Here is a 144179-nt window from a genome sequence, read left to right on the forward strand (position 1 = left end):
AGAACTCAAGGAATGCTTATGTTTACCAATTTATTATAAACAATATTTAAAAGGATAGAAATAAACAACTAGATGAAGAGATACATAAGGTGAGGTCTGAAAGAGTCCTAAGCACAGGAACTTCTGTCTCTGTGGAATTGGGGCGCACCACCTTCCCAGCATGTAGATTTTTTAAGACAGGGTCTTGCTGTATTGCCCAGGCTGGAGTGCAGTGCACAATCATAGTTCATTGCAGCTTCAGATTCCTGGGCTCCAATGATCCTCCCACCTCTGCTTCCTGAGGTCACTGGGATTACAAGTGTGTGCTACTGCACCTAGCTTCCAGCACATGGATGAATTCTTATTCACCTTCCTTGTCACCCTCCATGTGTTCAGCTCCCTAGAAGACCCCAGTCCTGTCCTCTTGGGCTTTTTTGTGGAGACTTCATTCAATAAGCATGATATGAATAGAAGCATGGACAACCATGTCAAAATGTGATTGTACAAAACGGGTATGATCTAAACCCAGCACGGCCTGTCCAGATTCTTTTTGACCATTTTGTGTAGCATTCCTTCTTCCAGGATATAGGGCAGGTCCCCTTCTGGAATGAGGACCTTTTATGACCCACAATCAGATTATAGTCCTGCCTTGGGCAGAGGAAAGGAGGCTGGAGAAGGTAAGAAAGAGAGATTCTGTTTACTGTAACAAGGGTTTATGGGAGTTATGAGCCAGGAACCATGGACAAAACATACACACACACACACACACACACACACACACACACACACATCCCACAGATGCTAGGGGCTCTAATGGAAAGTAGACAGCATACAAGAACAGATGGGCAATGTAAGCGAAAGATTAACATTCTAAGAAAGAACCAAATAGAAATGCTAGGGATCAAAAACACTGCAACAGAAATGAAGAATGCCTTTGACGGGCCTATTGGTAGACTGGACATGCCTGAGGAAAAAGAATCTCTGAGCCTGAGGGTATCACATAAAAACTGCCAAAACTGAAAAGCAAGAAGAGAAAAGACGGAAAGGTGAAAAACAGAGAATAACCAAGAACTACAGAAAAACTACAAAAGGTATAACATGTGCAATGGGAATTCTAGGAGAAGAAAGAAAAAGGAGCAAATGAAATATTTGAAATAATAATGATTGAGGAGGGGGAGGAGCCAAGATGGCCGAATAGGAACAGCTCCGGTCTACAGCTCCCAGCGCGAGCGACGCAGAAGACGGGTGATTTCTGCATTTCCATCTGAGGTACCGTGTTCATCTCACTAGGGAGTGCCAGACAGTGGGCGCAGGTCAGTGGATGAGCGCACCGTGCGCCAGCCGAAGCAGGGGCGAGGCATTGCTTCACTCGGGAAGCGCAAGGGGTCAGGGAGTTCCCTTTCCAGGGGTGACAGACGGCACCTGGAAAATCGGGCCACTCCCACCCGAATACTGTGCTTTTCCGACGGGCTTAGGAAACGGTGCCCCAGGAGAGTATAGCCCGCACCTGGCTCAGAGGGTCCTACGCCCACGGAGTCTCGCTGATTGCTAGCACAGCAGTCTGAGATCAAACAGCAAGTCGGCAGCGAGGCTGGGGGAGGGGCGCCCGCCATTGCCCAGGCTCCCTTAGGTAAACAAAGCAGCCTGGAAGCTTGAACTGGGTGGAGCCCACCACAGCTCAAGGAGGCCTGCCTGCCTCTGTAGGCTCCACCTTTGGGGGCAGGACACAGACAAACAAAAAGACAGCAGTAACCTCTGCAGACTTAAATGTCCCTGTCTGACAGCTGTGAGGAGAGCAGTGGTTCTCCCAGCACGCAGCTGGAGATCTGAGAACGGGCAGACTGCCCCCTCAAGTGGGTCCCTGACCCCTGACCCCCGAGCAGCCTAACTGGGAGGCACCCCCCAGCAGGGGCAGACTGACACCTCACACGGCCGGCCAGGTACTCCAACAGACCTGTAGCTGAGGGTTCTGTCTGTTAGAAGGAAAACTAACAGAAAGGACATCCACACCAAAAACCCATCTGTACATCACCATCATCAAAGACCAAAAGTAGATAAAACCACAAAGATGGGGAAAAAACAGAGCAGAAAAACTGAAAACTCTAAACACCAGAGTACCTCTCCTCCTCCAAAGGAACGCAGTTCCTCACCAGCAACGGAACAAAGCTGGACGGAGAATGACTTTGACGAGCTGAGAGAAGAAGGCTTCAGACGATCAAATTACTCCGAGCTACGGGAGGATATTCAAACCAAAGGCAAAGAAGTTGAAAACTTTGAAAAAAATTTAGAAGAATGTATAACTAGAATAACCAATACAGAGAAGTGCTTAAAGGAGCTGATGGAGCTGAAAACCAAGGCTCGAGAACTACGTGAAGAATGCAGAAGCCTCAGGAGCCGATGCGATCAAATGGAAGAAAGGGTATCAGCCCTGGAAGATGACATGAATGAAATGAAGCGAGAAGGGAAGTTTAGAGAAAAAAGAATAAAAAGAAACGAGCAAAGCCTCCAAGAAATGTGGGACTATGTGAAAAGACCAAATCTACGTCTGATTGGTGTACCTGAAACTGACGGGGAGAATGGAAGCAAGTTGGAAAACACTCTGCAGGATATTATCCAGGAGAACTTCCCCAATCTAGCAAGGCAGGCCAACATTCAGATTCAGGAAATACAGAGAACGCCACAAAGATACTCCTCGAGAAGAGCAACTCCAAGACACATAATTGTCAGATTCACCAAAGTTGAAATGAAGGAAAAAATGTTAAGGGCAGCCAGAGAGAAAGGTCGGGTTACCATCAAAGGGAAGCCCATCAGACTAACAGCGGATCTCTCGGCAGAAACCCTACAAGCCAGAAGAGAGTGGGGGCCAATATTCAACATTCTTAAAGAAAAGAATTTTCAACCCAGAATTTCATATCCTGCCAAACTAAGCTTCATAAGTGAAGGAGAAATAAAATACTTTACAGACAAGCAAATGCTGAGAGATTTTGTCACCACCAGGCCTGCCCTAAAAGAGCTCCTGAAGGAAGCGCTAAACATGGAAAGGCACAACCGGTACCAGCCACTGCAAAATCATACCGAAATGTAAAGACCATCAAGACTAGGAAGAGACTGCATCAACTAACGAGCAAAATATCCAGCTAACATCATAATGACAGGATCAAATTCACACATAACAATATTAACTTTAAATGTAAATGGACTAAATGCTCCAATTAAAAGACACAGACTGGCAAATTGGATAAAGACTCAAGACCCATCAGTGTGCTGTATTCAGGAAACCCATCTCACGTGCAGAGACACACATAGGCTCAAAATAAAAGGATGGAGGAAGATCTACCAAGCAAATGGAAAACAAAAAAAGGCAGGGGTTGCAATCCTAGTCTCTGATAAAACAGACTTTAAACCAACAAAGATCAAAAGAGACAAAGAAGGCCATTACATAATGGTAAAGGGATTAATTCAACAAGAAGAGCTAACTATCCTAAATATATATGCACCCAATACAGGAGCACCCAGATTCATAAAGCAAGTCCTGAGTGACCTACAAAGAGACTTAGAGTCCCACACATTAATAATGGGAGACTTTAACACCCCACTGTCAACATTAGACAGATCAATGAGACAGAAAGTCAACAAGGATACCCAGGAATTGAACTCAGCTCTGCACCAAGCGGACCTAATAGACATCTACAGAACTCTCCACCCCAAATCAACAGAATATACATTTTTTTCAGCACCACACCACACCTATTCCAAAATTGACCATATACTTGGAAGTAAAGCTCTCCTCAATAAATGTAAAAGAACAGAAATTGTAACAAACTGTCTCTCAGATCACAGTGCAATCAAGCTAGAACTCAGGATTAAGAATCTCACTCAAAACCGCTCAACTACGTGGAAACTGAATAACCTGCTCCTGAATGACTACTGGGTACATAACGAAATGAAGGCAGAAATAAAGATGTTCTTTGAAACCAACGAGAACCAAGACACAACATACCAGAATCTCTGGGATGCATTCAAAGCAGTGTGTAGAGGGAAATTTATAGCACTAAATGCCCACAAGAGAAAGCAGGAAAGATCCAAAATTGACACCCTAACATCACAATTAAAAGAACTAGAAAAGCAAGAGCAAACACATTCAAAAGCTAGCAGAAGGCAAGAAATAACTAAAATCAGAGCAGAACTGAAGGAAATAGAGACACAAAAAACCCTTCAAAAAATAAATGAATCCAGGAGCTGGTTTTTTGAAAGGATCAACAAAATTAATAGACCGCTAGCAAGATTAATAAAGAAAAAAAGAGAGAAGAATCAAATAGATGCAATAAAAAATGATAAAGGGGATATCACCACCGATCCCACAGAAATACAAACTACCATCAGAGAATATTACAAACACCTCTATGCAAATAAACTAGAAAATCTAGAAGAAATGGATAAATTCCTCAACACATACACCCTCCCAAGACTAAACCAGGAAGAAGTTGAATCTCTGAATAGACCAATAACAGGAGCTGAAATTGTGGCAATAATCAATAGCTTACCAACCAAAAAAAGTCCAGGACCAGATGGGTTCACAGCCGAATTCTACCAGAGGTACAAGGATGAGCTGGTACCATTCCTTCTGAAACTATTCCAATCAATAGAAAAAGAAGGAATCCTCCCTAACTCATTTTATGAGGCCAGCATCATCCTGATACCAAAGCCTGGCAGAGACACAACAAAAAAAGAGAATTTTAGACCAATATCCTTGATGAACATTGATGCAAAAATCCTCAATAAAATACTGGCAAACAGAATCCAGCAGCACATCAAAAAGCTTATCCACCATGATCAAGTGGGCTTCATCCCTGGGATGCAAGGCTGGTTCAATATACGCAAATCAATAAATGTAATCCAGCATATAAACAGAACCAAAGACAAAAACCACATGATTATCTCAATAGATGCAGAAAAGGCCTTTGACAAAATTCAACAACCCTTCATGCTAAAAACTCTCAATAAATTAGGAATTGATGGGACGTATCTCAAAATAATAAGAGCTATTTATGACAAACCCACAGCCAATATCATACTGAATGGGCAAAAACTGGAAGCATTCCCTTTGAAAACTGGCACAAGACAGGGATGCCCTCTCTCACCACTTCTATTCAACATAGTGTTGGAAGTTCTGGCCAGGGCAATTAGGCAGGAGAAGGAAATCAAGGGTATTCAATTAGGAAAAGAGGAAGTCAAATTGTCCCTGTTTGCAGATGACATGATAGTATATCTAGAAAACCCCATTGTCTCAGCCCAAAATCTCCTTAAGCTGATAAGCAACTTCAGCAAAGTCTCAGGATACAAAATCAATGTGCAAAAATCACAAGCATTCTTATACATCAATAACAGACAGACAGAGAGCCAAATCATGAGTGAACTCCCATTCACAATTGCTTCAAAGAGAATAAAATACCTAGGAATCCAACTTACAAGGGATGTGAAAGACCTCTTCAAGGAGAACTACAAACCACTGCTCAAGGAAATAAAAGAGGATACAAACAAATGGAAGAACATTCCATGCTCATGGGTAGGAAGAATCAATATCATGAAAATGGCCATCCTTCCCAAGGTAATTTACAGATTCAATGCCATCCCCATCAAGCTACCAATGACTTTCTTCACAGAATTGGAAAAAACTACTTTAAAGTTCATATGGAACCAAAAAAGAGCCCGCATCACCAAGTCAATCCTAAGCCAAAAGAACAAAGCTGGAGGCATCACACTACCTGACTTCAAACTATACTACAAGGCTACAGTAACCAAAACAGCATGGTACTGGTCCCAAAACAGAGATATAGATCAATGGAACAGAACAGAGCCGTCAGAAATAATGCCACATATCTACAACTATCTGATCTTTGACAAACCTGAGAAAAACAAGAAATGGGGAAAGGATTCCCTATTTAATAAATGGTGCTGGGAAAACTGGCTAGCCATATGTAGAAAGCTGAAACTGGATCCCTTCCTTACACCTTATACAAAAATCAATTCAAGATGGATTAAAGACTTAAATGTTAGACCTGAAACCATAAAAACCCTAGAAGAAAACCTAGGCATTACCATTCAGGACATAGGCATGGGCAAGGACTTCATGTCTAAAACACCAAAAGCAATGGCAACAAAAGCCAAAATTGACAAATGGGATCTAATTAAACTCAAGAGCTTCTGCACAGCAAAAGAAACTACCATCAGAGTGAACAGGCAACCTACAAAATGGGAGAAAATTTTCGCAACCTACTCATCTGACAAAGGGCTAATATCCAGAATCTACAATGAACTCCAACAAATTTACAAGAAAAAAACAAACAACCCCATCAAAAAGTGGGCGAAGGACATGAACAGACACTTCTCAAAAGAAGACATTTATGCAGCCAAAAAACACATGAAAAAATGCTCACTATCATTGGCCATCAGAGAAATGCAAATCAAAACCACAATGAGATACCATCTCACACCAGTTAGAATGGCAATCATTAAAAAGTCAGGAAACAACAGGTGCTGGAGAGGATGTGGAGAAATAGGAACACTTTTACACTGTTGGTGGGAGTGTAAACTAGTTCAACCCTTGTGGAAGTCAGTGTGGCGATTCCTCAGGGATCTAGAACTAGAAATTCCATTCGACCCAGCCATCCCATTACTGGGTATATACCCAAAGGACTATAAATCATGCTGCTATAAAGACACATGCACACGTATGTTTATTGCCGCATTATTCACAATAGCAAAGACTTGGAACCAACCCAAATGTCCAACAATGATAGACTGGATTAAGAAAATGTGGCACATATACACCATGGAATACTATGCAGCCATAAAAAATGATGAGTTCATGTCCTTTGTAGGGACATGGATGAAATTGGAAATCATCATTCTCAGTAAACTATCGCAAGAACAAAAAACCAAACACCGCATATTCTCACTCATAGGTGGGAATTGAACAATGAGAACACATGGACACAGGAAGGGGAACATCACACTTCGGGGACTGTTGTGGGGTGGGGGGAGGGGGGAGGGATAGCATTGAGAGATATACCTAATGCTAGATGACGAGTTGGTGGGTGCAGCGCACTAGCATGGCACATGTATACATATGTAACTTACCTGCACATTGCGCACATGTACCATAAAACCTAAAGTATAATAATAATAATAATAATAATAATAATAAAAAGAAAAAAAAATAGGAAATCAAAAAAATAATAATAATAATGATTGAGGATTTCCCCAAATTAATGTTGGTCACTAAACCACAGACCCAGGAAGCTAAGAGAACACAAAGTAGAATAAATGCTAAAAAAACTACACCTAGGCATCTCATTTTCAAACTACAGAAAATAAAAGATAAAGAAAAATCCTGAAAAAGCCAGAAGGAAAAAACACATCTTACTATAGAGGAGTAAAGATAAGAATTACATCTTTGGGAGGCTGAGGCAGGCAGATCACGAGGTCAGGAGATCGAGACCGTTCTGACTAACATGGTGAAACCCTGTCTCTACTAAACATACAAAAAATTAGCTGGGCATGGTGGCACGTGCCTGTAGTCCCAGCTACTCGGGAGGCTGAGGCAGAATTGCTTGAACCTGGGAGGCAGAGGTTGCAGTGAGCCGAGATCGTGCCACTGCACTCCAGCCTGGCAACAGAGTGAGACTCCGCCTCAAAAAAAAAAAAAAGAATTACATCAGCTTCTCCTCAGAAACCACATAAGCAAGAAGAAAGTGGAGTGAAATATTTAAAGTGCTCAGAGAAAAAAGCCCCACCAACTTAGAACCCTGTATCCTGTGTAATTATCCCCCCAAAGCAGTAGAGAAATAGAGACTTTCTCAGGAAAACAAAAACTGGGGTAATTTGTTACAAGTAGACCTGCTTTGCAAGAAATGTTAAAAGAAGATCTTCAGAGAGTAGGAAAATTACGTAGGTCAGAAACTCAGAAGTATATAAAGAAATGAAGAGTATCAGAGAAGAAATAAGTGAAGGTAAAAAAAAATGTTTATTTTACTTAAACATAATTGACCTAAAAGATAACATTTTCTTCAAAATAACAGCAGCAAATTAGATTATCTTTGCTTGTATATATATATACATATATATATACACACACACATATATACATATATATACATATATATATATGTGCTTATGTGTAACTGAAATGAATGACAGCAATAACATAAAGGATGAGAGGGAGGAAACAGGATTATTTTGTATTGGTACTACCTGTGAAACAGTATAGTGTTATTTGAAAAGAGACTTAAATTAGTTAGAAATATATATTGCAAACTCTAGTCAACTACTAAACAAAGATAAAAAAGAAATATAATTGGTATGCTAAGAAAAGGGAGAAAATAAAATCATATAAAATTCTCAATTAAAACTACAAAAGGCAGAAAAAGAGTAGAAGACAAAAATAAGTTTGAGGAACAAGGCCAACAAATAGAAAACTATAACAAGTGTTAGTTCAACTGTATCAATAGTTGATCACTTTACACGCCATCGGTATTAAAAACATCAGCAAAAAGGCAGAGGTAGTCAGTGTGGATCAACAAACCCAAGACCCAAAACTACATGTTTTCAACAAGAAACAGACACATATAGATTAAAAGTAAAGAAATGGAGAAAAATATACCATGCAACACTAATCAAAAGATAGTAGGAGTAGCTCAGACCAAGTAAAGTTACCAGGGATAAAGAGGGACATTACTTAATGGAGTCAATTTTCCAAGAAGATGTAACAATCCTTAATGTGCACGTACCTAAAAACAGAGCATCAAAACATGTCAGGCAAAAACTGATAGAAGTGGAAGGAGAAACAGATGAGTCCACTATTACAGTGGACATTCACATGCAAAAAAACTGACTCTACAATCTTACACCCTTCACAAAAATTAACTCAAAATGAATCACAGACCCAAACAGAAAATGCAAAACTATAAAATCCTTAGAAGATAACAGGAGAAAACCTTGATGACCTCGGGCATAGTAATGACTTTTTAGTTACAACACCAAAGATGTGCTCCATGAAAGAAATAACTGGTAAGCTGGACTTTATTACAATTAAATGCATCTTCTCTGTGAAAGACACTGTTAAGAGAACAAGAAGATAAGCCACAGACTGGGAGAAAATATTTGCAAAAGGCATATCTGATAAAAGACTGTTAACAAAACTATACAAAGAAGTGTTAAAACTCAATAAGAAAAATAACCTGATTTTAAAATAAGCAAAAGTCTATTAACTATAAATGGCCCTTTAACCTTCCAACCTCACATATAATTAAAGAAACCAACACCAGGATATCATTTCTCCCCAACAGTTCATCAAAAATTAACAAGTATAATATATTCTGTTGGCAAGTCATGCTTACATAAGGAAATAATTGAACTCACACATAGTGAGGGAAAAGGGAAAGCTCCTCCTCACAGTAGAATTCCGATTAATAAATGTAGAAGAAATGATGGAAACAGAAAATCTTCATTTAGTCAGAATCTGGGACAGTTAATTTAAAACAAAAAAGAAAAAAATTATTTAGCAAATATCACAGTTATAATTATGTTAGGTAAGAATCATCAAACAATGCTAACATTTTTGAGCAAAGTATGATGAGTAACAAGATTTATATAATCTCAAACTACCTCCTCACAAAACATTAATTTTAAGAGGAAAAATGTAACTTTACAGTGGAGAAATCCAGCAGACACACCTTAACCAAGCGATCAGTTAACATAACCACTAATGAGATGTTTACATGGTGTGCTTCCTGATGATGAATTGCAAAGAGCCTGACATCAATTCAGTGGTTTCCTTTCTCTAAATGCATAGTCTGAATTTAATCATGAGACATCAGATAAATCCAAATTGAGTCATTCTGCAAAACAACTACCCGTCGTTTTTCAAAAGTGTGAAGGCCATGAGAACAAAGACACACAAGGAGCTATACCAGGTTGAAAAAGTCTAAGGAATTATAACAATTAAATACAATGTGAGATCCTGAATTGAATCGTGGGACCAGAAAAAGAGTAGTAGTGGAGCAATTGACAACTTTTGCGTAACGTCTGTAGACTATATTATGTTATGGACTATACAGACTATATGACGTCTGTAGACTATTATGACATCAATAATATATCAATGTTAATTTCCTGATTTTGATAATTGTAAGTAGTTATGTAAGATGTTAACATTTGGGGAAGTTGGGAGAGATGGGTATAGGGGAATTATTTGTATTGTTTTTGTAATTTTTTTTGTAAGTCTGAGATTATTTCAAAATAAAAAGTTAAAATTAGGGGGGAAGTGGGGAGGGCAAAGGACCTGAACACACACCTCACCAAAGAAGATATGCAGATAGCAAATAAGGCTATGAAAAGATGCAAATGTCATTAGGAAGTTGCAAATTAAAAAGAAGTATCACTACCATCTATTAGAATGGCCAAATCCAAAATACCAGTAACACCAAATGCTGTTAAAGATGTGGAGTAACAGGAACTCTCATCCACTGCTGGTGGGAATACAAAATGGTACAGCCACAAGTTTTGGCAGTTTCTTACAAAACATAGCCTTACCCATGATCCAGTAATCGTGCTCCTTGGAGTTTATCCAAATAAGCTGTTGCTGTTTTCAACTGTCTACACAAATATCTGCCCCCAGATGTTTACTGCAGCTTTATTCATAATTGCCAAAATCTGGAAACAATCAAGGTGTCCTTCAGTGGGTAAATGAATAAACTGAGGTACAGACAATGGAGTATTATTCTATGTTGAAAAGAAATGTGCTATCAAGCTATGAAAAATCATTGAGGAAACTGAAACGCATATTACTAAGTAAGAGGAAAATTTGAAAAGGCTACATACTGTTTGATTCTAACTATATGACACTTTGGAAAAGGCAAAAGACAGTAAAAAGATCAGTGGTTCTCACAGGCTAGTGGGGGAGGGAGGGATGAACAGGTAGCACAGAAGTTTAGAGCAGTGAAACTATTCTGTATGATACTGTAATGGTGGATATATGTCATTATATATTTGTCAAAACCCATAGAGCGTACACCACCAAGAGTGAACCCTAATGTAAACTATGGACTTTGGGTGATAATAGTGTGTCAATGTACATTCATCAATTGTATCAAATGTACCTCTCTAGTGGGGGATGTTGACAGTAGTGGAGGCTGTTTGTGGGTGGAGTCAGGAGGTGTGTGGGAACTCTTTGTAATTTCTACTCAATTTGATTGTGAAACTAAAACTGCTCTAAAAATTAAAGTCCATTAAAGAAAAAAAAAACCTTGGGGTAGATGACCTGACCCAAAGGAGGAATCCCTGAATGGATGCACTGAGTATTGCTGCCAAACAAATAAAGCTAAGGAACCAAGCCTAGTGATATAACCTGATCTTGTCAGAAAGAATGGGCAAGTGGAAGCTCAATTTGCCCTTGACCCCTTTCTCTTCCCTCCAGATATACCATGGTCACTTATGAGTAACCAGCAGCTCCTTCCTATCCCCACAATAGTTTGATTCCACTTTTTTAACTTGCTTATCTTGAAAGCAAACTCAACTAGCTGTAGGCCAAACAGTACTGTCAACTCCAACGCTCCATAGCCCTGAACTCTGAAATACCAGGACCCACAAGCAGTGTTATCATGGATCAAAAGCCACTGCTGTTGGGAAGGACAGATGATGAGGGAAGATTCCTCCTGCAGTGGGAGGATAACAGGAATACAAAGGAGCCTAGAATCTTACATGTAACTTCACCATTGCAATATCAAAGCCAAGAAGAGGTAAGTTCAGCCCTGTTCTGAACTTTCTAAAGAGACTCCCAAGGGCTTGAATCTGGCATCCTTCCTTGCCCAACAGCACAAGCAAAACCAAAGATTTAAAAAAGATCAAAAGATAATAAAAGGAGTTCCATATCCCATCCTATGCAATTCCTTGGGCTGACCTCATCCCTCCCTTTTAGGGTTACAGTTTCCCCAACTATATAATGGCTTTAATGGTTCTAGATAATTTGTAGATCAACAGACACACTTTACAGTTTATATGTACTTTGGCTTCTATTCGCATGAAAAATTAATGTTGGTAGTGATTCCCTGACCCACAACCCACAGCTCTCCGCCAACGGCCACTAAAATAAAGCATCCATACACCACTAAGGACAATTGACTCTTTATTGATTAAAAATGAAGAAAACATGCAGTAAAATACAAAGTCCAAAAAAAGGAGGAAAAAGTTGAATATTTTACATCTTCCATAACCTAGCATACATCATAAGGAGGAATCTCCACTTATTGGTACATCATTATTCGCTCCTCCAGATTATTAAATATTATCAGCTGGCTCTAGGATTTGGTTCAAAACTTAAGCAAAAACCCAAACAAATCCTTTAGTCATTTAGAAAGACCAAACATTTCACGAATAGCATTGGCACATATTACTTTGTGCTATAGTTAGTCCCTACTCCAGGGACAAGGGGATCCTGGGACCTAGTGAAAGAGGTGCACTCTGAATCAGCATTCCTAGAAAGGAGTACAGTCACTCACTAGGTTACGTGCTGTTCCACCTGGGCAGCTTCTGTTAATGTATTTTCTCAGTATCACTGCACAAGCCAGCAAAGGGAGTCTACCACACATCATGCAGAAGAAGAAGTAACACTGTCCTGGGACATGGTGTCTGTCTTCTAATTCCTAGCAGGGAAAACAATGAACTGAAAAGAAGGAGAAACCCCAGCCCAATTCTATTTGCCATGACTGCCCCACTGCAGTTCACAGGTAATGATGGGCTAGAGAAAGTGAACAGGGGATGGGCTGCTGCTCACTCCCAGATGGGCACCAGACCATCTCCACAAAGAATGCTAGAACAGAGTGATGCTACCACCCCTTGGATTCATAAATAAGTAGATTTTGATGGGTTTGAAAAAAAAAAAAAAAAGACTCTAAGGTAAGCCACTAGTCTTGTGCCAAAGAGGATGCTATCTCTTTTCTATACCTCATTCCCACCTCCCCGTCCTTGTTCCTCTCCATCCCCCCTCCACAAAAAAAGAAAAAGAAAAGCTAAGTATTTTTCTAGCAAGCTGGTCAATCTTCTTTTCTCCCTCCTGGCTCAGCAGGCTCCCTCCTTTTACCAAGACTGCTGGGACATTGAACTTCAGTGTCTGATCATCTCACCTACTCTCCTCCTAACTCCCATCTGAAATCCATCTCTTCTCTTCCTCCCCAACATCCATCTCTTTCCCAACATGCCTTTGCACCTAGAGCAGGTGAAGAAAGCCCATGACTAAAACTAAAGACTCAGAATGAAACAAAAGGTGTGACAAGTTATTTGTGGGGAAGGTTTTCAGATATGTTCCAAGAGAAAATAAGGTACAACAACCTTGTTCATCAGACCAACAATGCTGGAAAGGGCTCGAGTGATTCTGTAAAGGGCAACTCTCCACCTTTCCAGGGACCCACAGCCCATCTTTGTGTATCTTTTTAAGGCCAGATTGAGTATCCCACTCATATATAAAACTCGGTAGGGTTACTAGCAGTTAGACAAAGACTATGAAACGGTAGGAAAAAAAGAAAAATCAACCTCACTGATTATTCACATATTGCATTACGAGTGCTCTTTTTTAAACCTAAAGAATAATTTATATTATTTCTGTAGAAAATCAAATGAACACTGTCTACTCATAACACCTAAAGGTCACGGCACATGTGGTTTCACTTTCCATCTTGAATTAGCTTCAGCACAGAGACCCCCTCCAAAGGGTCAGTGCAGGAGAGCAGGCAGAAGGCAGGCCTCTCTGGCCCAGTGTGTGTCTCCTTTATTGCTGTAGAAATCTCAGCCTTGCATACCCATTTCCTCATGACTTGGAGGCCAGGCAAACTGATTTTCATGGGAGGATTGAGTTTTTCTTCAATTTAATATTTGAAAATAAATACTTCTCCAATGATATGAATTATGATTTTCCTGTTCAAAAACCACCTCTGGCAAAATTCACATTTACAAGCCATTACTCGATGTTGTCTGTAAAAACAATCCAAAGTTCCACTTTGAAGGATCCAATGGCTGAAGTTCGGCTACAGTCAGATGTTTTGCACCAGCTGAAGTTAAGGCTAGCAACCCTTTCTGGAGAGAGCAATGAAGAAGGGGGTGCCTGAGAGCAGCTTCAGCAAAACGCTTAGAAACACCATGAACAAAACAAGAACACAGTTTAGGCTGCCTCCATCTGAGGCTGTGCTTTTTCCTAACAAAGGTTGCTAGAATTCACATCAGGTACAAAGAAAAAACACTAAATTAAATTCTCTGGGCTCCAGCTGAACAATCAATTCTACTTCAGTGGTAAAGAGATATCCCAAGATGTCCATATCCTGGCAGGTGTGGGGGAACAGGCAGGATGAGGAAGCCTGATACAGCTGCTACTTTTCCACCTGGGCCATCATTGGAGTAAGGCAAGAATGAGCTGACAGATCTCCCTCCTGGGCCTTGAAGCACATGGGCCACTTCTCAGGTGGAGGAAGACAGGGGACATATGAAGTAAGTTTACTAACGGAACTCTGGGGATGCTGGCCACTAGTGATCCAACTTTTCTTTCCCTGTGGGAAAAGGAGGAATGATGGCAGGAAGAACATAAAGACTTCTAAAGCTCCTAGCCGGGAGGTTTGTTGCTGGGTTCTTTGGCAGTAGTGGGTTTAGGCCAATAGAAGCAACAGAGATACGCATGTGTGGAATCTCCTTAGGCCGCCTCTTCCAGGGTTGTGGTTTAGCTGATGCTGAGCTGGGCAAATCCTATCAGTTTACCATCATCAGGAATATCCGAGCCTTCGACACCAGATGCCTAAGAACCAAACAAAATGAGAAACTGTGATTATTTATAAACAAACTTGCAGGTAGCAAATAAAACAGACATGGGATAGTGGGAAGGTAGGCAGTGGGCAACAGGTCCCTAGGATACAAATAGGAGACTGACGAAGGTGTTTATTCCAGAAAAGAGGGGGGCTGGGTAAACAGCTAGAGTCAGACTGGCTAATAGTTTCTCTTATGAACAGCCAAGGGTCTCTGAGGTCAGAGGTTTCCTGGCATGGACAGAGGAAGAGAGGCCACTCAAAGGGAAACATCAGCCCAGGGCACTGGGGAGGCTAAATGAACACAATCCACCACATTTTAATATTCTCATCACTCAGGGGATATAGAAGCTGGTCTGGAGAAGCTGCCAGTGTATATAAAAGGCAAGATGTTTTCATAAGGAAGAAGGGATGAGTACCAGTTTGAAAGTGACAGATCGATTTGACTGAGGTTCTTCCACAATTTTCTGCAAATTAGCTGCCACTATAATCATACAAACAGAGAAGGTAATGAATGAGAAGTTACATAAATCCACTTTCAACCATATTTTAAAAGCTTAAATGGTAGTTAAGAATATGCTTTGTACAATCAAAATGGAAGCAGACAGATCAAATAATCACTCCCCTAATGAAAGTGTCTTTTAAACGCATTTCTAAGTAGTACACCTTGAACCACTGTCAAATTAACTTTCTTTAAAATGTTGTATTAACCTAGGAAAAACATGCAGGTAAAAGAGGTATGATTTCCTGATTTACGGATCAGAAAGCCCAAGGCCAGAAGTCAACAAACCAGCCTGTGGTCTGTTTTTGTTCTCCGGCAAGCTAAGAGAGGTTTAAAAGCGACAGACGCTGTACATGGCCTGCAAGGCCTAAACTATTTATTATCTGGTCTTTCACGGAAAACTGTGTTTAAGGACATGGTCTGTTCCTTCAGTAACATGGACCTGTGGCCTCATTGGGCCTTCTCTCTTCCTTCCTGCTTTTCTAGGACTAAATCTCTAATGACTTTTGCTCAACTTGGGCCACAAAAATTAGGTATCCAAAACAGATCAGATATGGCCAAGCTTACTTTAACTTGTGACTTTTGCCATAATTTCTATTAATCTAAAGACCTTGAGTGTGCTTTTACTTACCATCATTGGAGGTCACAAAGCAAACTCAGGTGAAATTTTGTGTGTGTGTAAGGAACTGTCCCATTACCTGTAATTTCAGCAAAGTCAAGAACCATTTCAAGAACCATCAGACCTACTCAGTGGAATAAAAAACCTGCTTTTCTATGTACTAAGTATACAGACAGAGACACAGGACCCCATGAGCAGAACGCAATGGAGTTACCTATTACTAAATCCCTTCCGTCGACCAGGCCAGCAGAAATGAGTTCCTGAGAGACACCCTCTGCTGTATCTGCAAGGACAAAGAAGACAGTGGTCTGTTTTTTGTGCATGCTTGCCACTGTTAACTCTCACAGCTCGTGTGGGTGTCAGTGTGCCATGCTAGGCCCAAGCTGGATGCTAAATCCATAGAACCAAGAAGGCAGGCAGGGTCTTCCTTCCATACAAAGACTTTTCCTACCACTGAGATTATCTCAAGTGGAATTCTCACAGATCTAGCTAGAGGGCAGAATCTGTATCAACCAGGTAGCAAATATCTGAGACATGATGTTGAATACTGAACATCTCTAGGGCTAAAAAACCAGAATGATTTATTCTCAAAAACTAAGGCAACAATTTTTGTCTCAAAAAGTTTTTGTCTCTTCTCTTTGGGAATCATACTCCAAGTCTTTTGCTAAAATCATTTACTTTTTTATGCTGGTGGGCTTTTCTTCTTATCTAGTTATTCCAGGTGGTACAATCTGAGCAATGGGTATAACCAGAAACTAAAAAGATGAGGACAGAATATCCCCAATTAACCTCATCTTCAACCGACTCAGTGGTATTGGTTGCCAAGGGCTTGAAAATGAGCCCCTCAGAGGGAAGAGGAGGACTGCTGCGGAGAGAGTGTCCACACATTCACACAGGCAACCAGCAATTTGAATTAATTCCTGAAAATGTGATGTTGCCTAGTGTTTAAAAAGTAAAACAGGTAACACCTCTGTACACCTGCATCTTTTCTCTTTAGTGGTTAGTTGCTCATGATAGTGAGACAGCAAGAAGAATAAGCATGATACACAGAAAAGATACTTGCTGGCTACTACCCAAATTAGAACCCTGAGTAATAAAGGCAAGAAACAAAACACACCTTGTTCAAGGTGAAGTTCAACAGCCAGAAACAGTACATGACAGACCTCAGCTTCTGTCTGAGGAGAGAGGAGACTGCAGACCTTGTTTCTTTACCATCATGGAGGACGACCATGTATAAAGAATGAACTTTGGATTCTGACAGATCTGGTTTGAATTCCAGCTATGCCTCTTTCCAGCTGTGTGACCTTGAACAAGTTACTTTGCCTCTAAGTCTTGATTTCATCATCGATAATATGGGGATAATAATTTTTCCTTAGTAGGCTGCTGTGAGAATTTAATAAGATAACGCTTAAGACAATGCCTGGCCTATAGTAAGCTGTAAAGAGCTATTATATATTTATTACTGTTTGTATTATTATACAAGGTTTTCTAAATGTGTTTAGTAGCCAATGAACTGCATTTTTATCTTACTCATATGCTCCCCAAAACCAGGAAAATTTTTATTATCCTTTAAAAGCAAAACCTCACAAAGGACAGAAACTTCATGACAAATTTCACTGAATCACAAATTAGAAGCTATTTTGTTTTCAATCCGTTTGATGCCTCACCTCTCCCAGGAGTAAATTCAAATCGAATATCATTTAGTTCTTTTTTGGAATTCCTAGGAAAGAAAGCAGAATGCATAAAATAAGAATTTCTAAATTTATGCAAAGAGATTCTGCCAACATATATTAAGAAAGCTGTGCCTCAAGAAAGACTGTTTTGTTCCCATATATCATATGATATATTCAGATATGTTCACACTGCAGAGCTCAGAGCAAAACCGATTCAGAATGACCATCTAATTGTCCTACAACCCTTTGAATCTATGTCCCTTACTGATCAATATAAAAATTTCATGCCTTTGAGTAGATTCTTATATGCCCACTCCCATCCTTATTCCCACCAAGAACATATAAAACTAAGAGGAAAATTGTATGAGCACAGGGAGGTGTGATTAAGATGATACAGGATGCCTTTTTCATCCTTATCCCCACTCCTACATGCCCACAATTCATTGCCTACCTCTGGTGATCAGTCTTGGCAGACTCATAAAATGAAATACATGATACTCCCTCAAATTCCATAGGAATTCAAAGAATATATGAGAGATGGGGATAATAAGGAAAAATTTTAGAGGTAGTTTTTATATAGGACTTAACAGATATGCAGGATTTGGGTAGGCAGAGAGGATAGGGAAAGAAATTGGGTCCATACTGGTAGCAGAGTTACTACATGACTCCAGAAATTCAAACATGACTGGTGAGGTACAGTTACAGTGATGATCACACCATGTACTGAGATTAAGCAGGATCCCTGGAGGTTTTGTTTAAAGACAGAGAAATGAGAACATTATATCTAAGGGCAGATATGCCTGCTCACTTAGGACTCAAATCTATTTTATATAAATAATGGAGAGGGTTTACTTCTATTTGATGAATAATATACTTGAGGATGTTACTGAAATTGTACTTAAAATAGAACTACCCATCTCAAATATAACATGCCCCAAATGATTTTCCCTTGCATTGCGTTCTTTCTACACAGGTACATACAAACTTATACTTCTGCATGTATATACTACCTGAAATTTGCTTTTAGCTGTGTAAGTACATAGTTCAAATCAACTTCCAACCTAGACTTGATTATTAAGGGAGCCATTTAATTTTCTCTTTTCTCAGTATCCACCTTTCCACAGTACCAAAGAGTGCTATACATAGTCTGTGCTTAATACATTTCACAATAATTTTCTTAAAGTGTTATTCTTTATGTAGAATTAAAACAGCATGAAGTTGTCAAGACATCCTAGTAACTCAGAATTTTTGAGATGAGACCAGGTATACTAAGTAGGCTTCTGTAAAGGAAAGGTAACCAAATATGCTTTTCACATTTATGGCATAAATGCATTGCTCCTAGTGGCAAGGAGCAATGAGATTCTCCTACCACATTCTCTTAAATAGCTCTTGCTGCCTCTATCTCCAATTAGGACCTTACAGAAAGATGACCAGGAATTTATATGTGCAAGGGGAATGAGTTAATGGTAATTCAGTGGAACTCTTTTTTAAAATGTTAGTAATAGTTTTAAAAGGCCTGAGTTGCCTCAAGTGATACTTTAATACTAATTTTTTTTCAAATGCATTTATGAGTAGAAAGAGACCTAACTAGAGCAATACAACAGCCACAGTGATTCTGACAAGAAAGCTCTGGAATTTGAATCCAGCTACTAGTGCTGGTGGTGGTGGGGGCGGGGGGGTGGGAGGGGCGCAGGGAGTTAAAATGAACAGACTGCTACCTATGGCACTTCCTGCTGAGCAATCTGTCAGGAACTCTCTATATGTTCCCACCAAGAACCACCAATTTAGGGTACTTGCTGCAAAACAGAAACAGACTGCAAAAACATTTAGAAGTTTCCTTTTAACCTTCTAAAAACAAGGCCTTTATTTACACAATCAAAAAGTGCTCCCCTCTTGGGTTAGTTGATCTCAGAGTTTACCTTGTCACAATTATAAGACTGATCTTCAGATAAGCCAGTTAGTGCTGCTCCCCTAAAAACTGTTCCTCAATTACAGGCTACACTTCCTAACCCAAACTAGCTACACTGCAAATACACAAATTCATCACCAATTAGCATAGAAACAACTGAGAGAACATGTGCACCAGTTAGTCACAACACCTGCTAACATGCAGGTCCTCACACTGTTGCTATTATTTCTGGGGAAAATAATACACCACCAAGCAAACAGAGCTTGATCCTGGAGGATATACAATCCTATCCAGTTACTCTCAGGCACAGACTATTACAGCACATGCAGAGTATTCAGAAAACAAAACAAAACAAAACAAAAAATGTCTACTTACCTTAATCTTAGTACTAGACTGATTGGGATCTTGGTTTCTTGTGAACCTGATCCTGAAGACAAAGCCTAAAAATCATTGAAAGGTATGCAGTCATTGCCTGAAACATTAAGTGGGAAGGTGACTAATGGTCACTGGCAGAGGAATCATCTACTTGGCAGCAATTTTCTTCATCTGCAGCTGAGGTCATACTAATCCCCAGGACATTCCCTGCTGGAGGAGGACATGCGCTCCAAGGCAGCAACAAAAGCCGAATGTCAACACAATGAGAAAGACAACTCTCAAGCCCAGATGAAATTTCACATATAGCCACATTTACATTTTATATTTCTGAGACCCCTGTTCCCCTCTACAAGACTGAAAAACACAAAGCTAGGTTTCTCATTTTTTAAAAATCTGCCAGTGCACCACATGGCAGTACAAAAGGTAGAGCCTGAACCAGCTGCCCTTCAGAAATCCATCCAACCCATACGCAGGTTCCAATCTTTTTATGGCTAAACTCATCCTCTCTGAAAATTGTACAGCTATCGCTTGCTTATGGGAGGACATGCATTTGATTTAAGTTGTTTATAAAATAAATCTAATTTTTCCATCAGTTTTCCTAAGACAACTGTATCTTTTCCCATATGCCGGGCAGAAATGGAAAGCTTGAGGGATGAAAAAGTTAGATGAAGTAAGTGCCATGACTAATTGGAAATGCTGAAAGCAGTGATCTCCAAAGGCAGAACACGAGATGATCTACTGGAGTGCAAAAGAGAAAAAAAAATCAGACCTTTAATTTATATTTCTTTTCATCTAAAATGTTAGACAAGAAAATGGAACTTCTAATATTTAATAAATGGATGCTGAAGTCTTACTTTAACCATGTACCATAGGGCCACATGTTGTATGCAGTGTCTGAGGTTTATTGAAGGCAGAGTAGGAGTTACACAGCATGTAGCAGCCCACTGTGGGGCCTTCATTCAGTTGGCTCCTCTCAAAGAAGTATGATTTAATAAAGTTTGTGTGCGCCTGGATAAATGAGTTTATAGATTATAATACCCAGACTTAATAAACCAACCCTCACAAAATTGACAAATAACTTAAAAAGAGTAATAGAGAAAAACCACAGAAAACAAAGAGTATTAATAAAAAGTATAAGCCTGAGTGAACAACAACAAAAATAGTACAGCCATCGATTCTCCTAGTCTCTGTTGAAGTTCATCAGCTGCATTCTGAAGTTAAATGTAATTATCTAACACAAAGCTGACAAGAAATTAGCCCAAAATTTTTGATGTTTGAAATATTTCCATCATTAACTTATTCTGTTGCTTAAAAACCTGCATGTGATCCTTGTAAAATTCTTACCTGTACATGCTTAAAAATGTGAAGACAGAATTTCTAACTTGTTTCAAAATCTACCAAGACATTAACCTGATTACATTAGGTTGTATTCCACGTTAATATCTGCTCTTTTCATCTATCCAAAGGAATGACCATGAAAGCATATCCCTGGCTTTACCTGAGCTGTTTTTGCTGGCTCTGCAGTGGGTGGGAGAGAGACTTGAGTTGGCTGTGTAGGCATCTGACCAGCTGGCTGAGGTAGATGAGCAGAGATCTGTTCTGGAACTTGGAGCAAAGTACCCACAGGATCAGTTGTTGGAAAGAGCTGTAACAAAAACACACATACAGTGTTGCTTAAGTTGTGTGGAAAGGGAGGCAGGTCTGCTGACAGCAAGTTCAGCCTTTCAGGGTGGTATTTTCAAAGTAGTTTTTGGGTAGTGTACAGGTTTTGTGTCTACTCCGAATATATCTATTCCAAATGGAAGTCAAATATTTCTAGGCTTTTAAACTTTTAACAACTCTGTGAGGTATAATTTATATTTCTCTACATTTACCCACTGTAACTGTACAATTTGGCGATTTTTGTACCATATACAGAATTGTGCAACCATCACCACGATCGTTTTAGAACACTTCCATCACCCCCAAAAAGTCTTCTTGTGCCTATAGTTAGTTCCTGCTTCCACACCCAGCCATAGGCAACAACTGATCTAATTTCTATAAATTTGCTTTTCTGGATATTTCATATAAATAGAATCATATAATATATAGTCTTTTGTGTCTGTCTTCTTTCACTTTGCATTATATTTATCTTTAACAAAATCTATTCCATTCCTTTGCCCAGCAAAACAGCACCTCCAAAATACAGATTTAAGTATGTAATACAAAATTATAGAAGCTATATTTTTCCATGCATGAGGACTTTGTATTTCTTACAATCAACCAATAATTCCTTAACGTATCTGAAATGCATTTTAAAAGTGAATGTGATACTTTAAAACTAAAAAAAGTTATTTTATATATGTTATTTTGTATGTCTGAAATAGTTCATAAATTTTAATTATGTAGTTTGGGGGAAATGACTGATACTGAGTATAAAAGCAAGTTAAACATAATCAAAATTATGCAGTTAGTGGGGGAGAAAAAACGATGCAATAGCCAAAATGTAAAGTTGAAAGAGAAAAAAATTCAAAGAGTAATAATAGAGGCTGAATAGGTGATATTATATAAGCAAAATCAAGGAGACAAGGAATAAAATTTTGTGTTCATTTAACTTCATATATAAGAAGTCATAAATTACTCATTGGTTCTAGATTTTTATAGAAAAGTAGGCCTTTAAGAGTACTTTTGAAAATGTTAATTATTAATACTATTTCAGAAGACTATTAGCTTCCAAATTGTATGTACTCACATTTATCTATAGTAAAGATGCAAAGGATATATTTTTAAAAGTAATGAGAGGATGCACAGAAACTGGAACCCTTGTTGATGAGCATGTAAAACGGTGCAGCCTCTATGGAAAACAGTATGATGGTCCCTCAAAAAATTACAAATAGAAGTACCATATATCCAGCAATTCCACTTCTAGGTAAACACCCCAAAGAATTGAAAGCAGAGTCTCAAAGAGATACTTGTACACCTATGTTGACAATGGCATAACTGACCACAGCTAAAAGGTAGAAGCAAACCAAGTGTCCACTGACAGATGAATAAAATGTGGTACGTGTACACACACACACACACACACACACACACACACAGAGGAATATTACTGACCCTTAAAAAGTAAGGACATTCTGACATATGCTACAACATTGATGAACCTGAGAACATTATGCTAAGTGAAATAGGCCGGTCACAAAATGACAAATACTGTATAATTCCGCTTATATGAGGTACCTAGAGTAGGCAAATTCATACACAGAAAATAGAATGGTGGTTGCCAGCGACTGGGGAGAATGCAGTTACTGTTTAATAGCCAGAGTTTTAGTTTGGGAAGATAAAATAGTTCTGAAGATGGATGGTGGTGATGGTTGTACTACAGTGTGAATACACTTAATACCACTGGACCATATACTTGAAAATGATTAGGATGGTAAATTTTACATTATGTGAATTTTATCGCAAATTTAAAAACAAAGTAATGAGCATGAGAATATGAGTATGCAAGAGTTCATGTGGAGATGATATTTAGGCAAAGGAACAAGGAGAAGACTAAAAACAAAAACTAATCTGTAAAATAGCCTCTCATTCAATTTCTGAGAAATCAAGTATTAGTCAACATAGGTTAAATTAGAAGTAACGAATAATCCTGAAGTGTCAGTGCATTACAACAACAGTTGTTTCTTGGACATACTTCAAGTCTATCTCTCGCCAGCGGGGGCTAACAAGCTCGGTATCATCCTCACTCAGGAATGCAGGTCATGGTAGCAGGAGTAAGGAGACAAGGGGAATCATGAGTGGTTCTCACTTCTGCTAACATGTCACTGGCCAGAGTAACTGACATGGCATATGTAATTTCAAGGGGCAGGAAAACGCAATTCCCTTACCAAGAAGAGGAGCCACACATATAAGTGAACAACAGTTCTAATACAAGCTGACAGATATCGGCCTGTTAGTATGTGAAGGAATAGTATTTGTTTTTACTCTTAATACAGTTCTATGTAAACAAATGTATATAATCACATACACAAATGTACTTTATATACAAAATAAATTAAAAAACAAAGGTTACCTTTTAGCAAAGAGGCAAGAATAGAATTGGTTTAAGAGCAAGAGATGTGTTAAAACCAAATACTGAGCTCAGAATGAAGATGCTGCCAGAAGTAAGACTGTATGACAGAATAGACCATAGAAATGATTGTTTTCCTCCAGTAATGAGAATAGGGAAAACCAGCCCAATAAGAATCTGTTTAACAAGATTTCCTATCATACTGACGCAGTAACCACAGAAAATAGAACTTATTTCACAAGAGAAGAGGCTGAGGCTGAAAGAAAAAATTCAAAAAGGACAGGTGGCATATGACAAATTCACAAACAAATTAATGCAAAAACACTACTTTTCAGCAGGGCACACTGGCACATGCCTGTAATTCCAGCACTTTGGGAGGCCAAGGCAGGGAGACTGCCTGAGCCCAGGAGCTTGAGACCAGCCAGGGCAACACGGTGAGACCCTATCTCTACAAAAAATACAAAAATTAGGCATGGTGGTGTGTGCCTGTGGTTCCACCTACCCAGGAGGCTGAGGCGAAAGGATCACTTGAGCCCCAGGAGGTCGGGGCTGCAGTGAGCCGTGATTGGACCTCTGCACTCCAGCATGGGTGACCAGAGTAAGACCCTGTCTCAAAAAAATAAATAAATAAATAACTTTTCACTTCCAGCAGCCCAAGCCAAAAATAAAAATAAAAAATTCACAAAATCAAAGAAGCAAGGAAGAACATTCTGAGCCCTTAGGCCAACTTTTAAAATTTGATTGGTATAAAGTTGCATTCCCATTTAAGCACACATATGCACAAAAAAAAGTGCTTAGAATTGAAACCAAAACAAAAGCACATATACTTTAACAAGGATTCAATAATCACAATTACTTACCTCAGAATTTGATATTGATTCTTTCACTCGGGGAGACTAAAAGAAATACAAAAAGGATGATTGTTAACTCACAACTCGGGTTACTTGTAGTCAGTCCCAAACTGCAAGTGATGTTAAATGCAAGTCAACTCCATTTAATTCTGATCCATATATTAACTCACCAGCAAGTCTACTGAAAGTTTTCTGGAAAAAATAACTGTCATGATAGTATTGTATTTTTTGTCCAGGTAGCCTGTAACAAATACATCAATGTACTTATCAATTTTAAAATTCTGTATTTTAAAATTGTGAGCTTTATAAGCATACATAATGGGACTGTCACATTCTCCAAAGTAAAATTCTTTCTACTAATCGTGAACATATTATGTATATAAGATCCCAGACCAAACCTAAACTTTTAAGCTAATTATCCAACACATTCTCAAAGCAGAGTAATTCTGTTTACAGGCTTTAATGGAGAAAACTCTCGAGCCAAAATTGATCTGAAAGCTGCATGTCAAGAGTCTACTACCCTTAGTCTTGGTGTTGGATATTTGGGAATCTGGTATGTAAAGAAACACGGGTGGTCCAAAAATAAAGCATGGACCACTAGCAAAAATAAAGGTAGTGGAAATAAACTGATACTTGAGGTGAGGTCTCAAATATCTGGTGTAAACCACATTTATTAAGAAATGACCAATTATAATCTGCCATACGAAAATTTAAGCTATTTGGTAAATAATAAAAGTTAGCAGTAATTCTGGATACAGGCACTGTACTTTACGAAAAAACTTACCTCTAAACAAATAACAATTTATGGTAAATTCTGACAACGATGGACTTAGTCAGAATATGTCAAAGATCAATTGATGGTTTTTTTTTTAACACTTTTATCACCATTTCATTAAGGAGTAATCAAAGTTCAGGTAATAGCTAATGTAGCATACCAAGTAAGTGGCCAACCCAAAACCTTTTAAAAAAAAAAAAAAAAAAAAAAACTTTGTAAATACTGAATTCATCCAGACTACAAGAAAAAACTTTTGTAAATAATTTCAAACTTACAGAAAAGGTGCTAGAATAACAATACAAGAACGTAAGTATACCCTTTACCCCAATTCATTTATTATTAACCTTTTTTCCCCTCATCTGCTTTATCATTTGGGTGCTCACTTTCTCTTTCTTTCTAAATATATTTTTCCTATACCACTTGAGAATAAGTTGCATATATCATGGCTGTTTACCACTTAATAATCAGAGTGTACATTTCCTAAGAATGAGATGTTTTCTTATATAACTTCACACTATAGTTCTCATTAAATTTAACATGATATAATACTTTTATCTAATTTATAGCATAAATGTCAACTGACACTAATGTCCTTTGTAGCTTTTTGTTTTTCCTCCAGTATCGAATGCAGTCTAGGATCATGTATTGCAGGTAGTTTTCACGTTTCTTAGATTTTTAAAATCCGCAACATCAACATTTTTGGAGAATACAGTCCCTCCACTCCCACCACATACTTTATTTTAATATATGTCCCTCACTTGGGGTTTATCTAATGTTTCCTTATTATTATATTTACATGAATTCCCACTTGGAATTCTACATACTGACGTGTCCTTCTTACTGTATTACATGTTCATCTGCCCCTCGTTGGTGATGTTAATTTTAATCACCTAGTCAAGGAATTTTCCTACTTCTCTGGTATAAAAAAACCTTGTTTTTTTTTCCCTTGTGGTGAATAGGTAATATGTGGGGACATACTTTAAGACCTTGAAAATACCCTGCTTATCAAAACTTTCCCCTATATTTAGCTTCATTGATGATTCCTGCCTAATCCTATCCTTACGACGATGATTGTAAAATGATGATTTTCCATCTCCAACACTTGTCCATATTTACTGGTCAGCACTTGGTAGCCTACTGTAATGAAGTACCATTCCTTTTCCCCCATTTGTTTATATATGTATTTGTTACTGGTATAGACTCATAGATAGCTATTTTCTAAATTGTTTATAATTAATTATTGCACTTTATTTTGGTGGTTAAATTGTCCCAGATTTTGCCAGTAGGAGTAACTTCGAGCTGGCGCTTGTGTCCTTATGAGTTGTTGTTTTTTTTTTTAAGTATCTTTTCCTTCTGGCAAAGGAAGATAATATTCAAGATTCCTCTTATATTTTCCCTGCCCAAGCCCTGGAATCAACCATTTCTCAAAGGAGCTCTGCTTCCCTTTAGTGGGGAATGGTATTAGAGACCATTATCTGGATACAGGGCATGTCATTATTGGGGTTTCTTTGCTTCCAGGCCATTCAGTGGACAAAGCTGAGAAATATATGCAAGTATAGACACATGTATATACATACACGCACACACACACACATTCACACACATACTTTACAAAGCTTGAATTCACACCAATGCCTCCAATTCAAACCCATTGCCACAGGATTCTTTCTCACCTTGCCCTGTTCCATACCTGCGTATATCTTCCTCTATAGTGCGAATCCTGGCTCCCAAGAACATTGAGACATTTACTCATTTCCTCAATACTACATCTACAAGAGTTTCTGAACTGCTTTGCATATACAACTATGAAAAATAATCCTAATAAAAGGAGCTCAAGGTTTGTCTTAAGTTTTCTCTTTCCCCCATCAACTCCACCTGAGAACACATAGTCAAATACTATATTCATAGGTTACTTGGATTCTTTCTTTTTATATTCCCCTTCAGTACAGTTACACATTCACTTAAAATATAATTGTAGACTTCCACTTCAGGCCATGATAAATAAACAGGGACCAGATTTATCTTTCTGCCTGAAACAACCCCACCTCTGCAAAAAAGACAAAATATATGAAGCAAAAATTTTCAAGACATTGGGCACTTGTCAAAGAAAAACAGTGATTCCTGGAAGACAGGGAAAAAAAAGTGGTGGGCCTTGTCCCTACTTACTGCCTTGAAAGCTTCCAAGCTATGGCACAGGGAGGTGGAACCTAGATGAAATCCAAGGAACTGCCTGAGTTGAGGAAACAGAGCTAAGAGACCGGGAGACCAAGGCAGATTAAGCTGATAAAACAGTACAAGGAAGGAGAAAGCTACAAAGAGAGTGAACCCTAGATAGCTGCAGACGGTCACTTTTGAATGTTTGACAGAATACTTATCAACGAATGCACGTAAAGAAATGCCGGAGAATACGGGGGGAAAACATCAAAAATGATGAGATGGAAGAGTGCATAGCACTCACACAGGGCCAGGAACAGTGCCTATTTCCACCAGCCCGACTGGAAAAACTAATAACTCACAGAGCATTGGGTAGTGTTCTCAAAAAGGTCTTGTCTCAGTAATGGGGAATAAATGGCTGTAGGCTGAACACTACTACAGACCCAACCAACAAATTATAAAAGCAAGATCTAAAAGCATTAAACTATTTCCAACTAACTTTAATGTATCCCAGAACAAAGCTCAAGAAGACTTACAGAAATACAAAATTGTCAGCAAGCAATAAGGTGAAAATTACAATGTTTGGCACCTAATCAGATTACTAGATATGCAGAGGCAGGAAAATACTCCTCAAGCCATAATGAAGAGAATAACTAACCAAACAAAACCAATTCAGAATTGACATGGATGTTAGAATTAGAAGAGAAGGATGTTAAAATAGTTATCATAGCTGTATTACATATCTCCAAAAAGTTAAGTAGAGACATAGAAGATGGGAAAAAAAATTAAACTTCTAGACTACTACAATGCCTGAGATGAACAGGAACTGGATGGGATTAGCAGAAGATTAGATATTGCAGAAGATAAATAAACTTGAAAGCTAGCATAAAAACTACACAAAATAGACAGAAAAAAAGAATTTTTAAAAAATTAAGAGAAACAGTAGGCTGTGAGACAACTTCGAGCTGCCTAATATATATGTTACTGGGGGACAGAAAAAATGTTTGAAAATATAATGGCTGAAAAATTTCCAAACTTGATAAAAACCTATAAACCACAGATCCAAGAAGCTCAATAAACCCCAAGCACAAGAAACATGAAGAAAAATATACCTAGGCATATCGCAATCAAATTTGCCAAAACCATTTGTAAAGAGGAAATCTTAAAAGCAGCCAGGGAAAAAAGACATGTTACTTATAAAGGAACAAGAATAAGAATGTCACAAAATTTCTAAGTGGAAAGATGCAAGCAAGAAGATGGTGAAGAAATATCTTTAAAATGCTGAAAGAAAAAAGCCTGTCAACCTGGAATTCTATACCCTACAAACACACATTCTCAAAACAAAGACATTTTCAGACATAAAATCATCACCAAAAGACTTATAACACAAAAAATATTAAGGAAAGTTTTTCAGGCATAAGGAAAATAATATAAAGATGGAAATCTGGATCTACATAACAGCATTATGAATATGGGCAGAATTTTGTCAAAGCCTTTTCAGAATCTACGAAAATAAAAATATGATTTTTCTCCTTAGATCTATCAATATTATGAGATTTCCTAATACTGAACCATCATTGCACCCTACCCCGTTTGGTCATGGTATATTATTTTCTTAACATAGTTCAATTTAGTTTTAAAAGAGTCATGTTCTTAAAAAGAATTCATGGTCTCAAAAATGCTATAAAGATAACATGAAAAATACTGGACAGGAAACTACTTATTCTGTGGCCAAAGTATGTAAGTTTCTGTGTTGTTTAGATACCAATGTATTAGGTTATAAGAAAGCTACTGTAACTATTTCAGAACTACCAAATTTATCTATAGATAGCTAGAGAGTAATAATTAGATACTGAAAAGCTATAATGTTATCTCTCGAAATATTTGTTAGTCAGAGGAAAAATAGCATCATCATCCCTTTCACAGGAAGCTAGAACTACCAAATTCATGCAGCTTTAGCTTCCTCTGGTAGCTTTAATATAACAATACATGAGAGTATCAATTCAGACAGGAATCACATGAAAAAGTAAGGAAGAAAGGATGCCATAGTCTCACATTTATAAAGAAACATTAAACTCACAATTATATGTAAACAAATATTTGCATTTATCTTCTAAACAGTGTTTCCAAGCTTAGAGCTTAATCGATTTTTGCCAACTTCCATTGGCAAGGCCTTTACAAACTTAGCTCTACAGAAGGACTAGACTCAAAGACCTCATTAGATAAACAAGGTCAACAAATATTCAGTGTTTATCAAGAGTCATAAGTGCTTTCACCAAAGCAGATCCTAAAAGCAAGAAGCAATATACCAGTATACTCACTATTCATCCCACAAAACCAGTCCTAAGCAGTCAAAGGTATAATACCCTCAAACATTTATATTTCCTTATAAGACTTCCAGTCTTAGGAAGGAATGAGTCCTGACAACTTGAGGAAGTGCTTTTAGGCAAGAGTGATGAAATGAATCAAAAGGAAGACTCTTGTCTTCACTGTTTTTAGGAAACACACACACGTGTGCATGACAGATATCTAGGATGTACCAACTGAATAAGAGATACACCATTCCTCCTTAGTAGAAGGATAACAGACTTCAGGGAAAAGGCTTCCATTGCTGGGCCTTCAAGTTCACTAACTTTTCTTCTGCGATGTCTAATTGGCCATTAATCCTATCCAGTGTATTTTGCATCTCAGACATTTGCAGCTTTCGTCTCTAGATTTGGTAGATTTGGGTCATTTTTATATACTCTAAATATTATATTCAAACAGATGTCTAAGTCCAACTTTCCATGCAGAATTAACTGGGCTCCTATTATTAATAAGCTGTTCAAGAAAATCCTGTTACAATTGTATTCTTTATAAGTTCTAGCTAAAGTACACAGTTCAATAAAATTTACCCTGAGTTGTGAAATTGCTGCCTTCCCTTCCTCGCTTTCTTCATCAAATTCATCATCACTCCACTCCCAGCCTCCATCCTCTGTCTTATGAAGACGGCCACTGGAACCTGGTACTCTCCGAACCTGCTCATTAGAAAGAGAAGTGGGTTATGGTGGTATTTCATGCTTACTAAGTAGAAAACTCCGTATTTCTCTCTTCTTCTATCACTTCAATTCATTAAGTAGATAATAATTTTCCCCATAAATGTTCCCATATAAATTCATATCCTCCAACCATCACCTGCTCTCTGTTGACAATCTCTACTACCTGTCTTTAGTAACAACCGCTGTACTTCTATACTCTGAGCCCAAACATCAAAATCCTTCTTATGTAAAATCACAGCTAAAAATCTGATTTTAAATGTCCTGAGACATTTAAGGAAAGAAAAAAAAAAAAAAGAGGTTTTGGGTGCTCAAAATGAATAAACCCAAGATTTAAAATCTGTTATTTTTTCTTTTTGTTAAGTCAAACTTATACTTGCATATGATTTCAAGAGTACTAGAGCTGTGCATGTTTTGTTAAGAAAAACAGCAACCTCCTAACTTTCAGCTTCATCTCCACTGGCAACCACTTTCAACTCATTTTCGCTTATCTTTTTGGACATTCATCTCTTGAATATGTGGTCCTATCATTATTCACTGATTTTTTGGTTTTAGGAGTTATCTGTAGGACTTCCCACAATAGAAGATGAAAATTTAACTCTGTTATGAACTCTCTATTCTTTTCTCAAGATATACTATAATTTTGGTTAGATCAATATTCAATGTTTACATAACATGATTATATATATCATATTCAGAGCTGAGCCTTATCATATATTACCACTTCTATTTCCCCTGTAGTTAGTATTTATTCTCTCTCAGCTGTTTATATCTCCTTTTACCACATTCAAATGGGTATTCTGTCAGTATCATCTTCTTGAAGAAGACTCTCACCGGAACCTCCTGATCTGTTCCATCCTAGACTGGTTTCACAGCATGTCTCCTATTTCAGATCAAATTCTACCATCAGCCAGAGGATTGTGCGTCCTGGATCACGTGACTTCTGTTTTTAGTTTAAGCACCATCTCCACTATTAGCATGTATTAAAGTCATGCATTTCTGAACTTATCTTGATTCCATCTTCACACTTCATTCATTGTTTGGTCAAAAAAGAAAAGGCTGCATCAGTAATTATTTTCTTTCACACCTTTGAAGAAAACTGCCTCATTGTTTGGCTTCCAGAAGTGCTACTGAGGTCATCATGACTCCTGATCCTGTCTGTGACATTTCCCCCCTCCCTGGAAGAATACAGATTCTTCTTTTTGCCTCCAGTATTCTGACTTATCATGGTAATGTATGTTAGCATTAGTCTATTTTTATTAATTGTGCTGAGTACTCAAGACTCTTTCAATCTGGAAATTCATGACCATCCAGTTTTGGACATTTTTCTTGAATTATTTTGTCAATGATTTACTTTCTTCTGTTTTTCTCAGTTCTCCTTTTCTGGAATTCTCTTTACTCAAATGCTGTACCTTCTCAAATGGTCCTCTAATCTCAGCTTTTTGTTATCTATATCTGGGCCTTTTGAACTCTTTTCTGGGAAATTTCCTCAACCTTTGCATTGAATTTTTCATTTCTTCTATGTTTTCAACTTCCAAAAGCTTTTTGTTGGTACTGGTCCTGGTTCTCTAAAAGCTCCCTTATAATTCATACGCCATACAACTGAACCACTCAAAGTATACAGTTCAATGATTTTTAGTATATTCAAAGTTGTGTAACCATCACTACCATCAAATTTAGAACATTTTTATCACTCCCTACAAGACATGCCATACTCTTTAGCAGTAACTGGCCACTTCTCTCCAAAACCCCCAGTCCTATGTTACCACTAATCTACTTTCTGTCTCTTTACATTTGCCTATTTTCAACATTTCACATAAATTGAATCATACAACATGTGGTCTTTTGTGATGGGCTTTTTTAACTAGCATAATGTTTGAAAGGGTCATCCATGCTATGGCATGTATCAGTACTTCATTCCTTTTTATTGTCAAATAGTATTCTACTGTATGAATATACCACATTTTATAAATCTAATCATCAGCTGATGAGCATGTGGGTTGTTTACACTTTTTGGTTATTATGAATAATGCTGCCATGAGCAGCGTACACATTTTTGTGTGGACTTACGTTTTCAATTCTCTGGCGTGTGCCTAGGAGTAGAATTGCTGGGTCACATGGTGACTTTGTTTAGGCTTCTGAGGAACTGCCAGACTGCTTTCCAAAGTGGCTGCACCATTTCACATTCCCATCACCAGTGCAGAAGTGTTCCAATCTCTCCACATCTTTACCAACAGTTGTTACTGTCTTTTTGATTATAGCCATCCTAGTGGGTGTGAAGTGGTATCTCTTTGTTATTTTGATTTGCATTTCTCTGATGGCTAATAATACTGAGTATCTTTTCATGTGTTTATTGGCCATTTATCTATCTTCAAGAGGTCTCTATTCAGATCCTTTGCCCATTTTTAAAAATGTGTTGTCTTTTTATTATTGAGTTGCAAAAGTTCTTTATATATTCTAGATACAAGTCCCTTATCATATATATGATTTGCAAATATTTATTCCCATTCTGTAGGTTGTCTTTTCACTTTCTTGCCAGCATCTATTGAAGCACAAAAGTCTTAACTTTTGATAAAATCAATTTACCTACTTTTTCCTTTAATTGCTTGTATTTTTGGTGTCATATCTAAGGAAGCTTTGCCTAGCTCAAATTCCCAAAGATTTACAGCTATATTTTCTTCCAACAGTATTATAACTTTAGCTCCTATATTTAGGTCAACAATCCATTTTGAGTTAATTTTTTGTAGGATGAGAGTAAAAGACCCAACTTCATTCTTCTGCATGTGACTATTCAGTTGTACCAAGGCCATTTGAAGATGATGATTCTTTAGTCTTCACTGAATTGTCATGGCACAAATGCTTCTTTAATAGTATCATGTTTACTTTTTGTGAATGTAAACTCTTTTTTCTTTTGAGACAGGGTCTTGCTCTGTCACCCAGGCTGAAGTGCAGTGGCGCAAACACAGCTCCCTGCAGCCTCTACCTCCTGGGCTCAAGCGATCCTCCTGCCTCAGCCTCCCGAGCAGCTGGAATCACAGGCACATGCCACCATGCCCAGCTAATTTTTTTTTTTGGTAGAGTCTGGGTCTTGCCTTGTTACCCAGGATGGTCTAGAACTCCTGGGCTCAAGCAATCCTCCTGACTTCTCCTCCTAATGTGTTGGGATTTACAGGCGTGGGCTACCACTCCTGGTAAATATAAACTCTTATCTCTAAAGACAGTCATGATTTTATTTAAATTATCTTCCTATATAGTCTGTTTCCTGTAAGTTTCTTTTTTTTTCTGTTTATTTTGACCTCTATTTTTCATATTAAGAGGTTTCCCTGAAGTATCCTGTGATCCTAGATCTATGCTCATATTTAAGTGCAAGGAACTAAAGCACTGATTGGAAACACTGAGCTTTTAAGTGGGTGGAGTTTGCTTCACTGCAGAGTGATGTGGGTGAGCATTTCCCACCTCCAATGTCAGTACTTCTGTTTTTCCTCTTAGGCTAGTCAGATTGATCAAATAAGGATTTTTCAACGTCTTGTCTAGGGGGTAATAAGCCTTAATATTTATGTTCCAGGAGTTGTATGAAGTGATATGAATAGATTCTTAACATTCAATGTGTAAACAATTACTTAAATGCCCTTTTCAGTAAGTTATTCCCATCTTTAACTGTGCCTGGTGTCCTTCAGTTCAGAGACCATTTCTTTTACCCTTCTGCAGAATAAACCACCAGACATCTCCTGGAGTGCAGCATGGAGTGGGGGAGGGACCACAGTCTAACTCTATCTTAACACTTTCAACCAACCTTCCTGTTTTTAGCCCTACTTTCACTCTCATTTCTGGAGGTACCTGGCACTATTAATTCCCTTACCTTTCAGGGTTCTGTTGTATATGGTAGCTTCCAAGCTTTTCTTAATACTGGCTTAGCAATTATAGTCTGCTGATTTGCCAAGTCCTTTACCACTAATTTATGGGCATAAAAGTTTTGAATATTTGGTTGCAGCTTTCACTTCTCTCATTTTTTGTCCACTAGAGGTTTATGCCTTTTCTTTTAATTTTTTCTTTTCTTTTTGAGACACAGTCTCGCTCTGTCACCCGGGCTGGAGTGCAGTGGCATGATCTTGGCTCACTACAACCTCTGCCCTGCAGGCTCAAACAATCCTCCCACCTCAGCCTCCTGAGTAGCTGGGACCACAGGCACACACCACCATGCCTGGCTAATTTTAATTTTTGTATTTTTAGTAGAGATAGGGTCTGCCATGTTGCCCAGGCTGGTCTTGAACTCCTGAGCTCAAGCAATCTATCTGCCTCAGCCTCCCAAAGTGCTGGGATTACAGGCGTGAGCCACCGTGCTTGATCTCTTTTTATTCTCTTAACAGTTCTTTTAGTAGATAATTTTTGGCAGGAGGGTGGAAATATATGCAGGTATTAACCCAGGCTGAAGTACAGTGGTATGATCACAGTTGACTGTGCCTTCAACCTCCCAGGCTCAAGCGATCCTCCCACCTCAACATCCTGAATAGCCGGGACCAGAGGTGTACGCCACCATAGCTTATTAATTTTTAAATTCTTTTTATAGATATGGGGTCTCACTATGTTGCTCAGGCTGGCCTTGAACTCCTGGGTTCAAGCTATCCTCCCACCTTAGCCTCCCAGAGGTGCTGGGATTACAAGCATGAGTCACCATATCCCCGGTCTGAGGCTCGTTCTTTTTTTTTTTTTTGAGACAGAGTCTTGCTCTGTCGCCCAGGCTGGAGTACAGTGGCACAATCTCAGCTCACTGCAACCTCCCTCTTCTGCATTCAAATGATTCTCATGCCTCAGCCTTCCGAGTAGCTGGAATTATAGACATGTACTACCACGCCGGGCTAAGTTTTGTATTTTTAGTAGAGACGAGGTTCCACCATGTTGGCCAGGCTGGTCTTGAACTCCTGGCCTCAAGTGATCCACCTGCCTTGGCTTCCCAAAGTGCTGGGATTACAGGCATGAGCCACTGAACCCAACTTACTCTTCTTAAATTAATCAGATTTCAGATATAAATCAACATGTATCTCAGATGGGATTTATTATAATAATAAGCACAGAAAATTTATACATATTATTAATAAGCATAGAAATATATACATATTATTTAAGAATATCCTGTGTGTCAGGAACTATTCTAGGCACACTGAAGATACAGCAATGAAAAAAAGTCCCTGTTCTCATTAAACTGTTATTCTAACGGTAAAGAATGACTATAAAACGTCAGATGGTGATAAGTAGGGTAAAGGGATAGAGAGTCATGGGAGGGTACTGTTTTAGTAATCAGAGAATATTATTCTGAGGAAAGGCCAATTGAGTAGACTTGACATAAAGTGAAGGAATGAGCCAAGTGAGTTTTTAACCTAGTAGCTATCCATGAGAATAATCTTCCAAGTCTCATCCACTAGAGACATGACTTTAATTGGTTTGGGATGACACTGTCCATGTTTCTTTTTTTTTTTTTTTTAAGTCCCCAGGTGATTCTGATATGGAACGATGGATTATAGCCACTGAAAAAGATACATCTCTAAAATAGAGACAAGTTAACTGTTTTACCAGTGCTTATTAAGAATATCATTTCCAAGTATTTAATATACATTTCTGGTTCTTCACTGTGTTAAATTCTTGGAACGTATCAAAATTCCCAAGCAGTGAGATCTATGGAAGAGAATAAGCCACTGCTAGACATAATGCTTCTAACTTCTTGGACAGGCTTACCACTATATTATATAACGTGTAAGACCTTTACCTTCTTCAAGTCTATCATCAGCAGAAGCCCAAACTGCCTCCTTTCCTTCACATTGGATAAGTCTGCTTCAGCAGAGAAGTAAGAGTGGGAAAAAGGGAGGATTTTCTTCTCCCTGCTCTCACAGAGGTTCATAAAAGTATAATGGACAGGAAGATTAATATATTCTGCCCAAACTGAGATATTAAAGCATTCTGTATGCTCACATCATGACCAAACTTCTTAGAAATTACATGTGCATAATAAAGTTCTTTCAGTCTTTCTGTAAAGGCAGTAGAAAATTTGGAGTTCCAAAGAGGGTACTGTGACTTATACCCAAAGCTATAAATGCTATGTAAAATCAGAACTCACTCTGGTAGCTGGAAACAGTTATCAAACAGAGTTTAGAATTAATTTACCAATTACTGTCTAGCATCCCTTTTCATCCTAAAAGATAGCAGAGTAATACCAAGGCATACAGTAGACCAAAGATATTTGCTGAATGAATGTATCAAAGAATGCTTTAGAAAGGATCGAAAGAAAACCAGTAATTCTCATATACTATTAACAATGTATTACTTAACATGTTTTCAAAATGCAAAAATAAAGTAAATTCTTCAGGAAAACTGAGTTAAATTCTGATTTACCTTTTTTGCTCTTTCAGAAATGGTTGGTGCTCTCTGCAATATTTTTTCTTGAAGAAATTCTTTATTCTGGAGAGGAAAAGTATTTTGTTTTTATAAGTTTTTAAGGTATCAAAAAAAAACCCCACAAAAATGTTCACCATAATCAAAATGTGATATAGTAACTGTTCTGTAATGAAGTGTGAGAAAAACTTTCATTCTTTCACTCTGAAGCTCCTTTAGTACGTTACTACCACAATTTCATAAATTGAGACAGAAAATTAAGAGTAGTACACTGTATGAACCATTGTCTATGAAGAGTTTGCTGTACTGTATGTTCTTTGAGATCATGGTCCTACATTTCCAACTACAGTAACATCCTACTATCTGATATATTTGGGAAATGAGATGTTTACAAATTCAGTAGTAAACCTTAAAACCAGAGTTTGGTATTTTTCACAAATTATATTTATAATGACAAAATTTAATAATCATTGTTCCTATGATCAGTTTAACCTAATATTTAAAAAGATTTACTAAATTCTGAAGCAATTATCTTAATTACAAAAACTGTATACATAGTGCTTTCTGCAATTATTTTATCTACCATCATTTTTCCAAACATAATCATCCAACTTCTAAGCAGTGAACATAATCTGAGTAATTGAGGAGCATCCTATGAATACACATAATCAAAAGCTGGAATTGCCTACCTTTGCTTTCTGGAAAAATTTGTGCCTTAATAGTTCTGCTGCTGTTGGTCTAAAACCAGGGAGGGAGGGAAGAAAAGTTTTTACAATTAATTCAAGTGTAATGTCAGATTCCATCATCAAAAATGAGAAAAAATTTTTTTCAACAGCAAAATAAAAACAGTATACTCTACTTTCCTTAAACTGCTAAAAAGCAAAAGTAAAACAAACTTGATACAGGACATTGAATAAAATAAAAAACTCAAAACAAATATTCTGATAACAATTATTGTATATTCTTTGAAAAAATCATTAGTGAAATGTTTTTTCTGGAAGCATGATTTCTTAATAGAGTCTAATATATTTGCTATTTAATAATATTAATTTAATATTTAATATTATTTCCCAATAAGTAAGCCAGAAAATATCTATCTAACATTTTTAGCAACGCATAAAAATATATTTAAACACACAGAGAGGAAACGGACCAAATCAAGACCTCCACTTCTTGCCACATGGTAGCCTGCCAGCCTTCAATTTAAGTAACCACAGATCCTTAAAAATAGATTTCACAATCTCCCTTTAAAAATGAAAATTCTAAAAGTAAAGTATATTCCCCAAATTTAACAAAACTCAGTGTTTAACTCATTTCTTCATGGTCTTATTTCCTTTTAAGTAAAGACATGACTGTCAATTTTATAAGCTTTTAAAAGAGTATCATTCAGAATAAAGAATTTAACATTTAAGAGACTGGACCTATTTTGCCACACACCTACCTGATCCTGAGCAAATCACAACCTCTCTAAGGTTCAGTATTACTTGGCCAAGCCCCTAAGAGCAGTAGTTCTTAAACACTGCTGTGCATTAAACTATCTGGGAAGAATGTAAAAATCCCAATGACCAGCGGGCACCATGGCTCACACCTGTAATCCCAGAACTTTGGGAGGCCAAGGTGGGTGGATCACGATATCAGGAGTTCAAGACCATCCTGGCCAATACGGTGACACCCCGTCTCTACTAAAAAAACACAAAAATTAGCAGGGCATGGTGGCGTGCGCCTGTAGTCCCAGCTACTCGGGAGGCTGAGGCAGGAGAATTGCTTGAACCCATGAAGCGGAGGTTGCAGTGAGCCAAGATTGTGCCACTGTACTCCAGCCTGGGCGACAGAGCAAGACTGTCTCAAAAACAAACAAACAAACAAAACCAATGACCAGGCTATACCTCATACCAATTAAAGCAGAAGCTTTAATTGGTCTTAGTAATTTTTAAAACTCCCCAGGTAATTCCAATATGCATTCCAGTTTAAGAACCAGCACCTCAGATGATTATTATAAAGATTAAAAAGCTGAATAAATGTGAAAGTGCTGTGCAAACTGAAATCCTACATTATCACTCTTATTTTTTCATTCACTCAAGATTTCAATATGCTCAACAATGTGATTGCTCAACATTGCTTCTTATTATTCATTCCTTTCTTCTGACTTCATTTCCTTCTTTCTAAAGTCTAACTTATGGGTTCTTTAAGTGACAGAATGTGACTGGAAAACTCAATTTCTGTGTGCAAAATAATTTCATGTTCATTCTTGAATGACAGTCTGACTAGCTGGAGAACTCTGGGTCAAAGTCACAGTCATGAGCCTCTTAATGCTTTGGCCAACAATATACTGTGTATTTGACAGTAGTCAGAGCAACAGGCTACACTAAATAGCCTAGGCATGCAGTAGGCTGTACCATCAAAGTTTGTGTAAGTACACTCCATGATGTTCACACAATGACAAAACTGCCTAATACACATATTACAGAATGAATCCTCATCATTTTAAGTGACACATGACTGCATTTTCTCTGAGCATTTCACTAAATGCTGGCCGTAACTGTTGTGTTATTGGGGAAGTAGCTGTCAAGTCTACCTGCTAATCCTCAGTAGGTAATCTGTTCCCCGAGGTTGCCTGTAGGAGTTTATCTTTGCTTCGTGTCCAGTAGTTTCACAACAACGTGTACAAGTGGAAGGGGGACACTGCTTGGAATTCTGGGGGGATGGCTCTTTACTCTGAGAATATAGGTCTTTCATCAACTCTGGAAAATTCTCAGCCATTATTTCTTTGAATATCACTTCTCCTACATTCTCTCTAGTCTTTCCTGGTAAGTTCATGTATATGTATATGTACATTTGTGCATGCGTGTGTGTGTGGATGTGCATACACACAAACATACTGAACCTTCTCAGTCCACCCTCCAAATGTTAATATTTCTTTCATATTCCCTCTTTGATCTTTCTGTGCTACATTCTGAGCAATTTCCTCAGTATAGTGTAGTCTGATTAAAACAGGCTAACTCTAGTCCAATTGCATGGGTCAGAATTCTGATTCCACCATTTATTAGCTGTGTGACTTTGGAGAAGGTTACTTAACCTCTCTGTGATTCAGTTTCTTCATTTGTAAAATAAAGAAAATAACAGTGCTATCCTCAAAGGATTACTGTGAAAACTAAACAATATATGTTAAGTGTTTACCACAGTGCCTGGTACTTGAGTAAATAATCTCTTTTTTGTTTTACTGGTTGTTCTGTTTAACCAGTCCATTGTGCGTGTTATTTTAACTTAGCAATGTTCTAAACAAAGTTTAATTTTGGTTTACAAACTGGAATAGATTTTCTATAGCTTCCAGTTTTCTTAAAGTTTTATAATAATTTTAGACTTAGAGAAGAGCTGCAAAACTAGTACAGAGTTCCTACATGCCATTCACCACCTTCTGCTATCATTAACCTTTTACATAACCACAGTATAATAATAAAGAAATCAACTAAAATATCAACACTGGTACAATACTATTAACTAAACTACAGACTTCATTCCATTTCTCCAGTTTTTCCACTAATGTCCTTTTTCTGTCCCAGGATCTAGTATAGGATACTCTGTTGCTTTCCGTCTTCACGTCTTCTTAATTTCCTCCAATCTGTGACAGTTTCTTAGTCTCTCTTCCTTGACAGTTTTGAAGATTGCTGGTCAGGTATTTTGCTGCATATTTCTCGATTTGGGTTTGTCTGATGTTTTCTCATTATAGACCGAAGTTACGGATTTGGAGGAAGAATACCTCACAGGTTATATGCCCTTCTCGTTGCACCATATCAAGAGGTACATCAGTCTTATCAATGTATTATTAATAGTGATGTTAACCTTGGTCATTGGGTAGAGGAGGTGCATTGTAAAGTTGCTATTTTTCCTTTTTCATACTCTACTCATCAGAAGTGAGTCAACAAGTCCAGCTCACACTCATGGAAAGTTTTAAACATTAATCACTGTGTTTTTCATTTCTGGCATTGCTATTTGGTTCTTCTGTCATAGTCACAGTCTTTTCTTGTGGGTCTGATTTCTTCTCTTATAATTTTAATTATTTTCAATATACTTAATTTTATATCTTTTCAGATTATCACTGCATTACCTAAATCTCTTGGAGCACTAATCCGTCTGCTTGTGTCTGCTAACTAGTTCATAATGCATTGTTTCACTGTGTGTTTCTTAATTTTGGATTGTGACCTTATTACAGTGGTGCATAATGTTCAGGAATCCAATGGGAGCTAGAGTTTGACAGTGTTCTTCCAGTGCAGCTCTGTGACTACTTCCGTCACAAATAAAAAGTGATTTGGTGAAGCTTTTTTAACGTTCTAATCCTGTGGGTTCCTGGATAACATAGGTAGTATAGACTCTAAACCTGTGGAATGTCCAGGTTGAAGGGCTTGATTATTCAGGAGAGGTTTTTGTTGTCTTTTGGTGATGACAATTTTTATTCTTGTCTATCCTTTTACTAAGGATACAGACATCTGAAGTTCTTAGCTTTAAGAAGAATCTCAGTTCAAACTCCCCACTGGGTGGACCCAAGATCTCAATTCCAGTCTTCACATGGGAGTTACAAATCCAAATCAGTAGGTTATCAGAATGAATAGTGACCCACTGAAAACAGCCACGGGATTAGTTCACAGTATTTCTTCTTTAACTTAGGGCTTCCTTATTATTTCTGGCATCTGAGAATCTTTAAGTTGGATAGATTTTATCTGGCATTTCTAGGTATTTGTAACAAGATAATTTTGTTCCTTTAACCAACTAATTTGGTAAAAGAAAAGTGTTTCCTGTCTTTTTTAACTGTTTACTCAGAAACAGAAAAAAAAATTATAAAAACACAGGTATAAATTTTGCTACCTGTTTTTCTTACCCTTTCCAATATTTCCAACAATAAATTCTGAAACCCTATTACATATACTAGAGATGTGATCAAGAACATCAAAGTCTTTCCCTTTTAATGATCTTTAGAGAAACAAAAATTAAAGAACTCAGTGCTAAGAAGCTGAGTGGAATATATATGTGAAACAGACAAATAAGACTCAGAGGGAACAGAGCCCTAAGTTAGGAATCAGGACTTTGAGATTCAAGTCCTACTCCTATGACTAAGTATCAAGTGACCTCAAAAATAAAAGGTTGTACTCAATGATCCCCAACATTCTACGATTCTGCTTAATTCAAGAAGTTACACGTATTGGATGTTCTTATTTATTTGCTCACTTGTCATTCAATCTGTCTAATATTGATAAGGAAGCTATTTGAATTTTTGGTCCACTTACTAAAGTATCTTTCTAACATGGAAATAAGTATGATTATTAGACACTAAATATAAATTTCCTATGTGTCTTTCCTTTCTTAATACTGTAAACGGCATTAAGACATTCATTTATAAATTTTAAATGCAAATTAAAAACAAACTTCTCCACTAACTTGGCATTTATTAATACAGAATTCACAATGTACAACTTTATAAGAAATTAACAAGGAAAAAGCTGAACTATTTAGGGTACACTGTATACTACAAAGAAGGCAGAAATCAATTCATTTCCAATCTAGTATAATGGTCTCTGTATACTTTTTTAAAGTTTATATTTAGTTCTTTTGAAAATAATTTCCTGTACATACGAGTATGTGATTCTTAGACTTCTCACAATGTTTTATTAGAGAGAAAAGTAGACTTTTTCTCATATTTTACCTTTTTTCTGGATCTTTTTGAAGGCACAATGAAATCATTTTTCTAAATGATTTTCCATATTTTTTCAGCATTTCTTTATCTTGAACACCAGTTTCCAAAGAAGGAGGATCGTTCTGCAGTGTCAGCATTAAAACCTGCAAGAATTTTCAATATACTATAAACCTGTGATGACTCAGTAAAGTTTAACTATTGTGGTCAAGATTTTTCAATATAGGCACCCCCCCACCAACATACAAACATTTTATTTTCTGTAAGTTCATATCTGAATCAGTTGTTTAAAACCCAGAGTTATTACGTGTATTTCACATAAATAATATGTTGTAGATGGTTAGCTTCTCAACACACACACACACACAATGGATATTATTCAGCCTTAAAAAGCAAGAAAATTCTGCAACATGCTACAACATTGACGAACCTTGGGGACATTACGCTAGCCACTCAAAGATAAACACTGTGTGATTCTACTTATATGAGGTATTGAGAGTAGTCAAAATCATAGAGACAAAAAGTGATTGCCAAGGGGCTAAGAATGGGAATCAAGAGTTACTATTTAATGGGTATAGAGTTCCAGTTTTAAAATGAAAAGAGTTTGGATGCAGATGGTGGTGACAACCGCACAACATGATGAATGCATTTAATACCATTGAACTATATACTCAAAATGGTTAAAGATGATGGTCAATTTTATGTTATGTGTATTTTACCACAATAAAAAAAATTAAAAGACTGGCAAATGGCTCTGAAAAGGAATTGGGACTTGAGCTGGGGTAGTATTTGGAATACAAGCCTCACCTTCATTGGTGGATATTTATGATAAGGAGCTGCCCCTGTGGCCAATTCAATTGCTGTAATTCCAAAACTCCAAATATCAGCTTTGAAATCATAACCACGGACCTGCAAAACAGATTTGCATGATTATTTTTACCTGCATAAAAGGACTTTTAAAAGTTAGCTTCTGGCCAGGCGTGGAGGCTCACACCTGTAATCCCAGCACTTTGGGAGGCTGAGGCAGGCGAATCACCTGAGGTTGGGAGTTCAAGACCAGCCTGACTAACATGGAGAAACTCCATCACTACTAAAAAAAAAAAAAATACAAAATTAGCCGGGCACGGTGGCGTGTGCCTGTAATCTCAGCTATTCGGAAGGCTGAGGCAGGAGAATCGCTTGAACCCAGGAGGTAGAGGTTGCGGTGAACCGAGATCATGCCATTGCATTCCAGCCTGGGTAACAAGAGTGAAACTCCGCCTCAAAAAAAAAAAAAAAGTTAGCTTCTGAGGTGGAGTGTGGTGGCTCTTGCCTGTAATCCCAGCACTTTGAGAGGCTGAGGTGGGAGGATGAGGTGGGCTTGAGGCCAGGAGTTCAAGACCAGCCTGGGCGACATGGTGAGACCCCATCTCCACAAAAAAAAATTGTTTTAATTAGCTAGGAGTGGTGACGTACGCCTGTAGTCCAGCTGCTCGGGAGGCTAGCTTGAGCCCAGGAGTTCAAGGTTGTAGTAAGCCATGATGGCACCACTGCACTCCAGACTGGGAGACAGAGCAAGACTCTGTCTCTAAAAATAAACAAACAAAAAAGCTACCTCTAATGTGTACCAAGAACAATGAAAGTGTTCATAAGCTTTAAACCAATAAAATAAAGTAGGCAAAATCTAAATATATTTGGTAATACAAAAAATAAAGACACAACCTGAATGTTCACCAATGGTGAAGAAATTGTTAAGTATGGTATATTTTAAAAATTACAGTCAATTAAAAGCAATATTTATTAATTCTATGTGAACATATAAAAAACACTTGTGATAAAACATGAAGAAAAAAACACAAAATTGCTCATACGTCCTGAAACTTTTACAAACAGTAAAATACTAGAAAGTATCAAAACAAAATGTTTTGTAGTGGGGTAGCTTTTTTGTTTTCCAAAGGATCTGTATTATGGTATTATCACCTTAATTTCTATAATGAAAAAGTTATGAAGGTTGTGAATACTTTTAAACTTTTTAGAGTGAATATGTGGCCAAATTTCTCTACTTATACACTGTCACCAGTACATTACATGGCTATACATTTTAATTTTCTATCCTAAGCAATATAGGAGAAATAGGATTGGGGAGTGTGTAGTGTGTAAGACCTAAAATTAAGGATCAATAGTATGTGCTGCCCTGCCATCTGGTAAAACTGAAGGGCCTCTAGAGACCTAAGCAGAAGTTCCCCTCCCCACTCTGCTCTTGCAGATAATGTCTCCTAGCCCAACAATCCTCCTTATCAAACGACCAGGTACAGTTCCTGCTTGCCCCTGAGAAGCAGATTTCGGCTCCCTGTCAGCCAATCTTATCTTCTCAAGGAAACCAAGGGGCATGGCAATCTGCTGGTACTACAAAGCCTGTCTCCAAAGCCCCTTCTTGTTCATTCTGTTACTCAGTGCAACTCTGCTGGTCCTGCACGGCATGCAGTTATCCTCCTTCCCTAGGCTGTGAGTATATATGACTAATAGACAGCTGTCAATCTCATTTATCCCGTGTCAGGTGTTGTATGTTCAGCCATTCCCATAACTTTACAGTGGGAATCCTTCCCTCACCAACAGGGTGAATACAGGTGATTAAAACAGAGTAAAAATGAATTCGGTTCGCAGCATACTGAGTTTGATATATCTATAAGGCATTTATGTGAAGCATCTATTAAGAACTAGAAATAACTATATGGAGGCTTAGGAAACAAAACTGGACATAATTTAGAAATCATTAAACCAATAAATCTATATGTAAAATTTGGTATAATTTGTACTAATAAAATTATTAAAACAAGCCTCAATTATATTATTCCTGAATTTCATATATCCTTTGCAAAGTTCCAAAGAATTTCTGTTGTTTTGTTTTCAAGGGTGGACTAAAATCCTAACCAAGGAACAGGGACATGTTTCCCAAAGCTAACCTGCTATGCCAAACAAAAGCAAACACTATTAAGTTTTTTGAGTTTCAAAACAAAGCCCTAATCCATTTAAAACAGAAAAAAGACACGGTACCTGTTCCATAACTTCAGGTGCCATCCAACAAGGGGTGCCAACAAAGGTCTTTCTCACTTTATTTCGGGTAATATCACCACCAGTTGCTAAAAAAGCACTAACCCCAAAGTCTGAAATAGAATACAACAGCAAGGTATTTAAAGTGCATCAACTATCATAAATGAATAGGAAAACAATATAATGTAGTGACCATCCTATATATAAATAAAAACCATGATAGTTTCTTATCTTTTTGCTGAACTTCTTAACTAAATTAAGACATAGCTTAAACTAGGAACAGTGGCTCACACCTATAATCCCAACACTCTGGGAGGCCAAGGCAGGAGGCTCACTTGAGCTCAGGAGTTCAAGAACAGCCTAAGCAACATAGGGAGACCTCATCTTTACAAAACAAAAAAACAAAAAAGACATAGCTTAGCAGGTGCCTCACTCCATTCCTCTCCACCCCCACATATCACCATCTTCTCAGATTTTCCCCCGTGCTCTAATCCACTCTACATACCACTATCAGATTCATTCATCCATTCATTTTTAAATTATCACTTTGACATGGCCCTTTCAGTTCAGAAACTCCTACAGAATGAAATCCAACCTTTTTAGCTTAGTATTCAAAGAGCTCTCAAGAACTCAGCCCCAAATAAATCAGAGTTCATAATTCTAAATACATATCCTAACTTCACCTCTTAGTAAATGCATGACATTGGTAAACTTAGTTCACCTCTCTAAGCCTCAGGATTTTCTCTACAAAGATTTTATCCCACAATACTGAAGCCAAAGTACCAGTCACTGATGAGGAGGACTGCCTGCCTCACCATGATCCCCCCTTTTCTGTAAATAGCCCTGGTTGTGTATCTGTACTCCCTCACCTTGACCCCTGGGCATACCTGATTTGAGCCAGGGTTAGACACCTTAATCCAAGGTAGGCCTATATTAGTCTCCTAGAAATGTGAAGCTTGAATGGAAAGACAAAGAAATTAAGGGTCACTGGAGCTGAGCCATGCTAACAGCATCCTGAAGGTCACCAGCACAACTGGGTTTCCTGCCCATTCTGAGGCTAGATTTTTTTATTCTGTGTATTTCCTAGTGTATTTCAAAAATTTCTGCTTTGTTAAGTCAGCCAGTGATAATTTCCAATACAACCAAAAGAACTTTAACTAATATAGTGAGGCTCTTACACACCTTATCCAACTTTTATACACCTTTTCTGACTCCCCTTTTGTTTTGTGTCCATTCCAGAATACTCTGCATTATGTAAAATGAGTCTGTATTTGTCCATAATTTATTCTATTTTCAAATTGAAAATAGAATTATAAAATAGAAATTGTGAAAATAGAAATAAATTTGAAAATACAATAAATTACGGAAAACCCAATTGTGAGAAGGATAATTTTAGCATGGCAAACTTTAAAATTCCAGATTCAGAAGTCTATGAATTCTACCATTTTCAAACAATTATTTGAAATAATTGCTTGTCTATACAGTACAGTTTAAAAATAGCAAGTCTATATAGTACAGTTTTAAAAACAATAATCTTGTCTGAATGCACTTAGAATTATTAAAAAAAAAAAACAACACAATAATCTTGGCCAGGCACAGTGGCTCATTCCTGTAATCCCAACACTTTGGGAAGCTGAGGCAGAAGGATCACTTGAGGCCAAGAGATCAAGACCAGCCTGGGCAACACAGTGAGACCCCCATCTCTACAAAAAATAGAAAATTAGCTGGGCAAGGTGGCAAGCACCTGTAGTCCTAGCTACTTCGGAGGCTGAGGTAGGAGGACTGCTTGAGCCTACGAGTTTGAGGCTGCAGTGAGCTACATTTGCACCACTGCACTCTGGCCTGGGTGACAGAGCAAGACGTTTTATCTAAAATAATCATCATCATCATCATCATCATCATCATCTTAACAGTTTTCAATACTCCTAAACCGGCAAATATCTAAAAACTTTAAAATGTTCCATTTGTAACCACAATAACAAAGTAAACAATTTGAAGCGCATATGAAGGGGAAAAAAAGTACATTTAGTGCATTCAGCTCTGCCACTAGTCAGCTGAACTTGGGCAGGTATTTTCAATCTTTGTGCTACAATTTCTTCATCTGTAAAAAGGAGGCAATAACAGTACTTACTTAACAAGGTTGTTGTTAAGGATTAAATGACTTAATAATATACTTAGAACAGTCCCTGTAATATATTTTAATACTAAACACTCAATAAGTACTAGGTATTCTTATCACTAACCAGAGAGACAAAGCTGTGCCTTAAAATACTTAAACATGATAAAGACTCAAACAACTTATGTATATACAACATATTTTTTAGGTTCAATTATGAAGAGTTTTTTAACCTACTAAAAACCTTCAAGTAGCTTTAAAATATTCAGAATTTTAAACCCATAACTTAATAACGATCCAGAATTTTTGTTTCTTCAGCTGGTATACCTCTGCTTGTTTCCAAGTGAACCCTGAAGACTAGTTTAAATATTTAGCTAAGGAATGTAAGTGAGAATATCCCCTTTACCAAAATATTCTTGTTAAACAACCTGCACAGCTACAATGCTAAGGAAACATAATCAATCCAACCATAAAGTTAAAAACAGAAACCAAAGAGCAAAAATACCATTTGCCTTTCGTTTTAAATTGCCAACTAAAGAGAAAGAGTAACTTAGATGTGAAAAAAATAATTTAGTTCCCTCGTTAACAAAATTTCAATTAAAGTTCAAGATGGACTTTGGTGCCTACTATGTAACAGGATCAAAAGTAATCATCAAGGAAGACAAGGTCCCCCCCTTTGTGCAACTTCTAATATAGAAGGTAGAATCAGGCAATTATAATACATTATAATAAATGTTATCTATAATAAGGTATGAAAAAATTAGAAGCCCCTAAACTATAAAAACTCTTAAAACATAGGAGAAAAGCTTCATGACACTGGAGTTAGCAATGATTTCTGAGATATAATACCAAATTTCAGGCAACAAAAGAAAAAGTAGATAATCAAAATTTTAAAACTTTTGTACATCAAAGGTCACTATCAACAGAGTGAAAGGCAACCCACAGACTGGGGGAAAATATTTTGCAAATCATACATCTGATAAGGGATTGGCATCCAAAATATGTAAAGAACTCCTACAATTCAACAACAACAACAAAAATAAACACTCCAATTTAAAAATGGGCAAAGGAATTAAGGAGTCATTTCTCCAAAGAAGATATACAAATGGCCAATAAGCACATGAAAAGATGTTCAACATCACTAATCAATAGGGAAATACAAATCAAAACCACAATGAGATAGATAACACCTTATCCCTTAGAATGGCTACCACCTGAAAATACAAAAAACCCAGAAACTAACAAGCGTTGGTGAGGATGTGGAGAAATTGGATTCTTGTGCACTCTTGGTGGGAATGTGGAGAAACTGGATTCTTGTGCACTCTTGGTGGGAATGTAAAATGGTACAGCTGCTATGAAAAATAATACAGCAATTCCTCAAAAACTTAAACACAGAATAACTATACGATAAAGCAATTCTACTTATGAGGATATACCCAAAAGAAATGAAAGCAAGAAACTCAGACAGATATTTGGACGCTCATGTTCACAGCAGCATTATTCATAATGACCAAAAGGTGGAAGCAATTCAAATGCCCACTGATGAATGAATGGATAAACAAAATGCAGCAGATAAATACAATGGAATTATTATTCAGCTTTAAAAAGTAATGAAATTCTGACACTACAACATGAACCTGAAAGACATTATACAAAATGAAATAAAGTCAATCACAAAAGGACAAATATTGTATGACTTCACTGAGGTACTTAAAGTAGTTAAATTCATGGAGACAGAAAGGAGAATGGTGGTCACCCATGGCTGGGGTGAGAGGTGGAATGAGGAATTATTTTTTAGTGGGTACAGTTCAGGACTAGCCTGGCCAACATGGAGAAACACTGTCTCTACTACAAATACAAAAATTAGTCGGGTGGAGTGGTACATGCCTGTAATCCCAACTACTTGGGAGGCTGAGGCACGAGAATCTTTTGAACCTGGAAGGCAGAGGTTGCAGTGAGCCAAGAGTGCACCACTGCACTCCAGCCTGGGCAACAGAGCGAGACTGTCTCAAAAAAAAACAAACAAACAAAAACCCGGTACTCCAGTATATAATTAACCACAATTTATTTATCCATTCTACTAATAAAGGGCATTGGGATTATTTCAAACTTGTCATGATTATGAACACCGTGGCACAGATACGGACGAGTTTCTCTGGGCTATACCCCTAGGAGCAAAAGTCTTACAGTATGCATATCTTCAACTGTAATGAAATGGTTGTACCAATTTATATTCCCATCATCAGAAATGAGATTTTTTTCCTTGCTTTACACCCACACCAACAATCAGTACTGTCAAGATGTTTTTTCCAGGCCAATCAATTTAACGTGTTATCACAATGTGATTTTTACTTTGCATTTAACAAATTACTAGTGTAAGCTTGAACATCTTTTACTACATTTATATTTGGATGTCTTCATTTGGGAAGTGCCTATGCCAGTTTTCTGCCCACTTTTTTAGAGTTGTTTTTTTTCTTTCAGTGAGTTCTTTATATGCTCTACACTTGAGCCCTTTAACAATTATTCATGCTGCAAATATCTTCTCTACTCTGTGTTTTACCTTTTTACTCTGTTAATAGTAATAAACCATTTGTTCCTCTTTTGATGAGTAGAAGTTGCTAATTTTAAAGGAGTCAAATTTATCAATCTTTCCCTTTATATTAGAGCTTTATGTGACTTGGTTAAAATATTTCCTTACCTCACGGACATGAAGATGTTCGCCTAAATTATCTTCTTAAAGATGAAGAAATAATTTAAGATTTGGGTGATTATCTTCCTCCTGCCAAACACCTGACTGTTCTAGCAGTCTGGGACCAAGCTGAGGTTTTCTCAGATGATCTGCTTGCTAGACAATCCCTGGGTACAGTCGTTCTGGAGTCTCAGCCTGGAGGAGGGGGTGTTTCATCAGGATAGCCACTTTTGGTAGGCCCTGGACTGCAACTCTTATCCCTTCAGCTCTGAAACTGCCAAAAGTGCACTTCTACTTCTTGGGCACTTTTTCCTAATTGACAAATACTCCATTTCCCCCAGGACAGAAGAAGCTCTGTATAGCCTCTATATAACGTATTTATTCTTAAACACAATGAAGACCCTCAACTACTTTTCCTTTAAAGGAAAGTACAGAATGCTATGAGAACCCATAGCAGAAGACCCTAATGGAAGTAAGGAGTGGAGAGCTGGAAGGAAACAAGTAATGGTCAGAAAAAAAATGTCTAAGAGCAGAAATGAAGGATGAGTATGAGAAGATATCTTGAGAGTCGGTGGCATCCTATGATGTGTCAACAGAGGATGCTTGAATAGAGATGGTCCAGGGAACAGGAAAGAATGCTGATTAAGGAAACATAAAAGATAAGTAATGTGGTTCCACTGACCATTAAATCAAATAAAAAGAAATACTAATCATTACCTGCAATCTGTACTGAGCCATCTTCTCCAAGAAGAATGTTTCCAGCTTTCACATCTCTTTAAAAAAAGAAAAAAGTTATGTATCAAAAAACACCTATTCTTTGGAGTAACATAATTTAAGCAATGGTTTACTATATTCATGTAATACTAGCAATATTTAAATGTTCTATTTTATATTAAAGGATATTAAGACTAATAGTAAAATTGTAGTCACTGGTACTAGAAACCCAAACATTAAAAAGAAAGCTAGAAAAGTTCTTACTATAATATCTAGAAAACACAAGTGATCAAATATTCTTGATCGGGATAAAAGTGGCCAAAGAATGTGACCCTCACCTAATTCTACATTTTGAAATATATTTTTTTCTATACCCCAATGAATTATCAAATTTTTAAAATCATCAGTATGCAACTGAAAACAGGGAACATTCTTTGCCTGTAACAAAAAGACGGAAATTACTCAGGCATCTCTATAGTTTTAACTATTTATAACAAGTAATATAGAAAAACATTCTTGTTTTAAAAACCTAAACACAACTAAAAAAGCCAAAATCCCTTTGACCATCATTCTCAAGTCTAAGTACTCTCTCCAAAGTTTTCAACTATTATCAGTCTGTTTAATAGAATATATACCGATGACATACCCAGGCTTTTCTCCCAATGTAAACAATATTATACTATCCATTCAAATCTACAACTTAGTTTTTTTGTTTTTTTTTTAGCAAAAACAAGTTTTTGACAAAATTTAAAATCCCTAAATCCTAAGAGTAGCAAAACCATTTCTTGATAACCTAGAGGAACTCTCACAATTTACAGGGAAAGTACAAGGGGGTTCTACTGCAGCATTGTTTGTAATAAAAAACAAAAACTAGTAACAGCCAGCAACAGTAGAAAGGTTAAATTACTTCAATTACATCCATGAAATAATGTCAATCAACATGTTGTGACATGAAATGCTAACATACATTATTAAATGAACAAATCAAATAAGAGACCAGTACATTTCATATGACACCATTAATGTTGCACAAACACACCCCTTTCCCTTGCCAAATGCGATTTTTGTGGAGATTAATGGAATTGAAGTCTAGGGAACAGTGTTTGAATAACTTGTGGGAATACAGTCATTTTGTAATTAAAAGTAAATATAATCAAATAAGCAAAAGAAAGGCAGCCCTTGAAGCTACACAAGAAAGAAAAGCAAGGCCTGCTCATGGAAGAACGTCTTATTTGTCATGAAAAGGAGCCAGTGAAAAGCGCAGCACTTCATCCTATCCCTGTCCCCTTTTTCCTCCATGTTTAGATATAACCATTCCTTGGCAAACAATGAACAAGAGTTTCACAACCGTGTGCAGAAGCAGCATCACACTACAGTATATAATGCCTTTCCTGAGTATACACTGAAGCATAAGGAAATCATGTTACTGAGTATTTTGTACTGCTTATAATCCCAAGCAATTTATAGGTAGTTCTCCCAGAGGCTGACTTAGTAGAGTGCAGGCCAGCCTGCTTTACTCCATGAATCTAGTCTCAGATTCTAGTCACTACAAACAGGAGAGAATAGAGGACATTCTCTTTCCTTTGTGACAAAGATCATCCAACTGAGTCAACCACTAACTTCCAACTCCCTTTTCTGAGCTCACCTAAAACCCAATGAGGGAAGAAAAGTATAGTTTAGTCACTCCCTTCTCTGTGTTTTTGCAGAAGGCTGTACTATAATGTTAGCAAGGAGTATTATATGATCATATTTCTAGGTCTGTCTCCCTTCCTTATTTCACCATGAGCTAGATCTGGGCCTGTATCTTAATATACTACTATAGTCACCTGTACTTACTTAGCATTATTATTAGTACATAGGAAGCATTCTGCAAATAGAAGGAGATATTCTTCACATAGATTTAAATAACTATTTAAATTTTTTACTATTACATAACCATTAAGGAGATGACCTGCCTCAAATCCTCTTCCTGGGAAAAAAAAAAAAAGTAGTGTATACAATAAGAAAGAAAAAATGCCAACCAAACACTAAAAAATACTAGACTGTTCCCTCCCTGCTTCCCCAATCCCTACTCCCCACCTCCTAACTCTGTTCCAGACGTCGGGGTTATAAACTAATATGTTACAGTCAAAAATGGGAACAATCTAATTATCCATCAAAAGGAGACCAGTTAAGCTGTGGTTATCTAAACCATAAAATACTATGAATACTAATAAACATACATGTTGACATGGAACTATCTCCAAATACATTATTAAGTGAAAAATGAATGCTAAATATAGTATGTGGCCATTTGTATTTTCTTTAAAAGAAAAACATGACACACATTATGCTTATATTGAGACATACATTATGCTTATATTGAGACATACATTATGCTTATATTGACATAAAATATCTCTTAAAGGAGTCACAAGAAAATGGCAACAAGTGATTCCCCTTGGACCACGGTATTGTGGATTCATAAAAAGGAGAAGACTTAATAGTTTATGTTTTAGGACAGTTTCAGATTTACATATAAGTTAAGAAGTTAGTGCATAGGAGTTCCTACACACCTCACACTTAGTTTCCCCTATTATTAACATCGTATATTAGTTCAGTACTTTTGCTACAATAAATGAACCAGTATTCACATATCATGATTAGATAAAGTCCACAGTTTATTCAGATTTCTTTACTTTTTACCTAATGTCCTTTTTCAGTCCCAGGATCCTGCCCAGGATACCATATTATATTATACTCAGCTGCCATGTCTCCTTAGGCTCCTTTTGGTTGTGACAGTTTTTCACATTTTCTTTGTTTTTGAGAATCTTGACAGTTTTCAGAAGTAATGGTCAAGCATTTGGTAGAATGCCCCTCTACTGGAATGTATACAATGTTTTTTTCATGGTTAGATTGGTGTCAGGGGATTTTGTAAGGAAAACCATAAAAGTAAGGTGCCATTTTCATCACATCATAGGAAAGACACATAGTATCAATATAATTTAACATCAGTGATGCTGAGAAGACTTATTTTGTACCATACACCATTTTGTGCTGTTTGAATTTTTAAAGCCATATATACATATTACTCACTCAAATCATGTTTTATAAGTTTTAGTCTTTCATAAGTGAAGAGACAATAATCCATTTTCAGCAGAGCCTGCACTTTGAGTGACTACTTTTCCTGATCAATGCCCCAGATAATCAATCCATGTTTCCCTTTTGAAACCAAAAGTACAATCTGTAGAATAGCTTCCAGGAGTAAAAGTAGAATAGCACAATTCACTGGACAATAAAAAAACACCACAGTCTGCCCTCAAACAGGACAACTAACCTTTCAAGGAAAAGATTTGTAACTAAATATCTGGAAATCAATATAGTCCCCAGTTAAAGAACTTTTTTACTCTGCCACAAAGAATATCAAGCAAATCAGCAGTTCCAAAAGCTAAATCCTCTACCCACTCTTAAGTAGCAAGAAGAGTTTTGTTTTTTACTGCTTAATGTCATTTCTCACATGTCACTGTTGCCCCAAAGTTACACATTCCTTCTAAAATTAAAAGGAATATTATAGACATGCTTGACTTTTCATTAATACAGAACACAAGTTTCTGCCCATAGCATTTTTATTACTCATCAATAGGCACTGTTTATAGAAAACTTGAAAAAGGTCAAGAAAAGCAATGAATCAAAACCAAAGCTGTAAATACACTACATTTAAGCATCTTAAACTGACAAAATATCCAACATTTCTGTTACAGCCAGCCTCTCTAATGGGAAAAATATTTGGGTAGATACAGAGAGAAAAGTCTGATTTAGAGACCCATTCATCCTACTCAAAACCTCTAAAGCCTAGAAGTCAAAAAGAAAACACAGTAGAGACAGAGGAAAATTACTTTACCTAATCCACTAGGCTGACATACAAATCCACCTGAAATCACAAATGGACTTTGAAGACATGAGAAGTAGCAAGACATCCTAAAAATATCTGCCTCTGCTTCCCAATAAAACAACTTTCTCCTAAGCCTAGGTCTCAGTGTATTACAGATCTGGTTACTGCTAAAGTCTAAGTAATAGTCTCAGCCTTGGCTGCACATTAGAATTACCTAGGGAACCTTTAAAAGTCCCAATGCCAAGGCCTCATTCCAAACCAATTAAATAAATTTCTGGCAGTGGACCCAGGTATCAATACTTCTTAAAGCTTTCCATATTCCAATATGCAGCCCAGGGTGAAAGTCTATGATTTAAAGTGTCAGAGAATTCCCATTCCAGCTAAATGGCGAATGCTGCATTGGAAAACAAACTTTCATCACTACTATACAGGCCCTTGACCCAAAACACACCCTTCCCTTGCTACAAACACAGAGAGATGCTGGATAAATTAGGGGCAAAATATCACACAGCTAGATGCAAAGTAAGGAAAAAATTCTCAAGGTTCAGAAATGAAAGAGACACTTAAGAGGCAGAGCAGTAGGTAAGACCTGGGAGACAGAAGAGGGAAACTGGCCAATGGCTAGGGGGCTCAGGTTTTCAAATCCACAGGTAATAGAAAACATGGCACTGGGCCGATATAAGGTTAGGAGCTAAAACTGAAACTCCCTAAATAAAACCAAGACCCTTGAAAGACTAGGCAACAATGAAAGATATGCTTACCAAAGGTTAGACAGGACAGCTACATTAAAATAAGATCTTAATTATCTTTATAAAACATTTAAGACCCAATTGTCTTTACAACAAATGAGATCTAACTATCTTTAAAACAAAAACATTTCTAGGAGTAAAAAGGTCATTTTATAGGAGTAAAAAGGTCACTTTATAGGAGTAAAAAAGTCATTTTATAGGAACAAAAGGAATAATTCACCAGGAAAATAACAATCCTGAACCTGTATGTACCTATAACATCTATCACAGTGTTCAAAGGAGTCCTTAGGGTTATAGGGGTTCCTGGGACCGTGCCACAGATAGCTGGATAGGTTCCAATGCAACCTGATACTTAGATCCCCGCTCAAAGGATGCTGATTTGCAGGTTAGCTGATATGAAGGACCAGACAGAATGCCCAAGTGAGGTACATACTGTCTAATGCCCAACGAGTCCAAATAGTGTTAGGCCTCCTTTTTGGTGGTGTGGTGAGGGTAGCAGAGGGTCAAAGAGACAGCAGTTTTTCCTCAACTGTCAAAGGGACTAAACATTGTGAATCTGCCCAAATAGTCCCATGAAAGTTTATTTGGCAAGCAGGCCTTTGAATTTTGTTGCATCTATCAACTACCCCTGCTGGCAGAGATGTAATAATAGTGCAAATCAGGGCCACTATCTTAATAAACAGGACATCAAGAGATCATCTATACAGGAAAAGCTTTGGACATCAGAAGGTAAAAGAATTTTAGGATGTAATCTTATCCAGTTCAATATGTAATGAGCTTGTCACTTCTGTCTTCACAACAGGAAAAAAGTCTGAAAATCAACAACTCTTCTTAAATCCATCAGAGGCTGAGGTCACAGGGCAAACTCCTGCCTCCAAAAATGTAGACGGGAAGATAGAATTACAGTTTAACGGAGCAGATGCCCAGCAGCAGAAGACTATTGCTGGAGTCAGTACTGGGGTATAAAAACTTAAATTGTAGTTGACACGTCTGGAGGCTCAGTGTGGAACAGCTTGAGAGTTAAAAACCCCAAGGGGACCCGGTCTAAGGGAGACTCATACACTTGGATGAGTTGGATGAGCTTTACCTCCTACAGCCCCACGAGATTCTCGGGGTATAGACAGGAGAAAATTCCCCTAATTTCCCACAGGAGGAAGAAAAAAGTAACCAATTTGAAATATGCCCTAAGCATTCTATTCTCCTTAACAAAAACCTACCCTCAAGGGAAACTATTTTATCAGAGCTTAACCACCTTGGTTTTACCAGAACCTAACCCATCTACAGGACAGGAAATACCCAGTCTCAGTCCCATCAAGCCTTGCTGTCTCACCTTGTGGGGGGAACTGAGAAGCACTTGTGCAGTTGACAGCCCAGGAGCACAGGCTCACTAAAAAGACTGAGCTGGGTAGGGGAGACAAAAATATTGATAGAAGTCAGAGGAAAAAGAACACCATACCTGAACAAAAGTATGAATTAACATCCCACATCTCAGAAACCATGCAATCAAGCAGAGTGGAGTGAATTGTTTAAAGTGTCAAGAGGAAAAAAAAAAAAAAGCCAACCTAGAATTCTGTATCCAGCAAAATTATCCTTCAAAAGTAAAGAAGTACTTCTCTCAGACAAATAAAAACTGAGGGACTTTGCAGTGAACAGACCTGCCTTCCAAGAAATGTTAAAAGAACTTCTTGGCCAGGGCGCGGTGGCTCACGCCTGTAATCCCAGCACTTTGGGAGGCCGAGGCGGGTGGATCACGAGGTCAGGAGATTGAGACCATCCTGGCTAACGGGTGAAACCCCGTCTCTACCAAAAATACAAAAACTTAGCCGGGCGTAGTGGCAGGCGCCTGTAGTCCCAGCTACTCGGGAGGCTGACACATGAACCCGGAAGGCAGAGCCGAGATTGCGCCATTGCACTCCAGCCTGGGCAACAGAGCGAGACTCCGTCTCAAAAAAAAAAAAAAGTCTAATCGATATCCTAAGAGAGGAAAGGAAATGGAATCATATGAAATGCTCAATTGAAACCAAAGAAGGGCCAGACGTGGCAGCTCATGCCTGTAATCCCAGCACTCTGGAAGGCCGAGGCAGAAGGATTGCTTGAACCCAGGAGTTCGAGACCAGCCTAGGCAACATTAGAATTACCTGGGGGAATTTTTAAAAAGGTCCCAATGCCAAAGCGTAGGACCCTGTCTCTATACAGATAAAAAAAAAAAAAATAGCCAGGCATAGTAGTGAGCACCTGTGGGGCAGCTATTTGGGAGTCTGAGGCAGGAGAATTACTTGAGCCCAAGAGGTCAAGGCTGCAGTGAGCCCTGTTCATGCTGCTGCACTCCAGCCTGAGTGACAGAGTGAGCCCGTCAATCAATCAAACAATAACCAAATAAGGCAGAAAAAGAAAGACACAAAAAGATGTAATCTTAAAAATTAACTATTTAACCCTAATCCTTGAGCAAATAGGAAAGCAAAGACCCAGAAAAGTAACTAATAAAAGAAAAAAAAATCAGACTACTACAAATTGTAAAGCTAAGGTTTCAATGAGTAATCACAACATGGAGAAAAAAGCAAGGTACCATACCCCACCAAACATGCACATGCACATACACACACACACACACACACACACACACACACACACACTCCTTAACTGGGTTACTCTTAGAATAACAGCATTTTTTAATTTTTATTTTTATTTTTTTGAGATGGAGTCTTGCTCTGTCGCCCAGGCTGGAGTGCAGTGATGCAATCTCAGCTCACTGCAACCTCCACCTCCCACGTTCAGGCGATTCTCCTGCCTTAGCCTCCCGAGTAGCTGGGACTACAGGTGCGTGCCACCACACCCGGCTGACTTTTTGTATTTTTAGTAGAGACAGGGTTTCACCGTGTTAGCCAGGATGGTCTCAATCTCCTGACCTCATGATCCACCCACCTCAACCTCCCAAAGTGCTGGGATTACAGGTGTGAGCCACTGCACCCGGCCTAGAATATCAGCATTTTTAAAAACTCCATATATGATAGGTAAAAATCAGTCATCTACAGAACCATTCCACTCTGGGAAAAAATGAGTAATTATTTCTAGTTGCCTAAATTTTCTAACCTGCTTCAGTCTTACAAAGAAAAAGAAACTTCTTTTTATGAGGATGAATGAGAACAACTCACTCTAAGGAATAATGTATAAACTCTAAGGAATCTTGGAAACACCGAGGGTCCCCAATTTATGATGGTTCAGTTTTGACTTAATGATATTTTCTACTTGCAATGGAGTTGTGTCCCAATAAACCCATCCTAAGTTGAGAAGCATCTGTACTCTTAAAACAATAAGAATTTCCATCTAAAACTGTACCTAATCAATTTTTCCTGTACCTGGTTAACATGTTAACAAATCGCTAAAAATGTGGTACGGCCAAAGAGGAAGCATTTGTGAATATTTTTCCGGCACTGTTAAGTAGAAAAAATGTTCTGAAAAACAGAAAATTCTAGTCCTCTGGATTATGATAATTGTATGTATGCATATCTTGATATTAGCAATTAACATAATTCAATTAATTACCTCAGTTCTGATTCCATGTTCATCAAATAATCTTGTGGGAAAAAAGTGCCACAGACTAATTGGCCTTCAATGTCTGGATGGATGGAAGGAGGGAAGGAAGGAAGGAAGGGAGGGAGGGAGGGAGGGGAGGGGAGGGGAGGGGAGGGGAAGGGAAGGGAGGGGAGAGGGGGGAGGGAGGAAGGATGGGGGAGGTGGGGAGGGAAGGAGAAGAAAGCAAACAAAGCAAGCTAGAAATTTTTACTGGGGACATGACCATCCCGAAGAAAGGCAACATTTCACAGCCTTCCATGCAGGCTAGATATAACCATGTGACTAAAGTTCTAGCCACTGTGATGCGAAAAAAAGTGGTTTCTACAACTTCCTAGTTGTTCCCTTAACATAGGTGTTCTTGATCCCAGCACTACTGATATTTGGGCTGGGTAATTCTGTTGTAAGGGGCTTCCTGGACATGATAGGATAAATTTAGCAGCATCCCTGGCCTCCACCCATTACATGTCAGTAGTACATTCCACTACCCAACTCCAGCCCCTGTTGTGACAACCAAAAATGGCTCCAGGTATTGCTAAATGTCCTGAGAACCACTGCTAATAGGAAATGGCATAACCTCTATTTCCCCTTTCCTTCCTTCATTCCTTCCACTGAAATGTGGATGTGGTGGAAATCAACTTGGGCCATGAAGCAAGAACTTAGAGCTGGTACAGCAATAAAATCAGAGCCTGAGTCCCTGACTCCATGGAGTCATCATACTGGACTGATGTCATTTATGCCCAGACTATCATGTGAAAGAAAAACAAAATTATCTTCTATAGCCCTGTAAATCACAGGTTGGCAAACTACAGCCCACAAACTGAATCCAGTCCATTGCCTGTTTCTGTAAAAGATGCAACCATGCCTACTCAGCTACAGATTGTCTATAGCTGCTTTCATACCAGAAAAACAATGTAGTGGTGACAGAGAACATCTCACCCACAAAGTCTAAAATATTTGCTATCTGGCCCTTTACAGAAAAGGTTTGCCAGCCTCTGGTGTACAAAATAATGACAATGACCGTTCACTGATTCTTGTGTGCTAAATACTATTCTAAGTGCATTGCAAACATTACCTCATTTAATCTTCACAACTACTTTATGAGATAGATACTATCTCATCCCTATGTTATACATGAGAAAATAAGGCAAAAGAGAGATTAAATAACTTGCCAGAGGTCACCCAATTAGTGACAGAGCTGGGATCTGAATCTAGGCAGTCTGCTTCTAAAGCCTGCTAAGAAAGACCGTGCTAATCAATGAAGCTGAGTATCCATCGACTTAATATCAGTTACATTTTTTTGGTCGCTAACTCAATAGAATTTTAGTCTGCCACTGAGATTAATTTTAAATATATTGTGTTGTCCTCTTTTACTTAGCATATCAATATACCTATTTTTTCAAGTCAAAGTTTTTACTTCAGAACACTGATGAAAGTATCTTCTTTTTCCTAAACCTTTACATATCTAGAGTTTCTATAGCGAATAGCAAAATTAACCCAAAACATACACTGAAGTATACATTTAGGGTCACTGTCTCTTTTTTTTTTTTTTTTACAGAATGCAATGAGTGGATTCATATCCATTTCAGGCACAAAGAAATTCAGTTTCTGCTTTATTTTGTATGACTATAACATCTACTTTGCATAATGTATCAACTCTCATTTAACTAAGTGAGTAACATCCTTTTTAAAAGTGGCCTAAAATGCTGCCATTTCAAAAGCATTACCTTGACATAATGTCATTGTTAAAAATGTCCTGGGAATTCCCATTCAGAATTGCCCTCAAAGTTAGCTTATAAGCCACTGAAAAACTCTAGACCCATTGTATAAGCTTGAGCAAATCCCCTAATAAAGCCTCTTTTTTTCACCAGCAAAGTAAGATTAATAACAGCAATGTATTACCCATACATGTGACAATATATAAAGTTTCTTGTTTCAAAATTAATTTTAAGAATACAAAATATAATAACTTTTTTTCTTTACAGATTTTCTTTAGGAATTTCTTTAGATAGAACAAAAATGTATTTATTTCTTAACGATAATCTCCAGGCAACCAAATGCACATGAAGAGTGGGGTCTTCCAGCTACAGCTGAGCTCTTCCCCCTTAAAAAGCAATCTTAAAGCTGGACAAATATGACAAAACAACCATTTCAGTGCTCTGGAAATCAACCTGAGAAACATTTTATGCTTGAAAAACAGCTGCACTTCAGATAAGAACATTGAGACTCTATGGTGTTCTGCTCTGGGACTAGCCCCATCACTTCCTGGCCCCAGCTCAGTCAGCATGGAGGTTCTAAGGCAGACAGACCACAATGACTGGCATCTTCTCTGCCACAGTTAAAAGAGGCTCCTTTGAATGGACATGGTAGGCAACACCTACACCCAGTGACACTGTCAACTAAAGTGACATTCTGAAGGCGGACCAGCAGGAGAAGGTCATCAGTGGCTCTACTAGCCTGTTGTATCAGTCTAGATAGAGACTAACATATTCTTGGCCAAAGGTACACAGTGGAGACAAAGATGCCCCTGCTATTCACACACTCCTGGCCAACCCTGAGGATGTGCACATGAGCATAGGGCCTATCCGAAAATGAAACCCAGGCAAACTGGAAAACAGAAACTGAACTTAGAAAATGTTCATTTCTAAACCCACAGAAAGATCCAATGGAAGACAGCCAATCCGAACCCTCCACTGATCATCTTCCCCACAGAAACACCAAATTGAACAACTAACTACATGAAAAAGCACCTTCATAAGAACCAAAACTCAGGTGAGTGATCACAGTACCTGATTTCAACTTCACATCACTGTTAGAGACACTAATGGTGATAGGAAAGACAGTCTTGAATTGTCAATGCCACCCCTTCCCCATCCCCCGGCAGTAGCTGCAGGGCACAGAGAGAGAATCTGTGCTTGCATTGGAACTCAGTGCTGCTCTGCCACAGCAGAATGCAACACCAGGCAGAACGTAGCCAGCACCCATGGAGGAAGCACTTAGACCAGCTCTAGCCAGGGGAAATTGCCCACCTCAGCAGTCAGAACCTGAGTTCTGTCAAGCCGTGCCTCTGCAAGCTAAAGTTCTCTAGGGTCCTAAATAAATTTGCAAGGCAGTCAAGGCTACAAAGAATGCAATTCCTGGGCAAGTTCTGGCGCTGTACTGGACTTGGAGCCAGTGGACTTGCAGAGCACACAACCCAGTGAGACACCAATGGGGCAGCCAAGGGACTGCTTGTGCCACCCCTTCCCCCTACCCCAGGCAGCACAGCTTGCAGCTCTGGGAGAGATTCCTTCTTCTGCTTGAAGAGAGGAGAGGGAAGAGTAGAGGACTTTGTTTTGCAACTTGAATATCAGCTCAGCCACAGTGGGACAGGGTACCAGGCGGAGTCTAGCTCCTAGATGCATTTCTAGACACCCTGGGCCAGAAGGGAACTCATTGCCTTAAAGAAAAGGACCTAGTTCTGGTAGGATTCATTATCTGCTAACTAAGGAGCCTTTGGTCCCTGTATAATTGGCAGTGGCAGCCAAGCTGTACTTGCTGTGGACCTTAGGTGAGACTCAGAGATGTGCTGGCTTCAGGTGTGACCCAGCACATTCCAAGCTATGGTGGCTACAGGGAGGGACTCCTTCTGTTTGATAAGAGGGAAAAGTAAAGGGGACTTTGTCTTGCAGCTTAGTTACCAGCTGGACCATGGCTAGGTAGAGCACCAAGCAGGCGCTTGGGGTCCCCAATTCCAGGCCTTGGCTCCTAGATGGCATTTCTGGACATGCCCTGGGCCAGAGGACAGCCAGCTGCCCTGAAGGGAGAGTCCTAGGACTGGCAGCATTCACCCCAAGCTGACTGAAGAGCCCTTGGGCCCCAACTGAACACTGGGGGTAGCCAGGCAGTACCTGCCATGAGCTTGGGGCAGTGGTGGCCATGGGGAGAGACTCCTCTACTTGTGGAAAGGGGAGGGAAGAGTGGGAAGGACTCTGTCTTGTGGTTTGGATGCCAGCTTAGCTGCAGCAGACTAGAGGACCAGGTAGCTTTCTAAGGTTTCCGACTCCAGGCCCTGGCTGATGGCATCTCTGCACCCACCCAGGGTGGGGTAAAATCACTGCCATGAAAGGAGGAACACAGGCCTGGCTGGCTTTGCCATCTGCTGATTGCAGAGCCCTAGGGCCTTGAACAACATAGACAATACCTGGGTAGTGGTTACCATGGGCCCTGGGGAAGACTCAGTGCTGTGATGTCTTCAAGTCTGATCCAGGACAGTCCCAGTGGTGGTAGCCACAGGGGTGCTTGTGTCACCCCACCCCCAGCTCCAGACAGCTCCGTCCAGAGACAGAGAGACTCCATCAGCTTGGGAGAAAGTAAGGAAAGAGAAAAAGTGTCTCTGCCTGGTAATCAGAGAATTCCCCAGGATCTTATCCAAGACCACCAAGGTGGTACCACTATGAGTCTATAAGAGTCCAAGACTAGTCTGGGCAACATAAGAAGACCCAATCTCTACAAAAAAATTTTTTAAAAATTAACCAGGTGTAGGGTCCAGCCCTACGGGGCTTAGCGGGTGTTCTCCCCATATGCGGAGAAGAGAGACTGTAATAAATACAGACACGAGACAAAGAGATAAAGAGAAAACAGCTGGGCCCGGGGGACCACTACCATCAAGAGGTGGAGACCGGTAGTGGCCCGGAATGGCTGGGCGCGCTGATATTTATTGCATACAAGACAAGGGGGGGCAGGGTAAGGAGGGTGAATCTTCTAAGTGACAAGGTGAAGCAAGTCACGTGATCATAGGACAGGGGGCCCTTCCCTTTTAGGTAGCCGAAGCAGAGAGAGAAGGTAGCATACGTCAGCGTTTTCTTCTAAGCACTTATAAGAAAGATCAAAGACTTCAAGACTTTCACTATTTCTTCTACCGCTATCTACTACAAACTTCAAAGAGGAACCAGGAGTACAGGAGGAACACGGAAGTGGACAAGGAGCATGACCACTGAAGCACAGCACCACAGGGAGGGGTTTAGGCCTCCGGATGACTGCGGGCAGGCCTGGATAATATCCAGCCTTCCACAAGAAGCTGGTGGAATAGAGTGTGCCCTGACTCCTCCAAGGAAAGGAGACTCCCTTTCGCGGTCTGCTAAGTAATGGGTGACTTCCCAGACACTGACATTACCGCTTACCAAGGAGCCCTCAAGTGGCCCTTATGCGGGCGTGACAGAGCGCTCACCTCTTGCCTTCTAGGTCACTTCTCACAATGTCCCTTCAGCACCTGACCCTATACCCGCTGGTTATTCCTAGGTTATATTGGTAATGCAACAAAGAGTAATATTAAAAGCTAATGATTAATAATGTTTATAGTAATGATTGATAATTGTCCATGATCATCTCTATATCTAATTTGTATTATGACTATTCTTATTCTATTTTCTTTATTATACTGAAACAGTTTGTGCCTTCAGCCTCTTGCCTCGGCACCTAAGTAATCTTTCGCCCACAACCAGGCATGGTGGCACATGCCTGTAGTCCCAGCTACTGGAGAGGCTGGGGCAGGAGGATTGCTTGAGCTCAGGAGTTTGAGCTGCAAGTGAGCTACAATCATGCCACTACACTCCAGTCTGGGTGACAGAGAATCTGTCTCTCAAAAGAAAAAAAAAGTCAGTTCCCTTCAAACTCATGCCATCCAGCTTTAATATTATACTTTTTCTCTCTCTTTGTTGTTCATTAAGTCTTGCTTTCCAAGTCATCTTGCCTTATCCTAAGAAACTTTAACAATCACAGAGACAATCCCTGCCTCTGAGTTCACTGATGCCATCTCTAAAGACCCCCTCCTCCACTCTACCTGGGTCATCTACTTCCTCAGTTTTTTATCTTATTATCACCAAAACTGACTCAATTATTAAATTACTAATTCAGACACCCCACTCTCCTATCTTTCGAGATAACGATTCAACTATTCTACTATGACTACTCTGACTTCAAAGATCACTAATCCACTGACCTGCTTGATTTTCCATCAGCCTCATCCAGTTTTCAAGATTTTAATCATGCTCTAATAACTTGACTCCCTCTTGTCCCTTTGTTCTACAAGTTGCCTGTTTGGAGCCCAAGTCCCAAACTGCACATCTTTAGCAAAACTAAAAGACAAAAATGGAGAAAGAGTAATTTTTTTTTCTTTTTGACACAGAGTCTTGCTCTGTTGCCCAGGCTGGAGTGTAATGGCATGATCACAGCTCACTGCAGCCTCAACCTCTGGGGCTCAATTGATCCTCCCACCTCAGCCTCCTGAGTAGCTGAGACCACAGGCATGCACCACCATATCTGGATTTTTTTTTTTGAGACAGTCTCGCTCTGTCGCCCAAGCTGGAGTGCAGTGGCGCGATCTCGGCTCACTACAAGCTCCGCCTCCCAGGTTCACACCATTCTCCTGCCTCAGCCTCCCGAGTAGCTAGGACTACAGGCACCCACCACCACACCCAGCTAATTTTTTGTATTTTTAGCAGAGGGGGGTTTCACCGTGTTAGCCAGGATGGTCTCAATCTCCTGACCTCATGATCCGCCCACCTCAGCCTCCCAAAGTGCTGGGATTACAGGCAAAAGCCACCATGCCCGGCCCATATCTGGATAATTTTAAAAAATTTTTTTGTAGAGACAAGGTCTCATTATGTTGCCCAGGCTGGTGGGCTCAAGCAATCCGCCCGCCTCGGCCTCTCAAAGTGCTGGGATTATAGGCGTGAGCCACCATGCCAAGCCAAAAGAGTAATTTTTAATATACAAAAAGCTCAGGATAAAAAAAAGGCAGGAAGATACCAGTAGAAAAATAGGCAAAAGTTGAGCTGGGCTCAGCAGCACATGCCTGTAATCCCTGCTACTTGTGAGACTGAGGTGGGAGGAATGCTTGAGTTCAGGAGCTCAAGACCAGCCTGGGCAACACAGCACGACCCCATTTCAAAATAAAAGAAAAATAGGCAAAAATCACAAGCAGATGCGTCACAACAGGAAATACCAATGGCTTCATATAAATCTGGGTCCAACCGCACTAATATTCTAAGATGTCAAAATTGATACTATTCTTCATGTATCGAAACATGTAAATTAAAAATTTTAATAGGCAAGGCTAGCAAGGGACCAATGAATCTACCATTCTTATGTACTGCTAATAGATGCGTAAATCACTACATTTCTGAAAAGCAATTTGGCAATATCTTTTAAGATTCTTCAAAATGTGTTTTATGGAAAGCTAGATTTTTAAAAATTATAAAAATCACAAGTGTTCATCACAATGTTACAAGCAATATAAACATAAAATATTTGGAGAATGGTTCCATGTATCATATAACAACATGTCACACTACACACTCAGAATCTGAACTCAGGAACAAAACAGATTTAAATAAAATTGTCTCCATTCCAAATCCAGGGACTAGTTTTGGTCCCAAACCAAATGGGTAGGTTTACGCTTCCCTGTTCCTCCCCTTTAAATATATCTAAAATTCCCAGAAATAATCCAACAGACAATCATAAAAGAACTCTGAAAGGAGAAAAGAGGAAAGCCGAGTGGCTAGGGGCCTCGGAACTTGAAGGACAACATGGCATTATGTTTCCTGAGTTTTTCAACATCATAGGAAAGGTTTTAAAAAAAAGTTTCCTGAGCTTTCCTTTAATCTGCTATAACTCAGACTGGGCATTACAGAGCCCTGAAACCCAGAACTACTGATAGATATAGATCAAAAGGAGCCCCAAGCCTGCTCTCTCTCTCTGCCTAAAGGAGCAGAAAAGGGGCAGCCCAGCAGAAATCTAATAGGTGGTCCCATCCCTGACTCCATACTTGGAGTTGCAGGAGAGCCCACCATGCCTAACAAGCAGTTCCAATAAAGGGCAGACAGGGGGACTTCATCCCCTCCTCCATATGCAGTACAGCCGGTAGGCCCACATCACCCACACCAGCAGTACCAGTTGGCACAGCTGGCATCTCTTAGCCCTCCACCTAGCAGCAAAGGACTATGCAGGTCCAGTGTTTCCCAACTCCCCACCCAGAAGCAAAGAGTGGCCCAAGGGAAGAGCCTTCCATCCCCACAGGCAATATCAACAGGGACTGAATGGAAACCCCACTGGCACCAGGTGGGAGTCCACATAATGGGACTAAGAGAGTGCTCACAGACCCACGAGTCCTGAGTCCAGCATCTACCATGTATTCTCCACTTGGCAGCAACCAGCCCAAGGAAATCCACTGCACTCCCATAGGTGGCATGATCAAGGATTGAATGGGAGTCCCCACAGTGCCAGGAGAAAAAAAATCAGACTAGAAAAGCACTGCAAGGGCTCTAAAAATCAAATTATCACTGGAACCATAGCTCACAATAGTACGCCAGGACCTATACACAAAACCTAAACAGGGCACTTAACTACTTAGATAGATTAGATAGGATCATGAAATATTAAAATGCTCTTATTTATTAAAAAAGAAAAAAAGGGCTGGGCACAGTGGCTTATGCCTGTAATCCCAGCACTTTAGAAGGCCATGGCAGGAAGATTGCTTTGAGGCCAGGAGTTCAAGAACAGCCTGGGCAACATAGCAAGACCCCATCTTTATGAAAATTAAAAATTAGCCTGAGAAGGCTGAGGTGGGAGGATCACTTGAGCCCAGGAGTTTGAGGTTGCAGTGAGTTATGATCATGCTACTCCAGCCTGGGTGACTAAGAGAGACCCTGTTTCAAAAAAAAAAAAAAAAAGAAAAAAAGGCTGTAATTTAAAAAATGTTATTTTACAAAAAGCTTTTAATAATTTAGGGAAATACTGAAAATATAATGTAAAATTTAAAAAGCAACAGACAAAATTACATATACAGTATTGTTTTAGATATTTTTTAACCATATAAAAGAAAATGGAAAGCAATATTCCAAAATGTTATCAAGTGATTGCCTCTTGGTAAGAAATTATGAATTTTTCCTGTTTTTATATTTTCTGGTTTTACTAAAGTACTTATTTAATGTTTACTAGGTGTATAATTAAGACTCTAATCATAGTGTACTAAAACTAGTGATACAAAGAGCTATGATAACACTCAGAGATCATGATTCTGTAAAAGAGTGGGAATGGCCTTAATGAGATGATGTAACACAAGAGTACTGTCTTTTACATACCTGTGGATCTGTCCATTTTTATGCAGATATTCTAGCCCTTCTAGTACTTCTCGGAGTATCGTAGCAATGGTAGATTCATCTAGGACTCCACTTTTGTGTTCTCCTTTTGCCACAATGTGCTTAATAATATCCAGAACAGAACCTGAAAACAGAAGACATAATTTTCTAAAAATCTCTAAATCATTCAATATAATTCAGATCCATTTTAGAATCAAAACACATGTGAACCTTCTCATAAACTTAACTGTGCAGAAATGAAAAAAACAGCAAATATGAGGAAATACAGAAGTTTAAAATTAATAACTTATTTTCAATTCCAATCTAAAACAAAGAGTAGCTTGCTGATATTCAAATAGTATGCTATGCCAGCATCTCCTTTGGACGTCTAGTGAGAATCTGAAGAGGTAGTAGAGGATATTTAACTGCCGCTAAATAATCCCTAGGTAAACCAGGCTCGTCAGTACTATTATAAGATACCACAAACCAATGTAGGCTTTTAACATCAGATTAGAATATGCACTGCTGTATGACTAAAGATATAAAAATACAACTGAAATGCCAATCAAATCAGGAGCGAAATACTTGGAGGGTAAGGATCACATACATACACAAACTAACTTAGGACTAAAATTATTTTTCAGGTTAATAAATTATAGAAATAAAAGAGCTAAGGCAAAGATAAATACAAAAAGAATAAAAATAACAGTTCTTTTTAAGTAACAGTCCAGATGTATTATCAATCCTAAACTTCCCAGGATAAGAAATAATGCTCCTACTAAAGGTTGAAGGCAGAGGAGGAAAAGACACCTATATAGTAATTAAAAGCACAGTGCTGACTACCAAAACTGAAGATTATAATCAGTAAAAAGTTTGGTGGAAATTTGTAAGATTTCTGGCCATATAATGGCCCACAACAATCACAGAACCAAAACAAAACAATATTAGCAACTGCGCCAAGAAGTCTAGAACATTACATAGACTGCAAATAAAAGATTGAATACCCATTTCTTTGTACAAGACCTCAATGATCAAGACTAAAATCAAAACAACTGCTTACATAGTTCTCCTAAAAACTTGCCCTACTGGGTACTTTTACTTCACACACTTTAACAAGAAAAAATATACTTCCAAATACATAGAAAGAAGATGGAATTCTCAAAAACATGAAGGACTGAACGCAAGTTTATTTTAGCTCCTACTTAAAATCCACTAACTTGGTAAACCTGATTAAAAAGGCATAAACCCATAATTTAAAAAGAGAACAGGAAAGATAACAGAAGAGAGATGGCAACAATATTCTGGAAGATAGCAGAAAAAGAAAAAGTAACTAAGCACAGTGGAGAAATCTGAACTTCAGTGCTTGCAGAGGAGCTATGCCATTTAGGACAAAGTGATCCCTACCCAGAGCTCCCGAAAGGCTCAGAACTACACACAGCAAGTACCATACTTCCCCACACCAAGTGAGGAAGAAGTGAAGGAAAGGGTTGAAAACAGAAAAACTGGTTGAAAGTTCAGATAAGACAGAGTAAGATTCTCAGATTCCTCTTCCTCCATGGAGGCTTGCCCACTAATACTCTCCACCTCCAATAGGAGATAGGCAGTTTATTCTCTGAAGAGTGAACCAAAGAGACTCACTCTCCAGACAGCTTCCAGACAGGTTTTCCTAACACATTATTACACTGGTTCTTTCCCCTCTCCGTTGCTGGAATTCATAAGCTTGTGATCCAGAAGGGGAGAGACCTAAGGAAGAAGTTTGTTCTGCTTAATCAACCACACATTAATCCCCAAAGCAAAGTGATTACACCAAAGGGCCACATGTTTCGCTGTTCAGGAAATCCAGGCCACATAAGTACTGCTTAGTAAGAAAACAATTATATTAACACTGATCATAAACACTGTTCACAATGTAATACCTAAAATTATCATAAACACTGTTTATAACATAATACCTAAAATAGGGAATGCAAAGGAAAACAAATTCCTACTGGAAATGAAAAATTAACACAACTTATTCACTTAACAATTAAGCCCTATTACATTACATGTGAGATCTAAGACTGGGTGCCACCAAATATGACAAGATATACGTGACATGATTGCTAACTTTAAGGGAACTTCTAGTCTGGTAGATGAAACAAATGCAGCATCAAATATCTTGGGGCACATAAAAAGTGATTAAGTCTGCAAAGAGATTGAAGCAGGAACTCCTTTTCAAACTTTTAGATTTGTATTGATTTCACATCATCCAATGATCAATGGGAAGATTAAAGCAATGCACATCTCTAGTCTATGTCCGGAACGGACATTTTGAACAAAGTTTATATAAGAAACCCTTCTTCTTTGGCATAACAATTTATCTTCAGTTTCAAACTCCTCCCAACAAGATAATTCTTATGGGTGGAGGAATCATCACTAAGACATTAATCGTCACTAAGACCTTCATCCTTAACTGAGAGATACTGGTCCTGTAAGCTCCCCCGCTTCTTACCCATTTGGTTTTCTAAGCCTCTTGTAGCCTCTAACTCGATGACGGTGTTTATAATCCTCCATCCTTAAATATCAAAATTATAAAGAATTCATGTCAGCTAAGAGAAAGGTGAAGAGAAAATATGCTAAGCAAAAGGAGGAAGTAGATTATCACTGAATAACTCAATTAATACCTAAAGTAGGAATAATAAGGGAAAGTTATAACCGCGTATGTAGTATTTTGTCCTCACGCACGATTTGTAAGAAATAGTATATAGGGATAATCTGTTCTCAAACTTTAATGTGTGAAGGAATTACTTGGCAAGCTAGTAAAAATGCATATTCCCAGGCCCTATAAGACAGTCATTCAAGAGAACTGAGGTAGGGCCCAAGAAGCTGGATTTTAAAAGGCATTTAACAACTTAGATAATTTTGATGAAAGCTGCCCATTAAAATCCAAACATTTTTCAGAATAAAAGTAAATAAATAATGGGAAACAGGGTATTTGGTACAAATTTTGTAACAAAGCAAAAAGTTTAAATGTAGATCATCTAGTCCCAAAAAATAATCCCCTGTCAGGCTTCATAGCCTGTGGCATGGAACATTTAAAAAGCAATGCAAAACTTTAATTGTACAATAAAATCATTACAGAATATCAAAATAATATTGACAAAGTAGTGAGGCAGCTGCTGGCTTCAGACACTTGTTAAGTCTGAAAATTATAACTCAATCAAATTAATGACCCCATCAACAAGTTAATTTCCTCACCTTACTAGTATGAAAAGATACTCTTTAAATATAAAATCAATTCATTCAACTTAGTTACTGGTATCTCTACTAGGAAGTTTTAATAAATCTTTAGCTACTACAGTTATTGCTTATGTCTTCCTAAGCCTCAGAAGGTTTCAAAGAGGCCAAAATTTGCTTGGTCTGAGTATTCCATTTTAGACCAAAAGATGTTACAGAAATTTTAAAACCCTGCATTGTTGCTTGAACATCCAAAGCTGGTCACTATTAGTATCAGACATTTTACCTGGATCCTCCTTTAGATCAAGAAAATCCCCATGCATTTCATCTCTTAGAAAAAGACAAAGTTGAGGGCATCCTTAAACAACCATCTAAGACAGTGAATTTACATTAGATTCTGCATTTCTACACTTACTCCCTTTAAGCACTACAGGTACCTTTTTTTTTTCCTCTCAGAAGTTTTCTTAATTACTTTGATCTCTAAAAAGCTTACATATGCAGTTTGGTGCTAATAAACTGGAAATAGCTATTTATACCAAAAGTGCTTCTAACTTCTAAAGCTTAACTTCCTGTAGTAATAAATTCCAACATTCAACATAAGAGTTTTAATTAGCAAAGATAGGAATATTACAGTTATAAGGAAGCATCATTAAATGATTATAATATTGACACAATTAAACTTATTTTAACCAGGATGTACACCTGGTTGGTGGGATAGGAGTGACACTCACTATTCATTTTATGATTTAATTAGCTTATTAAATTCTACATCAGTACAATGTTCCTAAATCAAAACTATGCTTTTGTTTTCAATATTCTGACTAAAAAGTTGATATGAAAGAAGGTACCCTATACATATTTCTGTTAACTCTGTTTACATTTTTTTAATTTTGGGAGTCTTTGCTTATCAGTAAACCTCTACCAATAGTCCTCTTCTCTCATTCTCTCTGCTCCAGCTGTGAATCTGTCAGTTCTCAAGACATACACGCTCCATCCTGTCTCCATTCCTGTTTCCACAGTATTCTCTCTAGCTGGATCACATCTCCCATCTTTCCCCAGTACTAACTCCAGCCTCCATTTCACCTGGCTAATTATTACTCTTTTTAATTTTTAATTTTTTTGTAGAGACAGAGTCTCACTCTGTTGCCCAGGCTAGACTGTAGTGGCAAGATCATGGCTTGCCGTAACCTCAAACTCCTGGCCTCAAACTATCCTCCAGCCTCCCAAGTAGCCAGGGCTACATGTCCAAGCTTAGCTAATTGTTTTATTTTTGGTAGAGACAGGGTGTTGCCATGTTGCCCAGGCTGGGCTGTTGAACTCCTGGCCTAAAGCAATCCTTCCGCCTCAGCCTCGCAAAGCACTGGGACAGCCGGCATGAGCCACCTCACCCAGCCAATTATTACTTATTCTTTAGATCTCAGTTGGACTTCACCTCCAGAGGCAAGTTTTAGTTAATCCCACTGCAACTGTTCTCCCTCAATAAGGTTAAGTTCTCCTGGAATTTGTTCCCATAGCCCACAAGAGCAAGGATCTGATAGCTTTATTCACCAGTGTACTGGAGATCAATAAGTATTTGATGAATGGCATTTTAATTAAGCTATAATTCTGACACATCTTCCTGTTTAAAAAAAAAAATTTAAGCTGTGCTTAGTTCTAACTTTTGTTTTCTAAATGTTGCCTAATGTATCATCTCAGTTTAAATGTTTATTCATTTTATAACAACAAAAGATTTCATTTTCCTAAAAAATGCAAAATTTTTAATATTTAAAAGGTTAGATGTAATGATCATGTTGACTCATAAAAATATAAGCACTTATAAAAAGAGTTATGACTAACTGGAACATATTTGAAAATTATCCTCCAGGAAATCTGCTGAGTGCTAGGCTAGAAAAATTGGGTAATATCCCAGAAAACTTAAGACCAAGAGGGACAAAGAGCTACATTTAAAAGACATCCCATCCATCTACATGTCCTGCCCCTTCTATGATCAAGACATATACTCACTGAGAGAGGAACAGGAATTCTTAAAAAAAAAAAAAAAAGTCGTTCTGCTTAGGAGTAGCAGAAAGCATAGGCTGGCATACAGGTATGGACGAGAGAATTAAGCAGACAATTTATTCCCATTCATCAAAGGACTTTTTTGCAAAACGTTAAAAATTTTGTATTACATATTCTTGTAAATTATAAATAAAGAAAATTATGCTATAGGTGATCAATAACGAAAGATACAGTATTACCTAATACTCCCATATCTCTCCATACTGAAAGAACCATGCTTGACCACCATCTTGAAAGGTGGTTGGTGTTAGCAAGGCTTCCAACCATCATATGAACAGGGCCTTTAACAAAGCAATCCAGTTTCTCCAGTGTGTCACTAATGGGATTGAAACAAAAAGGTGATTCTGGCTACACTGAAAAGCATCAAATAGCAAGGGCTTATTACTATTAATGACTAAAATTTCTTGTGCACCTATTAAATGTCAGCACAGTGGTGGACGATTTACATGTATCATCTCATTTACTCCTCATCAATACCCTGAAATGCAGAAAGGTATCCCCATTTAACAGACAAGTAAAAAGTTTCGAAGAGCTGAAAAGAGTTTTCCCAATGACATACAACTGCTAAGTAGAAAAACTGAAATTTAATTCTAAAGCCTTATGTTGTTTATAGTCTCTCTGGGGAAGTATGGTGTTCAGTGAGATACAGCAATAAAATTGCAAACTAAACAAATGTGGATTATCTTTTCTGTAACTCTACATTCTAAGATGGAAAATCATACTCCCCCACAAAATACACATGCAAGCAAAAACCAACCAGCATAGTGATAGGAAGGCCAATGTGGCTCCATCACTAACTGGTCCTACAGGTCTTGCCATGTGATTCAAATCCATGCCTTGGCAAAATGACTAATTTACCAAATGGCATGAGCTTTTGGGTAACCAAAACAAAATGTTCGATCTATACATGCCAAGGTTTCACAGTTTGCAATCAGCAATATTTATATTTTATTGTAAGAATAAAGTAGAAATGATTGTATATATACTGCAAGATAAAGCACTTAAGTAATTATGTTAATATTGGGTACCAAGATTTTCTGTGTAAAGGAAAAGAGATTCAAGCTTAAAAAGTCCATGATATTAAACTTGTATTGGAAACTTGTATTGATGTCAAATTATAATTTTATTTTTAATATACTATATTTCCAAGCTCTGGAAGCAATGAAGTAGTAATGAGCACTCCAGGCATCCAAGTTATGCTTTCTAAGTACCATTCCCGAGGAAAAAATACCAAAGCTCATTAGAGTATTGGCTGATTCAGGGTCTGGGAAGATGAATACAAATATAACCCTCGGGAATCTTGAATTAAAAAGTTAAGGATGTAATGAAAGACTGATGGGTTCACATCAAGAGGACATAAGAGTGACTTTAAAAGGGCTCCCCCTGACAAATTTTGGACAACCTGCATGTCAAAAAGAATAAAGTATAACTGATGGAAAGACACTGAATACATAAAAATCCTTGCGTCTATAATAATACTCAAAAAAGTTAAGGCCCTACCCAACTGGAAAAAGGAAAATTTTTAAACCCTCTCAGTTGCTACCACTGGAGATGATTACTAAACCAACATTTTACGCTAAAACTTGATCCTTAAAAAAGACTCAATTATTTATCTTGCCTTTTCAGTAGGAACTAGAGTACAGATTAATCAGTGTCCCAGTTGATAAGGAAAAGTTCTTCATAGAAGGATGTCAGTTTATAAATATAAAAGAAATGATGCTGTAAGAAAAATCACCGTTTTACAACCCCTGATGAAATAACTGACTCAAACAAGGATTCAAACAACGAATGTGAAAATCATTAAGATAAAAAACTTATGGAGAACTGGATACTCACAAAGTATCATCTCACAGATTACTTGCTAGCTACAAAGGGGGAAATGTTACCTTTTCCATGGAGAGGCCTGGCTGTCCTAATCTTAAGCAAACAAAACTAACATCACTATTAAAGATTCAACCAGATAGCAAATATTTCCTGATGCAATGCAATATGAAATACACAGCATCACCAAGAAGTATTCTCCTGCAAAATATTTAACCTGAATTTAATCAAGCCTTTAGATCTAATTTTCAATATACAAGAAATAGAGGACTACGGATCAAGTTAAATACCACCAAGAAAAAATACTTAGATAAATCGAGAATATGGCATATTTTACAAGATAACTGGACTAGACTCTTCAGTAAGTTTACATCATGGAAGGGAGGAAGCAAGAAGGAAGCATCCTAAATTAAGAGAGATTTAGACCAGGCACAATGGCTCACACCTGTAATCCCAGCACTTTGGGAGGCCAAGGTGGAAGGATCGCTTGAAGACAGGAGTTAAGAGATGAACCTGGGCAACATAGTGAGACCCCATCTCCAAAAAAAAAATTATATTAAATTAAATAATAAAAGTAGCTGAGCATGGTGCTACATGCCTGTAGTCTCAGCTACTTGGGAGGCTGAGATGGGAGGATCACTTGAACCCAGGAGTTTTGAGGCTGCAGTGAGCTATGATTGCACCACTGCACTCCACCCTGGGTGACAGAGCCAGACAGTCTCTTAAAAAAATTAAGAGAGATTTAAGCAGCATGACAATGAAATGAATCAAATGCAATGTGTGAAACCTGTCTTGGCTCATAGATTAGCATCTTCAGCAAATACTATATTTTCAGTATCTCCTCAAATGCAAATGTCCATGAAAACGAAATCAGGATAGAAAAGAAGGAAACTTTTATTAACTTTTCAAACCATGGTACTTATAGCATTTCCTTGTACTCTACTCACCTCCGCTTAGCAGCTTCATGACAAGCCACAGCTCATCTTTTACCACAAAAGATGTGTAGTAAGATACAATATTAGGATGATGGCATTGACTCATGGCTTGAATTTCTTTCTACAAAGAAGAGAAAACATAATAATTCATTATATGCAAGCCTAAAACAAATGTTGTGAGTTAGCAAATCCAGATTTTGAAATCTCAAGACTTTGTCACACCTTTCTGGGATCTCCATGGCTCTGATTTCTTCAAGAATGGCTAAACCAATAAAACCACTTTGTCTCCCTCAGTCCATTCTGACTCAACTTCCTCCACTCATTACACTAGTAATCTTTCAAACTAGAAGCACACTATTTAACACACCCTGGCACAACACTCCAGGAGGCCTCCTTTGGGACATATATTTTTGCTTCAAGGTGCCCTTGAAGAACCATCTTGGGAAATCTGGTTTTATAGCTATAAAGGATATTAACTAATAAACAGGGTTTTTTTTATAGTTTGTGTAGGGATTTTTTTTCTTTGCAAAATATTACTTCATTCCATTTTTGTGAAATAACAATTCTCACACTAAAGAGAAACAAACTGAAACAGGACAATGTCAAAAACTAAATCCAGAGTAGAAATCTGAGCCAAAAGTCTAAGCTTACTCTATCTCAGCTTATGATTTTAAATTAGATTTGGTATGACAAAATGCCTTATAAAGCCCTGTGTGATCAGGGCCCTGTTTACCCGCTTCTTTTAACTCTGGACATTTAACCCTATTGTGCCTCAGCCTCAAATACACTTCCCCTATCATCTCTGCCTAGCTAACTCCAATTCTTCCTTCTGATCTCAGTCTAGACAGAATTTCCTCCCAGCTTCCCAGGTTTAGTTAGATGCTCCTTCTCTTAGCTTCCAAGCACCCTGTATATCTCCTCTCATCATGGTACATAAAATACTGGATAGTACATTGTGTGCTTATCCGTCTGTCTCTCCCTTCTAGGCTGAGAGCTCCATGAAGGCAAGTACTCAAAAGTAGATTCTCAATCACTGTGGAACTTATCTGACTATACTATAATTGCCTTATTTCTTTTCACATCCCCCACAAAACTGTAAGCTCAGTGAGAACTAAAACTGTTCTTAGCACATATCATTGTGACTGGCACAGAGTACACCTTCAATAAATATTTGTTGAATGAATGAAATACTACAGCACTTTATATGGCTTTTCACCTATTAATGTACCTGCCCTATGCCCTTGGGATTTGTTCAATAAGATCAACTGTGTGAAAGTCGTCCATAATCCCTGATTGATAAGGAGTACTCAATAAATGCTAACTTTCAATTTCTCATCTTCTTTACTTGAATGCAACTTCCTTTATGGCAAGGATCTTGCCATACATATCTTGCAACCCCAAAGTCACCAGCACAGTCTTCTGTACTAAAAGCTAAGTAAATATGAAAGAAAAGGAAGAAAGAACTAAAGTAAGCACCTTGCTACTAACATAGTTATACAGAATTTCAAGGATAAGGTAAGTACATATAAGAGGAAACAGATAAGAGAGCATATAGGTACCAAATGAGTAGTAAAGATGTTAATGTTGCAAGATGATTCTGCTGAGAAAGGGCATAAAGGAAAAAAAGATAAATGTTACAAGAATCTACAGGAAAGAACAATTAAGGTAGGCAAGTGTGATCAAAAAAAGCCTTTACAGAAGAGGTGGAAACCAGGTTTAATTCTATAGGATGGGGAGAAATAACAGTACAAGGTGATAGGTACATATGATTTTCATAAATGATGACATACCTAAGACATCCAATGAGTAAATCTGTCTAGGATAAGGAGTTCATGTTTTCAACAGATATTTACAATACTAAGCCCCTACCATAATCCCTACTATGTGCCAGGTATAGTGCTAGGTACTCGATCACCATGGGGAGTCCTCATGAAACTTACAGTTTGGTAAAGAAGTTAGACAAATACTACTTTACAATACAGAATAATAAACAGCTTGACAGGGGAAGTACTAGACACTACATGATTTCATTGGAGAGGCACATTAAAAAATAGGAGTCATAACATGGAAGGCTTGGAAGTTTCCTGCATTAACACTGCAACAGGAAAGGTAAGTAGGTTTTTAAGATTGTTGATTGTTTAATTACCTGGGACTAGATCATAAAGGACTTTGAAAGTATATTTAAAAATGAGGCTTCATCCTAACAGCAATGGAAAGATATCAAAGGTTTAACTATATTATACATTTTCATAAATCACCCTTGGATACCACATAGAAAATCAATGAAGAAGACAAGACTAGAGACAAGGCTTCTGTTTAGGCTGTTGCCACCATGTGAGTGAGAGATGACGGAGAAATGATAAACAGCTAATTTATCAGTTCTGATTACTGTACTACAGTTATATTAATATTAGGGCAAGTTGGGTGGACAGCATAAGGAAACTCTGTACTACTTTTGCAATTCTTCTGTAAGTTTTAAGCTATTTCAAAATAAAAGGTTAAAAAAGTTAGTGGCAGTATGAATGAAAAGGGAAGAGTCAAGAGATGATAATAGAGAGGTACAAACAATAGGATTTGGTGACTAACTGATAGGGAAGGTGAAGGAGAGAAAAATCATATGAGAGAGTAACAATGCAAAGAGTTAGGGTCAAATTGTGGAAGGTCTTAAATATTAAGCTAAGGGTTTTGAGCTTTAATCTGAAAAGGGGAGTACTACAAAGGGTTTTCTAGCAAGAGAACTATCAGAAAAACACAAAATCCAAAGACGAAAAGGGGCTTAAATATTCTTTTTCTTGCCTTCTATTCCTTTAAAGGAGGAAGGGGGAATCTTCTTGTACCTTAACTACCAGTAGAGTTATCCTTTCCTCCTTTCAAAAAGAAAAATAAATATATAAATGATTCACAAGAGTGGTATATGAATACTGACTTAAATTACCCAGCAGCTTCCTCAACCACCTATAAAGTGAATTCCTCGGCCAGGTACAGTAGCTCACACCTGTAATCCCAGCATTTTGGGAGGCCGAGGTAGGAGGATCCCTTAAGCCCAGGAGTTTGAAACCAGCCTGGGCAACAGAGTGAGACTCCGCCTCTATTTAAAAAATAAATTAATAAAATAAATAAATAAAGTGAATTCCACCCCTTCTAATGAAACTGCTTTCTTGAAAATCTTTTATTGTCTGCTAGAGCCAGATTTTTTGTTTGAACTATTTAGTTCTCCACCTCAAGCTTTCTGAAGCCTTTTTTTTCTAATGGTAACTTTTTATTCCTTCGTGAAACTCACTCACCATCATTTCTACCATTACTTTCTGGTTTTCTAATTCCCTAAATGTAGTCAGTTTTCCTCCATTTCACACACCCAAATAATGTTAATTTATTCATTCATTCATATAGGATAAACAAAATAAAGTATCTGCCTTAACTGAGTGCTCATTCTACTACTAATGTATTTTCCATCCAGGAAATCTGTGTTTTCCTTTCCATTACCACCATCACTGCCTGAATTTAGAGTCTCGATATCTCTATAAAGCACAGTGTACCTCAAACTATGTGTTGTAATCTATGTGGGTCATGAAATAAATTTAGTGGATTGTATTTTAAAAAGATGAATAAATAGGATAGAAAATGAGAGTATATTCTATATAATATGAAAATGTTTCAGTTATAATATTTATGAATATATATCTTTAAATACCAGGTAATGATAGAATGTATCTCTCTTAGTGAGGGTCTTATTTTCAAAGTTTTATAAAGTTGTTGGTCTAGACTACAGCAAAGCCTACCAACTAGTCTCTCTGCCACTGATCTCTTACTCCTTTGCAATTCACTTTGACAAATATTACAGAATTAATCTACTAGGATGGCTATGACAAAAAAAGATGAACAATAACAAGTATTGGTGAGGATATAGAGAAATTGAAAAGCTCATATATTGCTGGTGGGAATGTAAAATGGTACAGCTACTTTGGAAAATAGCTTGGCAGTTTTTCAAAAAGTTAAACACAGAGTTACCATATTACCCAGCAATTCCACTCTTAGGTATATACTCAAGATAATAAAACACAAATGTACACATAAAGACTTGCACACAGATGTTCATCACAATATTACTGATAAAAGCCAAGAAGTAGAAACAGCCCAAATGCCCAACAACTGATGAAAGGACAAACAATATGTGGTATATCTATATAATGGACTGTTATTCACTAATAAAAAAGGAAAAAAGAACTGATACATGCTACAATATGGATGAACTTTGGAAACACGCTAAATGAAAGCCAGACACAAAAGGCCACATATTGTATGAACCTATTTATATGAAATGTCCAGAATAGGCAAATCTATGCAGACACACAGTAGATTAGTGATTGCCTAGGGCTGAGGGAAGGAAAGAATAAAGAATGAGTGGTCATGGGTATGGAGTTTCTTTTTGGGGTGATAGTGGTGATGGCTGCACAACTTTGCGAATATACTAAAAACCATAGCATTATATATTTTTAAAGGGTAAATTTATGATACATGAATTTTATATCAATAAAGCTGTTATGTTTTAAAAAGTATTATAAAACTAAACTTCCTAAAACTCAGTTCTAATGAAGTCATTTCCCTTTAAAAAAAAAAAAATCTTCAAAGACACTTGCCTCTATTTCTGTAGCTAATCAACATTTCCTATCAAATAAAATTCTATTTTTTTCACTTATTATTTCTTCTTTATGGTTTCTAGGCTGTCTACTATTCCTTCCTGATTTTAAACCCCTGCCAGGCAGACTTGCTATCTATGCCTGTTTAAAGTCTACACAGCCCTGGTGGCCCAGGCCACAAACATTTCCACAAAGTCCTCCATTTTCGCAATTAGAAGCTCTCTTCCTCCCCTTTCTTTCACATGACTTTTTTTTTTTTTTTTTTTTTGAGACAGGGCCTCACTCTGTGTCACCCAGGCTGGCGTGCAGTGGCATGAACGTGACTCACTGTAGCATCAACATCCTGGGCTCAATCAATCTTCCCACCTCAGCCTCCCAAGTAGCTGTGATAACAGGCGCATATCACCAGGCCAAGCTAATTTTCTATTCTTCATTTTAGAGACAGGGTCTCACCATGCTGCCCAGGCTAATCTCAAACTCCTAGCCTCAAGTGATCCTCCTGCCCCAGCCTCCCAAAGTGCTGGGATTACAGGCGTGAGCAACTGCCCCCAGCAGGAGGTTCTTAAATAATGGATTTTATTTTAAATTTTGCATTATATAAGTTTTGTGCCGTTTCTTGTTTGTTTTTTGAGACAGAGTCTTGCTCTGTCACCCAAGCCGGAGTGCAGTGGCATAATCTTGGCCCACTGCAACCTCTGCCTCCCAGGTTCAAGTGATTCTTGTGCCTCGGCCTCCTGAGTAACTGGACTTACAGGCGTGTACCACCACACTCAACTAATTTTTGATTGTTTTAATAGAGACAGGGTTTTGCCATGTTGGCCAAGCTGGTCTCAAACTCCTTGGCTCAAGTGATCCACCCGCCGTGGCCTCCCAAAGTGCTGGGATTACAGGCGTGAGCCACTGTGCCTGGCCTTGTGCAGAGTTTTTACTTAGTTTGTTATAACTGTGATTTGGATTTATCCATGTTGGTGTTGCCTATGGTTGTCTTTGTGTGGCTTTAGTGAGAGATTTCCAAATGGATTTAAGTGTAATGAAGACAAATTCTGTCAAATTATATAGTTATATGTGTAAGTCATATTCAATTATTTTTTCAGAGATGGAGTCTCACTCTGTTGCCCAGGCTGGAATGCAATGGTGCGATCTCAGCTCACTGCAACCTCTGCCTCCTGGGTTCAAGCAATTCTCCTGCCTCAGCCTCCCAAGTAGCCGGGATTACAGGCGCATGCCACCACGCCCAGCTAATTTTTGTATTTTTAGTAGAGATGGGATTTCACCAAGTTGTCCAGGCTGGTCTCAAACTCCAGAACTCCTGACTTCAAGTGATCTGCCCACCTCAGCCTCCCAAAGTCCTGGGATTACAGATGTAAGCCACCATGCCCGGACTTTTTTTTTTTTTTTTTTCCTTTTTTGAGACAGGATCTGGCTCTGTCACTCAGCCTGGAACGTAGTGGCATGACATCTCAACTTACTTCAATTTCTACCTCTCAGACTCAAGCCACCCTCCCATCTCAACTTCCCAAGCAGCTGGGACTACAGGTATGCACCACCATACCCAGCTCTGTGTGTGTGTGTGTGTGTGTGTGTTTGTGTATTTTTTGTGGAGATGAGGTTTTACCATGAGGCCCAGGCTGGTCTCAGACTCCTGGACTCAGGTGATCCGCCTGCCTTGACCTCCCAAAGTGCCAGGTCTATAGGCATGAGCCACCACACCCAGCCTCATGTTAAATTTTTAATGTTTGCAGCACATTAGTATTAGGAATATGCTGGCACACCTGAAAGGATTTTTAAATAACAGCTTTATTTTATTTTATTTTATTTTTGAGATGGGGTCTTTCTCTGTCACTCAGGCTGGAGTGCAGTGGTGTGATCATGGCCCACTGCAACCTTAACCTCCTGGGCTCAGGTGATCCTCCTACCTCAGCCTCCCGAGTAGCTGGGACTACACGTGTGCCATCACGCCTGGCTAAATTTTGTATTTTTGTAGAGATGGAGTCCCACTATGTTCCCCAGGCTAAACTCTTGGGCTCAAGCGATCCATCCACCTTGGCCTCCCAAAGTGCTGGGATTATAGACATGAGCTCCCACCCCTGGCCTGGCTAATTTTTTTATTTTTCATAGACAGGGTCTCGCTATGTTGCCCATGCGGGTCTCGAACTCCTGGACTCAAGCAGTCCTCCCGCCTTGGCCTCCCAAAGTGCTAGGACTACAGGCGTGAGCCGTTATTTCTGGCCTATAACAGCTTTATTGAGATATAATTCACACACCATAAAATTTATCCTTTTAAAGTGTATAATTCAGCATACTTACAGAGTTGTACAACCATCACCATTAATTCCAGAATGTTTTCATAACTCCAGAAGAAACAATGTACAGTTGTCCCTCAGTATATGTGGGGGACTGGTTCCAGGACTCCCAAGTATACCCTAATTCATGCATACTCAAATCCTGCAGTTAGTCCTGCAGAACCCTCATTGTGTGAAAAGTCAGCCCTCCATATATGTGAGTTTCTCATCCTGTGACTACTGTATTTTCCATCTGCATTTGATTGGCAATAATCTTTTTTTTTTTTTTTGAGATGGAGTTTTGCTTTTGTTGCCCAGGCTGGAGGGCAATGGTGCGTTCTCGGCTCAACGCAACCTCTGCCTCCCGGGTTCAAATGATTCTCCTGCCTCAGCCTCCCAAGTAGCTGGGATTACAGGCATGCACTACCACTTCCAGCTAATTTTGTATTTTTAGTAGAGACGGGGTTTATCTATGTTGGTCAGGCTGGTCTCAAATCCCGACCTCAGGTGATTTACCTGCCTCAGCCTCCCAAAGTGCTGGGATTACAGGCGTGAGCTACCATGCCTGGCCCTCTTTCAAATTACTTTATACCTCCCCTGAGACATTTGTCACACTCTGCCTTGTACAACAGGCAAGAACCTTAACTCTAACTAGATTGTGAAACACCTGATAGAAGGAACATTTTAAGCCTCTTGATGTCCCCCATAGATGTCCAATGACTTTAGTCCTAGCATCTGTCAGAGAAGAGAAATATTTCAAAATACTACAATGTGTCTTTCTTAAAGCCTAGGAGTAAAATCTCTGGAAAAAAAAATGCAGTAAGATTTGATAGCCAATTTTCCCATCACACTTAGCAAAGGTCATCAGATAGAAAATACATGACAAGAGAAAGGAGCAATACACTGCCCCCTCACTAGTAACTGTCACACATGATACACACCTGTTAGCCCAGTTTACATCAGCGCTCTTTGGAGAACCCAAAGAGTGTTGCATTACAATAAAGATAGCTTTGAAAATAAATTTTAATATCACAACATCAAAAGTTTAGTACACTGATCTCATAGATTTTTTTTTTAAGGTAAACTGAAGGATTTCACATTTCTCAGCAATAGAGCCCCTGGCACTCAGATCTCAGTATCCTGTAGAACAGGTCCTGGTATCACAAATAAATCAGGTATTCTCTACATTCCTGATGTTTCTTCAGTAGGTAGTGAGATCTTACCTGCTTGCTTCCCCCACCCCCAAAAACCCAAGTATCTTAAACTTGCTTTACTAAAATGTACTCTTCCCCCCTTCACTTATTTGCCAAGTATTAATATATGCAAACTATATTTGCAACATAAAGCTTATTGAAACATGAGCAAAATGTACACATATCTAACCAATTTTTTTCTTTTTAATAAAATATAGCGAATTTGCATTTCTCTAAAAGGCCCTATTGTAAGAACAAAAACATTGCTTTCAAGAATGTCAAATGATATTTAAAAGGAAATGTCCAGTCAGGCACGGTGGCTCACGCCTGTAATGCCAGCACTTTGGGAGGCCGAGGCAGGCGGATCACCTGAGGTCAGGAGTTCGAGACCAGCCTGGCCAACATGGTGAAACCCCATCTCTACTAAAAATAGAATAATTAGCTGCGTGTGGTGTCGTGCGCCTGTAATCCCAGCTACTCGAGAGGCTGAGGTAGGAGAATTGCTTGAACCTGGGAGGCGGAGGTCAGAGTGAGCCGAGATCGCGCCACGGCATTCCAGCCTGGGAGACAGAGCGACACTCCATCTCAAAGAAAACCAAAAAAAAAAAAAAACAAAAAAGAAATGTTCTTTCTACTTTTGAACTAAGATTATAATCATTTTGTTAGTACTGTACTAAGCAGACAATAATAGACTTAAGCCAGAAAGGCCTGATTTTTAATCCAGACTCTGTCACTTATTATATGATTTACTTCCTTCATCTAGAAAACAGAGCTACTACTTAGCTCATGGAGATGTGTGTGAGGTTAAAGTACACTGAAGTATCTAGCACTGAAAGATGTTTGCTATTATCATCAAGTGAACTTAAGTTAAACTTTTTGAGCCTCAGCTTAATCATGAAGCAGTAAATAATAAGACGTTCATTCATTTTACTCTATCCTTATGGATTAACTAACTGGCAAATTATAGGTCTTCATATTGGACTTCTCAAATTCTAGTCTTAACATGTAAGTTAAAATTTTTGTTTTTCTTTAACAGAATTAGTTTGCAGTTTATCGACTTCTTTTATCATCACTGCAGTTCAAGTGTCCAAATGGTGCTCTAAAGTATTATGGTATGTATCAATCCAAGATCTTAAAACAAGATTTCGATCAGCATGTCCTTCGAAGTATGCATTCTCTCACCAAAGATGGCTCAAGATCATTTCAGCAACCCACTCCTTCAGCTCCTGCTCATACATTACCAATTCCTAAAGAAATACATTTGTCTTGTCCATCTCATATATAATTATATATTATGTAATATATAATTCCATTACCTCTTTTTCTTTAATTTCAATTATTCCCTAATACTCAGTACAGACACCACCAGAAATAAAATACAACTTGGGACAGTGAAAAAAACTTCCGGATGGGCAGGTCATTCCAGTTCTATACCTGACCTTTCTAGCACTAGCTGTATATGCTCTTACAGAAATTACTTAATAAAGTAACAATATTAGTTCATATTTGCACAGCAGTTTAGAGTCTTCAAATACTGTATCATTTGAGCCTCAAGAAAAACCTCAAAAGGTATCCAAAGCAAGTATTATTATTTTCATTAAGCCAAAGAAACTGAAAATTTTGAAACAATAATAAGCAATTTTAAAAACTAATTTCCCTTGCTGAGCACTTACTGTATACTTAAAACTATTCTGGGTATCACAATGCATAAAAGAAATACAATACAATCCCTGTATGGTTACATTTTAATGTCACAGAACATTCTTACAGCTATTGCTTGGGACTTCCCTTTCTTCTTCCTTTCCCTAGCCTTTGAAGAAGCTAATGTTGCTTGGGGGTCGTTCTATCTCTTGTCTTACATCCAGCATTAGAATAAAAGTTTAAAAGGCCAGAGCCTTTCAAAGGATATTCCACTTGATCCAGGAATCACAATTCCATGGTATTATTTTGAGGGAATAGAGAAGCAAGCATTGTTTATAACAACAAAAAAGAGGAAACAAAGTAATTAGCAAATATCAGAGCATAGTTAATAAACTGTGGTCTATTCAACAGAATACTATAAACACATTGTAAATGATACTGATCCACATTTACAGACACAGAAAAAGTTCTATGATAAATTATTAAATGAAAAGAGCAAGTATCTGATTACATTATCATAAAAATACAAATATATTCAAATGTTCACTCTGAAAGGTTATATATTAAATGTTAGTCTCAGAGTAAGAATATTATAACTAATTTTTTTCTACTTATCCAGACTTTATAAATTTTACAATGAATATTATTTATTAATGAAGAAATCATAAACTTTTTAAAAAAAAGAAACAAATCAAAAACTTCAAGTTATTTCCCACTGTAAGTGAATACATGAGTATATCTCTCCATTTCAGAAGTATAAGATGTGCATACCAGGAGTTCATCCATGCTAGTTTGACATTTCTCAAGGTTTATCCGTTTGATTGCCACTTTCTCCTTTTTAGGGGCACAATAAGCTGCTTGGACTACAGCAGTTGCTCCACTCCCTAAAAACAAATACATAAAAGAGTAAGTAAGTAGATGGATATATAAAAACATGACATTTCTAATTCCCATACAATTTAAATAAGAGTAATCCTTATCTTGTTCCTACAGCACATAACAGATACAGAAAAACACTCTGAAGAGTGTCAGTTAAAACAAAAGCCTCAACCATTTCATATGTACTGCCAATAAATACCAGTGCAAAAAAAATGTCAAAACTGCTAGTATTCCAGTTCTAGGATACAATGGCATAGGCTCACATTTCCTCACTCCTCCCCTCCAAATACAACTAAATAGCCTAAAAATAATTCAACAAACAATCATAAGAGGGCTCTGAAAGGTAAAAAGAGAGAGGTAGACTAGTTAGGGATCTCAAGACTTCAAGAAAACACCACAGTAAGTTCACTGGGTTTCCCCTTTATCTCCCAAATATCCCAGACTGGACACCAGAGAGGCCTGTAAACTGGAACGAACACCACGAATGGATGGATAAGGCAGATAAAGACAAATAAATAAATGAGAAAACTCTGCTCTCTCTGGCCAACAGTCTGTGAAAGGGGCAGCTCAGCAGAGACCTAGCGGAGAGATACATTTTCCAGTCCCCATCCAGGACAGTGGTGAACCCAATCCACCCCAGCATCAGCAGGGTCTCCACACTATGCCTGAAACAGTAGCAGGCCAGATTCATCACAACGCCAGCCAGGTGTCTGCCCCACACATATGGCAATGTCAAGCCAAGCTGCCCTTAGCAGCAGCAAAGCCAGGGCCCCACATCCACAGGTCAGCCCAGGCAGCTGCAGAGACAGAACGGGAGTTCTAGAGGTGCCAGAAGAATAAAACAGAAAAAAATAGCATTCCAAGAGATCTGAAAACTGAATTACCATAGGATTACAGCTCACAAAAGTAGGACAAGAGCTATACACTAAACTTAAATAGAGTAGCTACCTATTAAAAGAGAAGAATTAAATAGGATCAAGAGTCTCCGCCAGGTGCAGTGGCATGCACCTGTAATCCCAGCTAATCAGGAGGCTGAGGCAAGAGGATCATCTAAGGCCAGGAGTTAGACACCAGCCTGGGAAACATAGCAAGACCCTGTCTCATTAAAGAAAAACAGAACAAAAAAAAGCCTCCTAACATAATAACCTAAATGTCCAAGGTACAATAAAAGAAAAATGACATGTCATACCAAGAACCAGGAAAAGCACACGTAAATGAGAAAAGAAAAAAGACGACCATACGATCATACTGATGCCAACACCAAGATAAATCAGATGTTGGAATTATCTGACAAGAATTTTAAAGCAGCCGTCATAAAAGTGCTTCTACAAATGACTACAAAATCTTTTGAAACAGGCTGGGCATGGTGGCTCACGCCTGTAATCCCAGCACTTTGGGAGGCAGGTGAATCACGAGGTCAGGAGATCGAGACCATCCCGGCCAACATGGTAAAACCCCGTCTCTACTAAAAATACAAAAATTAGCTGGGTGTGGTGGTGCGTGCCTGTAATCCCAGCACTTTGGGAGGCAGGTGAATCACGAGGTCAGGAGATCGAGACCATCCCGGCCAACATGGTAAAACCCCGTCTCTACTAAAAATACAAAAATTAGCTGGGTGTGGTGGTGCGTGCCTGTAATCCCAGCTACTCGGGAGGCTAAGGCACGAGAATGACTTGAATCTGGGAGGCAGAGGTTCCAGTAAGCTGAGATCACGCCATTGCACTCCAGCCTGGGCGACAGAGTGAGACTCTGTCTCAAAAAAAAAAAAAAAACTTTTGAAACAAATAAAAAACAGAAAATCTCAGCAAAGAAGTAGAACTTACTTTTTAAAGTACCACATGGAAATTATACAACTGAAACATACAATTATCAAAATAAAACATTTGCTGGACAGACTCAATAGCAGAGTGGAAATGACAGAAGATAAATTTGGTGAACTTGAAGACAAGATTAACAGTTTGCTCTATCTAAACAACAGAGAGAAAACAGACTAGGGGGAAAAAAAAGAACAAAGCCTTAGGGAATGGTGGGATAATGATAAAAGATCTAAAATCCATGTGTTAGGTAGAATAACGGGCCTCCCAAAAATGTACATCTTAATCCCCAAAGCCTGTGAATGTTACCATATGTGGCAAAAAAAATGACTTTGCAGATGTTAAGGATCTTGAGATGGAAAGATTATCCTAAATTGTCTGGGTGGGCCCAACGTAATCATAAGGGACCTCGTAAGTCAAAGAGGGAAGCAGGAGGGTCAGTCAGAGGAGATGAGACAATGGAAGTAGTCAGAGTTATAGCCAGGCACAGTGGCTCATGCCTATAATCCCAGCACTTTGGGAGGCCAAGGTGAGCAGATCGCTTGAGTCCAGAAGTTCAAGACCAGCCTGGGCGACATGGCAAAACCCTGTCTCTACAAAAAATACAAAAATTAGCTGGGCGTGGTGTTGCGCACTTATAGTCCTAGCTACTTGGGAGGCTGAGATGGGAGATCACTTGAGCCTGGGAGGCAGAGGTTGCAGTGAGCCAAGAACACACTACTGCACTCCAGCCTGGAGAGACAGTGATACTCTGTCTCAAAAAAAAAAAAAAAAAAAGTTGGAGCTACACAGACATGAGCCAGGGAGCAAATACTGACATATGCCTAAAAACACTGTTTGCATTATGAAAACATACTGAGTGATGCCAGGCACAAAAGTCTATATATAGTATTATTCCAATTATATGAAATACCAAGATCATAAAAATCCATTGAAGCAGAAAGTAGATTAGTGGTTATCAGGGTCTGGAGGGAGGGAGAAATGGGGAGTACATCTAATGAGTACAGTTGACCCATGAACAATGTGAACTTGAACTGCATGAGTCCACTTAGATAAAGATTTTTTCCAGCCAGGAACAGTGTTTCACGCCTGTAATCCCAGCACTTTAGGAGGCTGAGGCTGGCGGATCACTTGAAACCAGAGTTCGAGACCAGGCTGGCCAACATGGAGAAACCCTGCCTCTACTAAAAATACAAAAATCAGGCTGGGCACAGTGGCTCATGCCTGTAATCCCAACACTTTGGGAAGCCAAGGTGGGCAGATCACAGGGGGTCAGGAGATTAACACCATCTGGCCAACATAGTGAAACCCTATCTCTACTAAAAATACAAAAATTAGCCAGGCATGGTGGCATGCGCCTGTAGTCCCTGCTACTTGAGAGGGTGAAGCAGGAGAATCACTTGAACTTGGAAGGTGGAGGTTACAGTGAGCTGAGACTGTACCACTCTCCTCCAGCCTGGGCAACAGAGCAAGACTCTATTTTGAAAAAAAAAGATTATTTCCAATCAAATGCAGATGGAAAATACAGTATTCACAGGATGAGAAACTCACATATATGGAGGGCTGACTTTTCACACAATGAGGGTTCCATAGGACTAACTGCAGACTTGAGTATGCATGAATTTGGGTATACTTGGGAGTCCTGGAACCAGTCCCCCACAGATACTGAGGGACAACTGTACATTGTTTCTTCTGGAGTTATGAAAACATTCTGGAATTAATGGTGATGGTTGTACAACTCTGTAAGTATGCTGAATTGTACACTTTAAAAGGATAAATTTTATGGTGTGTGAATTATATCTCAATAAAGCTGTTATAGGCCAGAAATAATGACTCACGCCTGTAGTCCTAGCACTTTGTGAGGCCAAGGCGGGAGGACTGCTTGAGTCCAGGAGTTCGAGACCCGCATGGGCAACATAGCGAGACCCTGTCTATGAAAAATAAAAAAATTAGCCAGGCGAGGGGCGGGAGCTCATGTCTGTAATTCCAGCACTTTGGGAGGCCAAGGTGGATGGATCGCTTGAGCCCAAGAGTTCAAGATCAGCCTGGGCAACATAGTGGGACTCCGTCCCTACAAAAATACAAAATTTAGCCAGGCGTGGTGGTGCACAGGTGTAGTCCCAGCTACTCGGGAGGCTGAGGTAGGAGGATCGCTTGAGCCTGGCAGGTTGAGGCTGCAGTGAGCTGTGGTCATGTCATGGCACTCCAGCCTGGGTGACAAAGCAGGACCCTGTCTCAAAAAAAAAAAAAACAAAAAAAAAAACAGGTGTGGTGGCACACGTCTGTAGTCCCACCTAGTATGGAGCCTGAGGCGGGGAGGATCACTTGAGCCTGGGAGTTTGAGGCTGCAGTGGGCCATGATCACACCACTGCACTCCAGCCTGAATGACAGAGAGAGACCCCATCTCAAAAGTAAAAGAAAATAAAATAAAGCTGTTATTTAAAAATCCTTTCAAGTGTGCCAACACATTTCTAATACTAATGTGCTGCAAACATTAAAAATTTAACATGAGGCTGGGTATGGTGGCTCATGCCTATAGACCTAGCATTTTGGGAGGTCATGGCAGGCAGATCACTTGAGCTCAGGAGTTTGAGACCAGCCTGGGCCACATGGCAAAACTTCATCTCTACAAAAAATACAAGAAAAAAAAAAAAAAAGCTGGATATGGTGATGCAAGCCTATAGTCCCAGCTACTTGAGAGGCTGAGGCAGGATAATCGCTTGAACCCAGGAGGCAGAGGTTGTAGTGAGCCAAGACCGCCCCACCGCACTCTGCCTGGGTGACAGAGCAAGACTCTGTCTCCAAAATAAAAAATATATATATATGATTTACACATATAACTATATAATTCGACAGAATTTGTTTGTTACATTTAAATCCATTTGAAAATCTCTCAATAAACACAACCATAGGCAACACCAACAAGGATAAATACAACCATACATACAAAACCAACATGGATAAATCCAAATCACAGTTCTGAGAAACTAAGTAAAAACTCTGCACAGGGCTGGGCACAGTGGCTCAGAGCTGTAATCCCAGCACTTTGGGAGGCCGAGGCGGGCGGGTCACTTGAGCCAAGGAGTTCGAGACCAGCCTGGCCAACATGGCGAATCCCCGTCTCTATTAAAACAATACAAAAATTAGCTGGGTGTCGTCGCACACGTCTGTAATCCCCGTTACTCAGGAGGCCGAGACACAAGAATTGCTTGAAGCTGGGAGGCAGAGGTTGCAGTGAGCTGAGATTGCACCACTGCCCTCCAGCCTGGGCAACAGAACAAGGCTCTGTCTCAAAAACCAAACAAACAAGTAATGGCACAAAACTCACATAATGCAAAATTTAAAATAAAATCCAATATTTAAGAACATACTTCTGGGGGAGGTGGCTCACATGTGTAATCTCAGCACTTTGGGAAGCTGAGGCAGGAGGATCATTTGGGGCCAGGAGTTTGAGACCAGCCTGGGCAACATGGCAAGACCCCATCTCTAAAATGAAAAATAAAAAAATTAGCCAGGCATGGTGGTGCACACCTGCAGTCCCAGCTAACTGGAGAGGCTGAGGTGGGAAGATTGCTTGGGCCCAGGAGGTCAATGATGCAGAGCCATGTTCGCACCACTGCACTCCAGCCTGGGTGACAGAGTGAGACCTTGCCTAAAAAAAAAAAAAGAAAGAAAGAGAACCAAAGAAAGGAAATCAAAAAGAAAAGAACATATTTAGCATTCAATAACATCATCCCCTAGTGTACATAAACAATTTTGACAACAGTTTAGGAACATTAACTTATTACTTGATAAAAATCATCCAACAGGCTACTATTGAAATAGTTTGCAGTTGATATGCTTCTTGGCTGAGCTCCCTTTGTTATGTGTATAAGACAGAGAGGCAGAATGGTAGTGTTTGCCATTAAGTTCCCTCCCTCTCACATCCCATCCTCTCTTAATTATTTCTGCATAGAAGCCCTGAAGAAAGTTTAACTGCTTTCTCTTGCCTTCAGTGAGAGGCCACTGGCTGACTCTTGGAAACACCAGGGAATAGGAGAAGGAAGCTAATCATGCTGGTCACAAATCTACAAGAAAGGCATTTCTCAAGTCACAGGAGACATAACATGGCCTCTGCAAGGTACCTTTGGTCCCAGATAACAGACATCTTCTAATATGTAGATGTGTTCACTGATTCTTTACAATATTTTTACAAATGTACTATCCAGTGGTGTTCTTTTTAACCAGTATTAGTTCTCAAACCAGCTATTCTACTCCTGGATAATCTAACACTGATTGATTTATCTTATATACATAAAACCCAAAATACATTAATAGCATGTCCTAGGTAAACCAAAACCATGCTGGGGTTAAAAATGTAGATAAAGAAATGTTTGATTTTAACTTTAGTTATTATTTTCTAGTCATCAGTAAACACAGAATCAATTTCACTAATAACAAAATACCAAACGTATGTATTATCAATCATAATTGTTTAGATACTGAAGTATCTTTCTTCCACTCAAAGATTCATTCACTTAATGAACAAATCTTCTCATGAGCAAGATATTATGCTCTGGTGTGACTTAACAAATGGTCAAATGACAAGATGCTAATGTTTCCCACACCCATTGATAAAAAGGGACTTGCAGGCTCCAGTTCTTCTATGCTAACAGTCACTTTCATCCATCTTCATATTATCTTCCCAAAACAAATGTCAAAATAATCTTCAGCAATTGAAAAATATTTTAAGGTTCTAACATAAAAGATTATGGTAATGTAATAAAAACTCACTACTTTCAACAGTAATTCAGAATAATCAATGATGTTCTCTCATTAGAAAAAAATTTACTTCATAGAAAATAGCAATTAATAATGTAAATAAGATATGGAAGAAGATCTAAAAGTTTTATCATAATTATTTTAACTATTCACCAATATTTTGCAATAATATAATATAGAAGGATTAGAGATACAAATAAAAAATATTTCATCTCTTCTTCAAAGCAGGGTTTCTTAATACAGTTGTTTAACAATTTACTGGGTTTACCATCATTTTTCTTGATGTAAACAGGATCAAATAGAAAATATCAGTATACACTACACATAACGAAAACAAAAGTTATTTGTAAAACTGTTACTTCAGTAAAATATTCACACATACGGGTAACAGGTATCTGTTAGGAATGGTTTAGTCTGCTATGATAGGATGTTTTAGAAAAAAAAAATTTTTTTTAAGAACAAAAGGAATAGTTTAGTCAAAGTGTGATAGCTACTTCCCTAATGCCCTCGACTAAGCATTGGCCTAATCTGAATACCAACACCATGGAAAATTTAAAACAATTTGCAATAAAACATCCTAATTCAGCCTTTCACTACTTCACATTGGCATGCCTCCTCAATGCCCCATCCTACATCCTCACTTCTTCCACTCTTCTTCTGTCCTCTCCTAGTTAGTTCTTTAACTGAAACCAACGTTAACCTACGTCACACAGCAGAATAAATTAATGTGCAGAAAATATGGATGAACCTTCTCCTTAAATCTTTCAAACTGGGTAACTCTACTTCTTGAGACAGAGAAGGATCTGCCCAAGCATGAGAAGGACTAAGAAAAAGTTTCAGTTTCTCTCCACTTTACTAGACTTAGAAATTTAAGAGACAGAATGTAGGGCCGGGCATGGTGGCTCCTGCCTGTAGTCTCAGCGCTTTGGGAGGCCAAGGCAGGCAGATCACTTGAGCTGAGAAGTTTGAGACCAGCCTGGCCAACACCATAAAAGCCCATCTCTACAAAAAAATACAAAAATTAGCCGGGTGTGGTGGCACACGCCTGTAGTCCCAGCTACTTGGGAGGCTAAGGTGGGAGGATGGCTTGAACCTGGGAGGCAGAGGTTGCACTGAGCCATGATCATACTGCTGCACTCCAGCCTGGGCAACAGAGCGAGACCCCACCCCAAAAATAAATTTTTTAAAAAAAGAGAGAGATAATGTAAAAGTAGATATTCCTGTCAGGAAAAAATGAATTAAATGAATCAAATCAAATGAACACATTTTCTCCAAAATTGTGTCCAGCCATCACTATAATAGGCTTATAGTCTAAAGATTTTAAAGTATATTTTAGTAAGGTTTTGCATTCACTAAAGAAAAGCACTAGCCCAGGCTGTTTGTTTTGAAAGATGACTAAAGTATTGTCACCTGAACCACACAAAACATAAGAATTTACAATTTTGTTAACCCCTTTTCTAAATAAGGTCTCTCGTCAGAGTCATGTTGAAAATTAACTGGCAAAACATCTGTAAGAATAGTCCTCATCATAAAAATCACGCTATTTTCTCCATACAAAGATGAAAATAAAGACATACTGCCATATGCTTCAAGTAATTATTCAAGCAGCCTGATGGTTTTGCAATGAATCATCACTCACTCTCCTGTTCACTCTGGTGATCTCCCATCTGAGCGGATGGCAACTCCATTCTTCCAGATGCTCTAGCCAAAAATCTTGGAATCATCTTATCTTCCCTTTCTCTCACATCTAATCCAACAGCAAATCCTCCTAACTTCAAAAAATATGCTATATCCAGAATCTGACCACTTCTCACCATCTCCACTACTACTTCTCTCCCCTGGATAACCTCCTTCCACCCTTGTGCCCTTATAAAACTATTCTTCATATTGCAGCCTGAGGTGTTTGTTTGTTTGTTTTTGAGACAGTGTCTCATTCTGCCACCCAGGCTGGAGTGCAGTGGCGCAATCTCGGCTCACTGCAACCTCTGTCGCTCGGGTTCAAGCGATTCTCATGCCTCAACCTCCCGAGTAGCTGGGATTACAGCCATGCACGACCAAACCCAGCTAATTTTTGTATTTTTAGTAGAGATGGGGTTTCACCGTGTTGGCCAGACTGGTCTCAAATTCCTGGCCTCATGTGATCCACCCGCCTCCGCCTCCCAAAGTGCTGGGATTACAGGTGAGGCACCTCGCCCAACCTGCAGCCTGAGTTTTAAAACGTAAGTCAGGTCATGTTAAATCTCTGTTCAAAACCCTGCAATGATTTTCAGTCTTACTCAAAGCAAAAGCCAAGTTCCTACAATGACTTACAACCTGACAATCAGGACCAAGCATCCATACCACCTTACCTTTCTAACCTCTTCACCTATCTGTCTCTTCACCTTCTGATTTACTCTGCTCTAGCTGCCCTCACACCTCCTTAGCATTCCTTAATCACATTAGCATGCTTCTGCTTCAGAACCTTTGTTCTTGTTGTCCTCTGCTTGGAACAAACTTCCTGCAGATAACCACATCATTCACTTCTTCACCTTCTTCGGGTCTTTCCTCAACCGTCACCTTCTCAGTGAGGTTTTCCCTGACCTAAAACTGAAACTCCACCTCCACCCCTAGCAGTCCCTAACCCCTTTCCCTGCTTTTTCTTCTTTAGAGTTTCTAGATTATAAACTCTGTGAAAGCAGACATTTTTTGTGTTTGCTTCACTGTTTTATCTCCAGCATCCAGAACAGTGCCTGGCACATAACAGGAGTTCAATAAATATTTTCTGAATGAATTAATCACATAGTGGGGTATATTTTCAAGCAAAAAAAATCTTGTTTGGGGCAGAACACACACAGAAATAGCCCAGTCTTCATGGGTGTTATTTCACTGTTACCATCATGTACATTAACATTCACTGAGCATCCATTCTGTGTGCCAAGTCTATGCTGAGCACTTTCTTTACTTACATTTCTTCTTTTCATCTAATCATTACAATAATCCCATGCGATAGGTATTCATGGTCGTCTTACAAGGCAATGTAAGTAAAGCAATGTAATTAAGGTAAAACTTAGGTCATACAGTTAGTTAGGCAGAGTAAGGCCTAGAAATAAGAACTACCTGAGTTTCAACATTATGCTCTTAATCAGTAGATAACTGCCTCTTCAGATTAAAGCTAACATTTATTAACTGATTACTATGCATCAGGTTAAATTATTTACTTGCAATACCCTATTTGACTACTTTCATTTAAAAAAAAAAATGAGGCCAATATTTTTAGTTGCTTAGCCAACATACAATTTCCCCTTTTTTAGTAAGAGAATCCTGACCTATTTTGTTTGAAGTAATAATGTGTCCAGCTAAAGCTTCATTTCCCAGCCTTCCTTGCAAATGACCAAATTATACAGTTCTGGCCAGTAAAATAGAAGTGGAAGTCACTGAGTAAGGCATTTAGGAAAGAAAGCCTTTTAAAAGAGAACCAACTCAGCTGTCATGTGTCTTTGTCCTTTTGCCATATTCTTCTGGACTAGAACACAAGCATGAGTCTAGAGGTGGAACAATCATCTTCCAACTATGAGAAGGAGAGTCACCTGCTAAGTGTGGTGGCATGAAAAAAACTAGGAGCCTGGGTGCCTGACAGCACCTAGGCTGCCACCTCCAGTCTTCTTGTTATATAATAAGAGGGAAAAAGGATTTTATTAAGCCACTATTATTTCCATTTTCCCCACATGCAGAGAAATGTAAGCCCTATTTGATACAACACTATGAGGTTGTTGGCCCAATGCTGGCCTCATAGAAAATGTCACCTTAGCTGAGTCTCCCAATCAATGGAAAAATACACTATTAAGCACCACTGTATTGAAAGCATGAAGTCCTTCACATTTATGGAGGCGCTAAAGGTAAGGCCCTGGAATCTGTATTTGAAAACCACAAGTTTAGACTCAAAATGTGTGGCTAGTAAACAATTAATGAAAATAAAAAGAAGGGAAAGTCAAGAATAGAAATATATTGCACTGCCTTCAAAGTGTCAAAGCTAGGTGAATCACACCTTAAACCTAGTATGAAGTTTTCAATTTTCTAGTCTGAGGTAAATAGTAAATATTTATTGAGACTTTTCAAGATGCACGGCAATAAAAACTAACTGGCACAGCCCTCTCTGCCATCATATTGTATTATTAGCAATATCATGGTGACAGTCCTTACAGTTGTACTACGATGTCCAACATAAATCCCTAAATCCATCTAAACCTGAATGAGGCCTGGACTAAGAAAAAAAAGATGCAAAAATAAAATAAATGCAATAATGTTCCAATAAGCATTAAAAACAGATTCAAAATATTTTAAGTGTCACAAGATTTCACATCACATAGTATTGCATACTTCATGGCAATACCAAAAATTGGGAAATATGAGGACAAGGGGAAGGGTAAAAAAAAGTCAGAGATAATAACAACTATCATTTTATACAAGCTAAACACTTCCCACAAATAATTACACTCAATCTATATAACAGCCCCAATGACATAGGTACTATTCTCCCCAGTATACAAACAAAAAGCTGACACGGAAACTAATTATATAATTTGTCTAAGATCACAGAACTATTAAGAGGCAATGCCAGGATTTGAATCTGGGTTGGTCTAACCCCAAAACCCAAATTTTTACAGCTGCTTCAACACATGCCAAATACAGTATAACAAACACATGCTCAGAAATTCTAATCTAAGACTAAGGGCTCAAAAATACTGAAATTCTAATCTAAGACTAAGGGCTCAAAAATACTGAAAGATCAATGATTAATTGTGAGAATGATACTAACATCTTTTACACATAATCATACTTAAAGAACTTCAAATCTTGCCAAAGCATGCTTAAGGTGATACAATTCTTTAAAAAAAAAAAAAAAAAAAAGTCCTTTGAATTTTCAATCTATAGGCTTTTAATATGTTCCTAAGAGGAGAGTCTGTTCTCTGTAGGATTTTACCAGAAAGATGAAGAACAAAACAGAATGTGAGAAACAATCCCATAAATAGTATACTGCTAAGAAGCAAATGTGAAAAAAATTACAGTTCAAATAAACATGTTACAGTTCAAATTAATGTATGTGTTTTGATGGAGATGACACCATTACACTGATTTCTCTAGAATACAATCCTTTGAAAACAAAATTTAAATGATCCCAAACCCCTTTTTCTAGATTTTAATCATGTGTTTCCTGAAAAAGTTGAGTGTAATCTGAAATCATAAAGATTCATTTTGAAGACTATAGCTTATTATAAAATACTATGTAACAAGCATTTCGGTATGGAAGCAAAGTTAGAATAAGAATACAATGCTTTACTGAAACTTGCTACTTGTACTAGGCTGCAGCTCAAGGAAAAAAAATTTTTTTCTCCCTGTTGGGAAAATGGAGAGAGGCTGTAAGGAGTAGACTGGAAGGATGTGACAGGTGTGGAACATCCACCAAATTTTTTTCACCCTAAGGACAGATACTTCCCTTGGCCAGGCACAGTGCTTCATACCTGTAAATCCCAACACTTTAGGTGGCTAAGGTGGGAGGATCGCTTGAGCCCAGAAGTAGAGACCAGCCTGGACAACATATGAGACCCTGTCTCTACAAAAAAAATAAAACAATGAGGCGGGCATGGTGGCACGTGCCTGTAGTCCAGCTACTGGGGAGGCCGAGGCAAGAGGATCGCTCGAGCCTGGAGTTCGTACAGTGAGACAGTGAGCTGTGATTGCATTCCAGCCTGGGTGACAGAGTGAGACCATGTCTCAGAAAAAAGCGGGGGAGATAATTCCCTTAATCTGTGAGACAATGACCCCCATCTTCCAGTTTATATCCAAGAACCAATCAATGTAGATACAGGAACAAGGAGACACAGATGCCGGTATTGGCTCTGCCTCTAATTAGCTATATGGCTTTAGGCAGTCATTTTACCTTTCTGTCTCTGTGTCTTCAACTGTAAAACAAGGTGGTTCACCTTACTTCACACCCTACACAAAAATTAACTCAATATGTATCAGAGGCTTAAATGCAAGAGCTAAAACTAACACTTAAAAAAAAAAAAAAAGAAAAAAATCTTCACAATGTTGGGTTAGTAAAGATTTCTTAGATACAACACCAAAAGCAAAATCAATAAAAGAAAAAATGATAAACATCAAAATTCAAAAATTTTGTACTTTAAAAGACTCCATTAAGAAAATGAAAGAGGCCAGGCGCGGGGGCTCACACCTGTAACCCCAACACTTTGGGAGGCCGAGGCAGGTGGATCATCTGAGGTCAGGAGTTCGAGACCTGCCTGGCCAACATGGTGAAACCCAGTCTCTACTAAAAATACAAAAAATTAGCCTGGTGTGGTGGCACGCACGTGTAATCCCACCTACTCGGGAGGCTGAGACAGGGGAATTGCTTGAACCCAGGAAGCGGAGGTTGCAGTGAGCCAAGATCATGCCACTGCACTCCAGCCTGGGGGACAGAACAAGACTCCAACTCAAAAAAAATAATAATAATAAAATTAAAGAAGGCTAAGTGCAGTGGTTCACGCCTGTAATCCTAGCACTTTGGAAGGCTGAGGCAGGCAGATGGCTTGAGCGATCAGGAATTTGAGACCATCCTGGGAAATGTGGTGAAACCCAGTTTCTACAAAAAACACAAAAGTTAGCCAAACGTGGTGGCATGCACCTGTAGTCCCAGCTACCTGGGAGGCAGGGGTGGGAGGATCACTTGAGCCCAGGAGGTGGAGGTTGCAGTGAGCCCTGATCATGCCACTGCACTCCACCCTAGGTGACAGAGTAAGACTCTGTCTCAAAAAAAAAAAAAAAAGAAAGAAAGAAAGAAAATGAGAAGAAAAAAAGAAAACTACAGACGGAAAAATATTTAAATTAAATCATATATCAGATGAACGACACATACCCAGAATGAATACACATACAAACACACACACACACACACACACACACACACTTCTATAACTCAAACAAACAAACAAACGCACGAACAGCCAGGCGCAGTGGCTCACCCCTGTAATCCCAGCACTTTGGGAGGCCAAGGCAGGCGGATCACCTGAGGTCAGGAGTTTGAGACCAGCCTTCCCAACATGGTGAAACCCCATCATTACTAAAAACACAAAAATTAGCTGGGCATGGTGGCAGGCACCTATAACCCCAGCTACTCAGGAGGCTGAGGCAGGAGAGTTGCTTGAACCCAAGAGGCAGAGGTTGCAGTGAGCCGAGATCACACCACTGCACCCCAGCCTGGGCAACAGAGCAAGACTCCACCTCAAAAAAAAAAAAACCCAGTGGGCAGTCCAAGTGGACAAAAGATTTGAATAGATATTCACCAAAGAAGATCCATGAAAGCCTAATAAATAACACATGAAAGGATGTTCATCATCATTAGTCATTAGGGAAATGCAAATCAAAACCACAACAATGAGATACCACTTCATAGTCACTAGGATGGTTACACGAAAAAAGACAACAAATGTAGAGAAATGAGAACTCTTATAATTACTAGTAGGAACATAAAATGGTACAGTTACTTTGAAAAACAGTTTGGCAGTTTCTTAAACAGTTAAATTTGTGATATAACCCAGCAATTCCACTCCTGGGTATACATCCAAGGAAAATGAAACATATTCATGGAGTGACTTGATGTGAATACTCAAAGCAGCCTTGTTCCAAACAGCCAAAAAGCAGAAACAATCCAATGCCCATTAACTGGTGTCCAATAAAAAGGAACCATATACTACATGGCAGATGGATGAACCTCAAAAAGCATTATGGAAAGTAAAAGAAGCCAAACACAAAGGACCACATATTATATGATTACATTTACATGAAATGTCCAGAAAGGACAAACCTATAGAGACAGAAAGTATATTTGTGATTGCCTGGGGCTGGGGGTGGGAACAGGGAGTGATTGCAAATGGACATGAGGCATCTTTCTGGAATGATGGAAATGTTCTAAAATTGGATTGTGGTGACGACTGAACAATTATGTAAATTTACTAGAAAATTATTGAATTGTACATTTTAATCAGGTAAATCTTATGGTATGTAAATTATATCTCAAAATTGTTTTTTTAAAATGAAAAAATATTTATGCTAAGTGAAAGAAACCAAACATGAAAGACCACATGTTATATGATCCCATTTATACAAATGTCCAAAAAAGGCAAGTCTATAGAGACAAAAAGTAGATTTGTGATTGTCTAAGGCTGGGGGTGGAAAAAGGGATTAACTGTAAGAAAGCACAAGGGATTTCATGTGGATGATGGAAATATTCTAAAACTGGATTATGGTGATAGTTGTACGACACAGGGAATTTACAAAAAACCACTAAATGTTACACTTAAAATGGGTGATTTTATATTAAATTATACCTCAGTAAAGTTGTTTAAATCTATGAAAGATGGTCAAATCACATTGAAGTTCCTAACCTTTTAAAAACCATGGACCACTTTGTGAATGTGAGGAACACTAACCCTACCCAAAAGACTGAGAGACTCCCTTTTGCCCACTCACAGACATCCTATGGGTCTCAGGACACCAAATTAACAAATCACGAAATCTCTAGCGCCTTTGCAACTCTGAAATTCTCTGCCATCTTAATAGCAAAGGCTTTGAGAATGACTACAACCATCCTCTTCACCCTAGAAAGATGGACACACTACCAGAAAAAAAAAAAAAACTCTTCTTTTAAAATGATGATAGGGAACCTCCTCTTTACTTCTCTGACATCATTTTGGAAACTTCCATTTAATCCTTTCCTTCAATTTGAAACTCTGACTGGGGGAACCAGAAGCAATCAGTCCAGACCGGGAACTAGCTGTCTTCAGAACCAACGAATACATGTCAAAGACCCAATGTGTAGCAAGGACACAGGCCCATGAAGTGGCTTAAGCAAAGATGTGATGTCTTTATTTAGTCCGGGTTGTTTTGTTTTGTTTTTGTTTTTCCTACACAAACCAATATTGCTTTAAGCCCAGATTGTCTTAAAACAAGAGGCAAGTAAAGTAAAAACAAAAATTATTTCACGAAGTTCTTTTTAAACCCACAGTGAAATAAACACTGACACCCCCAAGGCAGCTAGGAAGTCTTCAGTTGGTCTTTGTTATAAAACTAATTTTAGGGCAGGATGCTGGCATAGTAGATAATTTGCCTTCCTCCAATACGCAGGTGTCTGTTCATGTCAGTTGGATTGAGCCTGTATAGCTAAACCCACCCCCTTTTGATTTCCAAGGTCACTGGGTTATTGTTGTCCAACAAATACTCCCCTCATCCCCAGTCCCCAGCCTCCTCCCAATCCCTAGGCTTCTGTGAGAATTACAATCTATGTTTGTGCAAGTTTTGGTCTCTGCCAACTGGTATTCCTGGACCCCCTTCAAATCTTTTCACACACCAGCCCAATTTATCGGATCACGTCAAGGCACTATTTGAGGGCCTCCAGTGATACTTAAAATTCCAAAATCTGTACCAAAGCTGAGAAGATCCCTAAGATCTGGCTCCTCCCTTCCCTCTCTATCCTTGCCAGCCTTCCTTCAGGTCCTAAAACATATCAAGCTCTTCCCTTACTCAAGGCCACTGCATCTCTTTATCCGTCTGTAAGGAAAAATCTTCCCGAGGCTCTTAATCCTCACTTCTCATCCTTCAGGGCTCAACTGAAATGTCATCGCCTCAGAAAAAGAATTTTCCTTGAAATCACCCTAAGTAAATCTCCAGGTTATTCTCTATCAGATCATCTTGTTTATCTCCTTCATGGCACTTGCCAAAGCCTCTTCTTTTTAATTTTTTTTTTTTTTTTTTTTTTTTTTGAGACGGAGTCTGGCTCTGTCGCCCAGGCTGGAGTGCAGTGGCGCGATCTCGGCTCACTGCAAGCTCCGCCTCCCGGGTTCAAGGATTCTTCTGCCTCAGCCTTCCGAGTAGCTGGGATTACAGGCGCGCACCACTACACCCAACTAATTTTTGTATTTTTAGTAGAGACGGGGTTTCACCATATTGGCCAGGCTGGTCTCGAACTCCTGACCTCGTGATCCGCCCACCTCGGCCTCCCAAAGTGCTGGGATTACAGGCGTGAGCCACCACGCCCAGCCCTTTTTACTTCTTTTTGTCTACTTATTTAATGTCTACCTCCCTGACTGGAAAGTTTGGAAGGAGTCATAAGTTGGGTCTCGGTTGCTCAGCGCGGTTCCTGCAGCTTCACCTGGAGGATCCCCAGCTCGCCCCAGCACGGATGGAGGAAAAAATTAAAGCTCCCTATCCATCCCACAATCCCAGAAATCGATGGCTGTGCCCACTTCAAGATCCCATTTCTCACACAGCCTCGGAAAGGCCTGTCCCACACCTGCACTTTCTCTACAAGACACATGGGTCGCTCCTGTCCACACATCTGAGAATCCTGTACACAAATCTCTCCTGAGCCCCCTCAAGCCTCACCCCACCCCACGCCACCTCATAGGAGCGCGCCTCAAAACCCCCTTCCCGTCTCACACGCGCTCCTCGACACAAGCGTCCTACAAGCCCCCAGCCCCGCAAGCGCCCCACGAATTCCTATGAGGGCTGCGCTCCCCGAGCTCCCGCGGCTCCCCACGTTCCCGCGTCCCCCGCCGCGCCTCCCCCCTCCGCGGCGCCTGCTCTCACCGATCACCTCCTGCAGCTCGTAATCGTCCCTGTTGATGGACCAGGGCAGGGCGCTCGAGTCCTCGGACATGACGGCGGCAGCGGCTCACGGTCCTCCCTCAAACTCGCTGACCTCGCTCGTCTCCTCGCCGCTCGTCTCCCCACCCCCAACAGCCGCCGCCGCCGCCGCGTCCCCACCAATCGTCTCCAACAGCCACGGGTCGGACGGCGCCGGGGCGCGGGGTCACCGCGCGGCAGAGCGGCGGGGGCTCAGAGCTCCAGCGGACCTCGCCTCCTGCTCCTCCGCGTCCGGCACTGCTCGGCCCAGCCCACGTCCTGTCCTCGGCCTCCGCAGCAGCCGCGACAGAAGCTTTGCCTGGGCCCAGCCCCTCTGTCCCGCCCTCCACCCCAGCCCCACGCACGGGCCAAACTTTCCCTTCTCCCTCCACCTGCCGACACGCAGCGCGCTGACGCCACCGCGCTGGTCACGCCCCACCTCGGGCCCGCCTCCGGCCGCCATCTCCAGTGTGGCTGGATATAAAGTGAGCGAGCTAGAAACCCGAGGAGGTGGGAGTTGGCGGTGAAAGGGAAGAAGTGCTTAGATAGAGGTTCATCGAAGGCATCGAAAAGCCGTAGGACCGCCTCAAGTAGCACAGCGGCAGTAGCCACACTAAGCATGGCGACCAAAGGGCAGCAAAGTAGAAGGGGCAGAGCCACTTCTAGCGCCTGGGGCACGCTGCTGTCTCCGTCGTCGCATTCATTGGTTTGTTTGAGAAGGAATCAGAAAAACAATGGGTGTGGGTAGACGTCAGTCATAAATTGGTCCCGCCTCCAGGCTCTTAGAGCGCTTCTCCGTGTTAGGGCTGCAGCCCTTCAAGACTCCGTTACCGCGCTCGTCTTACCACTTCCTCTGGAGTGACGTCACGGCGTAACCGTCACACCCTCGAGACGTGCAAAAGGCTCCACGGGGTGTGGAGAAACCCTGAGGGAGCGGCTGGGTGGGGTAGCCTTCGGGTGTGGACCACTGCCAACTAGGATAAAAGGCCTTGGGCCACCGTTCGGAGTGAAACTGGAAGTTTGCCTGGTGACATATTTTTCAAGGCGGACGTTCTAACGCTTGTCGCGGCGATGTCTCTCGCGGTTCCACCCTGCACTGGGCGGGTTCTGTCCATTCGCAGCTTTAGATCTGAGGCTCAAAAAGGCACCTGCCTTGAGGGCCTCGGGAGGTTGTCTTTTTTTCCCCCCAGACAGGGCTTGGGTTATTAAACAAGTGAGATCGACCCACGGATTTGGGGGTTGTCTCACCGGTCTTGGCTTTTGTCGCCCCCACTGAACAGTTTTCTCAGTTTGACTACGGAGGGCCGTTGGAGAAATTAGCGAGCTGAAGACTGAACACGCTTGGTAAATTGGATTTTAAAAAGTAAAGAGCATCCAACAGGGATAGGGCTAGGTGCGAAACTGTTATAGGTTGGACACCTTTCAGTCCAATGGCAGTCATTAAGGAAGAGACCTTAGGCCGGGTGCAGTGGCTCACGCCTGTAATCCCAGCACTTTGGGAGGCGGAGGCGGGCGGACCACCTGAGGTCAGGAGTCCGAGACCATCCTGACCAACATGGTGAAACCCCGTCTCTATTAAAATACAGAAAAGTCGCTGGTCGTGGTGGCGGGCGCCTGTAATCCCAGCTACTAGGGAGGCTGAAGCAGGAGGCGAAGGTTGCAGTGACCCGAGAGCGTGCCACTGCACTCCAGTCTGGGCGACAGACCGAGACCCTGTCTCAGAAAAAGAAGAGACCTTCGCCTAGGCCCAGCTGAGACGGAGCAGGGACCCCTTTTAAGGCCTGCAGGCCCCCAACCATGGAAATAAAAGAAAATCTTGAGTTAACTTCAAGAGAAATTCCCGGCGCTAAGCTAGCCTTGAAAAGTTAATGAACCCTTTGATAAGCAAGAAGGCAATAATAACTTTAAACAATAACCAAAGAAACTAAAATAACTGGATGTTTGGTTCCCTATAAAAACTAAAGATAACGTCAATACATGTCCCTGAGTTTTTTAGAAACCCAGACCAATGGATCTGCTGGCACATAGACCTCAGAGAAGGGGGAGCTAAGGACTGAACTCTGACTGCTTGTTTGTTTTTTCTCTTAAGTTTCTTCTTCCTGAAGAAGGTCATGCCCACAAGCTGTAGCTAACATTCTTTTCTACTGATCCGAAATTTTTAGACAAAGCTTCACCCCTTGAATCAGTCGCAAATCAGAAAATCTTTGAATCCACCTATGACCTGTGGGCTCCTGCTTGGAGATGTCCCGCCTTTTTAGGTCAAACCAATGTATAACCTCTGTGTGTTGATTTATGACTTTACCTGTAACTTCTTATTTTCTGAAATTACCCCTATCTTTAAGAATCCTTGGCCGGGCGCGGTGGCTCACGCCTGTAATCCCAGCACTTTGGGAGGCCGAGGCAGGCGGATCACGAGCTCAGGAGATAGAGACTGTCCTGGCTAACACGGTGAAACCCCGTCTCTACTAAAAATACAAAAAAATTTAGCCGGGCGAGGTTGCGGGCGCCTGTAGGCCCAGCTACTCGGGAGGCTGAGGCAGGAGAATGGCGTGAACCCGGGAGGCGGAGCTTGCAGTGAGCCGAGATCGCACCACTGCACTCTAGCCTGGGCGACAGAGCCAGACTCCGTCTCAAAAAAAAAAAAAAAAAAATTAAAAGAATCCTTTCCTGCGGCCGGGCCGGTGGCTTATGCCTGTAATCCTAGCACTTTGGGAGGCCCAGGCGGGTGGATTGCCTGAGCTCAGGAGTTCTAGACCAGTCTGGGCAACGCGGTGAAACCCCGTCTCTACTAAAAAAATACAAAAAATTAGTCGGGCGTGGCGGCGCGCACCTGTAGTCCCAGCTATTCCAGAGGCTGAGGCAGGAGAATGGCTTGAACCCAGGAAGTGGAAGTTGCCGTGACCCTTGATTGCGCCACTGCACTCCAGACTGGGCGACAGAGCCAGACTCCATCTCCAAAAAAAAGAAAAAAAAAAAAAAAAAAAAAATTCTTTCCTGCAAGCCATGGGAAGTTCAGGTTTTGTTTTGTTTTGTTTCGTTTTGTTTTTTTGGGAGATGGAGTCTTGCTCTGTCGCCCAAGGCTGGAGTGCAGTGGCATGATCTCGGCTCACTGCAACCTCCTCATCCCAGGTTCAAGCGATTCTCCTGCCTCAGCCTCCCCAGTAGCTGGGACTACAGGCGCGCGCCACCATGCCCAGCTAATTTTTGTATTTTTAGTAGAGACGGGGTTTCACCATATTGGCCAGGCTGGTCTCGAACTCCTGACCTTGTGATTCACCCACCTCGGCTTCCCAAAGTGCTGAGATTACAGGCGTGAGCCACCGCGCCTAGCCTTTTTTTTTTTTTTTTTTTTTTTTGAGACGGAGTCTCGCTCTGTCACCCAGGCCGGAGTGCAGTGGGGTGATCTCGGCTCCCTGCAACCTCTGCCTCCCGGGTTCAAGCCATTTTCCTGCTTCAGCCTCCTGAGTAGCTGGGATTACAGGCGGCTGCCACCATGCCTGGTTAATTTTTGTATTTTTAGTAGAGGGGGGTTTCACCGTGTTGGTCAGGCTGGGGAAGTTTAGGTCCCCAGTATATATTTCATAAGTTTATGAAATATGTATTATATATAATATATATTTATATATATTAAGCTTGAACTACACCAATTCTCCCCTCTTTGCTAGGCGCCTTTCTACTGCAGCAAAACCTCTGTGTGGCAATCTGATGTTACTGCACTGGGCAAGTAGACCTTATTTTGGTTCTAAAACACCGCCAAGCACTGGAAGCTCTGTGCTGAGCTCTGCTGTGGGAGGTCCAACTGACCATGAAACCAGTCAACTAGAAGCTACTAGCGGGTTTCCACCTAGTTGGTAGGATTGGAGAACGTTTCATGAAGAAGGTAGCATTTGTACCAGACCTTGCAAAGTTAACATGATTTCAACAGGTGCACATGTAGAGGATAGAATAGTCCAGGCTCAGCAAAGGTGCTGCAGTTCCAGAAAGCATAGCACAGGCCTTGCTGTAAGTGGTTTCAGCCATTACTACTGACACTTTCTTTACCGTATGTTCTGCCTTTTTCTTTTTGCAGGGAGGAGAGAGATGGGGATCCCACGTATCAGAAAGGAGCTAAATCTGATGGTAAGAATTAGCCTCAAGGTTTGTACCAATAGAAAGGTCTACAAACCAGAAATTCTTGACTTGGGGTTGTTGCGTTGTATGACCCATGGACACACTTCAGTTTTGTTTGTTTGTTTGTTTGTTTGTTTGCTTTTTCTCCCTGGCACGGTGGCTCAAACCTGTAATCCCAGTATTTTGGGAGGCCCAGGCAGGTGGATCACCTGAGGTCAAGAGTTCGAGACTAGCCGGGCCAACATGGTAAAATCCCATCTCTACTAAAAATACAAAAATTAGCCAGGCGTGGTGGCTGGCGCCTGTAATCCCAGCTACTCAGGAGGTTGAGGCAGGAGAATCGCTTGAACCCAGGAGGCAGAGGTTGTAGTGAGCCAAGATCATGCCGCTGCACTCCAACCTTAGCAACAGAGAGTGAGACTCAGTCTCAAAAAAGAAAAAAAGAAATTATATATATGTATTATATATATGAAATATATACAATATATATGAAATAAAGATTATATATAAAATATATAAGAAATACATAATATATATGAAATATATAATATATGAAATACATCATATATATGAAATACATAATATATATGAAATACATCATATATATGAAATCTATATGAAATATATATAATATATGAAATCTATATGAAATATATATAATATATGAAATCTGTATGAAGTATATATAATATATGAAATATATATGAAATATATATGAAATATATAATACATGAAAAATATCTGAAATATATATGAAATATATAATATATGAAATATATAATGTATGAAATATATATGAAATATATATGAAATATGAAATATATGTGAAATATATATGAAATATGAAATATATGTGAAATATGAAATATATATGAAATATATATGAAATATGAAATATGTATAATATATATGAAATATATAATATATGAAATATATATAATATATGAAATATATAATATATGACATATATATTATATATGAAATATATAATATACATGACATGTATATTATATATGAAATATATAATATATGACATGTATATTATATATGAAATATATAATATATGACATGTATATTATATATGAAATATATAATATATGACATGTATATTATATATGAAATATATAATATATGACATGTATATTATATATGAAATATATAATATATGACATGTATATTATATATGAAATATATAATATATGACATGTATATTATATATGAAATATATAATATATGACATGTATATTTTATATGAAATATATAATATATGACATGTATATTTTATATGAAATATATAATATATGACATGTATATTTTATGTGAAATATATAATATATATGACATGTATATTTTATGTGAAATATATAATATATGACATGTATATTTTATGTGAAATATATAATATATATGACGTATAGATTATATGTGAAATATATAATATATATGACGTATAGATTATATGTGAAATATATAATATATATGACGTATAGATTATATGTGAAATATATAATATATATGACGTATAGATTATATGTGAAATATATAATATATATGACGTATAGATTATATGTGAAATATATAATATATGACGTATAGATTATATGTGAAATATATAATATATGACGTATAGATTATATGTGAAATATATAATATATGACGTATAGATTATATGTGAAATATATAATATATGACGTATAGATTATATGTGAAATATATAATATATGACGTATAGATTATATGTGAAATATATAATATATGACGTATAGATTATATGTGAAATATATAATATATGACGTATAGATTATATGTGAAATATATAATATATGACGTATAGATTATATGTGAAAAATATAATATATGACGTATAGATTATATGTGAAAAATATAATATATGACGTATAGATTATATGTGAAAAATATAATATATGACGTATAGATTATATGTGAAAAATATGTATGACGTATAGATTATATGTGAAAAATATATTATGTATGACGTATAGAATATGTGAAAAATATATTATGTATGACGTATAGAATATGTGAAAAATATATTATGTATGACGTATATAGAATATGTGAAAAATATATTATGTATGACGTATATAGGATATGTGAAAAATATATTATGTATGACGTATATAGGATATGTGAAAAATATATTATGTATGACGTATATAGGATATGTGAAAAATATATTATGTATGACGTATATAGGATATGTGAAAAATATATTATGTATGACGTATATAGGATATGTGAAAAATATATTATGTATGACGTATATAGGATATGTGAAAAATATATTATGTATGACGTATATAGGATATGTGAAAAATATATTATGTATGACGTATATAGGATATGTGAAAAATATATTATGTATGACGTATATAGGATATGTGAAATATATATTATGTATGACGTATATAGAATATGTGAAATATATATTATGTATGACGTATATAGAATATGTGAAATATATATTATGTATGAAATATATAATATATTATATATGAAATATATAATATAAATGAAATATATAACATATATGAAATATATAATATATTATATATCAAATATAATATATATGAAATATAATATATTATATATGAAATATATATTATATATGAAATATATAATATATTATATATGAAATATATAATATATTATATATGAAATATATATTATATATGAAATATATAATATATTATATATGAAATATATATTATATATGAAATATATAATATATTATATATGAAATATATATTATATATGAAATATATAATATATTATATATGAAATATACATTATATATGAAATATATAATATATTATATATGAAATATACATTATATATGAAATATATAATATATATTATATATGAAATATACATTATATATGAAATATATAATATATATTATATATGAAATATACATTATATATGAAATATATAATATATATTATATATGAAATATACATTATATATGAAATATATATTATATATGAAATATATATTATATATGATATATATATTATATATGAAAATATTTCATATATTTTCATATATATTATATATAATTTTCATATATTTTCATATATATTATATGAAAATATATAATATATATTTCATATATAATATATATATGATATTATTCATATATAATATCATATATATTATTCATATATATTATTCATATATATTTTGAATATATTGAATATATTCATAATATATATGAATAATATATATATTATTCATATATAATATACAATATTTCATATATAATATATAAATTTTCATATATTTTCATATATATTATATATGAAATGTATATTATATATGAACTATATAATATATTATATATGAACTATATAATATATTATATATGAACTATATAATATATTATATATGAACTATATAATATATTATATATGAACTATATAATATATTATATATGAACTATATAATATATTATATATGAACTATATTATATATGAAATATATATTATATATGAAATATATTATATATGAAATATATAATATATGAAATATATTATATATTATATACATGATATATAATATACATGAAATATATAATATGTAAATTATATAATACATATGAAATATATAATATATGTGAAATATATAATACATATGGAATATATATTATATGTGAAATACATATTATATGTGAAATATATATTATATATATGAAATATATATTATATAAATATAATAGGATATACTTCAGGGATAGATTCTGGCAACCTTCCTCCTTTCTTCCCCTTCCCCAGTGAAAAGGAGCTACTAATCTAATAGTGAAAATTCAAGATGTTAATTGGCCCATGTTCTTGGCAGGCAGGGTCACCAATGGATTCTGTTCTGCCTCCTTCACACACGTAGCTTGATGGATTAGTTGAGCCAGATCCAGCTCTGCAGATCTGCTCATTTCATTTATCCTGTCTCCTTGATTTTCTCCATGTAGCCTGATAGAGGTTAGGATCCTGTGATTTTAATGAGCAAGGAATTGGTGGCTCTTTGAGGCCAGAAATCTGAACCTCAACCTTATTCTCAGCCTATGGAGTACCTTCCATGTGAAAGAGGGTATTGTCATAAACACTGAGTATACAGTGGTGACCAAAGCAGTCTCAGTTTCTGTTTTCAAGGAACAGTCTGGTAGAAAACAGTAAGCAACTAAGCAAATCATGTAGGAAAAGGCAAATGTACTGTGACAGAGAATAGTTAGGAAGCGAGCCATGTGGTGAGTACAGTTGACCCTTGAACAACACAGGTTTGGACTATGGGGTCTACTCATAATAATACATGAATTTTCTCTGTTTCTGCCACCCCTGAGACAGCAAGACCAAACAGCCACTCCTTTTCCTCCTTGTCCTCAGCCTACTCAACGTGAAGACAATGAGAAGCCCTTTGTGATGATCCACGTCCACCTAATGAATAGTAAATATATTTTCTCTTCCTTAGATTTTTTAAATTTTCTTTTCTGCAGCTTTATTGTAAGAATACAGTATATAATGCATATAACTGCAAAATATGTGTTAATCTACTTTATGTTATAAGACTTCCAATCAACAGTAGGCTATTAGTAATTAAGTTTTGGGGGAACCAAGGTTATATATGAATTTTTGACTGTGTAGGTGGTCAGTAACCCTAATGTCCTCATTTTTCAAGGGTCAATTGTATTTTAAACAGGGTACAGTGGGGATTTGGGGCACTTTTGAAGCTTTTAATAAATGCTTTTATACCTATTATATTATGATGCTGCTTCTTGTATATAGCTCTGTCAGTAGTCTTCAGGGGATGGGGGAAGAGGGAAGGTAGGATGATTCTGGAACTGTGGCCCTTTTATCAGAATTTCACCAAATCCTACCTAGGTTTCTTGGAAGTATGGCATATTTTCCTGAGGAGAGGGACCTTGTTTTTCCTTACATTTTCAAAGGAACTCTTGTCTTAGTTTGGATTCCCCCAACATCAGACTCTGAGACCAGGATTTGGGTACAAATAGTTTGTTTAGAAGGTGACTCCAAGAGGCGACTCCTCTTTTGAAGGAGTAGAGAAGTAAGACAGGAAAGGAAGGATAGTCATTAAGGGTGCATTAATAAAGGGTCACTGTGTGGGCAACCAGGCTTAATCCTGCTGTGAGCCATCTGGGAAACTGTGGAACACTCTTCAGAATTGTCTCGCTAAGAGGCAAGGAAGCTGAGCTATTATCCCACCAACTGCCGTCCTCTTTAGGGTGTTAACACTCCTGCACCTCTACCCAGCTCAGTGCTTGGAAAAGCATGCTCCTAAGGTCGGAGAATGCACTCATGCAAACACAGGCCGTCCTCCTCTTGTGTCAGAACTCTCTAAAAGCAAACTCCAGAGTAGGCCCAAAGGATATGAGCTAAGTATAGACAGCATCTGCTACTGTGCATAAACCCAAAAGTTGAGACTCACTGTCTGAACTTAGAAACGGGGAACAAAAGTATATTCATGCTTCTCCCTCTTACTTTATTACCCTTAAGCAACTTACTTGCATTGGGCTTTGCTTTTAGTGCCTGCAGAATAGAGGAAAAAAGACTGATTTCAAGGCTAGTGATGTCTTGAAGTGGAGAATTATAGCTGTAACAATTCAAGTTTTATAGGCTCCTTTGATTAAATTCTAAAAATTAATGTGTACTCTATGTGAGAAACCTGAATATAAAGAAAAGCACAACTTTATACCTCTGACCTGAGCTGATTTTCTCAGCAGTTTCACGTCAGTACCAGGACCAATTATAGACTGCTAGAATTTATTCCCTCCCATCTATCTCTTATCACATATCACACTTAATGTGATGGGAGGATGACAACAACCAAACCCCCTTAGGTGTGCTTTTCACTTTGTGCCTGGAATAGTACCCTGCAGAGGTATGCATTCAGGCGTGGTGTTGATTAAACAGATGAAGTGTGAGAGTAGAGGAGACATGCGCAAGCTAGGAGTCTGGAGCCTGGTGAAAAACTGACAGCTTGGCAGTCCCAGGAAATGAATGTCTAAAGTGATGGACACTCAAGGCCTGCAAAAATGCATATGTATAAATGTTATTGTAGGAAAAAAAAAATCTGTTCTTGCAGAAAGTATGGTCTCAGCATCAAGCTGGATTCTGAGCCAGAAAGGAGCTTCAGGTTCTCCCAGGCTGGCACCATGCCAACTAGATGAGCTCAAGCTGAACTGAGCAAAAGATGGGAAATACCTGAGTGGGGTGGAGCAGATTCCTAAGTGCCTGCAACATTTCAAACACTCTTAAACGTTTAATATGTCTGAAAACCCAATTAATTAGAATGTTTATTGTTTATTGTGGCATTATTATAATAGAGAAAATTTAGAAACAGCCTATGTGTTCTTTGATAGAGGACTGGTAATTGCTTGTGTCTATTATGTGGAACATCTCAGGACACATGAGACATTTTCTGTATTAGTGTAATTGATGCTAGCTGAAGCAACAACCTAAAAATCTGGATGACTTAACCCAAAAGCTTTTTTCTCACACACATAAAGTCCAGTGCAGAGGTCTCTGGTCCCTGTCCATCAAGAGGAGAATGAGAGATTTTGGCTGTCTCCATCTTGTGGCACCGCCATCTTCTGGGGCCTTCTTGGAGTCTTTGCTGGACCCTCTGCCTTCAGCCAGCCAGTCAGTTGAGAGACAGAATACCACAAAGTGGGCCAAGATTCAGCTGTATCTGTTACCTCTTCCCATGTTGTATTGGTCAGACCAAGTCATCTGACTCCAACCTAACTCTGGGAAGTTAGGCTTCTGTGTGCTCAGGAAGAAGAAACAGATGGGATTGGTGAGCATCTAGCCAATTTCCACCACAAATGCTCATTTTGGCTGCCTCCAGGCCAAAGGTAATAACTTGTTGAGGAAAAGGAGTGGGAGGGATATATCCTTTTTTACATTTTGGATATCATAAATCCATATTACTTGTTAAAAAAATTACTTAATTGAGAAAGTGTGGACTGGTAAAATTATGGTTCATCCATACCATGAAACATTACACAACAGTTGGAAGAATGAAGTAGGCCGGGTGCAGTTGCTCACGCCTGTATTCCTAGCACTTTGGGAGGCCAAGGCAAGCAGATTGCTTGAGCCTAGGAATTCAAGACCAGCCTGGGCAACATGGCAAAACCACGTCTCTACAGAAAATACAAATGTTAGCTGGGCATAGTGGTGTGCACCTGTGGTCCCAGCTACTTGGGAGGCTGAGATGGGAGAATCACGAGCCTGGGAGTTTCGGCTGCAGTGAGCCATGATTACACCGCTGCAGTAGAGCCTGGACAACAGAGTGAGACCTGTCTCAAAAAAAAAAAAAAAAAATGAAAGAATGAAGTAGAACTGTACATACTGAAATAGGATGATCTATATTAAGGTAAACAAGCAACTTGTAAAATAAATTCAATTTCTACCTGTATGTAAATATATAGAATAAGTTCTAGAAGGTACATGGAGGTGCAATACACATTTGCTTTCTGTGTATTGTTTGAGCTCTTTGTAAGGAGAAATGCCAAATAATACAGTGTGACTTAAATTGCTGAAAGCAATTCTCCAAGATTGATTCCACAAAAATATTTTGGGAGCCCATAAACATAAACTTCAGCTGCATTAATCAGGAAAATGCAAACTAAAACTAAAATGTGATAAAACTTGACCCTTCACCAATAGGTAAAAACTAAAAAGCCAGAGAATACTAAATGTTGGCCAAGATGAGGAAAACAGAAACTCTCATCCTCTCCTAGTTGGAATGAAAATTGATGCAACGTCCCTGGAAAACAGTTTGGTATTACCTAGCAAAGTAGAACCTGTGCCTCCCCTACAACCCAGCAATTCTACTCCTGGTATACAATCAAAATAAACTTTTGTACTTGTATTCCAAATAATATATACTAGAATACCTACATCAGCAGGTTTTGTAATGGCTAAGTAAAGGAAATCACCCAAATAAAGTGTAAAAGTATTCATATAATGGACATTATACAGCATCAGAATTTACCTACAGCTATATAAAATAGATGAATCCCAAAACAGGCCGGGCACAGTGGCTCACACCTGTAATCCCACCACTTTGGGAGGCTGAGATGGGCAGATCACCTGAGGTCAGGAGTTCAAGATCAGCCTGGCCAACATGATGAAACCCCGACTGTACTAAAAATACAAAAATAAGCCAGACGAGGTGGCAGGCGCCTGTAATCCCAGCTACTAGGGAGGCTGAGGCAGGAAAATCGCTTGAATCCAGGAGACAGAGGTTGCAGTGAGCCGAGATCACTCCACAGCACTCCAGCCTGGGCGACAGAGTGAGACTGCCTGAAAAACAAAACAACCACCCCCCAACACACACACACACACAAAAAAAACAATACTGATAGAAACAAAGTAACAGAAAAATTCATAGAGTATGATTGGATTCACAAAAAGATCAAAGAAAGTACAATTGAATAAACTTCTGTATTAGATGCTTAAGAAAAGCAAGGAGACAACAAAAAAAAAATCAAGTTAGTGATTAGCTCTAGGGGGAAGGAGAAGGCTGCAGCCCAGATAGGGCACATGGAGGACTTAAAAGATACGGGTCATGTTCTATTTCTAAACCTGGATGATGGGTACACACATGCTCAACTATTCATAAATGTTCATGTGCTCTTTCTAAGTATGTTTCAAGATTTAAATTCGATTTCATATTTCAGGTAATACCAGTGTTTATGGCACCCCCACCCCAGCCCTTCCTCTCTTTCACTCTGAGGAGACACCAACACGCTCCATTCCCACCTGGTCTCATTGTGCCTCCTTCAGCCCCTGTGCTCAGCTTATTACTCCTTCCAGGAATGCCACTTTTCTTTGGCTCCACCTGTCCAGGTCTTACCTGCTGTGCCCAGTTCAACTGATGACCCACCCTCCCTGCTCCACCCACATCCCTTGGAATGCTTTTTCTGAGATTGTTCCAGCCCTGAGGGCAGTTGTATATGCTTACCACCTCCCTCAGACCATTTCTGGGTACTTAGCCTGTGGTGCCACGTACCCATAGTCTTGTCTTTTTGTGAATATTCTGTATTTCAAATTAGGTTGTAGGTCCCCTGTGAGGAGTGGAAATACCCTATGACTAGAAAGGAAGTAAGGCATTTTTCTGGGATTTTCATTTTTTGCCCACCTTAAGTCCTGTCAGCATAATGACAGTCTGAAAACTTATGAAGAGCTGATTTTCTCCCATTTTTAGGAAAATCTGCAAAAAAAATATGCTAGTCAACTCTCAGCCTTGGACAGGAGTATCTCTGAGGGGCAGCTATAATTTATAAAACATTCAAAACTACAGGTATCCAACACTATCTAAACCCAGTAACTGAATATTCATATTTATTTTCAGATAACTTGGTATCCCCCACTCTCTGAACTCAGAATCTGAATAGATTCAGACAGCATGTAATATAATGCCTAGTTTCATAACATGAATTCAGATAAAAAGCCCTGAGCAGCCATTAGATTTAAGTGCTAGGCAACACGCTAAGGGATATAAACACCTCATTTAATCAGTAAAATAGCCTTGTGAAGTTTTATGCCAGTTTAACAGATGAGAAAACTCAGAAATGTTAAGAAACTTGCTCCAGAAATTCCTGGAAATGCTTAGCACAGTGCCTGGCTTATTTTAAGTGTTGAATAAGGGATAGCCGGTAATTATAGGTTGATGGAAATAGAATGAAGCATTACAGAGACAAAGATTGGGCAACAATGCTGAATGGTTTGACTCAGGTCTGCTTACTCAGGAAAAACAGGAAAAACAGACATCTGTGTGATGTCATTCACACCATACCACTGCTGCATCATTGCTTGCCCATGGCACTGCCTAATTTCTTATTGCAAAATCTGATTAAGGAAATAGAAGCTTTCTATTTGATTCCCAGTGGATTGTGAAGCTTTCTTTGCATTGTACCCAACCTGAACAAATGAATTAGGGTTCAGGGTCTACCAAAATTAGAGAGGGCTCTGCCTGTGTAAGCTTTGAATTGGAATTTTTAAGACATCAGGAAATGGGAACTAAAGTGCCCCTTAGTCTCTATCAAATGCAATTCACAAATATTTATGAACGATTACCTGTGTGCACAGCTGTGAGCAATCTACCTAAAGAGGAGATCATTTTCCAGTGTCCAAAGGGGCCTAGGCCCCCAGAACTGGCGCTGTTTTCCTGGTGAATGGCAGTGGACCCCATCCAGCAGGCAGTGAAGACATTATCTTCCTATTATGGGTAACCTGGTCTCTCTTAGGTAAATGCTGATTCAATTAGCTCTGCAGTGTCTAGTTAAGCATGAGTGTAATATTGACGTAGAATTACATATAACTGTCCTACAGAATGCCCTGCCCAAAAACTTAACCCCTTCAAATCCTAGATAGAAAAAGAGCTTCCTGTGCCCCATGAAGGCATGGGGAGGTGTTGTGGAGGCCTGTACAGAGAGTTGGAATGAAAGCCTACAGAGGTGAGACTTTGTGACTGAAAGAAAATGGTTGGAACTATAGACTTCAGTGCTGGATGCCGGCATCACATTCCTAAGGCCAGATGAGGCCCGCTGCATCTCAGCAGGTGACACATAGCAAGTCAGGAATCAAATCAGGTCAGGCACTCCATGGCAGAGCCAGAGGACAGTACAAGGACTTGCTCACAGAGATCCAAGGCAACCCTTTCTTTCTACCACAAGGTCACATGAGTCTTCTCTTTCCCAAACTCCCAGACACCATCTTGGCAAGATGAAGGGAGAAGGGAAGGAGGCCTAAAAAACAGCATTTGCCTAAGAGTGATCAAGTTACCCACACGACACCAAAAAAATCTGATAATATTATTCATTGGCAAGCTAAATTTCCCCTTCCCACACAGCAGGGCAAGGGTTCATGCAAAAGATTCAATTACACAAAACAAAGAAGCTACATTGTCTTCGCACCTCTGAGTTATAAATGTGCATACCTACTGTAATGATTTTTATGCTTTTAAGTTATAGAGCAGACATATGAATTGTCTAGTTACAGCTAGCCCTTCAGTGAAGCTGGATATACCCACACAGTTATCGGTAGAGCAGGAAAGGGAGCCTTTGTGACAGGAGCAATAGTGATTCAGGGCAGACTGAAGATGGGCCCAGTGTTCAACAGCAAAGTGGGCAGGACCCACAGCAGAATAGGAAGCAGACTATCAGTGGACATGGAGGGACTGGGGTTGCAGGAGCACTGCGAGGGGCTTGCAACAAACCCATTTTGTCTCGGTTGCTCGTGACAGAAAACCCAAAGTTCATTAGGATGCCAGCATTCCTGCTGTAACAATGGCCAGATAGAAATCCATTTCACTTTGGCTGGGTGCCATGACTCATGCCTGTAATCCCAGCACTTTGTGAGGCGGAGGTGGATGGACTGCTTGAGCTTAGGAGTTCGAGACCAGCCTGGCCAACATGGTGAAACCCTGTCTCTACTAAAAATACAAACATTAGCCGGGTGTGGTGGTGTGCGCCTGTAATCCCAGCTACTCGAGAGGCTGAGGCAGGAGAATCGCATGAACCCAGGAGGCGGAGCTTGCAGTGAGCTGAGATTGCACCACTGCACACCAGCCTGGATGACAGAGTGGGACCCTGCCTTAAAAAAAAAAAAAAAAAGGAAAGAAATCACTCTGACATAAAAGTCTGAGTGTAAGCAGTCCTGAGTGATAGCTCAACTCTGTAGTGTCAAGGACCCGGGCTCTACCCATTTCATCTCTGCCATCCTCAACATGCAGCTTCCAGCTCCCACCATCACACCCACATTTCTGCAGCATGAGATGGGTAGGTTTTGAAAATAGCAGGCACACACCTTTCTGTTGAGGTCACAAACTAAAAGTTGAACATATCACTTCCTCTTACATCCCATTGCTCATAACTTAATCACATGACCATACAAAGGGCGTTGGTTAGTTTTTGCCACAAAGATGCTGTGTGACAAACAACCACAAAATATCAGTGGTAGATAACATTAAGCATTTACTTCTTGTTCAAGTGTCTGCAGATCAGATTGTATTTGGCTGATCTATGTTGGACTCAGCTGGGCTTGGCTCCAGGCTACTCCTGATACCAATTACTATGCCAGTCAGGTCCTAACAGGAAACAAATGGCTTACTCAAAATGGACAATTCGAGGACAGTTTAATAAAGGAAGTATTCTCTTTCTACTCTCTGATCTCCCACTGATGCCTCCCATTGGCCAAGCCCAAAAGGAAACCTGTGGACAAGGGGAGCCGGTCAATACCTTGGGTCACAAAGCCTGGTGCAAAGAGCCATGCAAAGTCACGGGCAGGGAATAGGGAAACCAAATGGAATAGTGCATACTCTAGGGCCAACCACCTCCAGGAGCCATTATCATTCCTAGGCCTGACAGAGCAAGAGGACTAAGGCCTACTAGAAGCAGAGAAAGTAGGAGAGAGAGAAGACTGCCTGAAAGTAGCTGCAGCCTTTTGTAGAGAGGTGTAATCAGCCCTCAGCAATCCCACAAGAAGAGACCCAAGGGAATAAATATCCTCACTTCATTCTCTTTCTGCTCTCTGATCTCCCACTGGTGCCTCCCACTGGCCAAGCCCAACAGGAAACCAGTGGGCAAGGGGAGCCTGTTGATGTAATCCTTGAAGGTCACCAGGGCACAGAGCCTGGTGGAGAAGAAGGGAAGATGTGGAGGAGAAGACAGATAATATCTAGCACACAACTCAAACTATTTTAAACAAACAGAGAATTTGCTGGCTCACGTATCTGAAAATTCCGGCAGTAAGGCTTGAAGCAGGGGCTCACATGATGTCATCAGTATCTGGCTTTCTCTACAGGCTTCATATATAAACCTTCATACACAAATATAAATTCTGGAGCCACTTTGGAGCACGATGGCTCTCCTCCCATCACTCTCCAGAATTTAAAACCTTTTACATTCAATCGCAGTCGAGCTACCAAAGGAGTCATTGTGTCTCACTGAGTCTGTTCAAGTCGCATGACATACCTGAACCAATCATAGTGCTCAAAAAAAAAGAGAGATGCTCTTTGGTTTTGGTCTGTGTCTGGAGGGAAATCATGGTGTGGAATCTAAATGAGGAGATGGAATGTTGATGGTAGGTAGCCAAAAACACTATATTATCCTAGGTCTCTCTTCCCAAATGCATGGGGCAACGTTTCTCAACCTTTCTATATCTATTAATCACTTGGGGCTCCTATCAAAGTACAGAATATATGAGTCAGGTTTGGAGTAGGGCCTGAGAGTCTTTATTTCTAATAAATGGTGTCAATATTACTGGTCCAGGGACCACACTTTGAGTAGCAGCGTTCTTTAGAAGCACAATCCAATATATAGTAGCCACTAGCCACATGTAGTGATTGAGCACTTGAAATGTGGCTAGTCCAAATTGAGATGTGCTGTAACTGTAAAATACACACACAGTACCTTTTCAAGATTCAATGTGAAAACAATGTAAAATCTCATCAATAGTTTTTATATTGATTACATGTTGAAATAATATTTTAGAGATGACATTTTTATGTAAATGATATTTTACATATATTCTATATATTTTAGATCCTTAGGTTAAATAAAATATGTTATTAAAATTAATTTTGACTGTTTCTTACAACTTTTTTTAATGTGGCTGCTAGAAATTTTTCAATTACATATGTGGCTCAGATTATCTTTCTGTTGGATAGCCCTGCTTTAGAAAGAGGTAACACCTGAAGCAGCTGAAGTTGTTGTTTTTAAAACACATTCATTTTCACTTATGGATAAGCAACCAGAGGAATCTCCTTGAACAAGAGCCACATGAGATCTGTCTCATATGTCCCTGGCCTTGGCCCACCCTCATCACCTCAGGGATAGGTCATTGCAAGTTGAATTAATGCATGAGTGTTTAGGACAAGGGACACTGGAATGGGCCATTTGATCTGAGGAAGGAGGAAATTCTGGAGACTCCAGATTCTCCTTCCTATCCAGCAGTCACTTCATTTCTCATTTTTGTTTGAGCAGCTGCCTGAAGCAGAAACTACTACTGTGCTTATCAGCTTCCCTAATCTATCTTGCATACGACCACTAAACTAATTTTCTCCACACTCTGGTTTTAACAATTCCTTCCTAACCAGACACAATCCATGCTCCCTGCTGCAGCCTGAGTTCCAGGGCCCCCAGTCATTCCTACTGAACCTGGAGGGTCTTATCCTACCAGTCTACTCCCTGCTCCTAAATATGCCTCTCACTTTCCCCTTCTGCTTAAATTATTTCCTTACTGCTTGAATCTCCTTCCCTTCTTGGTGTCTACCTGCCAATTCTACCACCTTCCAAAGCCCCTAAAGGTCATCTTTTCAAGACCTTTGTCCCACAGAGGCCTGTCTGCAGGACTTGTGGGACATACTGTCTTTGGCACCAGCCAGCGCATCCGTTATGGAGGACTCTGTTGTCTAACTCTTGAGTTCTTCAGATCTTCTGTGTTTGTGCTTCAGTTATTCCGCTGGGTTTTAAGTTTCTTGAGAACAGAGCCATGCCTAGCTTAGCTTTATATTCTCCTTTTGACCTGGACCAATATAATAAGTAGGTCCTCAAAAGCCAAGTTGGTCAATTTTTTCAACATAAAATGAAATTGTGGTTGAAAATACATATTCTTTTACATATGCATAAATATAGTTATCAGTGATCACTTTTATAATGAAAAAATTCTTCCTTTAAAAAACAAGATGGAAAATTAAGCTTTGGTCGTTGCATAAGCACCCAGGGGCTTTTGTTTCTACTTTATTTATATATTTAATTAAAATATTTAAATAACATTAATTTTATATTATTAATATAAAATATTATTATTAAATATTAGCAAACTTCAGTATCAATATTAATAAATTTACTTCTGGCTGGGCACAGTGGTTTATGCCCGTAATTCCAGCAGCACTTTGGGAGGCTGAGGTGGGTGGATCACCTGAGCCCAGAAGTTTGAGACCAGCCTGGGTGACATGGTGAAACCCTGTCTCTACCAGAAAAAAAAAAAGTAGCCTGGTGTGGTGGTGTGCACCTGTAATCCCAGCTACTCACATTGCTGAACTGGGAGGATGGCTTGAGCCCAGGAGGCAGAGGTTGCAGTTGCAATGAGCCATGATCATGCCACTGCGCTCCAGCCCAGGCAACAGAGCGAGACCCCATCTCAAAACAAATTTTACTTATATGTTTACTTATTTATTAATAAATTAAATAAAATGTAATATTAATACAATATTAAACTATATTAATTATATTAAATTAAAAATTGCTTGAATTTTTTATTTTGAAATAATTGTAGATTTACAGGAAGTTACAAAAATAGTACAGGGAAGTTCCTATATCCTCAGCACAATTTCCTGCAACGAATACATCTTACATAACTATAGTACAATATCAAAACCAGGAACTTGACCTTGGTATAACGTGTGTGTAGAGTCCTATGCCATTTTATCACATGTATAGATTTGTGTAACCACCACCAAAATCAAGATACAGAGCTACCGTACTGCAACATCTTTTTTTTTTTTTCTTGAGGTGGAGTCTCGCTCTGTCGCCCAGGCTGGAGTGCAGTGACACAATATCAACTCACTGCAACCTCCGCCTCCTGGGTTCAAGTGATTCTTCTGCCTCAGCCTCCCGAGTAGCTGGGATTACAAGTGTGTACCACCATGCCCAGCTAATTTTTTGTATTTTTAGTAGAGACGGGGTTTCACCGTGTTGGGCAGGATGGTCTCAATTTCCTGACATTGTGATCCTCCCACCTCGGCCTCCCAAAGTGCTGGGATTACAGGTGTGAGCCACCTCACCCGGCCTGTACTGCAACATCTTAAAGCTCTGCCTCTTTGTAGTCACACCCACTCCCCTCCCTCACCATCCCAAAACGTTGGCAGCCACTGATCTATTCTCCAGCTCTATAATTTGGGCACTTCCAAATGAAATCAGAATTTCATTTTGATTTATTTATAGTGTTTGAGAGTATCTGTTTGAACAGATTTTTTAGCAGGTGCTCTAGGTGTAACATTATACATATGTTAACTTATCAGTTCTTGTGTTGACATTTTATCAGTTTCAGTGAGGTATAGAGGCCTTTCCTTGCTTTAAGTGCCTTGACTCTACCTCATTTATAGCTGTCCCAAATATTTCCTGTACATAAGTTGAAAACTACATCAGACAATGCATGGAGTGTTTAGGAGAGGAGGTAACCTGATGGATTACATATTTTGAGGAAAGAGGAAATTGTGGGGATCCCAGAGTTTCTTCTCCCAGCCAGTAGTCATTTCATTTCTCTTTTTTGTTTGTGAAATTGCCTGAAGCAGAAATTACCACTGTGCTTATCAACTTCCTTAATCTATCTTGCGCATGACCACTAAACTAATCTTTTGCTTAAACCATCAGATATAATTTTGACAATTTAAGAAAATGAAAGCATACTCAATTTACTCATATTTTTGCTGTTTCTCTTGTTTTTCTTTCTTAGTATTCCAAGATTTTTTTCTTGTATTTCTTACTGTTTCAAAAACTTCCTTCAGCTATTCTTTTAGGGTAGGCCTGCTGTTGACAAATTCTCATAGTTTTTCTTCAACTGAGAATGTCTTGATTTCCTTCTCATTCCTGAAGAATGTTTTAACTGGATGTAGAATTTTGAGTTGACAGGTTTTTTTTCAGTCTTTGAAAAATGTTGGGCCAATGTCTTCTGACCTCTGTGGCTTCCAATGAAAGAAATCTACTGCCATTCAAAAATTTGTTCATTATTGGTAAGGCATCATTTCTCTCTGGCCGCTTGCAATATTTGTTTCTTTGTCTTTAATTCTCAGAGGTTAGACTATGATGTACCTTGGTGTGGATTTCTTGGGGTTTATAATGGTTGGGGTTTGCTCACCTTATTAACTCTGTAGGTTTATGGGTTTTTTGTTTTTTTTTTGCCATATTGGGCAAATTTTCGGCCATATTTATTTGTATACCTTTTTAGCTCCAACTTACTTTTCCTCTCCTTTTGGGACTCTGATGACATACAAGTTAGACTTTTTTTATTGTCCCACAAATTCCTGAGACTTAATTTTTTTCCAGTCTACTTTCTCTCTTTCGTTCAGATTGGGTGGTTCCTATTGATTTGTCTTCAAGTTCACTGATTCTTTGCTATCAACATCTTACAACAGAACCCATCCAGTAAGTTTTTTCTTTTTTTTTTTTCAGTGCTAACGTTTCAATTTAATTGTTTATATCTTCTATTTCTTTTCTGAGACTTAAAAAAAATTGTTTCAAGCATGTTTACAATTACTTATTGAAGCATTTTTATACTGGCTGCTTTAAAGTTCTTGTCAGAAAATTTTGACATCTGTGTCATTTTGGTGTTAGCATCTGTTGATTGTCTTTTCTTGCTCAAGTTGAGATTTTCCTAGTTCTTGGTATGATGACTGATTTTCAACCTTGGACATTTTGGATGCTATGTAATGAGGCTGGATCTCATTTGGATCTTCTGTTTTAGTTAGCCTTCTTTGACATCAAAACAATGCTGTCTGGTGGAGGTAGAAGTGCAGGTTACTCTATTGACATCCCAGGGTAGAGGTGAGGGAGAACAAGGGAGAGAGTGCCTAGTTACTGCTGGGTCAGGATGAGAGTTCAGGCTGCCTACTAAGTCTCCCCTGATACCACCTTGGCTGGGAGGGAGAAGGATGCCTTGTTACTACTCCCAATCTGGCCTCCACTGACATGATAGAGGACATTACTGCTGGGCAGTGGTGAAAGTCTTGACTCTCTACTAGACCCCCTCTGACACCCAAGAAGGTGGGAGTGGAAGTTTAGATTCCCCATTTGGCCTTTGCTGGCAGGGTGTAGGTAATACTACAATTTTTTCTATGGTATAGCTGGAGTGATTATTGTCTACAAACTTTCTTTCTTGAAAGACTGTCCCTTTCTGGTCGTTTGGCTAGTAAGAGCAAGTTTTCCTTTTTTTTTTTTTTTTTTCCTTTACCTGTACTCATTAGTTTATAGGTTTCTGCCTTCTCCATACTCAGTCTGAGATCCATTAGGCATAGGCAAAAAGAAAACCCTAGGCCAGTGCCATGTCATTCCATAGGTCCTGAGGTCCCTAACCATTCTATCTTCTTCTCTCCACCTTTCAGAGTCTCCTTATATTTGTGTTTTATATAATGTCCAGGGTGTTTTGCCTGTATTTAGCAGAGTGAATAAGGAGAAGTGTTTTTACTCTATATTGTCTCAGAACCAGACATCCCCAAGGGCATTTAAAACATTTATTCTGTATCATCTGGCAGATAGCAGCCAGTGGGGACAATGTTCCCCTAAATTGATGGTGAGGTCCCTCATCTTCCGCCCTTACCAGCCCAGTGTTCTGCTGTGTGAATTTTTTTTTTTTTTTTTTTTTTTGAGACAGAGTCTTGCTCTATTAGTGCAATGGCATGATCTCAGCTCGCTGAAACCTCAGCCTCCCGGGTTCAAGCGATTCTCCTGCCTCAGCCACTCAAGTAGCTGGGATTACAGGAATGTGCCACCATGCCTGGCTAATTTTTGTATTTTTTGTAGAGACAGGGTTTCACCATGTGTGCCAGGCTGGTCTTGAACTCCTAACCTCAAATGATCCACCCGCCTCAGCCTCCCAAAGTGCTGGGATTACAGGCATGAGCCACTGTGCCCAGCCTGTCTTATTTCACTTAGCATAATATCATCAAAGTTATTTGATGTTGCAGCATATGTCAGAATGTCTTTCATTTTTAAGGCTAAGTAATATTCTTTTGTACATATATATCACATTTCATTTACCCATTCATCTGTTGATAGATGTTGGCTTGGTTATACCTTTTGTCTATTGTGAATAATGCTGCTACAAACATGGGTATACAAACATGTCTTCAAGACCCTGCTTTCAATTCTTTGGGGTATATACTCCCAAGTGGAATGGCTGGATCATATGGTAATTCTGTTTGTAATTTTTTGAGGAATTGCTATACTGTTTACTATAGCAGCTATACCATTTTATATTCTCATCAAAAGTGAACAAAGGTTCCAATTTCTCCACATCTTCACCAATGCTTGTTATATATATATATATATATATATATTATAGTAGCCATCCTAATGGGTATGAAGTGGTGTCTGTCTCATGGTGGTTCTGATTTGCTTTCCCTAATTAGTGATATTGAGCATATTTTTATGTGCTTATTGGCCATTTGTATTTTTTTTCTTTTTGTTTGTTTCTTTTTTTTCTTAGACAGGGTCTCGCTCTGTTGCCCAAGCTAGAGTGCAGTGGCACAATCTTGGCTTGCGGCAACCTTTGTCTCCTAGGCGATCTTCCCACCTCAGCTTCCCGAGTGGCTGGGACTACAGGTGCATGCCACTACGCCTGGCTAATTTTTGTATTTTTTGTAGAGACAGGGTTTTGCCATGTAGTCCAGGCTGGTCTCCAACTCCTGGGCTCAAGAAATCCACCCGCCTCAGCCTCCCAAAGTGCTGAGATTACAAATGTGAGCCACTACACCTGTCCCTCATTTGTATATCTTCTTTGGAGAAACTTCTGCCCAAGTCTTTTGCCCATGTTTGAGTTAGGTTGCTTGTTTCTTTTGTTGTTGAGTTCTAAGAGTTTTTTTTATATATTCCAGATATTAACCCCTTATCAGATATATGACCCAATATTGTCTTTTTACAATTGGTCTGTTTGAACCAGCATCCAACAAAGTCATACTATATCAGTACATTTGATCGTTATGACCCAAGTCTTATCTAATCTAGAGGAAATCCCTCTCCCCAATTCTCTCCCTGGTCATTGACTTGTGGCGGAATCCATGTCCATCGTCATGCAGAATCGTAGTTTTGAATTTCAGCTATGCTGCTGGCCTCCAAAGTTTCCTGCTTTGCCTTTGATAATTTCAGCAGTAAATTTTCCTTATTGAAAAAGAGAAGTTTCTCTTTTAAATGCTCATAGAGGACTAAAACTGAAAACGAGAAGAGGAAGCTTTATCTACATTTGGGAACACAGCTAATGGGAAGGAAGGCACTGGAGACAGGCAGGTGTGAGGAGTGTGAGGGTCAGATAGGAGTGGGGAGACCACATTTGGGTCAACAGCCTGGCCTAAGAGAAGAGAGGCTTTTCCCAAGAGGGGACCAGCCCAGGACTATCTTCCCAGCCATGGGCAGCACATGGCAAATCCTGGGGGCACCGCCAGGGCCACACTGTGGCTCTGCTCCCCAGGGGATGCTGGAGAGAAAAGTTCGGCCTCAGGGGTTCTCTGAGTACACAGGGCCTTCCCAGGAGTCTCTGAGGGCACAGGGGCAAGGCTGGGGAGGCTACAGCATCCAGGTGGCTCAGGAGCCAGGACGTGGCAGCAGATAGACCACTGAGACAAAAGCTACTGTCACTGACAATGTCTGAGCACTCTAAAATGTCACTCGAGTTCTCTCTGGAATTATGATATGTGAGTTTTTTTCTTTATCTTTTCCAAATTTTCTTAAACAGTGAAAAAGCAATATTTTCTTTAAAAATAGATCAATACCTTTAGGATTAACATAGACGTGCCCAAAGAAGATTATTAGGAGTAACAATGCAGTGCTCAGTGGCTGGAGTTGGGGGGGTCCTCCAGACTCTCTTTGGAGCATAGATCAGCCCCTATTCAAAGACTGGGCCAGGACCCAGGAGCATCGCACAACTCAGAAAAGATTGAACATGGCCAGAGGAGGGTGGTCTCCTGAGTGTCTGTAGCTGAGGTCAGTATTCTTGGTTCTGCCTGCAGCCCTGCTGAGGACTGAACCTATGAGGAGGGGGCCCAGCTTTCAGGAAGCCCGTGCCAAATCCAGGCTGGGATCCCACCCAGTGGACCAGCTTCTCTTACCCACATTACTGCTTCCAAACCTCTTCCACTCAACACACACAAAAGTTTCCAAGGTAGAATATTCTTTATTATTATAAACTCAGGATGCAAGATATATTCCAAGATACAGGAAGAATGGCAAATATCAGCTTTTCTCAGATATCTTTGAAATTATTTTAATGCATACAAAACACGTAGAAGATGCTTCTCGAGATTGCTTTAAAATGCCCAATATTAAAGGGGGACAGGTGCATGGCAGCTAAACGCCTCAACAAGATCATGCAGAGAGGGGCCTCCATTCCCTCCCAAGATCCTAAGAAAAGGCACCTTGCTCCAGCATGGCTGAAAGTGGAGCAAAGAGATGCATTTTCTATTGGATTTAGGGTCCTAGGGTCTGCCCTGGGGCACAGACACCTAAGACCATGGCACCTTCTCCCCAAAGGAGAGCTTGAGGGTAAAATTGCTCTGGTAAGGAGAGAGGGAGAGAACAGCTGTGTCTGTAGTTCATTGTTGTGTGAATTTAAGCAGCTCTCCTCCTCTCTCTGTGCTTCATTAGAGGTATAAATACTGGTACATTGGGTCCTTTCCAGAGTTTGGTTTCAATGAGTAGGGACACAAGAGAAAAGGAATAGAAGAGTGCCCAATTTTTGTTCAGGGACATGGTTAGGCTCCCTCAGTGATGGGACTTTCCCACCTAGCTGTTCCTGGGAGCTATACCTAGAAAAACGTGTGTATGCAGGTGCCTGTGTGTGTGTGAGAGTACACATCTGTACATATATGTGTGTGTCTGTGTGTGAGTTTGTATATGCCCATGTGCCCACAAGCTTTGGGGCAGGAGGCTTTTATATGGTCGCTGTTTGTAAACAAATAACTTTGTAAGGCAATCAAGGTACAAAGTTGGTGGGAAAGCTCTCTGCGGGTGTCCCAGGGAGGAAGGCTCGCTGCTCACATCATTACAGTGACTCATCCCCAGAACTCATACTTGATGAATATGCCAGAGGCCAGGATCCCTTCTCATGCCAGGTAGAGCTGAGAGCATGACCACAGGCATCCTGACAGGCGGAAATGAAAAGCAGCCCAAGCTGCTCAGGCGAGTCTCTTGGGGACTTGTCACTGCTGAAGGTTGGGCAGAAGCTGGGAGGTGTGAAAGATGCAGATGAGAGGTGGACCCATTAGGAAATAAGGCTCAAGGTGGGATCTCCTTGGGCTGGGCCAAACTGCTTCCCCACCTGCCCTGTGGGGAAGGAGGAAGTGGAATGGGAGGTGTGCAGAGAGGCACTGAAGCATCAGTAGGCATCACTGTGGAAGAAGCTGCCCCAGCAGTGTCGTGGTCACAGCAGTGGCCAGCATGTAGTCCAGCAACAGCCAGCTCTCCCGCAGCCAAGACTGGTCTCCCCAGGAGACCCAGAGCTATGCTTCACCATTTCCTACAGGAATTCAAACACAGCTACTCTCTGTTCTCCCCATCCTACTCCTCAAGTGAGGAAACTGAGGCTGAAGATGTATGAATGGCTCAGAGCAGAGCTGGCTCTGCTGGTCCTTCTCCTAGTCCCAGCTGGTCCTGTTCTATACTGTCCTGGCTGATAATCCAGCAAGTGGACATGCCACTCACAGCCACTAGTTCCATGCAGGACATGAAATGTGATGTCCAGCTGCTGCAGACGTGTCTGTGAAGTTGGCATCTCCAGGAATTGAGAGGTAAGTAGAGCACAGATTCCTCCTACAACCAAAGGAGGAGGCAGGGCAGAAGTACATGGACAGGCAGACAGATACACACACACCCAGGGCCTCAGAACAGTCTTCAGGGCAGGGACAAGGCCTTGGCGAGGCGAGTCCAGAACCAAGATTTGGTGCAGGGGTTGGTGTAGTCGCAGACAGTGATGAACCTCAGGATGCTGGGGAACTCTTTCTTCATTGCCTTGTACTTGATGGGGATCAGTCGCTTCTGATGGGCACCTGCAAGCCAAGGGGTGCCATGCTGGCATCAGGCCCTCACCCCATGGTGGGACAAGCCCAGTCTTCAACCCCAGGGTTAACAACAGCCATCCCCCATCTAAGCACCCCGGCACACATTCATTCACACGAAAAGGCACACACATGCACACATGCTCAGGTGTGCAGAGATCTTCAGCAGTTCTTTGGTACTGCATCCACAGCCCTTGGGGAGGAAAGGCTGACAATCCAGAGGCCCCACCTACACATTCCCTCATTCTCTTGCCAGAGCAGGGTTGAGCTTACCTGGAGAGAGGCTGAGTGCAAATTTGGTCTGGAAGTCACATTCCTTGCTCTGCAGGTAATCATCAGAGACAACCACCACCATCCGGCGGCACCTAGGGGAGAGTGGGCAGGCTGCAGGTCCTGTGGCAACCTAGTTCAGCATATTCCCTGGGAATAGCTTCAGGAAGGGCCACTGTGCCCAGGCTGGACAGTGCACAGCTAGGAGGAGATGCTCAGTATCTGGACCCCAGGGCAGGGCTTCATGCATCCACGCACCCACCCCGTGGCCTTCTAGCCAACCTCTTTTCGATGAGCTCACTAGCAATGGACCAGACACAGGTGCCAGGCAGGACATCGCGGTCAGACACACACAACTTCAGTCGATAGTTTGTCTGTTCCAGTTGCCGGATCATCTCCTGCACAAACTGGATGTCGCTGGGGCAATAGCAGATGAAGGCATCAAAACGCTCAGGCATATGCCCTGGGTGCAGAGCACAAGAGTGGTGGTCAGAGCTCCATGGGAAGGCTTGGGAGGGGTCCAGCCAAGAGTCCCCTGCCTAGGCAACCATGGGGCAGGGATTACCTTCTTGGGATTACCCTTCCCAAGATGATACTCCTCAGAGAAAGTGCCCTTTCCAGGAGAGGAAAGATGAGTACCTCAGGGGCTAAGCTCTAGATTAACCATGAGACAGACATTGTTTCATGAGCATCTCACAGCAATCCAGAGGTAGGACTATTATCTCCATTTCTTAAGTGAGGAAACTGAGGCTCAGAAAGATTAAGTGACTTGCCCAAGGTCTCACAGCCCATCTGCTTCCAACACCCATGCTCTTTAACGCCACAATGTCCTATTCCACCTGTCCCATGGGAACAATATTGGACCCTTACCCAGCGGGTCGTCAAGTGTGGTGATGCCCGCCAGCTCTGCTGTCCGTGGGACACTGCTGTCTACAGCGGCCACCTGTAAAGGCTTCTCAGCCTCCTCCTGCTGCTGCTTCAAGATATACTTTTGGCAATCCTCCTCTGTGGGGAAGAGACAGGGTAAAGCAGACTCCCTGGGAGTGCCTACCTCTTTACCCACAGTCAGGATCCAGCCGCCGTCCCACCTCCTCTGGCTGGGTTGTTCTAGAGGGCTTCCCCAGTTCACTGGTGCCACGAGAAGCTCAACAGCTCTGAGAAGTTGAGCTCCCACGGGCTCTAACTGACCCAAAGGGATGTCAGTGGTGTTCTGGCTTTCTGGAAGGCCGTCAAAGTCAGATTTGTATCTCTGTCCCTTCCTAGGGATCCTAAGAATGGTACCAAAGTAGGTCTGCTTCTTCTGGGATCCAGGGCAGATGTGAGCAAGGGGCTGGGCATGCCAGAAAGGCTCAGGAGACCCACTGGTTATGGTGCAGTGAGGGCAGTGATTCCAACTCAGCAAGGTGTGCCTGTCTGTGGTGGCTGTACCCAACGCCTATGCATGTATGTTATGTAAGTGCCAGTGAGTAGAAAGAAGGGCTGCATTTCCCCAGGACTTGAGGTTTCTAAGACAGTCCACCGTCAGTCGCCCCACCTGTCCTGTTGCTCTACTTGAAACAGCCCAGATGCCCCCACGGAAGCCTGATTCTGACTCCTGGCCCTACCTGAAAGCCTGTGCCTAAGCTGCTTCCTTCCCATCTCCGCCTATCCGGACCTTTCTCCAGTCCTTCTTAGTAACCGGGACCGGTTATTAAGAAGGAAGGGGACCCGCATGGTTCTCCCTCTGCAGGCTTCTTCGGGCCCCCGAGGCAGGAAATGGGGTCTCTCCATGGGAGACAGGATGCTGAGGCCGCGGAAAGTCAGCCTCCTCACCCCCCAGGTACGAGGCCAGGAAGGGGACGTCCTCACCAATGCTGGGTCCCAGCTCCAGCAGCACGTCGTCGCGGCCCAGCTTGGTAAGCAGCTCAAGCAATCGGCCTACCGAGGCGCCAGGGCGTCCCTGCCAGGCGTCCAGCAGCCTGCCAGTGGGGTCGGCGTGTGTCTCCAGTTGCCGGATCTCCAAGTACTCAAAGTCCATCTCCTCCGCCAGCGCGGTCCAGTCGGCCGCCACCTGTGTCCGCACGTTCAAGAACAGAGACAGGCGGCGCCGCACTCGCATGTTGAGAGCAGCCAGGGGAAGGGAGGATGTGGAGGAGACCGGGGCCGCAGACCCCGCGCCGGGACCTCCTGCAGCCATGGCGGGCTGTCCTGGAGCCTCAGCGCGGTCGGGTCGCATTGTCTGCCAGCGCTTCCTCTTTCTCCTACGGCACCCGCCCCGCCCCGCCGGCTTTCGCTTTCCGAGAAGCGCCGCCCTGCCCTATAATCTGGAGCCCCGCGAAAAAGTGCGGAGGCGGGGGCGCCCACCTCTACCGTTGAGGTCTCGAGGCGGGTGATGTGCGGGCGTGAGAAGTAGGAATCTGCCTTTTGAGATCTGGAGAGGTCCACGGCACCGCCCTCGAGGGTCTGGTGATGGTGGTAGTAGGTTGGCGGCGGAGTGAGGACGACCCTCCTTCGGGGCTTGTAGGAAACGGGCCTTGCTTTTTGGGATCTGGTGGAGCCACAATTCTTCCACGGGGGAATCTGAGGGGTTCATACGGTCCTGCCCTCGAGGATGGCGAGGAGGGGACAAGTGGGAAGGCACCAGCTCTGCCCTCCACTGTCTCTGGGGAACACGCAATCCTGCCGGTAGGGGTACGGGAAGACCCCTGCTGTGCTCCCCGAGGTGGGAGTGGGAAACGGACAGCTGCCTTCTGGAGCCTGAGGCATGCCCTCGAAATGATTGGGGACGTCATGACACTAGGTTGGGGACCACAAGGCACCCTGTCCTTTGGTGTCTGTGGGAAGCCCAGCATTACTCTCCAGGGTCTCAGGTAAAGACATGGCCCTGCTATTGGGAGTCAAGGGGGCACGTGGCCTTGCTCTTTAGGTTTAGGGACACAGTCCTGACCTGGGGAGCCCTGGTTCATTCATTTACTCATTCAACAAGTACTTATTGATCACCTACTAAGTGTCAAGCGTGTCGCAGGCTCCCCGGATACATGGTGCCTCTCTGCCTTGGTGGAGACCCCAGCCTAGCACGGGAAATGGGCACTAATAAAATCATTCCAATTGGGTGTAAAACTGGTAAAAGTGTGAAATGTTCATTCTCCAGTTAGAGCTTGTCACACCCCGCATCTCTGTAAAATCTGTTCTCCCGGCCAGCCCGGAAGCCCAAATTCCCTGTCTTCTCGAAAGAATGGGAAAGCCCAACCAGGTCGGAGCAGGACTCGGGCGTCTCGGAAGTATTTAGGTCCCCCAGCTCGGGTACTGGGACCGGAGGGATAGCAGAGCCGACTAGGAAGTGGGTAGGGGAATTAGAGCCTCGGCTTCCATCTCCAGCCCCCAAGAAGTAAGCGGTCCTGGCCGCCCACCCTTCCGTTTGGCTGCGGGCAGGAGACAGGGATTCGGGTGTCAGGTCTCGGGTTTGGCTACAAAAGGTGGAAAGACTTCCGGTCTGCATTTCTGGGCGGGGATTCGTAAAGATACACCTTCTGGTTGGCTGCGGTAGGCTAAGGTAGGTGGGGCATTGGGTGGAAAGCTCGGCTGGGCGGTGCCTGTGGGCCCTCCTATAGAGGGCTCGGTAGGCGGTGGCGGGGAGGGGCGGGTTCCCAGGCCGACTCACCTTGTGGTTGGCTGCGGCTGGAGGTGGGCGGGACTTTTGGAGGGTCGCTCGCGTGTGTTCGCAGGACTGTGGGCGGAGTTGAGGCCTTGGAGGCTGAGATGTGGTTCTGCGCGTGCGCGGACGGCTGTCTGTTAACTCCGCGGTCAGTTCCCGGACTGGCGGCTGGTCTGTAGGGTTGACCTACGCAATGCAGAGGCTGCAGGTAGTGCTGGGCCACCTGAGGGGTCCGGCCGATTCCGGCTGGATGCCGCAGGCCGCGCCTTGCCTGAGCGGTGCCCCGCAGGCCTCGGCCGCGGACGTGGTGGTGGTGCACGGGCGGCGCACGGCCATCTGCCGGGCGGGCCGCGGCGGCTTCAAGGTGAGGCTCGAGGGTCTGGGCGCAGAGTGTGGGAAGACGCCGGCGCGGGCTGGGGTCCGGTTCGTATGTTTGGTTACCATGGACGCCGGAGGCAGCTCCGCACCCAGCTGTGGTCGCTTTGTCTCCGTGGGGTGGGCATGGGGGAGTGGGGGTCACTGCGGTTGCTCTTTCTGCTGCAGGACACCACCCCCGACGAGCTTCTCTCGGCAGTCATGACCGCGGTTCTCAAGGACGTGAATCTGAGGCCGGAACAGCTGGGGGACATCTGTGTCGGTGAGCGAACCACTCAGGCCCTGCGCTGGATCCTCCCCGTTCTTCCGTTCGTCCAGAGCTCTCCTCACCTCCCCACCCCGAGTTTTCACTGGGGGAACCTCCATAGCCTTGACCTTTGAAGGGGTCCTGCCCCTCCACACCTGTGGGTATTTCTCGTCAGATGGGCGGAGAGACTGAGAAAAGAAATAAGACACAGGGACAAAGTATAGAGTGGGCCCAGGGGACCGGCACCGGTATCCGAGTTCCGTCAGTATTTATTGATTACTATTTTCACTGTCTCGACAAGGGGAGTGCGGCAGTGTGGGGGAAAGGAAGAGAGATCAGACTGTTACTGTGTCTGTGTAGAAAAGGAAGACATAAGAAACTCCATTTTGATCTGTACTCAGAAAAATTCTTCTGCCTTGAGATGCTGTTAATCTGTAGCCTTAACCCCAACCCTGTGCTCACAGAAACATGTGCTGTATTGAATCAAGGTTTAAGGGATTTAGGGCTGTGCAGGATGTGCCTTGTTAACCATTTGTTTGCAGGCAGTATGCTTGGTAAAAGTCATTGCCATTCTTCATTCTCGATTAATCAGGTACACGGTGCACTGCGGAAGGCCTCAGGGACTTCTGCCCAGGAAAGCCTGGGTATTGTCCAGGTTTCCCCCCACTGAGATTGTCTGAGATATGGCCTCGTGGGAAAGGAAAGACCTTACAGTCCCCCAGCCCGACACCCGTAAAGGGTCTGTGCTGAGGAGTATTAGTAAAAGAGGAAGGCCTCTTTGCAGTTGAGATAAGAGGAAAGCATCTGTCTCCTGCTTCTCCCTGGGAATGGAATCTCTCAGTGTAAAACCCAACCATACATTCTATTTACTGAGATAGGAGAAAACCGCCTTGTGGCTGGAGGTGAGACATGCTGGCGGCAATACTGCTCTTTACTGCACTGAGATGTTTGTGTAAAGTCAAACATAAATCTGGCCTATGTGCACATCCAGGCACAGCACCTTTCCTTAAACTTATTTATGACACTGAGTCCTTTGCTCACGTTTTCCTGCTGACCCCCTCCCCACCATTACGTTATAGTCCTGCCACATCCCTCTTGCCAAGATAGTAGAGATAGTGATCAATAAATACTGAGGGAACTCAGAGACCAGTGCCGGTGCAGGTCCTCAATTGCTGAGCACCAGTCCCCTGGGCCCACTTTTCTTCCTCTGTACTTTGTCTCTGTGTCTTATTTCTTTTCTCAGTTTCTCATCTCCACCTTGCGAGAAATACCCACAGGTGTGGAGGGGCAGGCCCTCTTCAGGCAAAACGGGGTGAACAGGGTGATGGTGGGGAGAAGGTCAGCAGGAAAACGTGAGTAAAGGAATCTGCATCATAAATAAGTTCAAGGGAAGGTACTGTGCTGGGATGTGCATGTAGGCTAGATTTTTGTTTCTCTTTACCCAAACATCTCAGTGTAGCAAAGAGTAACAGAGCAGTATTGCTGCCAGCATATTTTGCCTCCAGCCACAGGGCGGTTTTCTCCTATCTCAGTAAATAGAACCAATAGTCAGCTTTACACCGAGACATTCCATTCCCAGGGATGTGCGGGAAATGGAGGCCTTCCTCTTTTACTAATCCTCCTCAGCACAGACCCTTTACAGGTGTCGGGCTGGGGGACAGTAAGGTCTTTCCCTTCCCACGAGGCCATATCTCAAGCTGTCTCAGTGGGGGGAAACCTTGGACAATACCCAGGCTTTCTTGAGCAGAGGTCCCTGCGGCTTTCCGCAGTGCATCGTGTCCCTGGTTAATAGAGAATGGAGAATGACGATGACTTTTACCAAGCATACTGTCTGCAAACATATTGTTAACGAGGGACATCCTGCACAGCCCTAAATCCCTTAAACCTTGATTCAATACAGCACATGTTTTTGTGAGCACAGGGTTGGGGCTAAAGTTACAGTTTAACAGCATCTCAAAGCAGAAACAATTTTTCTTTGTACAGATCAACATGGAGTTTCTTATGTCTTCCTTTTCTACATACACACGGTAACAATCTGATCTTTCTTTTCCCCACAACCTTCGGTCCAGCCCTCTATTCCACCCCTCACCTTGAAATATAGCAACATGATATGGCAAGAGTCTTATCCAGCGGATGCCACCCCAGGTCGACAATCACTGTTCCACCTCTCTGGGGTGACAGCAGGGTTCAGAGGAGGATACCTGGGGAGATGTGCATTTTCAGAAACTCCCATTTCACTTTTAAGGGCAGACAACCTGCCCATCTCTGCTGATTTGGAAAAGCTGGGTGCATGGGCAAGTGAGCATGGGACCCTCAGGGACAGGAGCTGGTGGATGACCAGGACAAGCTGTTGTATGGCTGGCTCTCCCTGCCCCAAACCCTGATGTTCCAGAGCTGCAAGTGAGCCTGCCAAGAGCTAGTGTCCCGAAGAAAGATCTGGAATGCCTCATCTCTGGTTTTCACAGCTATACCTTAGTGCCCAGAACACCACCACCTGGCACTGAATGAAAGTTTGTTGTCCACAGGAAATGTGCTGCAGCCTGGGGCCGGGGCAATCATGGCCCGAATCGCCCAGTTTCTGAGGTAAACTTTTCTAGTTCTAGCCATGGGTTGGCCATTTTGAAGCTTTACTGGGCCCAGGCCCCAGGAAACTCAGTGTGCAGGTTGGGGAGGATAAGGTTGGACACCAGAATGAGGCAACCAGAGTCCTTGGCTCCCAGCTCTTGTGGACTCAACCTCTCCCCTACTTTGAAGTGCTGAGCCAGGATACACAAAACCTTTGGGACTGGAGCAGAAGTTCTCTGTAGCTTGATTTTTAGCCAAAGCCAGGTTGTCATTTGCCTTTTGTAAGTGTGGACTCTGTCCTCATTTGTCAGGTGAGTAACCAAGTAAGAATGCTGCAAAGTGGCTTCCAGCCTTTTTACTAGTTGAGCTGAGAACTCCAGTCATATCCCACTAGCAGAGACTTTGGGATAGGGCAGAACCATGGGGAAGGAGGACCCTCAGGAGGAGACCTGGTCAACTTTCCTTTAAGCGCCTGCAGGGGAAAGAGTGCTTAAGTTATTTTCATGTGTAGATTTAAGAACTGCTTGGCTTTGTACTTCTAGATGCATGGAGAATAATAAATAGGAACATTAGCTAGTGAAGGAACAGGAAAACAAAAACCCTCTAGGAACTGGGAGAGGTTTAGACTGCCCAGCCTGTAGTTCAAGGCCCCCTACAATCTGGCTCCAGACTTACCTTCCAGCCTCATCTGCTAGCTGCTTACTCACCTTGACTTTTCTTCGTTTAGCCGGCTGTGGGCCTACTGACTTCCCTGATATGGTCATTCTGTCTCCTTGAAGTGCTAGCCCTACCTCCTCTTTCTGCCCTAGACAGAAAGACAAACCCTGCCCAAACACAGTCTCACCATTTTGGCATGACTTATCTAGGCTCTCAGGCTGAAAATGAGAGCCCCTTCCTCTCCAGCAGTAGCCATGTACTTCCTTGTGATGTGGTTTGCCCTCTTGCCCTATTATTTCAGTCTCTGCTAGTTGATTCATTTTCTGTGTGTTGGCTGGGCATCCTCTAGGGCACAGTCTTATAAGCATCTCAGCATCCCTCAGGTGATGCCTTGTGGTAAGTAGGTATTTAGTGAACATTTGGTGGATTGAGTGGAGGAATGGTAACTACCTACTAGGGAGTTAAGGGACCCTGGAGGGGTCAAACAGGCTGCACAGGAGGCTATCCACCTGAGAGAGTCTCTGTAGAGCCTGGCCTGGGCACTAGTTCAGAGATTCCCAACTCTGGCTGCACACCAGAATCACCAGGATGCTTCCACTCCCTCAGATTCTGAGTTTGTGGGTCTGAGGAGGTCTGGAAATTTCCCTAGGGCTTTGTACTGTTGGCCAAGGCAGGTTACATCAGGAGGGGAAGCCCTACTAGCTTCCAGGGCTAAGACCAGTATGAGAGTCTTGGGGAACCTACCAGAGCAATGGATGTTAGAACATATGATGCCCATCAGAGTGCTTCGTCTAGGTGGGATCAGGCTTTCAAGAGTCCATGGGAACATGCAGGTTAGCTATATGATTACTGGTAAGGCTGAGCGGTCCCTGGCCTCAGACTTTAGGCATTTCTTTTGCTCTGGTGCTCTGTCCCAGCAGCAGTTCCTTTTCTCTGTTCTTTGGGGGAAACAGAGATACACAGTTTTCATTTCTGAATCTTCAAAGGGAGAGAGACAAGGATCCCTGTGGCCCAAACAGGCTTCCCTTGCCTTTGGGCTGTGCTTGGTCTTTGAAGATTCTCATAGGAATAGAAGGGAATGTGCTTGTGGGGCCCTGGGGAGCAAGTGCCTGCAGAGATGGGGTCTGCTCAGTAGCTGCTCACCCCCATTCCATGGATCTGGCCTGGCATAGGGGCAGAGCTGCTGGGTTTGTTCCCCTGCCCTTTACATCCCCTGAGGGGGACAGTTAGAAGCATAGGACTGCTTTCCATGAGAGCCTGGCATGGAATTGGGGGCTGATTCTACTCTCTCACCTTCTGTTTCAGTGACATCCCGGAGACTGTGCCTTTGTCCACTGTCAATAGACAGTGTTCGTCGGGGCTACAGGCAGTGGCCAGCATAGCAGGTAAGTTATGACTGGGTGGGTGCCTTGGTCCTGGACCTGTGGGTTTGGGTCAGCAAAGTCGTTGTATGCCGGGCAAGCAATAACGATTTCTGAGAGGACTCTAACCACAGAAAGAGTGCAGGAGCGCCCCCTACCACTGCCCAAAGCCTTTTCTGAACACTCCTGGGTCTTCCATTTCTGAGGCTGGGGCTGAGTCCCATCTAGAGACCAGGTGGGGAAGAGGCTCCACTGCTTCCAGAACAGGTGGACTCTGGCAAAGGATGTTTATGAAATGCTTTTGTTGCAGGTGGCATCAGAAATGGGTCTTATGACATTGGCATGGCCTGTGGGTAAGAATTTTTTTCTGCCGGAGCTTATTAACCAACTTGTGACAATAAAACTAATTTTCATCTGAGTTCTCAGAGGCCATGATTTCAGGATTCCCCCCATCCCCTTTAGGCAGCTGGCTGGGAGTGGGTTCTCACAAATGCAGGTTAAGAGTGGCTACCAACTCTGGCTGCTCAGGAATCACTCACACCTCTCAGCACTAGCAGGGGAGGGGAATTGGCCTCTAAGAGCTTACTTTCTTGGAAATGTTTCAGGCTGGAAAAGGTTGGAAAGCATTTTGAGAAAATCCAGCATTTGGGTTTCCTTTGGGGGCCCTTGTTGATGCATGATGCTGCTGAGAGAGAAGTTGCAGTTTGGGTTCCCTAAAGCCAGGGACAGCTGCCTACTGTATAACTAGTTTGTTCATTTTACTAGGCTATCTGTCCCTTTGTCTCCCCACCTTGGTACCAGAGTGGAAACTTCCAGCTGCCTATGGGCTATGAGGGACATAATTAGATCTGTGATGGTTTGGTCACTGTCACCTCCACCTAGACGGTGGCTCCATCATTGGCTGCAGCAAATGGAGCTACAGAAGTTGTATTTGGCAGTGCCTCCAGGGAAGGTCAGGGCACAGGTGCCCAGGCTTGGGTGGGCATCTGGTGCTAGGAGGGCAGGGGAGTAAGGTCTTTGGCAGGCTGGGGGAGGTGAGCAGCCCCAGGGTTCTGACATGCCCCCCGCTGCCTTTCACATCCTCTTTAGAGTATCTCTTGAGAGGACGCATTGCTGGCCCCTGTCCAGGGCTGTGGCAGCTGGCACTGAGTTGTACTGACCTATGTCTACAGTTGTAAATAAAGCCAAAGACCACTCTGCAAGAACTTTGGCTGGGCAAAGGCCACTGCCGTTTGATTTCTCTCATGCTCTTCTATCTTACTGGGTGAGAGGTGGTGTGGATAACTTGAGAAGGGCTGGAGCTTTTATGAGTTTCTTAGAGAGTATCTGATTCCCAAGCAGGTTAAGGACGATGGTACTAGGATATTAAGATCTGGGCCAGGCCTGACACCCACATCATAGGCTGACTGTTCTCCATAGGCTTTGATCAGCAAGTATTTAGCACAGGGCACTCTAGTTGGAAGTGGGCTCTGAGGCCAGACTACCTAAACGTGGATCCAGGCTGGGTCACCATGGACAAGTTATACGGTCTCTCTAGACCTCAGTCTCCTGATCTATAAAATGGGGATACCTAGCTCAGCTCTGTTGAAGTTGAGAAGAATAAATGGAGTAATAGCAACAGTTTACACTATGGAGTATTTGTCTGTCATGTGACTGACACTGAAGCACTCTAATATCTCAAAAAAATTCAGAATAGTGCTGGGCACATGAAAAGCACTCAGTCAAGGTTATCTGTTATCATCCCTTGAGGCGTTAGGGTCCCCCATGGCCTCAAAGCCCTTTTTTGACCACACTACACTGCCGTCTCCTTCCTCTCAGCTCGTAGCACTTCCTTGTCTATGCAGGTCTGATCGCCCTTTGAGCTCAGCTTTGTGGTTACTTTTATTTTTATTTTATTTATTTATTTTTTTGAGACGGAGTCTCACTCTGTCGCCCAGGCTGGAGTGCAGTGATGCGATCTCGGCTCACTGCGAGTTCCACCTCCCGGGTTCACGCCATTCTCCTGCGTCAGCCTCCTGCCCTGGCGCCTGCCACCATGCCCAGCTAATATTTTGTATTTTTAGTAGAGGCGGGGTTTCACCATGTTAGCCTCGTGGTCTGCCTGTCTTGGCCTCCCAAAGTGCTGGGATTACAGGCGTGAGCCACCACAGCCGGCCTGTGGTTACTTTCAAATTGTCTCTTCTCCCTTCTGAATTTGTGGGCCCTGAGGGCAGGCCCTGGCTTGTGGATGTGTTTCCTCCTCTGTGGCTGACAGCAGAAGGCTTTTCTCTGGAATTGCCAGTTGACTGATTTAGCAGTGTATAGGGAAGCATAGCCCTGCCCCCAGGAGTGTTTATTGTATAGTGCTGTGTCCTGGGGTGGGGATCAAAATAGAGACAGGGCTCAGTACTCGTGACTGGGCCTTGCTGGGCCAAGTGCCCTGCCTGTGGCTCCCAGAGGCCCACTGGTCTTCCTAGGGCTCCCTGGCTATTTCCTAGCACTTGCCAAGTGTTCAGCTATCTCTGTAGGAGTCCTGCTAGGGCCCAGTTCACCTTACCTTCTCCTCTTCCTCCTCCCCAGGGTGGAGTCCATGTCCCTGGCTGACAGAGGGAACCCTGGAAATATTACTTCGCGCTTGATGGAGAAGGAGAAGGCCAGAGATTGCCTGATTCCTATGGGGTGAGTGCTCCCATAGCTCTGTGTGCTTGTGCCCTCTCTGCCTGGAGCAGGGGGTCAAGGAACGTTATCATCTCTGTGGCTGGCAGTGCCAAGCCTTGGCCTCCTTCCTTTGGGCATGGTCTGCTCCGCAGGGACTTTGGGGATGAGACTTGGTGTTGCCCTTGACTTCCATTTCCTGAAGCCCCCAGGTCCTCTCTGTGCCCCTGAGTTTCCAAACATCGCCCACCTTGTCACTCCCACACTGAGGTGCTCAGTCATAGGAAGGACAATGGTAGCTCCATTCCAAAGCCTTGGGGGCCTAGAAAGTTGAGAAGGCAGTGGGAAGCTTGTGATGACTGAACATGCTGGTGAGGGGAATTGGGCCCTGTCAGGTGCAACAAGAAAAGTATGTGGCATTTGGTCGGGCACGGTGGCTCACGCCTGTAATCCCAGCACTTTGGGAGGCCGAGGTGGGCGGATCATGAGGTCAGGAGATCGAGACCATCCTGGCTAACACAGTGAAACCCTGTGTCTACTGAAAATACAAAAAATTAGTCAGGCACGGTGGTGGGCGCCTGTAGTTCCAGCTACTTGGGAGGCTGAGGCAGGAAAATGGCATGAACCCGGGAGGCAGAGGTTGCAGTGAGCTGAGATCGTGCCACTGCACTCCAGCCTGGGTGACAGAGCGAGACTCTGTCTCAAAAAAAGAAAAAAAGAAAAGTATGTGGCGTTTGTATGGAACACTTTAGCTTCTCTGAGCCTCTGGGCCATCCCCAGGGTCTGTGGGCCAGGAGTCCTGGATCCACTAGACATATGAGGAGACTGAGGCTTGGAGAGGGGCAGTGCCATGGCTTCTTTCACATACTGTATCTCCAAGGGAAGCCTATAAAGCCAGAAACCCAGGCTGGAAGGCCTAGCTGTGGCTCTAGGTTCTC

The 144179-nt window shown here is 40.3% G+C and overlaps 3 protein-coding genes across 8 annotated transcripts in view; 1 reads left to right on the forward strand and 2 right to left on the reverse strand.

The window, feature by feature from the left end:
• Positions 1-12150: 12150 nt before the first annotated feature.
• Positions 12151-105012, reverse strand: OXSR1 (oxidative stress responsive kinase 1). 2 transcript variants are annotated; one of them, XM_054481234.2, is made up of 18 exons: positions 104550-105012; positions 87246-87358; positions 76734-76842; positions 68695-68836; positions 51386-51441; positions 45867-45976; positions 43641-43742; positions 42846-42979; positions 37840-37888; positions 37151-37216; positions 30626-30748; positions 24812-24847; positions 21399-21545; positions 19901-19965; positions 17611-17663; positions 16158-16226; positions 15242-15306; positions 12151-14815 (listed from the first exon to the last, which is right to left on the reverse strand). In XM_054481234.2, exons 1-18 carry the CDS (start codon positions 104617-104619, stop codon positions 14741-14743), a joined length of 1584 nt encoding a protein of 527 aa, XP_054337209.1. In that variant the 5' UTR covers positions 104620-105012; the 3' UTR covers positions 12151-14740. The 2 variants fall into 2 exon arrangements, with proteins under 2 accessions (XP_054337209.1, XP_063518094.1); XM_063662024.1 differs by lacking the exons at positions 12151-14815; positions 15242-15306; positions 16158-16226 and adding an exon at positions 16259-17326.
• A 24587-nt stretch (positions 105013-129599) lies between these two features.
• Positions 129600-134181, reverse strand: MYD88 (MYD88 innate immune signal transduction adaptor). 5 transcript variants are annotated; one of them, XM_054480687.2, is made up of 5 exons: positions 133617-134145; positions 132639-132773; positions 132051-132231; positions 131772-131863; positions 129600-131489 (listed from the first exon to the last, which is right to left on the reverse strand). In XM_054480687.2, exons 1-5 carry the CDS (start codon positions 133981-133983, stop codon positions 131335-131337), a joined length of 930 nt encoding a protein of 309 aa, XP_054336662.1. In that variant the 5' UTR covers positions 133984-134145; the 3' UTR covers positions 129600-131334. The 5 variants fall into 5 exon arrangements, with proteins under 5 accessions (XP_054336662.1, XP_063518097.1, XP_063518098.1 ...); XM_063662027.1 differs by having other exon boundaries at positions 132070-132231; positions 133617-134099; XM_063662028.1 differs by lacking the exon at positions 132639-132773 and having other exon boundaries at positions 132070-132231; positions 133617-134099.
• Positions 134182-135482: 1301 nt separating this feature from the next.
• Positions 135483-144179, forward strand: part of ACAA1 (acetyl-CoA acyltransferase 1) — a 14337-nt gene continuing 5640 nt past the window's right edge. The window contains exons 1-6 of the mRNA XM_054480684.2: positions 135483-135766; positions 135946-136039; positions 138550-138607; positions 140552-140631; positions 140918-140960; positions 143167-143265. Coding sequence (XP_054336659.1) covers positions 135596-135766; positions 135946-136039; positions 138550-138607; positions 140552-140631; positions 140918-140960; positions 143167-143265 — 545 coding nt within the window. The 5' untranslated portion in view covers positions 135483-135595. The remainder of the gene's footprint in view (positions 135767-135945; positions 136040-138549; positions 138608-140551; positions 140632-140917; positions 140961-143166; positions 143266-144179) is intronic.

The sequence above is a fragment of the Pongo pygmaeus genome, chromosome 2 (genome assembly GCF_028885625.2).
Source record: "Pongo pygmaeus isolate AG05252 chromosome 2, NHGRI_mPonPyg2-v2.0_pri, whole genome shotgun sequence".
Lineage (NCBI taxonomy): Eukaryota > Metazoa > Chordata > Mammalia > Primates > Hominidae > Pongo > Pongo pygmaeus.

Excerpts from the sequence above, each read along its gene's own strand:
- OXSR1 (XM_054481234.2), bottom strand. The coding sequence starts at position 104,619 with ATGTCCGAGGACTCGAGCGCCCTGCCCTGGTCCATCAACAGGGACGAT. Across the intron at positions 37,217-37,839 it reads AATTTTTCCAGAAAGCAAAG|AATAAAGAATTTCTTCAAGA; the intron begins GTAGGCAATTCC and ends TTTCCTCTCCAG. Across the intron at positions 30,749-37,150 it reads TTTCTGAAAGAGCAAAAAAG|GTTCGGAGAGTACCAGGTTC; the intron begins GTAAATCAGAAT and ends TCTAATGAGCAG.
- MYD88 (XM_054480687.2), bottom strand. The coding sequence starts at position 133,983 with ATGCGACCCGACCGCGCTGAGGCTCCAGGACAGCCCGCCATGGCTGCA. Across the intron at positions 132,774-133,616 it reads GGAGCTGGGACCCAGCATTG|AGGAGGATTGCCAAAAGTAT; the intron begins GTGAGGACGTCC and ends TCTTCCCCACAG. Across the intron at positions 132,232-132,638 it reads CACACTTGACGACCCGCTGG|GGCATATGCCTGAGCGTTTT; the intron begins GTAAGGGTCCAA and ends CTCTGCACCCAG.